Consider the following 130,807-nt stretch of genomic DNA (forward strand, 5'->3'; position numbering starts at 1 on the left):
CTTTGCGATTCTAGGTCTCTTCTGGTTCCAGATGAAATTTAGGAGTGATTTCTCTAGATCTATAAGGTATGTTGATGGTATTTCTATTGGGATTGCATTGAATCTGTATAACAGTTTTGGGAGAATGGCCATTTTCACAATGTTTGTTCTTCCTATCCATGAGCAAGGGATGTCTTTCCATTTTCTGAGATCATCTTCAATTTCCTTTTTCAGTGTATTATAATTTTCACTGTATAAGTCTTTCACTTCTTTCGTAAGAGTAGTTCCTAAATATTTCATTTTTTTGCTTGCTAATGTGAATAGTCCAGTTTCTCTTATTTCCCTCTCTGTAATTTTGTTGTTTGTGTATAGGAATGCTATTGATTTCTGAGTATTGATTTTGTATCCAGCCACATTACTGAATTTATTTATTGTATCTAAGAGTATTTCAATGGAGTTTAGGGGGTCTTCTATGTAGAGTATCATGTCATCTGCAAACAATGATAATTTAACTTCTTCTTTTCCTATCTTTACCTCTTTTATTTCTCTTTCTTGCCTAATTGCTCTGGCTAGTACTTCCAGTACTATATTAAATAGGAGTGGTGATAAAGGACATCCTTGTCTTGTACCTGATTTTAAAGTAAAGGCTTTCAATTTTTGGCCATTTAGTATGATGCTGGCTGTTGGTTTGTCATAAATGGCCTTTATTATATTGAGGTAAAGACCATTTATTCCAATTTTCTGTAAAGTTCTTATCATGAATAAGTGTTGGACCTTATCGAAGGCTTTTTCTGCATCTATAGAGATGATCATGTGATTCTTATTTTTGGCTTTATTGATATGGTGGATTACATTTATTGATTTGCGTATGTTGAACCATCCTTGCACTCCTGGGATGAATCCCACCTGGTCATGGTGTATAATCTTCTTGATGATTTGCTGGATCCTATTTGCCAATATTTTATTGAGGATTTTTGCATCTGTGTTCATTAGGGAGATCGGTCTATAGTTCTCTTTTATAGTTGGGTCTTTCTCAGGTTTTGGTACTAGAGTAATATTTGCTTCCAGGAATGACTTAGGAAGGATTGCTTCCCTTTCAATTTCATTGAATAGTTTGAGGAGTGTCGGCATTAGGTCTTCTTTATATTTCTTGTAGAATTCTGCAGTGAATCCATCTGGGCCTGGGCTCTTCTTGGTGGGCAAGGACCCAATTACATTCTCAATTTCATTAGCAGAGATTGGGTTATTCAACAGTTTTATATCCTCTTGATCTAGCTTTGGTACTTCATATGCTTCTAAGAATCTGTCTATTTCTTCTGTGTTATCAAACTTTTGAGAGTAGAGGTTTTCGAAATAGGTATTGATGATCCTCTGTATTTCTATTGGGTCTGTAGTGATTTCTCCTTTTTCATTTCTTATTGCATGAATTTGAGCTTTTTCTTTCCTTTTTTTAATAAGGTTGGCTAGGGGCTTATCGATTTTATTTATTCTTTCAAAGAACCAACTCTTTGATTCGTTGATTCTTTGGATTGTTTTCTTAGTCTCTATTGCATTGATTTCTGCTCTGATTTTTATAATTTCCTCTCTTCTTTTGGCTTTGGGCTTGACTTGCTCTTCTTTTTCTAGCTGTTTGAGGTGTAGCATCAAGTTATTTATTTGTATTCGTTCTGTTTTCCTGATGTGGGAACTCAGTGCAATAAATTTTCCTCTCAGAACGGCTTTCATTGCATCCCACAGATTCTGGTAAGTTGTATCTGCATTTTCATTTTCTTTTAGGTATTGTTTAATTTCTTCTTTAATTTCTTCTGTGACCCACTGATTACTCAAGAGTGTGTTATTTAGTTTCCATGTGTTTGCGGAATTTTTGCAGTATCCTTTGTCATTAATTTCTAATTTCAGAGCGCTATGATCCGATAATATGCAAGGGATGATTTCAACTCTTTTGCATTTGCTTAAATATGTTCTGTGAGCTAATATATGGTCTATTTTAGAAAATGATCCATGTACTGCTGAGAAGAATGTGTATTCTGATGTTGTTGGGTGGAACATTCTGTATATGTCTATCAAACCCATTTGTTCACAGGTGTGATTCAGTTCTGTTATTTCTTTGCTCATTTTCTGTCTGGTTGATCTGTCCCTTGGTGTCAGTGGTGTATTAAGTTCTCCTGTTACAATTGTGTTACTGATAATTTGAGTTTTCATTTCTGTTAATAATTGTTTTATATAACTGGGTGCTCTGGAGTTTGGTGCGTATATATTTAAGATAGTTATCTCTTCCTCTTGGAGTTTTCCCCTTACGAGTATGTAGTGACCTTCTTTGTCCTTTATGGTCATTGTTGGTTTAAAGTTCACGTTGTCTGCAAACAGAATGGCTACTCCTGCCTTTTTTTGGATTCCTGCTGCATGAAGAATTGTTTTCCATCCTTTGACTTTCAGTCTGTGAGTATCTTTCTGGGTTAGATGGGTTTCCTGTAAACAGCATATGTTTGGATTTTGTTTCTTGATCCATTCTGCTAGTCTGTTTCTTTTGATTGGTGCATTGAGACCATTTACATTAATGGTTATTACTGTTAAATGCTGGTTAATTGTAGGAATGTTATCTCTCTGCTGTTGCATCTTTATCTTTTGGTTCTGTTTAATTATTTGCTTTGCTTAGTGGTTTTTTCCTTTGTGTATCTAAACTGTCTTTCAATATTTTTTGCAGGGTTGGTTTGGTGTTCATGAAGTTCTTCAGCTGTTCTTTGTCATGGAAGTATCGTATTGCACCATCTATTTTGAATGATAGTTTTGCAGGATATATCAGTCTTGGTTGGAAATCATTTTGCTTTAGGATCTGGAATACTTCACTCCATGCTCTTCTTGACTTTATCGTTTGTGCTGAGAAGTCTGCTGTGATTCTGATAGGTTTTCCTTTATAAGTGATTTGTCTTTTCTCTCTGACAGCTTTTAATAATCTATTCTTGTGTTGGATTTCTGGGATGGTGACTATTATATGTCTGGGTGTAGTTTTATTTTGGTTATGACTGTTTGGAGTTCTATATGCTTCACTGATCCTGATGTCAGTTTCTGATCTCATGCTTGGGAAATTTTCAGCTATTACTTCTCTAAATATCCTCCTGACATCCTTCATGTTGTCTCCCTCTCTTTCATTAATCCCTATCATTCTTATGTTATTCTTCTTTGCATCGTCTTGCAGTTGTTGAATTGTTGTTTCCTGGTTCCTTGTTATTTTCAAAAGATCTTTCCTTTCCTGTTCACTAGCTGCAATCCTGTCTTCAAGGTCTGAAATTCTATCTTCACTTTCATTAAGGCGGTTTTTACAACTTTCAGTGGAGTTTTTTATTTCCTGTATATCTCTGTGCATCTGCATTATGTATTCTGTTTGTTTCTTATATTGCTCGTCTAGGGATTCTATCTTTTTGTTTAGTTCCTCTAATTTTTTATCTGTGTTTTCTTTAGATATATTTAGAATCTCTTTCATTTCTTTTATCATTTCTTCTTTTATCTGGGAGATTATTTCGAGTTTGAATTTCTTTAAAGCTTCCTGGAGTTGCTTGTCAATTTCAGTGGCTATTGTGTCCGATATATGAGGTGGATGGGATATATTTTCTTCTATATACATCGCTCCTAGGGTTTCTTGAGATGGGCTGGAGGTTTGAGGTTGTAATTTGGTCTTTCGTTTTGTCATTTTCCTATATTTCTGTGTTTCAAGTGTTATTTGAAAGCTTCCTCAGGATCTGTTGAAAATCCCCTTCTATGTTTGGAGCTACTGGGACTCTGGCGCCGCGCTACTCCACGCCATTAGGCCTACAGAACCAGTGGCCCTCCTCTGCCTGCTCAGAACTCCGCAGTTCCAGACAAGCTGGGCCTCAGGGACACTGTGCGCCCACCTGCACCTTGGAAGCTCCACAGTTCTTCAATCACAGCCGGGTTAGGGTACTCACCACAGGCCACAGTGCTTCAGGAACCTGTGGACCCTCCCTGGTTGCAGAGATATCCACAGTCCTCCAGACACGCAGAGAGGCCAGTGAGGGCACCCCAGATCTGCCCAGCTCCTCCTCTGCAGACCTATGGCCAGGCGCGGCAGCTAAACAGGCTGGGCTAGGCTGGTAGTGTGGGCCAGCCCACCTATCGGGAGCTCAGCAGGTCTCCAAATGAAGCCGGGAAAGGGGAGGCTGATGTGGAAGCCTCAAACCCACCTCTCTCCTTCACTGCACCTGGAAGCCTGAGGGAACTCCAGCAGTCTGGGCGCAGAAATCCAGAGTCCTCCAGACACACAGAGAGGCCAGTGAGGGCACCCCAGATCTGCCCAGCTCCTCCTCTGCAGACCTATGGCCAGGCGCGGCAGTTAAACAGGCTGGGCTAGGCTCGTAGTGTGGGCCAGCCCACCTATCGGGAGCTCAGCAGGTCTCCAAATGAAGCCGGGAATGGGGAGGCTGATGTGGAAGCTTCAAACCCACCTCTCTCCTTCACTGCACCTGGAAGCCTGAGGGAACTCCAGCAGTCTGGGCGCAGAAATCCAGAGTCCTCCAGACACACAGAGAGGCCAGTGAGGGCACCCCAGATCTGCCCAGCTCCTCCTCTGCAGACCTATGGCCAGGCGCGGCAGCTAAACAGGCTGGGCTAGGCTCGTAGTGTGGGCCAGCCCACCTATCGGGAGCTCAGCAGGTCTCCAAATGAAGCCGGGAATGGGGAGGCTGATGTGGAAGCCTCAAACCCACCTCTCTCCTTCACTGCACCTGGAAGCCTGAGGGAACTCCAGCAGTCTGGGCGCAGAAATCCAGAGTCCTCCAGACACTCAGAGAGGCCAGTGAGGGCACCCCAGATCTGCCCAGCTCCTCCTCTGCAGACCTATGGCCAGGCGCGGCAGCTAAACAGGCTGGGCTAGGCTGGTAGTGTGGGCCAGCCCACCTATCGGGAGCTCAGCAGGTCTCCAAATGAAGCCGGGAATGGGGAGGCTGATGTGGAAGCCTCAAACCCACCTCTCTCCTTAACTGCACCTGGAAGCCTGAGGGAACTCCAGCAGTCTGGGCGCAGAAATCCAGAGTCCTCCAGACACGCAGAGAGGCCAGTGAGGGCACCCCAGATCTGCCCAGCTCCTCCTCTGCAGACCTATGGCCAGGCGCGGCAGCTAAACAGGCTGGGCTAGGCTGGTAGTGTGGGCCAGCCCACCTATCGGGAGCTCAGCAGGTCTCCAAATGAAGCCGGGAATGGGGAGGCTGATGTGGAAGCTTCAAACCCACCTCTCTCCTTCACTGCACCTGGAAGCCTGAGGGAACTCCAGCAGTCTGGGCGCAGAAATCCAGAGTCCTCCAGACACGCAGAGAGGCCAGTGAGGGCACTTAATTGTCTGCCTTGCTTAGTGGTTTTTTCCTATGTGTATCTAGAATGTCTTTCAGTGTTCTTTGCAGGGTTGATTTGGTGATCATGCAGTTATTCAGCTGTTCTTTGTCATGGAAATATCTTATTTCCCCATCCATTTTAAAGGACAGTTTTGCAGAGTACATCAGTCTAGGTTAGAAGTCTTTAGGATCTGGAATGCTTCACTTCATGCTCTTCTTGACCTCATTGTTTGTGCTGAAAAGTCTGGTGTGATTCTGATGGGTTTTCCTTTACAAGTGATCTGTCGTTTCTCTTTAACAACTTTTAATATTCTGTTCTTATGTTGGATTTCTGGGATGGTGATTATTATATGTCTGGGTGTAGTTTCATTTTGGTTATGGCTATTTGGAGTTCTATATGCTTCACTAATCCATATGTCAGTTTCCATTCTCATGTTTGGGTAATTTTCAGCTATGACTTCGGTGAATAGCCTCTTGATATCACTTGTGTGGTTCTCTTCTTTCATTTATCCCAATCAATCTTATGTTGCTTTTCTTTGAATCGTCTTGCCCCTGTTGAATTGTTATTTCCCGATTCCTTGTTATTTTCAAAAGATCTTTCCTTTCCTGTTCACTAGCTGCAATCTTGTCTTTGAGGTCTGAAATTCTATCTTCACTTTTGTTGACGCGATTTTGAGAACTTTCAATGGAATTTTTGATTCCTGTATATCTCTTTGAATCTGCTTCATGTATTCTGTTTGTTCATCCAGGGATTCTATCTTTTTGCTTTGTTCCTCTAATTTTTTAACTATGTCTTCTTTAGATGTGTTCAGCATTTCTTTCATTAATTTTATCATTTCTTCTTTTACCTGGGAGATTATTTTTAATTTGAATTTGTTTAAAGTTTCCCAAATTTGCTTCTTTGTTTCAGTTGCTATTGTTTCAGGTATTTTGGGTGTATGGAATATATTTTCTTCTATGTACATGGCTCCTAGGTTTTCTTGGGGAGGGCTTAAGGTTTGAGATTGCATTTAAGTCTTTCATCTTGTCATTTTCCTATATTTCCATGTTTCAAGTGATGTTCCAAAGCCTACCCTGGGTGTGTTGGAAATTGCTTCCTATGCCCTCAGCTCCTCAGACTGAATGGAGGTTGCTGAGCATGGTCCAGTCCGGCCCACAGGACTTCCTATGCCACCTCTGATATTCCAAGTTGCTGGGCAGGCTCCTAACCACTGTGGGTGATAGTCCAAAGCACTCCCTGGGCTAGCATCATTGCACTGGAACTCACCTCACATACCCTCAACTCCCCTGATGAAAGAAGGTCGCTGGACATTGTCTAGTCTGCTCCAGGAAACCTCTCAAGCCTAATCTAGTGTGGCTGGAAGTTGGGTGGGTACTTAACTGCTGGAAGCAATGATCTTAAACTCTCCCCTGGCCCACACTGGTGTGCTGGAACTCATCTCGTGTAGTCCTAGTTTCCTGGATTGAAAGAAGGCCACTGGGCATGGCCCAACCAAGTCTGGAAATTGTAGAGCCCAGTCTAGCGTGTCTGGAAGCTGGGCAGGTCCTTAACCACTGGGAGCAATGATCTTAAACTCTCTGAGGGTCAGCACCAGGTGTGCTGGAACTCCTTTCATAATTTTCTTAAGATCGTCACTTTTTTTCCCTGTATGTGTTCTAGAGTCACTAAGCATGGTTTTCATTGTGGACACCCTCTGCAATTATCTGAGAAATTATTTCTGGCTAGATTTTTCCTATAACTTCATTAAATTGCTTTATTGTTATCACTTCAGTGAGGCCAAGTGGGTGGCTTTCTGATTGTCCCACTCCATTGCAAAGATTTGCCTTTGGTCAGCTGGATGTCTGGGGTTGCATCTTGATTAAGTGTCATCTCATTTTCTTTTCTTTTCTTTTCTTTTCTTTCAGTTTAATCCCTAGTGATGTTTGTATATTCTATATAGTGGGTTGCTTTATTGCCAGTATTTAAAATTCTTAAGAAATAATTACTTCTCCAAGGTGTCTTCCAGATGTAGCTCATTTTTAAATTTTGAGTCTGTTGCAAGATCCCACATCTTCAGTTTGTTGGGGATGGGAACTTTCTGCCTGCTTGGTCCAGCCCCTATTCTTTGGTGCTATGCCACATTATTTTCTATGACCCTTGGTTAACTTCAGTCTTGGAATACCAGGAAGAATAGCTGGTTAGAACTATTGGGTAAAATGGAAGCATCAGCAATAACAAATACCATCAAACTACAACCTAGAAAATGACAACCTGAGTTAACCATTAATGTGCTACCTTTGACAATATGAACTAATTTGTGGTTCTATAACACAGTGTAAATCAAACCAGAAAATATCTGTAGTATGTGAATCCTAAATATGTCAATAAAAGGGCTTAGGGAGAAAATAGAGAAACAGAAGAAGAGATTAGAAGTCAGGCTGTAGGACAAAAAGGGATTATGCTAACTTTGGAAAACTGGTGCAGAAGACTGGAAGGAAAGAAAGAAGGAAGAGATAAAAAGAACAGAATGTAACAAGAACCACAAAGAAGCAAGCAACCAGGTTCACACTCATATAAAAAACAAGATTAATCAGTGAAGGAGGAAAACAAACAAAAAACAAAACACAGAGAAAAAAATTAGAAAAAGAATAAACAAAGCCCACTTTCAAATATGTCTCTGTTGGCACTGGTAGACAATGTGTGGAAACAGAGTCCAGATCCGTATTGCTTTACCCTAGCAAACCAGCAGTAGCTTTCAGGTGGGGTAGTAGATAATCTCAGTGAGCTTGCACCTTTGGGCCAAGACTAGACTCATTCTGCCTGCAGCCATCAGTGCATTTTCTGTATTCTGAGCCCAGCTGGGAGCTATTACATGGAGCTGGATAGTGTTTTGAGTTCTGAGCTCAGCTGGATCCCTTCCAAGATGGCTCTCAGCCAATCACTTTCTCATATGACAGAATTAAGCCCTCAGCACCCACCACCAGCTAGTGCAGTCCTTCATGTCCACTGCTAACCTCCACTGCTATGTCTCTTTGTGGAGGCCTGTGGAGTCGCCAGCATTCACCATGTACCTGCTGGCTTGAATTGCTCCTCTTGCAGTGAGCCCTGTCTCAGAGAAAAAGCATCACTTGTCTACCTCCTTCTCCTTCACTGAACTTTCTTTCTTTACTGTCTCTGTAGGCTTTAATTAATCCTTTAGATTCTTCTTGGGTCCAGAGACCAATTTCCCTCCTTCCTGTCTTTCTCACATTGCTATATTGCAGCATGTGGATTGCAACTCTCAGAGAGGTTCTTTCTCTGCTGCTTAGCACTCTGAAACTTGATGTTCCCTCCCCTTGACCCTTTCCATTCATCCTTTAAAAATCAGATATTTTTTAATAATGAATCTGGTGCTTGAGAAGAAACAGAACAACAGATGATAACAAAGCTAATATATGGTGTAACATACACTCAAAGAGTACCTATTTGTTAATATTGTGTTTTAAGTTAATGTGAAATTGTCTGTATGAGTAAATTTATAATAACAAAGTCAAAGGAAACAGAAAGAAAAAGACTAACATGTGTTATGGTTGATACACTGTCAACTTGAGAAGTTTAGAAGTTTAACTGAGAAACTCAGCAAGGAGCCAGGATCCTTACTTTGTAAATGTCCTCATCTTGTGCAAGAGGAGGGCACAGACATTTTGTAAGTGCTGTACCTGCCCTTGAGGGGAGAGAGTAGCCTGCATACACTATAAGAGAGGAAGAGATTACTCTCCCTTCCTTTTTGCTCTGACTTCTTTTCATAGTTGCTGCATTGAAGTGTACATGCCACCCTGCCTTAGGACCAGATGATTATGGACTGAAATCTCCAAAAACTGTAAGCTAAATAAACCTTTGCTTCCTTCATTTTGGGTGTCAGGTATTTTGTCCCAGAAATGGGAGAAAAGGAAAAGTAACCAAGACAGCATGTAAAATATAATTAATTATCTTAATTTACAAATCACTCATATAAATCAATAAGAAATGGGAAAATCAAAGGAAAGAAATGAAAAGATATTCTTGAAAATTTTAATGTAAAAGAAATACAAATTCAAATAAAATGTTCAATCTGAAATTAATTTAATAAATGCAGTCTGAATTTTTCAAAATAAATTTACAAAATGGTAGAAGCCTAATGGTGTTCAGTGCTGATGAGAATGTGAAAAAAGGACATTTTTGCATCTGATTGCAGATGTACAAATTGATGCAAGTTTTGAGAAAGATATTTGGTGAATTTTAAAACCATCTACTTTTTTGTTCAGGAAATTCTCTGATAGAAATTTCCCCATTGGAATATTCATAAAAGTATGACTATATATGCTAGATACCTATATCCTTATCATTTATATCTATATCTATATCATTTATATCTATATGAGATCAGTTATCCTAGTAGTGGCTCTTTATAGAGAATTTTAAGTATAAAATTCTTGAAAGTATTTTCAGATGAGAAACTAAATGTGTGGATGGTTTGTGTGTGTGTGTGTGTGTGTGTGTGTGTGTGTGTGTACATGAAATATTTTGTGAAAGAGACAGAGTAAAATAAATCTGACTAATTTGGGGTTAATGTTTGTGGAAGGGAGCAAGAAAATAATGTAAAAATTAGCTAAATCAAAGAAATACCAGGAGTAGATTGAAGATATTTTGAAGAAGATTAAAAAGATAGGATTTTCCTCTTAGTTTGTACCTTACTATACAATATTTATTTTTCTAATTATTATTGAGGATTCATTTAATGTCAATGAATTACTTAAGTGATAAAATTTAGACAAATATTTGTTTTATTATTTTGTTTATATTAAAAATAAACTATTTTAGGACCAGGGATATAGCTCAGTGGCATGAGTACTTGCCTGGCAAGCACAAGATCCTGAGTTTCATTCCCAGTACCAAAATAAATAAATAAAGTAAAGTAAACTATTTTAACATTTTAAAGAAATTATTATGTATTACCTATATTAGAAATAAACTATTTTAGGGCCAGGGATATAGCTCAGTGGCACAAGAACCTGCCTGGAAAGTGCAAGATCCTGAGTTTGATTCCTAGTACCAAAATAAATAAATAAAATAAAATAAACTATTTTAACATTTTAATTTCTCTCTCAGTGAGTTTATTGGTTGTATATAGGAATACAACTGATTTTTGAGTGTTGATTTTATATTCACCTATGCTACTGAATTTGCTTACTAAATCTAGAAGCTTTTTGGGGTCTTCTATGGTACATATTGCCTGTGAATAATTACAGTTTAATTTTTTCCTTTCTTATCCATATTTTTTTTTCTTTTCTCTCTCTTGTCTAATCACTCTGGCTAACATTTCCAGAACTATATTGAATAAGAGTGGTAAAGTGGACATCATTGTCTTATTTCTGATATATATATATATATATATATATTTTTTTTTTTTTTTAACTTAGGCATTCACTGTCCAGTTATTTCTGATTTTAGAGGAAACAAAATTTCAGGTTTTTGTCCATTGGTATAATGTTGACTGTTGATTGTTATGGATGACTTTTATCAGATGGAGATGAAGATCATCTATTCTGATTTTCTGTAGGGTTTTTAATCATCAATTAGTGCTGAATTTTGTCAAAAGCTTTTTCTGCACCTATTGAGATGATCATGTGATTTTTGTGTTTGGCTCTGTTGATATGGTGCACTATGTTTATTGATTTGCATATATTGAACCATACCTGAATTCCTAAGATGATTTCCACTTGATCATGGTGTATCAATTTTCTGCATTTTGTTTGCTAGCATTTTATTGAAGATTTTTGTACGTATGTTCTTTAGGGAGACTGGCCTATAGTTCCACTTTTTGGTTGGGTCTTTCTCTGGTTTGGGTATCCAAGTAATTCTTGCCTTCAAGACTGAGTTAGGGAGAATTGCTCTCCTTTCAATTTCATTAGTCAACACATCATTAGCGTTTCAGGACTATTGGCATGAAATCTGCTCTAAATTTTTTGTAGAATTTAGTTGTGAATCCATCAGGACCTGAACTTTTCTTTGTTAGTAAATTTTTACTACATTTTCAATTTTATTAACTGATACTACATTATTCAGAATTTCTATGTCTTCTCAATTCAGCTTGGTAATTCATACATTTCTAAGAATCTGTCCATTTCTTCTGTTTTCCATCCTATACAAGTAAAGATTTTTGAAGAGGCATTGATGATCTTCTGAATTTCCACAGGCTCTGTAGTGATTTCACCCTTTTCATTCTTTGTTGAATGAATTTTAGTTTTTTCTTTCTCCTTTTTGATAAGATTGGCTAGAGTTTTTATCAATTTTATGTGTTCTTTCAAAGAACCAACTCTTTGATTCATTTATTCTTTGTATTAGTCTCAATTGTGTTGATTTCTTCTCTGATCTTTATAAATTCCTCCATTTTATGGACAAGCCTCAAAATCTTAATACAAATTACCTTCAAAGTATACGTGTCCATGGCAAATTCTAAGCACTGCAAGGAAAAGTAACCACTGAAGTTTTTAAAATCCAGGCAAGAAACCTAGCTAGTCAGTATTACAGAGAAAAGAGGGTCTTATATCTGGAGTTCAAAATTCAGTCTAGTTGACTTGTAAGCTTTCCATTGTAATTCAGATCATCATGGTTATTGACCATAAGGAGTCATTTCTAGGATTAAATTAGACATCACAAAATGAAAAGCAGGTGTTAATTCCAAGGCTAAGGGTAAAACCATCCATAACAAAGTATAAAAACTAAAATTCTGTAAGCTTGAAGTAATCATATGGTCACATTACTTCCTGATCACACAAAAGTCAACACATCTCAGAGAAACACTAAAAATCCAGAATCTTGGCTCTTATCATTTGAAATATCAAACAGGCAATGAAAAACTACTAGATAGTCCAACAAACAAAAAACATAAACTCTAGTCAAAAAAAAAAAAAAAAGGAGAGACCCATTTACATACGAGAAATGAACCCTCACCAGAAAATGAATTGACCGATATCTTGATCTTGAACTTCCTAGCTTCCTGAATTGAAATAAATGTCTCTTGTCAAAGCAGCCCCTTCGGGTATTAAAAAAAAGAAATCAATAGAAAAAGATCTAAATTTGACTAGATATTAAAAGTAGGAGACAAAGACTTTAAATAAAATTATTATAAAATATTTATAACATACAGAATGAAAGGTGATCAGAAAAAGTGAACAGATGGGCAAACCTCATCAGAGAAGTGGAAGTTACATGAAAGAAACCACTGGAAAATTTAGAACTGAAAAGTATAATAAGCATTATGAAGAAGTGATTGTACGTCATTAGTTATCAGGAAAATGAAAGTACAATGCAATATCATTTAACAACCTCATGATAGCTAAATTTTAAATTTAAAGGCTACAACATCAGATGTTGGAATGGACATGCAGTAATTGGAACTTTCTTTTTATATTATGAAAAATAAAACAAATTTTCATAACAAAATAAGAGAATAACAATAGTTGGGGTTTTTTTGTTTTGGTTTGTTTTGTCTTTTTCATTTTTATCGGTACCAGGGATCAAACTCACGACTGCCTGCTTACAAGGCAGGCACTTATGCTGCTGAGCTAAATCCCCAGCCCTGAGAATAACAATAGTTAAAACACTACCATTATCTGCAAAGTAGTTACTCTCACAAAGAAGAGACAAACAGTTATTAGTTCAAAACTTTGTTTTCAATGAAGAAAAATTAGCAGTATAAATGAAACATTTATCATTTATATTAAAATATTTTTGAAACAATAGTACAGAAAGATTTTGTCAATATTATGTTGAGTTTACTTTGCCACAGGCTTTTTTCCTGTAACTATTGAGATGAGCATGTGGTTTTTAGCTTCACTTCTGTCTACGTGACACATTACATTTACTGATTTGTGTGTGTTAAACCATTTCTGCATTCCTGGAATGAACTGTAGTTGGTTATGGTGTATGATCCTTTTGATGATGTGCTGCGTGTGTTTGCCAGCATCTTACTGAGGATTTTGCATCTATGTTTATTAGATTGGCCTGTAGTACTCTTTTATGGTTGGCTCCTTGTCTGGTTTAGTGAACAAGAGAAAGTGAACTTTCAAGAATGATTTTGGAAGTACTTCTTCCTTCTTGATTTCATTAAAGGCCATAATGACTATTGATATTAGATCTTCTCTGAAGTTCTTGTAGAATTTGGCTATGAATCTATTAGGTGCCTGGTTTTTCTTAGTTTGTAGTGTTTTTATTTTTGCTTCAGTTTCACTGCCTACTATTAGATTTTGCAAGATTTCTAAGTCTCTCTCTTTCAGTTGTGGTTCTACATAAATACCTAGAAATTCAGTTCTTCAGAGTTCTCCAATTTTGTTCCATGTATGTTTGTGAAATCGTTGCTAAAAATTCTCTGGATTTTGGCAGTGTCCATTGTGTTTTTACATATTTCATTTCTAATTGCATTGATTTGTCTTTTCTTTCCTTCCTTTGGTTAGATTGTTTCTCTATTTTGTTTATTCTCTCAAAGAACCAGCTCTTTGACTCATTAATTCTTTGTATGGACTTTTAGTCTCCATTTCATCAACCCCTGCTGTTTGTGACTTTTATAATTTCCTTCCTTGGCAAGCTATGGTTTGAATTATTGTTTTTCTAAGATGTTCAGATTCATCATTAGGTTATTTATGTGGGCTCATTCAATTTTTCTGATGTGGACATTCACAGTATCTTAGTTGCTTCTTCATTGCTGGGACAAAATATCCAACATTTCCTAGTTTAAGGAAAAAATGTTTACTTTAGATCACAGTTTTTAGAGGTTTCAGTCCATTGTTGACTGGTTTCAATGCAGGATAGAATGGCAGAGGGGCCTGGCAGAAGAGAAACAGTGCTGGTCGTGGAAGGGCAAGCAGGAAGCAAAAAGCAGCAAGCCTTTCTTTATATTCCATCCAGGATATAGACCTATTAATTATTGATTAGTGCCACTCACACCCAGGAGGGGTTTCCCATTAGCCACATCCACAACTATGATAAAGAAATCACTGAACTAATCCAGTTATGCACTCTTATCTAGCATAACATACTCACGATCCAGTTAGCTTTCAGAAGGCCCACCTATGAGTGCATGAGTCTTTGGAGAGACATCTAGATAGAAGCCAGGACCCACAGCTACAAACTGCCCTCACAGTCCTACTTGTATTGTACTTTCCCATAAATTCTGATATGGTGTACTGGCCTGATCATTTACTTTTATTTTAAAGAGGATAAAACCAAATAAAATAAACAGAATAAAGTCAATCAAAACAAAATGGTGAACACAATACAGTACTTCAAAACAAGATAATAGGAAATCAATAATGGCTATCATAATGCCTCTTGTTATCTTCACAGTAGCTGCCTATCCATCAGACATAATAAAATCAAACAAAACAAAATAAAATCAATTAAAAGAAAACAATGAAAGCAATATAGGACTTCAAAACAAGATAATAGGAAATTACCAGAACGTATCTTATTATCTTCAAAATAGCTGCCCATACCATCAGATATAATAAAATCAAACAAAACAGAACAAGGAAAATGATTCAGGGCTTCAAAACAAGACAGAAAAAACAGAGAGAAAAAATACAAGATAGGAAATTAACAATGGCTACCACTTTTCCTTTTTAGACATTTCCTCTCACTTTCACTTTCACTTTCACAATGACTATTGTACATTTTGGATCCCAATAACTTCTTCAGTTTTTTACAGGAGGGAGACAATACAATTTTCACTCATGTGAATCCAAACCATTTCACTCAAAAGCATGATCTCAAGTTGCATTCATTTACCTACAAGAGCCTCATGATTACCCTCCTTTATAGCTGAGTAGCTTTCCATTGCAGCATTATCATTTATTCTGGGAACTGCCTTATTTCTCCCTTTCTCCATGAACCATTGATTATTCAAGAACGTGTTGTTTAATTTCCACACAATTGCATCATTTCTGTGGAATTTGCTTTGCAGTTGATTTCTAGTTTCATTGCACTGTGATCCAATAATGTATACATTAAATTTTTGACTCTTGCATTTACTTAGTTATGCTTCATTAGCTAATATGTGATCCATTTTGGATAAAGTATCATGTGGGCTGATAAAAAGAATGTAGTCTATTGAAGGTAGAATGCTCTGTGTGGATCTATTAAGACCATTTATTCAAAGGTTTGGTTTAAACTGATTGATTTTTTTTTTTGTACAGTTGATTTACTGGTGACTATTAAGCATTGAGATCCCCCGTAAATTTATATATATATATATATATATATATATATGATCATTTATGTCCATTTGTGTTTGTTTATGAAGTTAGGCCCCTGTGGTTTGGGTCATACATGTTTATAATTATTATATCTTCCTGTTGAGTAATTACATTTACCAGTACATAAAGTCTTCCCTTGTCTTTTTTGATTAGCTTTTGCTTAAATCACACTGTCTGAGATAGGATAGCTACTCCCTGTTTTCAGGTTTGCTTTGCATGGAATACTATTTTCTATCCCTTGATTTTTACTTTGTGAGTATTTTGAAGTGTTGGATGAGCTTCGTGTATACAGCATAATACTGAATATTGTTTCTTGATAGATTCTGCTAATCTGTGTCCTTCAATTAATGAATTGAGTCACATTCATTGTTATAATTGACAGATATTAACTTATCCCCATGATTATATTATTTTTCTGTTTGTTGTTTCGGTTTTTTTCCCTTCTGATTATTTGCTAATCCTACCTGACTCATTTCTTGTATTAGACACTTTGGCATTGTTAGCTTCATTGTCTCCTTGTAGGCTATCTTTGAGATGTTTTTGGAGTGTTAGTTTCACTGTCATGAATTTTTTTAGGTTTTATTTATCCTGAAAATATCTTATTTTTTCACTAGTATTGAAACCATTTTGAAGGATATAACAGTTGCAGTAGGGAAGTATTTTTTTAGAACTTGAATAATTTCATTTTAAATTTCCCTTGACTTTCAGGTTTATGTCAAGTAGCCTGCCATAATTCTGAGGGATTTCCCTTTATAGGTTATTAACTGGTTTTCTTAGCAGCCTTTTACATTCTGTTCTTGTTCTATGCTTCTGGAATTTAATTATTTTGTGGCATAGAATTTCTTTGTTCTTGATCATGAGTATTCACAGTTCTATGTGTTTCACTTATCTGTATGTTAGATTTTTCCATGTTTCAGCTGGGGATTTAGCTCAGCGGCATAAGCGCCTGCCTTGCAAGCAGGCAGTCGTGAGTTCAATCCCTGGTACCGATAAAAACGAAAAAGACAAAAAAAAAAAAAAAAAAGATTTTTCCATGTTTCAAAAATTTTCTGTTGCTTCTATAGATAGGTTTTTTGCCCTTTGTTCTATCTTCTAATTTTTCATTAATTTCAATTACTTTTACATTATTCTTGAGTCATTCCACAGCTGCTGATTCCATTATTGATGTTCTTGTGTTGTGTTTAAGGTATCTCTCATTAATTGATTATTGTCCAAAGCCCTGACTTCTAGGTCTGACACTTGGTCTTCACATTGGTCACTTCTCTGTATATATTTTTGCTAGATTTTGTGGCTTCTTTGTCCCAGGATATTTCAGTATGAGTTGATATATTGTCTATAATATCTAAGTGTCTTATTTACATTTTACTCATCACTGAGACAAAATACCTGATGCCAAAAGTTAAGGAAGTAAAGGTTTATTCTTACATTTATTGGAGGTTTCAGTCCATACTCAGTTGGCGCCAAGGCAGAGTGGCATGGCAGAGCCGCAGTTTCATGGCCACTGCAAACAGCCAGGCACAAACTGGCAAGAGAGAGACACACCTTCTTCCTGCCATTATATCATATGCTGGTTCCACCTCTAGGTGGGTGTAGCATTCATACCACAAATCTGAGCACTAGACAATGAACCAATCACAAATTCTAGATTTGATCAAGTTCACAATTCATAAGGCTTGGGGGCCACTGACATAAACCATAACACTAGGCAATCCAAATACTGGCAAACAGAAAGAAAAAAAAAACAAAACAGATAGTAACAACAATTATGACACTTTGGCTATAGTGGTAAACTCAACAACAATGGCATCAACTATCAACTGGACATTGACAAACCCTCAGAACCATTCAAGAACTGCCCTTAACTAGAGCAAAGAGGTCTATGACTTTAGTGAAGACACTTAGGTCACCCAGATACTCACCTACCTTAATTCAGACAAATAATTTTTGTTAGATGCAAGAAGCAGTGCAACTCAGTTATAGTACCAGACTAACAATGTCATTTCCTTATGTTCCACCTCTTCTGAAGGCTATATCTACAAAACCTCCCATCACTCTATGCAGGAGATCCTTATTTAGCTCTTACACTCTCCAAGTCTGTCTTCTCAACATATCTCTCATTCTGTCTCTCCGGCAGAGTAATGCATTGTTTGATGTCATCTCACCTTTATGCAGGATAGGCATTTGATGGTCACTTCTGCTGCCCCATGCTGTGGAAGACCCAATAGCAGAGCCAAATAGAATTTGGTAGTTTGGCCACTTTCCTCTTTCTTCTTGCACAGATCAACTGAGCCCTGGTCCAGCAGCTCAGCAGGGGCATAGGGTATGCAAGGCCTTCCTGTGATTGCCTCTTACACAGATCATGCAGAACTAAAATCATCAGTGGCATGGAAGGGGGATGTCCCATGGTCATTCTTTGTTCCTCTTTTCCATGTGGGTCATAAGAGGCCAGGTTTGGCATCAACACTGATGGATTTGAGCACATAGTTCCTCTGTGTCTGAGCCTCCCATGAGGGTCACATAGGGCTGTGGAACTTCCATAAAAGGCCAAGAAGTAGATAAAGTGACACAGCAGAGTCACTTTAGAAAAAATTTACTAATTTTTTTAATAAAGCAAAACAACATACCCAGGACTTATATTCCTACACACACTTACTTGAAAGATGTAAAAATATAAGTCCACACAAATACTTGCATAGTAATGACCATGGCAGAAAAAACTGAAATATCCATCAATAGGTGAGTAAGGTAACTCATTGTGACTTGTTTATACAATAAACTCTAACTTAGCCACAAAATAAGAATATGTATTTTTGCACAGAAACATGAATGAATTTGAAAGATATTATGCTATTTGGAAAAGCTCAGACACAAGGGAGTATACATTTTATGGTTCCTCTAGGAAAAAGAACAGGCAAATTAGGATGATACAATCAGAATATCTGTTGTATGCAAAGAGTAAATGTTGACTAGAGTGGGAAAAAATGTAACTGTCTGGAGTAATTAAAATAATATATATCTTACTCAAGCTGATATTTACATGATTGTATTCTTTTATTAAAATTCACTAAATTGTATGTGTATATTACAACAAAAATTGTATCAGAGAATATCTGTAGGTTATATAGTCAATTATAAAATTTTAAGTCTTCAACGTCATTACATAATATCAATTAATTCCATATAATTATACTCCATGGAAAGTTATCACTGTGTACAGCATTCCATATAATCACATCCTATAAATAATAGGAAATACATAAGATAATGAAAATGGAAAAAAGTAAGAAATTTTCTAATCTTACAAACACTACCTACTTGGGAAAGGGAAACTACAAAGTTACTTTAGTTTCCTACTAAATTCTTTTTTCTAGCTTCAAATTTACATTCTAAATGGGAGAGAATTCACATGTAACCATTTTTTGAAAGAGTCTTTTAGAAAGTATTCCAGCTAATAAGAATAAGTCATAGTGTATGGCATAGTATTTTACATTACATATTCATCTTATCCTAATATGTTATAGGTGAAAAGCAAATAGTGACATATTGAAAGTTGAATCACATTTAGATATGAAAATATTATTATAAATTTAAATTCTTATAAAACAAATAAGCAACAATGCAATAGGATTGTGTTCCTTATATAAGCATTAGATCCTAGCTGTACAATCAGATCACTAAACAGATTTTGAAATACTGAAGCCAAAGATGTGAGCCTCAATAATAAAAGTAGAATTTTGAATTGATCTTTATATAACTATAAACCTTAAGAGGGAAGATTGAGTCCCACCTCCCATTTTGTTCATTATTGTATCTGTAAAGTTTGGAACAATGCCACTATGCTCTCAGTGAATACCTGATGAATGAAGGAATGAAGGAATGATAAAGTAGCAGTTAGCATTCAAGGAATCACTTTGGTTTCATACATAATGGCAAAATTTCTCTAGATGGTACAAAACAAACAAGGTTCAAAAGTTACTTTACAAAAATACATACCAAAATAACATATTCAGTTGATCAAAAATGTTTTACTATATGCTAATTTGTTTCATTCCTATTACTAGTTTATCTTAGTTCATTGCAAAAGAAGCATTGTTTTATTATCTGCTTGTTTCTTTTTTGAGAATCAGAAATGATACTTCATTTGAAAAGCTGTCAATCTTTTTGGTATCAGATTATTACCTAGGCATAGGCAATAATAAGTCCACAATATTTGTGTGGACTTTTCATATCTAAATGTGAGTCAACTTTCAGTATGTCACTATTTGCTTTTCACCTATAACATATTAGGGTAAGTGGTAAAGAAAAATCAAGCAAATAAACATCTACCCATATACCCATTAATTCAACATTTATTTATTAAGAATTTACCACCACGTATGTGCTAGGATGTACTATGGCAAACCAGACAAGTATGATATCTATTCTCTGGGGTTTACCATCTAGTGAAGGTGAATGATAATGAACAATCAGTCAAACATTTACAATTTGCAACAAGTGTTACTAAGAGAGTGATTGTAATATGATAGAGAATTTGGTTAGATTCACGACACTATTGTATATCGTATGACACTATATTTTATATTTTATACTCCTGAGAAGGAAACATGTGTATTCGGACATTAAGTATGAAAGAAGCCAGCCATACGAAGTAGTAAGGACAGCTACAAAAAGAACATGCTCAAAAGGTTTAAAGTGGAAAGTGTTTTGCATGTTCAAGGACCTGAGAGAACCCATGTCTGGAACATAAATGGATAAGTTGAAAGTAGAATAATAAGCGGAATTATAAAATTTAAATCTGGTAAAGAATGATAGAGAGTTTGAAATTTACTCTAAGTACAATATGAATATATTGAGTAGTTTTAGGCAAGAGCATGACATGATGCAATTTGAATATTTAAAAGATTTACACTTTTTCCAAATGTAGGATAGAAGGCAAACAGAAGCAAAAGCTGAAGATTACTTAGGAAGACTTTGCAGAAATGCAAGTGAGAGATTATAGGAATAGCACCTCAGGACAGGAACAGAATTGATGCAGAAAGTTGAGCAGACTCAAATATACCTGGAGATGTGCTTGCTTCGGCAGCACATGTACAAATACATTTGGAGAAAAAAAAATAAGACTGATGTGAGAAGAAAGGTAGATAAGGAAAAGAGAGGAATTATCAGTGATTCCCAAGTTTCTGGCTTTCAAGAACAGGAGTGAGGAGATAGCTACACAGATTGGGAAAATAAATCAACTCCAACATTTAAAGTTTGGATAGTACAGAAACCAAGAAACCATGAATGGAAACTGAAACTCTAGAACAAGATGAACCTCAGAAGTTAAAAATCCCCCTTAGAAATGAAAGTATTTCAAGGAAGAAGTGATCAAATATGTTGAACAATGCCTAGCGGCTACTAAAGAGGGAAAGAATATCCCTTGGGCATTGCAACATAAAGGTTGCTGGTGATCTGAACGGAGAAATTTCAGTATATATTTCACTGTAAAATTCAGACAAAAGCAAGCTGCAGAGTGAAGGGGAAGTGAGCCAGTCGAAGTGAAAGGATTGGGGAACTCGATCAAATTTAGTTTTTTGTGTGTTTGCTTGTTGTTTGAGACAAGATCTCACTATGTAGTTTAGACTGGCATTGAGTTTACTATGTAGCCCATATTGGCTTTTAACTCACTGCAGTCCCCCTGCTCCAGTCTCCTGGAGCCACCAGGAGCCACCTTGGCTGGCAAAATTTAGTTCTAAAGGATGAAAACAAAACAAGCAAACAAACAAAATCCAAAGAAGAGATGCCAAATGATATCTGTACTTTAATTGGGATGTTCTAGTGTAAACAAAGAGCTTGATTCTCCAAAGGAAAGAGTATATTAACAAGTCTAAGAAAAGAACATGGGAAGTGAGGATATTCTGAAAAGAATGGAATTTAGAGCAGAAAAAAATGGAAGTTGCAGGAGGGCAGAAGATAAGAATAGAAGGTTGCAGTCTAATGAAACTAAACAAAGCTGTGAATAAAGAAAGCTAGAAACATCAAAGAATAATTGAGCTCTTGAGAAAGAAGCATACTTGAGAAAAGAGGATGAGTCCTTAGTCACTGCGATGATTTAAACAAATTCCTACAAAAGCATGTCTCAGATACTTACTTGCTATTATAGCAGTATTAAGGCATTTTAACAATATTAACAAAAGCAATTATATCATCAAGTACTGGAATGCGCTCTTTATTGTGAGAGTGGTTTCTCTATACAAATGCAAGTTAGGCTCTTCTCTTTCTTTGCTTTGCTTCCATTCCCTTCCCCTCCCATCTCTTCCCCTCCCTTTCCTTCCCTTCTTTTTCTCCTCCCCTCCCCTCCCTTCCTTTCTTCTTTCTCTTCTTCCTCCCTCCCTCCAGCATCCCCCCATTTGTACTCTCCCTATTGTTTCATTCCTTCTATCAAAGAGTGACACAGTAAAAAGGCCTTGTCAGATGTCAGCCTCTCAGCCTTGCACTTTGAGCCATCAGATCTGTGACACAATTTTATTCATTTTAAATTCTTCCTTCTGTATTATTCTGTTAAATTTACACAGAATGGACTACAACAGAGACATAAGTTGGAGGATATCATATCTTTTGAGGCTATCACGGAGAGTAGATGCAGGGTAAAGAAATAAAACTCCAAGCCTTCAAGCTTATTTTTGAAAATGAGTATTTTGGCAAAGATTTTGAATTTAAATTGTTGACAATCATAATTTTAAAACTCTTTGAATTGCAAATAATAAAAGTCTACTTAGGTAAATTTAACAACAAAATAAAAATGAATAGAAGGGTTTTTTTAATAAAAGGGCATTAGTGTCTTATGGAGTTTAAGAGTGCTGGCCTGGAAATGGCCAAGAGAATTGTCAATACTTTTTTACTTGTTTCTTATTTTTCTTTTTCCATTCTATTTTCTTCTCCATTTTAAATATTAAAACATGCTTATCTGGTCATTCATACATGAATTTTTACAGGAAAAGGATGCAAATTGTTCATTCCTGATGTCTATTGTTCATTCCTGTTTGTTGACTATTACTGGACAGTGGACGTCATCTGGAATAATCATGCCTTCTGGAAGCCAATTCCTTAGTTTAGCAGGAACTAAGTGGATTCATAGATGATAATATTGTTAGAAGTTACGTAGGCAACCTTGAAACCATGAAGAGAGAGGAGGGTTTTTTAAAATCATGAATTAATGTGATCAAATCCAACATTTAAAATAAAAGGCAACTAAGGCCACAGTATGAAGAATAGACTGCAAAAAACTGGCTTCAGAGAAGCAGGTTCAATCAGAAAACCACTAAGAGAAATGCCAAGCAAAAAATAAGAACATGAATTAGGAGAGCTAATGTCAATTACAAGACCTAGACAGATGCCCAGACCCATTTCAGTGATGTAATGGACTATATATGGATATTATTGAGGATATTTGTAGAAAAGAATTACACCAAGATCCTTAGCATGGCCATTAGTATAAATTGAATAGTCACTGAGATATAAAAAAATGAATAAAGGAAGTACAAGGTTTGTGAAGGCAATCTCAAGTGTGAACAGTGCTTAGGACTTACTGTTGTATAAACTAGAAAATGTATCAGCATATGATGGTTTGTCCTATTACAACTATTTAACACTTCATTGGTTAGACTAAAACTAGATCACTAACAAATCTCCAATTAAACTGTAGATTTCTGACTCCCAAATTTCTAGAGGTCTCCTTACCATAGGTAAATTAATTGTGGGGCCTTTTGTAGAGTAAATCCATGGTATTACGTAGCTGATCTTCCTTTTCACTGGTTTTCATGGCATTGTCTTTAATGATTTCTCCCACCATCATTCCTCTTTACTCCATCTCAGCTCTCAGACACATGACCTTTTTGCCAATCTCATTAAAGCTTGTGCTCACTTTCTCAAGTTTCCTATCAATCGGAGTAATTGCTTCCTACACAAAATTCTCTCTTATTAACTGCCTCATTACCTTGAGTTAAAAGTTCAGAAACTTTTTCAAACTAAAATCACTGCAGTGTCCTGAAAAAGAAAGTATTTTTGAAGATGCTGACATATTTGTAAACTGAAGTATTTTTTGGATTGTATTTAATGACTTACAGGTCAAACTTTTTCCTTACCAAATTTCTATTCACAATGGGTTTCCTCCCTCTCTGTAACAGTATATTTATTACTCTCCAAGTCAATCATAAAAGTAAGACTAGAGCCAGAATAGAGGACAAAAATCAGCAAATGTGTTGTCACAGCTCTGTTTTGATAGAGCTATTGTGATTTTGAAAAGAAATACCATTAAATTTTTTTCTAGCTGAAACAATTATAAATAAACATTTCCATTGAATAAACATTTCTATTCATTATTTCTATGTTAACTGGTTTTATCTGTGCATTTCCGAGGTTTACTTCACTGATCCTAAACATTCTAAAAACCTTTTGCTTCTTTGGATCAGTGAAAAAGACTAAAAGATGTGAAGTTTTAAAAAAAATTTTAATGTAATAAAATGATCTGAATACATTATATTTAATGAGCAATTTAAATTTTTCTTTGATAATTCAGGTATAGATTTTTTAAAATATCTCTTTAGTTCAAGATGTACATCACTTTAAGTAGAAAAACTTTTATTTTTGTCTTTTTTTTTTTTTTCATTTTTATGGGTACCAAGGATCGAACTCACGACCACCTGCTTGCAAGGCAGGTGTTTATGCCGCTGAGCTAAATCCACAGCCCCTAGAAAAACTTTTAAAAAGAACTAAAATACCCCAGTGCACTACCAACGGCCCTTGTTATCAACCATTTCTTTTGTTTTTCTTGAAGACAATAAAACCAAATGTGACAAAACAAAATGGAGTCAGTCAAAACAAAAGGATGGAGATAGTATACAATGTAAAAACTAGGTACAACGTGATCAATGATGATTACCTAATGCCTCTTGCTATCTGTAAAAGAATTGCCCATATCGTCATATATAATAAAAATAGAACAAAACATTGGAGACATTACAGAACGTCAAAAGAAGATAACAGTCAAACCAGAATAGGTATCATAGTGAATCTTACTGTTTTCAAAGTAGTTGCCCATACTCTCAGACTTCATACTATCAAACAAAACAGAATAGAATAAAATCAGTCAAAATAAGACAGTGAAAGCAATACAGGGCTTCAAATCAAGTTAATAGGAAATCAAAAATGGTTACCATAATATATCCCTCTATCTTTGAAATAGCTGTCCATGCCACCAAATCTAATACAAGTAGACAAACTGGAACAGAATAAAACCAGACAAAACAGAATGATGAAAACAATATGGGTTTCAAATCATGATAAAAGATTAACAATGTCCTCTGTCTTCTCTTTTAGACAATTCCTCCCCTCTCACTTTCACAGGATGCAATGTATATTTTGTGAAAGACTTTTTAGCATGATAAAAGAGAGAATATAAAGTAAAAATAGCCTTTACTCCAAGGATGTGGAGAGAACTCCCTGACTGCTGGCAGCCTGGCTTTCTCTGCCAGAATGTGGGATATGGGATCTATATATAGCCTCTGACCAGGGGTGACATTTAGGGCGGGTATTGATGAGGCGCCAGGAGCTGATTGGAGTTTTCTTTATGTGCAAACAAGAAGGGGATTTGCAATTAAGGCTGAGGAAGAAGCAGAAGGTGGTAGGCTTAGATATAAAAGCCTGCTTTGGCCTTCCGCCACTGCCATAACTGTACAGTAATTTATTCTAGGGCAAGAATCTTACATTTTGTATCCCACTACCTCCTTTAGTTTTTAGATTAGGGACGCAGCCCACTATTCACCTAAGTGATTCTGAAACTTTTTACCCCTGAGCATGATCTCAAATTGTTTCCATTTACCTACAAAAGCCTCAAGGTTATCTTTATTTATAGCTGCGTATCTTTCCATTGTAAAAGTGTTATGGCTTTCTAGCCAATCTGTAGCTGATGGGCAAGCTACCCCCACTTTTATCTGGTTCACTCTCACACAGAGCATTGTTTTCTGGTCTTTAACTTTCAGCATATAAACCCTCTTTCAGGTTAATTGTATTTCTTATATAGAGCATATTGATAGACCCTATCTCCTGAGCCACTCTGCCTGTGTTTCTTTTCATTGGTGAATCCAGGCCATCCATATTAGTGATTATAGCCAACTTTCTCTGCCTCATCTCTGCCATGGTATTCTTCTGCCGGTTGTTGTCTACTTTTCCCCTTCATTCCATTGTCTGCCCCATTCAGTGAGCCCACTCTGCCACTGTTCCTGAAACTGTGGTCTTCTCTCTCTCTTTCTCTCTGTCTCTCTCTCTCTCATGTCCTTCAGTATTTTGTGTAGTGTTAGTTTGGTGGTCATGAACTCCCCCAGTTCCTCTTTGTCATGGAAGTATCTTGTTTCTCCATTAATTTTGAGAGATAGTTTTGCAGAACACATCAATCTGGGTTGGAGGTTATTTTCTTTCAGGACCTGGGATACTTCACTCTAAGCTTGACTTAATGGTTTATGTCGAGAAGTCTACTGTGATTCTGATGGGTTTTCCTCTGTAAGTGACCTGTTTCTTTTCTCTGACAGCTTTCAATATTCTGTTCTTGTGTTGAATATCTGGGATCTTATCAACCATTTCTTTAGCACATTTTACACTGTGGCACCGTGGCATAGACATAGACCTTGGTTTGTGTCCTCAAGGATTGGACAGAGGTTAGAGTCCATATATACTATGTATAGGAAAAACAAAACCATGACCTATTTTCGGTGAGAAATGAGTATATGCATAGTAAAATCTTCCAGATTTCAAAATGAAAGAGCTATCACATGAATATGGAAAATTCAAAAAAAAATTTTATGAAGGAAGGAATCCTTGTACTGGATTTTGGAGAAAGTATAATGTATAGATTAAACAAGAAATAAAAGCATGGAGAAGGCCCTATCGGCAAGCAAGACAATGCAAGTGATGATTCAGAGGACTTGTATTGTTGCTCAAAGTATATTACACTAATTTGCCCTGAAAATGGCCTGGAATGTCTTCCTTTGTGCGCTAGGAAAACTTAGCCTTTGTGTAATAAACCTAATTACTCTAAACCTACCAGGAGGAGAAAAGTACTCCATGTGGAGCACTGAAAACACTGGCCTTGAGCTCCCAGATAAAAGAGACATCAACCCAGCAGCAACAGGAGGTCACCTTGGAAGTGGGTCTTGTAGAGCAGCTGAGCCAACAAGCTGATGCTATTATTGATCTCTCCTTAAGTTTCAGGAATCTGAACAAATAAATGTACAGTATTACTTAAAGTTACTATATTTTTGAGTGAATTATTGACATTTTTCTTGATATGGGTTAGATTTGCAAGATAAGCAAGTAAATCTATGAATGCCTCTTGTTTAACTTCAATCCACTTTCTCAGCTTTACGTCTTCTGCTTAACCACAAATGTTTATCCTTATGATGGTGGATTCATTCACTTTTTTAAAGTTCAAAGCTTTCTTTTCCTCGATATGTCTCTTTGAACAAGGGCAAACAGGAATATCTTTATAAGGTGGGAGGTGCAGTGAAGCTATATAATGAAGTACAGAAAATTTTAATATATAAAACCACATGCAAGAGCTTAAAACTTCAAAATTCAGCTATATTGCTTCAGTTTACCTGGCTCATAATTTTTCTTTGCTTAATTTCTCAAATTAAAAATATGATATCACTTATGGTAGGATTTTTAATTGAGAAAAATTAATTACTGTTGTTTTATAAACTTCATATGCCAATTTTTATAGGCTATAATCCACTTGGCAGATAATTATTTTTTAATAACTAACAAAGTGTTTCTCCATCTGATGTTTTTCCTAAAACATGTAATGCAAACCAAAGAGTAAAATGAAATAAAAATTATTATATTTGTCTTCAACTAATCTACAACCTCTTCTCTATAACTGGTTTGACATTTTAATAGGAAATTTCACTTAAAAAGACATTTTTCTGAAGCTAAGTAGCAAGTATTTTAACTCACTATAAAATGTTTGCTGATATTTCACTAATATCAACTATTTGAAATTAATCAGACTAAGAATTTAAAACTTTTCCAGCCATTTTGTATTTTTTATGCATACTGGCAAAGGTTTACTTCAGGACTAACTTGATATCTCTCTCACAGTCACCTACCTTCTCTATTAATGGGTATGATGATATTTTGCCACTTTCATGCTAAATTGATTATGTATTGGACTTAGGAAACAAAACAGATAACCTATCTGTACCAAATTTTTACCCACATTATTTTGTAAATAATAAATAAGCAAGAACCGCACTACTGTGCATCTTCTTACTAGTAACTGCAGACTTTTTGAAAATAAAATGGTTGGTTTTGCCACCAAACCACAATGCCTATCAGATGTTTGAAATGTAATAAATATTTTTAATAGCTTCCCTGAGCTAATAGACTACACACATTTAAAATCTATAGTTTGATAATTTTTATATGTATCAAGTTGGCAAGCTGTCACCAGAATCACGATAATAAGCATTCATCACTTTCAAAAGTATCTTTATGTTACTTTGTTTTCTTGTTCTCGTACAACCACTGATTTATTGTCTATCCCTACAGATTAGTTTGAATTTCCTAGAATTTTATGTAAGTAAAATGACATAGTATATATTGTTTTCTATCTGGCTTGTTTCACTCAGGTGGACTGCTTTGAGATTTATTCATGATGTGTGAAACAATATTTTTTTCTATTGCTAACTACTATCAAATTGCGTGCCTACAGTAATTTATCTACTTACCTATTGATAAACATTTGAGTCACTCCCAGTTTGGAGCTATTTCAGATTAAAGTTATTCAAATGTTTATGTATAAATCTTAAATATTTTATAGACATGCTTTTTTATCTTGGCTTAATATTTAGGGGTGGGGAAGGTTGGATCATAAGGTAGGCATATGTTTGAAATTTTTTTTCACTTAAATTACTTATGTCACTGGACTTTTTCTTTTTTTATTTTAAAAAAGAAAAAAAAAAACAAAATTTCAAAAGTTGAGGTCACAAGTTTGATTTCTGGTACCCTCCAAAAACATTTCAAAACAACATAATAGGAGGGTAACAATGTTTAATACAATGCCAATTGTTATCTTGAAATTAGTTACTCAGAGCACAAGACTTTTTAAGAGACTGCCACACTGTTTTCTGAACTGATTGTACCATTTAACATTTTAAGTTTCATTTATGTAAGCTCCCCCTCTTCCTTTCCATCCTAGGCAACATTCAGAAAGGTCAGTCATTCGGATAGGTATGTAGTGGTATCTCATTTTGGTTGTATTTTCTTCACTAAGGAAGCTGAGCATTCTTCATGCCCTTTGTGCCAGTTGTTCATCACATCTTAGGAGGTGAAGACCATTGGTGTGAAAACTAATTTGATTATTTTCTGATTGCTGAGTCTTTTTTTAGTTCTTTATATAAAGCTAGGTATAAGCTCTTTCTGAGATACAGGACTTCAGATATTTTCTCTCACTCAGTGGCTTCACACCCTTCACAGTATCTTTCAAAGAGCAGAGCTCTTACACTTTAATGAAGTCCAATGTATAATTGATTCTTTTACAAATCATGCTTTATTTCATATCTAAAGACATATTTATCTGACCCAAGATTACACAGTTTTATATTTTCTTCTAAAAGGTTTATACTTTTAGGATTTTTATTTAAATCGCTGTCCATTTTGAGTATTTCCTTTGTATGGCATGAAGCATGAACCAAAGTTTGGGTTTTCTTTTTGGTATATAAAGGTTTTGGTATATCGATAGTCTTTATTAAAAATATAATTCTTTCTCCATTAAATTGTCTTTGAATCTTTGTGGGGAAATGTAGGCATATTTCTGAACTTTCTCTCTTGTTCCATTGATTCATTTATTTTTGTGTCAAGTACCACACTATCTTTATTAATGTGACTATATACTAAATTTTAAAACCTTCAGCTTTGTCTGCTTTTACAAAATTGTTTTGTTCTTATATTTTCTTCATATTTATATATGAACTTTTGAGTCAGCCTGCCAATTTCTAAAAACTCCTCATTGGGAATTTGACTAGTATCTCCTTGACTCTAATTTACTTAGGAGAGAAAAGACATTTTAACAATACTGAGGCTTCTGACTCATGGCTCAGCACCTTTCTAAGGAGTAAAATAAAAATGTTAGCAGTTTGGTTTGGGAATAAGTTTTCAGAACATCCAGGTAACTTGGAAATATGATTTTATTGCCACATTTTATAGTGAATTTTAATCTGCCTTTTCTTAAAAATTTTTCATTTAACTATCTTACAATAAATTTGTGAAGAGGTCTCAGTCAACTTTAGGAGCTGTATGATGGTTATACTTTGTCATGTAAAACCATATAATTTCAGAGCTTATATGAGAATTTTACAGCATTTTCTACTATTAGGAAAAGATAAAATGATGATGTAATAAACTATTACACTTGAAGTGACATACATATTTAATTTTAAAAGTATAAATTAGCTTAGCTTCCTGCATTTAAGAAAATTTTATTTTCTCAGGCTCTCTATTCATATCTGCAATTTTTTAACTTTGCAAAGTAATTTTTTCTTCTTTATACAACTTTGTAAAATGGAAATGGTAAGTCTTTAACATCTAATAGCTGAGGAAATAGGAAACCAAGTAACTTATAGTTACAGTGGAAGCTAGTGAATACTGCTTCCAAGTCACCTGGGTTTCTTCTGAGCTTTTAGGCACTGTTGCATAAAGACAAAACAAACAAACACTTCTAGCTAAAAAAAAAAAAAAATGTTTTCCATTCTTAAAAAATGATAGTATATTAGTGGTTCCAAATTCTCAGAAGCACCAGAGACATAGATTTGAACACCACCCAACTCAGATTTGATAACTGCCATAGGGAAACCCCTAAGTTTGCCTACATATTTGGCCAACAAAGCAAGTTTTAGACAATCAGAGCCTACACACCCTAAAAGACCCACTCTTCCATTGTCTCCCTCAGTGGACCAAAAGTTTCCTTGTAGTGTTTGTTTTATGGTTTCGCTTTCTTTCAAACTCATGTTCCACTCAAGAAAATATTGTTAACAGAGTCTAGGTCATTCACCTCAGCCTGTATCCACAATGCAAGATATCACCCAAGCATAAAAAATGGTATCCAAAAGCAACAGAGTAGTCTTAACACAGCAAAGAACATATCACAAAGCTTTCTCTCTAAGTGAATGTGAGTCACAGAATTACTGTGGTTCGTGAGCTGAAAGGGATCTTTGAAAAGCCAGTGTTTTTTAAACTTTAGGTCATGACTCATTAGAGAGCCATAAAATTTATACAGTGTGTTTCACCATTTTAAAAAACAAGAACAAAACTGAAAACACCATGACACACTTTACTGAGCAAATGCAAACATTATTTGATAAAATTTTTATCATAGACATACATGGGTTTATAAATACATATGTATATATAGTATGCTTCTCAGTGTCCTAATTCCTAATGAAAAATGTAATTCTTACTTGAATCATGGAAAAAGTGATAATAAATACAGTGAAAAACACAAGTCAAATAAAACCTCTGGATTTTATGTTCAATGGAGGAAAAAAATAAAACTCAAAAAATCAAATACTTTATTCTGGTAGTTAAAGTAAAACCAGAATCAAGACACAGAAATCAGCTTTATACTTCAATATAAGGGCATAATCTACTTTCATTGTCTTCTTAAAACTATTTCTACCCAGGTATGAGTATTGAATATATTTCAGTAGTATATCTCAAAAAGATTGTATATTTTATAATTGTATTTGAAGGCAGGCATTAATTTTTGTCACTTGTTGTAGTTATTGTGCATCTTAGAACTATTCTGTATGTTAACTTTGGAAAGATATTAATCTATGCTTTTTTAAAAAGATTTTCAGTGTCAATAGATACATTAAGAACTGCAGTAGAGACATTGGAATAATAGAAACAAGTGTAAATTTTTAAAGAAAATAAACCTATTTTTAATAGACAAAAGGAGTTTTAAAATTGTAATCTTACTTACTGAATGAAAATATATCAGTAACAATATTTTTCATGATAGTTCTCCAATCTATCTTTGTCAGAACACTGTTTTGAAATACCATTAATACATTTTTCAAAGAAAAGTTCTATAATTTGAAATAAAATATGAGCTGGGTGTGGTTAGAGCATATCTGTAATCCCAGCTATGAAAGAGGCTAAGGTAGAGTAATTGCAAGTTCAAGACGTGACTGGGGAAGTTAGTAAGACTGTCTCAAAATAAAAGTTAAAAACAAGATAAAATAAAACACAGGAATGTGGCTCAGTGGTAGAGTCTTTAACTAGCATGACTGAGACCGTGGGCTCAATTACCAGTATTGTAACAATAAGTAAATAAATAAATACATTATGGGAAATAAAAAGTTTTTTTTTAAGTTTTCTGTGTTTCCAAATAATGATGTTCTACATATTAAAATTTTGAATAGAACAAAGCATTTAAGCTTCAGAGTATTTTTATATTCATAGGCAAGTATTATACTAATAACAGTATAATATTTTAAAAATAACACAGATTTTATGTTTCCATACTTCATGAATGGTCAGATAACTATCCAGTGTTTTTTTTTCAATTAAGAATGTAACTCTGTCTTCACTAATAAGAATGATCAAGTCTTTCTGCATTATTAATGTATACATGAGTTTTATAAACATAAACTTGAGTATTAATACTTTTATTCTGCAACAGTAAAACCTAATTTTTAAGGCTTTTACTGATAAAGAGGGCCAAACTAACATAGGTAATTCCAAAAAAATAATTGATGACCAAGATAAAATAATAAATGCTTTTGAATATATAATTCTAAAAACTCCGGTTTCTATTATTTAGGCTTATCTCTCACTATGCACTTCAGGCTGGCTTTGAACTCAGTATGCAGCCAAGTCTAGCCTCAAACTTGGAGTGATCCTCTTGCCTCAAGCCTCCTGAGTACTGGGATTATAGGCATGCCCCACCACGCCAGGCTACACTTCTCTCTTCCAAAAGTGAAATGAAGTACACTTTTGCAGGGTGCACTAAGAACCTACTGGTGCACTTAGTGTCACAATGCAAATCATGATGTAGATTTTAAAATTTTGCTTTCATTTCTGATTAATATTTTCTGGACTCTTCCTGAGAATAGAACATACTTGTGATTATAATGTATTCATATTTCTCATCATCTATAGGACTTTTTTCCCATAAAGAACATGACAAAGAAAACATGGCAGTATTTTCTTAGCAGTAGACTCTGGTTCCTTGACATAGAAGCTCTTGGTGACACACCACATGTTCATGGTGGAGGGTACAGAAGTATGGAGTTACAGCAGGCAAAGAATGAAGATGAGAAACTGAGAATGAGGAGAAGAAATCAGTGCAGTCACTGGAAATACTTCGTTCTGCCAGACTGGATTGTCCAGCTTCAGTCATAATACTGTAGTTTATTCTACTATCTCTTTTCCCCAAGAGCTATTTTAAATTTCAATCAAAGAATTTTTAAAAAATGAGTTATTTACAGTAAATAAACCTCCTATTCGCAGGGGGATGTTGATATTTTCCTGAGCATAGGAGAAGCTTGTTGAATATGGCACCAAAGTTTGACTCTGCCATGCCTCCTTTTTTGCTGGCAAGTAAAACAGTTATTTCACTGTTATATGTCATTACCATTCCTCTGCTATCTTAACATTCAGAAAGTTTTTTTGTAACATTACTAATTAGATTTGAGGAAGGTAGTTATAAATTTCCATGTATACTGTGCTCTATGGCTAATTGCTTTGTTCAGATAAGAACTCAATATGAGTGTTTTTCATAATATATTGATCTATGTTCTACTTGAATTCATTCAAACTGGAAGTCTGTCCAGTTTCTGTATCTTGAGTTGCTTCTCAAGAAAATAAGAAGTCAAAAACAAAAACAAAAACAAACAAACAAAAAAACCAAAGATACAGAGCTTTTTCCCTCAGCTGAAAAATAACTACCTATTCTTAAATTCATTTTAGTTTTCCTTCTATTATTTGTTTAAGGTAGTTACTATACTAATCAGAATGGCTAGTCAAAAAATAGCAGGAAGCTACTGAGTATTTCATAAAAACAGAATCCCTTTAAAAGTCTCATTAATACCTTTGTAAATTGAGGTATCTATACTCGTAAGGATGCAGTGTAATAGTCATCCACATGTGCTACAAGTGACAAAAACTGCTACTGTCATTTTGAAAACAGCATTTGACAATATACATCCAAAACTTCAATATGTCTGATTTTTCAATCCAAGAATTCAACTTTTAAGAATTAGAATAATGCAAATTATAATTTTAAAAAATAGAGAAATGTGTAAATTGGAGTTCATCTCAGGCTTATTTGTTATATAGAAAAAAAGGAGACAGCATACATATACAGTGACTGGAGACTGATTAATGAAATGATAGGCTATCACGTAATAGATTATCACATAACGATGAAGAAATAGTCCATTGTAATTAGTGTATCCAAGTTTAAAAAAAAAGTTTAACAGTTGTTATCTCTCACTGGTGTGTCTCCAGACTTTCATCTTCATCTTCTTTCCATATTTTTCAAATTTCCTTCAATAAATCTTTCATTTTGCAAAGATCTTAAAAATTTATTTGCTAGTAGTTAGGAGGAAAATACCATTCAGTACAAAAGAAATTTAATGCTCTCTTTTGTATCATCGTAACTTCCAAATACCTTCACCTCTTTTTGCCTTTTTTTTTGTACCGGGGTTGGAACTCATCACCTTGCGCTTGCCAGGAAGGCGCTTACACCACTGGGCCAAATCCCTGGCTCTTCTCCCAGCTATATTAAACTATGGAAAGAACCAAAAGAGGTGTGTCATTCAAAATACCCTTTCTTCCCAAGTAATATTCCTCCAGTAAGATCACCAGTCTCTTTTTTTATTAGGCGCTTCCATAATAGGCTGTTTTCGCAATTATAATTTGTTCTTTTGCAGTTCATATGTCCCTGTGTCTTAGATTTGCCTCTTCACTGCGCAGAGAGACACATCTTCCAAAAATCTTCTTTCACCTCTCAGTCTTCCTATGATTAAGAGAGCACGCAGAATCCTTTGGTCTTGAGACAATTACACAAATCAAGCTTTATTCATATTTATAAGTGATCAGAAAATTTTCATTGCAAACAATTTCTATACAATGTCAATTAGCTAGCAACTCCACAATTCACTGCCTGTCGAATTTCTCAGGCTCTGTCAGGATTGGTATCACTTTAGGACCTAATGATGTCTGTCTCCTGCCGTGCATCACTTTTCTGAGAAGAAGCCAGCAATCACATTTCCAGAGAGGTGTAACTAACCCTCCATTATGGAGGTCTTCAGGTCACCTGTGTAGGCTTTAAACCCGTTTTGCGAGTAACTTCAGGGCAGGCTTTCTGCTGGTCATTGCTAGAGTTCTCAAGGACATCTGTTGTTAGCTTTCTATCTCTACAGCTGGGTTCTTCCATAGCTTCCATTGCTTTTCTTGGCTCTCTCCTATCCTCATTTTCTCTCTTTTGCCCAACAGTAACACTAAAGACATTAGCCATTTTGGCCCATGAAGTAAAACAGCACTAGCAGCCTGACTTCTTTTCTTCATGAGCCAATGAAAGTATATGAGTTTGGTCTTTCTTTTTGTAAAATTCCTGTGCTGCAAAACACTTTAAAGGAAATCCAGTTACAAGAAACCTACGCAGGCATGACGAAATACAGAAGGGGTATCACGTAGAGGTCGCTGGCCTCGTGACACTGTATTACCAAACCGTGGAAAGACGAAGACGTGAGAAAACTTGACGGTACAAAGAAGCCAAAACTCAACAAACTCATAGGCGCAAGCTCATTGCTCACAGCGCCGGCTCCATAGGCCGCACCAGGGCGCCTGCGCACAGAATCTAGGCAAGATGCGCAGCCGATGGAGCTCTCAGCCCCGGCTCCCCCCGCCCCCGCTGCCCTGCGGCTGCGGGCCCCGCCCCCTCCAGCTGCTAGCCTTCCCAAACAACCCGGTGCCCCGCCACCGCTCTCCGTTCATTGGCTCTTATCCTTTTCCGTTTCCGCCCAGCCCTCCACATTCCACCAATCGGACCCTATGTTCGGGTAAGGGTCCAACCCCGAGACTGTGGCTTCGGCTCCTCTGCCTCCTGCGGCTGCTGCCTCCGCTGCTGCCTCCTCCTTCCCCACCTCCTCCGTCAGGGGAGCGTCTGCGGGGGCCTGAGGGGCGGCGGCGGCGGCGGCAGCGGCGGCAGCGGCGGCAGCGGCTGCGAAATGGAGCCGGGGGCCGGCGGCCGGAATGCTGCTCGCGAACAGGGGGCTGGGCCCCCGAGCCCTCTGCAGCCCCGGGAACAGGAGCGGAAGCTGGAGCAGGAGAAGCTCTCCGGAGTGGTAAAGAGCGTCCACCGGCGGCTCCGCAAGAAGTACCGAGAAGGTAAACAGCGAGCTGGGCGGGGGGAGGGGCGTCGCGTCCCCCGTCCCTGTCACCCTCCCCCCGTCTCCATTGAAATCTGAGGGAGCTGCACGTCAGGCGCTGCGGGAGCCTGGGCCGCCGTCGCTCGCGCTCCTCCGCCCCCTTTGCCGCGAGGGCCTGCGGCGGAGTTCGGGCCTGAGGAGGAACGGAGTCTTCCCTCTCCGAGCCCCGGTCCCCTGTACGGGTGCTGAGAGTGTTGTCACCGCTCACACACCCTCTCTCCGAGAAGGTAGGGGTCGCTCACTGCTGGAAACGCGAAGGTGAAAGGCAAAGAGGTAAAATCCAGTGGTGAAGGAGCGAGAGGAGCTGAGTTTCCCCTCGCTCCCTGGCGCAGGACCAGCCTGTTGTTGCGTTCGCTTGCCGTCAGATCCTCTTTCTAATAACCTCATCGTAACAGCCGTTCCCGTCGGCTTCCAGGGCTGCGAAGTCAGCAGGCCCTTTAGCTGACTGCACTTCACTGTTAAAGGGAATTGGGCTGCAGTCAGGCCCCCACACCCATTCTTCCAATCCTTGATCTTTGCGTTTAGGTAGCGAGCTGAGGCAGGTCTTTAAAATGCTGCTTGGTTTTGTAGTCTGCTAAAGACAGATGCTGAGCAAGTCGACCTTCATGGAAGCCTCCTCCATGGAAGATTTTAAGAAAGAGAAGAGAGAGAAGGCTTAGCAGCATTGCCTTATCCTGAGTGTTTGTAGTTGGAATCTTCAGTTATCCTTCGTGCTTTTAAATACAGGTTTTTTGAGAGCTGTTTTATAAGATTTTGACAGTGAAAATTCTCAGTATATTCATGTTCAGGAGAAAGTTTCCTTAAGTATCCGAATGGGGTAATTTTCAGCTGGCGCTCGGTTTAACTTAATTGCAAACTAAAAAATCAATACCCCTCTGTTTTTAGTGAATTTAAGTTAGAAATAAAATTACAACAGCGAAAGAACAAAAACATCTGAGATCATGTTACTCTTCACTTACATACACTTTTCAGGTACTCCAGAAAGTTAAAACTAAGTGTCTTTGTTCCTTTGAGTGTAGTTGATAGGTTTTCTTTCCTTGGCAACTCAAGCCTAGCTTTTATACAGTCTACTTAATCAGCTCTAAGGATGCCTTATAGTTATCAGTTAATAGGTGCCAGCAGAGACCTATCAAGCATAGATAAGATGTTGAAATTTGGCTTCAAGAATGCTTTAAATCCCAGCCACAATTTATTCAATAAAATGAGTAGTTACCATAGCAGCAATTGCATCATTCTTGATATTCGGAGAATGCACTTACATAATGGCATTCACTGTAGAATTTTGTGTTATTTTATAGAAAAAAAGCAACTAAATAGACACTTTGGTGCAGTTAATCATGCTATTTTGTATAAGTGTAAGTGCATATTTTTAAAGAAAACTAGCATATAATTCAGTATCCATTTTTGATTTTTATAATTTATTATTCATAATTCATTTATTCATAAGTGAATAGGTTCCACTTAAATTAACACGGTACTAATGTGCCATCATCTCAAGTGCTGTTTGTGCGTGTTTAGTTCCTACATGTTGAAACATGTCTTTCAGTCCAAATATTAGCCACAGGAACAGTTGCTTATAATGAGAATTGGTAATTGGAAGTTACCAGAGCTAGAATAGATACATGCATTTTAGAAATAAGTAATCTATTGCGCTATTGGGCAGGTAAAGTCCTGGCAACAATAAACATTTGAATCAAATTGTTCTTTAGGCATTTTAGTGCCCTGAATTCCATCAGTGCTCTAGATTTCTCTAGGCTTTACTCCAGGGATACACAAAGCCCCATCAGTGGGCTAGTACAATAAATAATCATAATGAGCACACTATTTTTTGACATTGGGAAAATTTTAATTATAAAAAACCTGCATGAAAAAGCCTGATTGTGAGTGTAGTCCCAGAGAAATAATTTTTAGTGTTCTACTTTGTGCATTTGGTATTGAAATACTGATGATCCCCAATCTGTAACCATATTTTACAAGTTCACTTGCAAATCATAGGATAATACAAATGGTGCTTAAGTAATAAGTTAATCTGCAAAAGCCTGTTTAATCAGTAACATACCTGAACTGTTGTACCAATGGAAAATGTAATATTTTATAACAGTCTTCTTACCAGAAAATACAGTGAAAATTGCACCTTAGAATTTTGGGATATAAGACTAAAAAATATCTTTAGCATCTATTATCAGCTCTCGAAACGTGGCTGATCAATGTAGTCATTTGTGTGTCTCAGAAAATTCCTGCACATTGTCTATAGTTTCAGAATCTCTGTCATTAGGTCCTCTAAATTTATCGGCCAATTTTGGGCTAGTGATGTAAACTAACTCCTTTTTACAGATGAGTAAACTGAGTCTTGAATATATTAAAATAACTTGCTTGAAGGTCAGGTAGTTCATCATTAGCACTATACATATTTTATGGGGATGATAGATTTTCCTTCCCATTTTCAAGCTTAATGTTGATGATTTTGAATGTTAGAATGCAAGGGGAAATAGTTCTAGAATCTAGATTAGAGACAAGTATATAAATTGATGGGCATGGTTGATCCACAGGATGGACATGATTAGCTTAGTTGTGGCTATGTGAGGTACAAATTTTTCAGGCTGGGATAGTAGGGAGGAAATCGAGGCAGAAGGAAGATGGCAAAGCAGTCACTGAATAGTGAATTTGAGTGAGGACTGTGGGGTTGAAGAATAAGATTCTCCCTCCCCTTATCCCTGGTTTTAGAATTGAAAATGAAGCAGAAGGAAGAGTGAAAATGAGATTTTTTTTTTCTTGTGACAGGAAAGATTTCACTGTTTCAATCTGTGTTGATGGTGAGGAGCAGTGAATAGGGTTATAAACTAGTGTGTAGGTTTAATGTGGTTCTTTATCGTTCTGTCCTTACGATATTATGCTGCTTGTTCTGTGTCACAGAGTAAAGATCTTATACCAATTTATGCCAGTTTGTATAAAGCTAAAGCAAAAACTGGAGGTATAGGCCAGTGTTTAAGGCAATACTGCATTATCTCAAGTACTTACTAAAAGAAAATGCTAGAGAAATGCCCAACGATGGTGATGAGAAAAGGAATGTTCTGGAGTCAGCCATTTGAAGACCTTCTTTTAGGAATGATTTTGCACTTACATGTATTCTGTCTTTGCTAAGCATAATTTTAAAATTTTATGTCCTCATAAGCCAAACTTATTTTAAATATATCCTAAGAATTATAGACAGCTTATTAAGAAGAAACAACTGGTTTTATTTTCCAAACAGAGATTTCATTGTTTGTGCCTGATAAGTACATGTCTAATTGAGAACTGAACTAGAGGCATTTGTATTTTGAGTTGTCTTTATATGATTTTTTTATAATCTGATGCATAAAAACTTTTTTTGTCAGATATAAAAGAGGTTATGTAAAAATTCCAAAAAAAAAAAAAATAAGAGGGTGCAGTTCTCAGTAATAAAAGTATACTCTCCATTTAATTTTGATTTTTTACTTGTATCCTGCATATTTCTTTACTTCAGAACATTTCACCAATTTATTTAGTCTCTAAATTTCCTTATTATACATAACAAAACAGAATAGAAGTTTACCCTGTAAACCCAGGAAGGTTGTAAATCAGTCAAAGAAATAAAAATACACGTACTCAACCTGTTAACAGTAATGTTTTCAAAGTTAAAGAATTATAGGTAATTTTTTGACACCATTAGTAATAATGATAGTACTATAAAATAATGATTAAAGTTTATTGATAGGGAAACAGAAAACATAGGATAGGGTGTTTCTGAAGATTAGGTCCAGGAAAAAAAAAATTTCACAAAGTTTACCAGATGTGAGCGATATTTTAGTGTCAGAGACTAAATGGCCTAGTTTCAATAATTAATACTTACTGATTACTCAAATTTGTCTTCATAGTTTAAGACAAAAGGTGAACTAATTGTTTAGGATAAGCTGAAAGTATATATTTGTTTAAGATAAGCTAAAAGTATCTAATTCTGAATCATTATTCTGTAAGAAACATAAAGTAATTGAAGGGGAAAAAACCTGTGAACTAGAAATAATTTTGAACTGAAGCCTATATGTCTAAAATGAGTAAATGGATGTAATGTGGGTGTTTTTTCTGAAATGAAATTTTGAAACTTAAAAATTAGGATAACAGACTGGTTTTATTTGAACAGCCTGAGTTTTCTTCCCATTGTGTCCATTCAGTATAGCTGCTTTGTATATATACTGTGACTCTGTGAAACTTCATACAGGTTCTCTTTGTTTCACTATTTTTCAAGTGAGATTTTGCTATTTTATTTTTTTGCTTTTCCAAGTCACACGCATTCTGATACAGAATCAGACAACATTTATGATAGAATATTTGCCTGCTCGGTAAAATAAATAAGGTAAAGACACCACAGAAATTCTAGCTAACTTTGTCCTGGGGAAATTTTAACTGCCATTCCAGCAGTGGGGAAAAAAGCTGAGTAATCAGGAACACTAAAAGATAAAGGAATGTTGATGCAGTCAGTTCAATGAAGGGCACGTGGTAGATGTGCGACGTACTTTAGCTGTTTGCTTTTGTTATCATGAAGCGTCTTAAAGTATGTTTTAGAAGTCTTTTTATGTTTCAGAAGATAATACTAAAAACCAAAACAAATCCTTTGTTTTAGCCAAGATTGCATGTCATTATCATTTTTAGAACATTTAGAACACCAGCATCTGTATCTAAAAAGCTTCATAGAGTATGCGCTGGACAGTTAGGCAACACTGAGCTCAAGTACTATAAATTGTAGTAGAAGGGATCTTTATATGGTAAAGGAGCTGATTAGGAAGCTTTTATATGAAAGTGATCTAGAGTTGATAATTGTAAATAGCAGTAGTATTCATGAAAGTAGAGAAAGACAAGTAAACAGTTTTGATGAAAGTAAAAAGAAAGAGACAACGGTAGGGCCAAGATTTGTTGACTGGAAAATGTAAATAGTAGCCCTTAGAATCCAGTTTGGAAATACCTTGTTTGAATAGGGATGGGGTTGGACAGAACGAGGAGGCAGTAAGTTGGCTTGTTAGAGGGACAGAGGCAATGGTTTAGTTTGGAATGTTTCGTTTGGAAGCCCTCTGTGTGGAGATTGTTTTGAGATTAGATGAACTGTTCAGCATAATGATACATGTAATGACAGATCCTTGTAAGATACTAGTAATTAGCGGTTGAAAGGCGAAAGTGGAGTCTTCACAGAACACAAGGCATACTACCAAGGAACTGAATTGCTTCTGTATTTGGTGTTAACAGTAGAATTACTCCAAGTGCTATTTACACTTCATTTAGGATAAAGATGCTCAAAGTGACATCCTAAAGTCTTCAAGAAAAGGCAAAAGTATGTTTATTACAACATTGTAAGAAAATAGTGGTTTGCTTTTATTTTTAAAGATTCCCAGTCTGTTGGCTTAAATGTAGTATTATTTTGTATGTTGTATTTCTATAGTGCTCTAAATATATCTTACTTTGTATTTCAGAATCAAATATATCTTACTTTTAATTTCAGAATCTAGTGGAAAAATTTTTAAATGTTGCTTCCTAGGCTCCCAAAAAACAATCTAATGAATTCATGATAAGAGCCTAAGAATCTACATATTTAATAATCTTAATGTGATTCTAATGCAGGTGACTGTTGAACCACTTCGTGATAGACCTGTAACTAAGGTTTTCATTAGAAAAACAAGACATGTTGATGCTAAAGAATGTGTCCTGAGAGCTGTAATTGTATTTTGTATTCATTCCTTACTCATTGGGACTGGGGATTTGGCTCACTGATGCAAGTGCCTGCCTGGCAAGCACAAGGTGAGTTCCATCCCTGGTTCCCACCCCCCCACCCCCAAAAATTCATTGCTCATGTGCCCATGAAATACTTAATTTCTGTAATAAAAGTACTGTATATATGGAAATAAAGCATCAGTTGGGATAACTAATTAATTTTTCAAAACAGCATTCGTGCTGCACTATTGTTGTTTATTTATTCATTTATTTATTTATATTAGGCCATGTTTATAGCCTAACGATCACATTTCTCATGGGTTGTTGACACACGTACATAACACATCATGATTCTTTTTTTTCATCTCTTTCAGCTTCCATACCTCCCCTCTTCCTCCATCTCTTGATCCCCTTTCCCATTTGAGAAAGATATGTTTTCCTACTGCCTTTCTCTTTTAATTTGTTGTTTATTTCTATTTTGGGTGTCTCCTATGAGAAAAACCATGTGATATTTAAGTTTGTGTGTCTGGTTCACTTAACATTTTGGTCTTGAGATGCATCCGTTTTCCTATAAAATGACTTTTAAGTTTATTCTTTATGAGTAGTAGTACTGCATAATGCACCATATTCTTATAGTTAACTATCTTTAAGTGTTTCTATTGGTATTTATGATACATATTTTCATATTTCCATTTGGTACCATTTCTATAGTGGAAATGGTATATCTACATTTATCTAAATGATTAAGGCAAATTCATTATATTAATCCTGTCCTTCTCTCCCTGCATTGTGTTTGTCAACTTAGAAAAATTTGTGTGTGAATAAATCTTTTCTGTTATAGATCTAAAGATTGTTTACCATGTCTAGCTGAAATAAATTCAAATAGGCCCATTCAGCTTTGAATTAATCTCTTTTCCATCATTGAGACAAAGTACTTGATACCTGCAATTGAAAGAGTAAAGGTTTACTTGGGCTCATGGTGTCAACGGGTTCAGTCAGTAGTTGTCTGGCTATAAGGCTGACTCTAAGACAGAAACAGCGTAGTGGAGGACAGCTTCTCAGCTCATTGCAGCCAAGAAGCAGAGACAGAGCGGACAAACCTAGAAAATACACACTGCCGGGATTAATCCACCGATGCATTCATGATCCACTCACCTTACCAACCTTCTACCTGTGAACGCATGAGAGTGTTTAGGGAACATTTTAGATCTAAAGTATAACAAGCTGTATTTTTATAGTGTTTGCAAGAGCAATTTCATATATTGTTCAAATTTTAATGATCGACTGGATTAAAACTTGCCTTTTTTATTAACAGTTTGTACATTTAAAGCATTTATTTTTATTATCTCTTGGTAATTATCAAAAGCAATAGATCCTAACCTTTATCAAGTAGTATAATAATAGAGGTGTTACTTGTTGCTATCCTGTCTTTCAAGCTAGCATAAGGAATTGAATGGCTCCTGGGCAGCATTCCTTATCTCTATCCCAGATTCACATGAATTTTCTAAAAATGTTCATCTTATTGTAAAATGAGAAGAAGCATTAAAAAGAAAGAGAAACTAGGATGGGAAAATGGAGAAAAGAAGGAAGGGAAAAGCAAAATATATATATTATATAATTATAATTAAGATAGTTATACTACTAATTTCTCTTAGTTCATTGAAAAAGAAAGGTTTGTGCTAATATTGTTTGGATAATTAAATGCCAATATCTTGTATTCTGAGTAACTAAAAGATAACAGTACACAACATATTAACTATTGTTTCCTTTTTATTATCTTGTTTTAAAACTGATTTTCTTTGTCTTTAAAAATCCAAAAAAGTATTCATCTTTAAATTAGATGTAGTGATATCCTGGAAGTTAATCACATAATTTTTTTAATGATTTAAATTTCAAATTAATAAGAGAGGAACTGGAATTGTAATCTACGTCTGTCCAGCTCCCAAATTCCCATTTTTTTGCTCTCTATACTTATGTTGTAGAAATTGTCTGAAGTACTTTTCTTTCTGCAACACTCTACTTATGAGAATTTCCAGACATTCAGAGAAGTTCAAAGAATGCAACACACATTCATGTATCTAAGTTAATATTCATCTGTACTTGCTTCATCATTCATGTGTCTCTCTATCCTTCTGTATACCCACAGACTTAATCTAATTTTTAAAAATTTGGTAGTCCACAGAAACATGAGAACAGACAGGGTTATGGGTATAATGTGTATGTCTGTGTTTATTGACATTAAAATATGGTAATAATTTTGTGTTTTGTAGCTTTGTTTATATCCTAAATTCACAGATAAAACAAGGTTGTTTAGAGTAAATGGCCAGTATGGCCTATAATAACCTTTAAAGGAACATCTGAGTATCCATAATTAGAGTTTCCAAAGGCTGCTCTGTAAGCCCTTTTGTTTGAAAATTCAGTATTGCTCTAAGTTATATGTGTAGCATACACACATTCTATATAATTAATTTTAACAAACGACTAATCGATGTTGATGACATTGGTCCTTTTGACTCTATCTCCTCTGTAAGATGCTTTCAAGACTTTTATATTTAGAGTTTTTTAATCATAGAAATGTTTATAATAAAAGGTTGATCCAAACATAGAAGATAAACCATAAGCCAAATTGTGTTATAGGTATTAAGTGTAACCCATCCATTTTTTGTTTTTTTAATTATAATTGGCTTGAGTTTGTCCCAAGCCTCACCACTCTGTGTATTATTTCACTAGGCATTTGCATTTACATCCTTATCATATATTACTAGTTTTGAGTCATGGATATGTAGTGAATTAATTCATCAAGGGCTTGGGGGCCTGGCATTAGACTAAATGATCTATTCCTGTTCCAAATCAGTTAAATAAATGACTGTGGAGTTAGAAATGGCAGCCAGAGCTGAGACTCACTACCAGAAATCTTAACAGTGCAGTTACAGAAATTAAATAACTCCATTTGACTGACCAACTATTTATGGTTAGTAGAGTCATTGTTTTTGGTTCTAGTGCCAACCTTTGTTCATGTTTGAAACTTTATAAATTAAAAACTCATGAAGAGAGGCAAGGTGGTTTAGTGGTTAGCAGCATAACTTTGAACACTTCAAGTTTTAGTGTCTTGAAATGTAAGCTCAGTTTGTTTCCACCAGTTATGAATTTCTTTACTTAACCCATGTTATGATTTAGATCTAACATGGTTCCTGAAAAGTCTACCTTCTAAAGTAGGGCCTGTTAGACTTGAAAGTATGTCTTCTCTTTCCTCTCTTGCTTCTGGTAACTATTCCATAGCCATTCTGCCAGGCCATTTTTGCCTTAGACTAGAGATAACCGTGGGCTTAACCTATAGGAATTATGACCCAAAATGAAACCTCACTTCCTTTAAGTTGTAGATGTTGGGTAATTTGTCCCACGGATGGGAAAGTGGCTAATATACCTCATGTTTGAGAAAATTACCTTTAAAGTTTCTTTGAACTTGAGTTTGGTGATCTGATCATCTACAGATAAAGCGTCTGGGGCCCACTTATGACATATGCTCATGTCAAAAATCAATTATTGTGAGTTTCTAAAAGTTGAGGGCATATTTATGATACTCACATATTGGGGAGGGTTGTTCTTTAGAGAACTTGATGGTCCTGAAATTTATTGAAATAAAATTCTCATTTTGTAACATCTCATGGCATGTAATTTTTTGTATGCATGCAATTTTTGTTACATGTTCATGCATGTAATTTTTAAAATTTAAATTTATTGAGATATATTTCATATATAGTAGAGTATATCCATTTAAAGTGTAAAGTATGTAATTCTAAGAGTTTTGACAGATTTATGCACCTGTGAAATCGTTACCACAATCCAGATACAGACATTTCTTTCCATTTTCTCATGCTTCTTTGCAGTGTCTTTACTGTGTCCTGCCTCCCTCTGGTTGCTACAGATTCATCTCCATTTTCAGAATTTTGTACATAAAGGTATATAGTATATTTTCTTTGCATTGCATTATTTAAAAACTCAGTACTGCATTTTTAATCTTTCATGTCATGACTTATAAGGCTAACCTAATGCCAAGAATTAGGGCATATTTTTTGAGGGACTATTGGCAAACAATATTATCTGAGGTGTAAAACTTAGTATTTTGATAGGAATATGCCTTATGTAATGATTTCTATAGTGTAACTGATTAATATGTATCACCTAACATAGTTGCCTTATGTGAGTAGTCTTTAACAAATTGCAAGTGTACATATTGTATCTAGTAATATATGCTAGTTCTTTAGAGCATAATTAGTTTATAACTTAAAGTTCATAACCTTTGTCCATTATCTACCTATTTCTTCCTTGCTTGCTCAAACCCTGACAATCACTTCTTTGTATTTGTATAATATCTACTATTTTAAATTCCATATATAAGTGCTATGTCCTATTTGTATTTCCATGCCTGGTACGTATTTCTTAGCATAAGGACCTCCAAGTTCATTCCCATTATGGAATAATGTTGTATTGTCATCCATTCATCCACAATGGACACTTAGGTTGCTTCCATATTGTAAGGTGAGTAGTGCTGTAATGCTGTAGGTGTGCACAATTCTTTTTGGCATATTTACAGTACTTTATTTTCTTTGGATATTTACTCAGAAGAGTTGCTGGGTCATGTGATAGTTTAATTTTTAATTTTTTGAGGCATCTCTTATGTTGTTTTCCATAATGCCTGTGTCTGTACCACCCAGTACTATGTATACGCTTTCCTTTATTTTGTCTCCAGGACTTGTAATCTTTTTAATGGTAGCCCTCGTATTGTAGTTCTGATTTTTGTTTTCCTGAAAACTGGTGATGTTGGATACATTTTTATGTACTTTTATGTACATTTTATGTGTCTTTTTTTGGAAGATTGTCTATTCAAGTCATTTATTCAGTTTTAATTAGATTATTTGAATTTTTGCTGTTGTACGGTTTCAAGTGGGTATTAGCCCCTTATCAAATATATAATTGGTAAATACTATTCTTATGTTACATTGGTCACGGATGTAGATGTGCTAAATTTCTGAATTAGAACAGTTATTGAGAAAATACTGTTTTTAATGTACTTCTAAATATTAGACGGGCCCAGTGTGTAAAAATGTATGAACATCAGCATAATTTGTTTACTCTTTTCCCTTATAAGTAACTCCTTATGTAGTGTGATTGCCAACCGCTTTTCCTTATAGCTTTTCCAAAAAGATTTACATACATTATCAAAAAACTTAATAGTGTAGATGTGATCATACCTTTAGTTGCAAGTTTTTCTTTTGATGATAATACAAAGTGAAAGTTGTTTGTAAGTTTTAATCAACTTACCATGTAGTCTTCAGAAAAATGACTTTGATTTGTTTTTCTCTTTTGTCTTATTTTGAAAACAGTATTTGGAAATATGCAAATTTTATTGCTTTTGACTCACTATGATTTATTGACACCTATGTGTAGATGGGATTTTACTATAGAAATTATTTGGTTACCTTATTTTTTTGATGTTTATATATTTGGAATATGGTGCAAATGTAAATATTTTGTTGCCCATCGCAGGGCACTGTGATTAATTTCTATAATTCATACATTAAAAGTCAAAGGTAGCCTTTCAAAATTTATGCCTTTTTCTTCTCCTTTTCTTTCTTCCTTGTCCTCATCTTCTCACCCTTTTTTAGTCCTGGAGATAGAATCTAGGGCCTTTGCACTGGACTACATCTCCAATCCTTTTCTATTTTTTGTTCTGAGACAGGATCTCGATAAGTTGCTACATTTTCCAGCCTGTGCTTAAATTTACTGTCCTGCTTCAGCCTCTCAGAATGCCGAGATGCCAGGCCTGTGGTATTATATCCTGCATCAGTTTACACTTTCTAGTGAGAAAATCATGCCTGATTTTAGGAGACAATGTGCATGAATGAATGACATAGTACCATAAGGATGATAGGCATGCATGAGGGAATTATAAAATGATCAAAAGGGAGGCGGATAAACACTCTAGAAGTGAATTCAGTTTAAAAGGAAAGAGAATCTGCTGTTCCAGATGTCAGGAGAAGGCTTACTTTAAAATAAAGGTAGTATTAATTCTAAAGAGATAGTTTAGGGATCCTTTTGGTTTATTTGATTTTATAACTGTCATGGAATATATCTTGAGGAGACTGGGAAGGGCAAAAATTGGGTGGCTCCTTAATTTCTCTTACTGTGCTTGGTTTTATAAAGGTAGTTTTAGTCAAAGTATTTATAAATAATCACAATACTACTAAAATATAAATTTTTAAATGAATGTGATTTGTTCTTCCTTAGTTTTTACTCTCTTTTTATAGACAACTTCGTAGTCTTTATTGTAACTTATAATCTTTAAGGTCAATTTGGTCAATAATCACAGTATTATCTTGATGTAAAACCAAGATTCAGAATAATGTTGTTCATTGATTTCCGTCATGAATTTGGTTTAGCAAATTGGCATGACTGATATTTAAAATTGTGAACTAGCTTTTTGTTTTGTTTTAAAAATATGATTATGAAGGGAATACAATAAATAGGACTCATGTTAATGTGAATTTTGTTCTAGAATGTTATAGAACAAATTAGACTAAGCCAAATTTAATTTTTTTAATTTTTAAAAAAATTTTTTTTGGTACCGGGGATTGAACTCATAACCTTGTGCTTGCCAGGCAGCAGTTATACCACTGAGCTAAATCCCTGGCCCACTATAAGTGAATTTTAAAACTGTATTGAACAAGTGATTACTAATTCCTTCTTGTAATTTAATTTGATCATGTAATGTTTGTTAACTGTTAATGTCAAATTAGGCTGCAGGACATAAGGTATTTTAATTGAATTTGCTAAAAGTAATTTTTAGGGGCTGGGGATTTAGCTCAGCGGCATAAGCGCCTGCCTTGCAAGTGAGTAGTCGTGAGTTCGATTCCCGGTACTGATAAAAAGGAAAAAGATAAAAAAAAAAAAAAAAGTAATTTTTGAATTTTCTATAGTTGGGTAAATATGCTTAGTTGAGATAGTCATATTTTCTCTCTCTGACACATTCGTTTTTTGTAGGATGCATGTAAGAAATGGGTCATTAATCACAGTAATTTTTAGTTATTCATAAATGCTACAATATTAAAATAAATAATAAAGCTAATTGTTAATTCATTGCAAATTTGGACATTGAATTTGAATAAACACTTGTATTCACTAGATCTTTCAGACAGTTCTAGTTCCTGATTTGCCTTTTGATAATGAAAAGTATTGTCATTTTGACATTGGGTTGCAAGTTTCCTCTTCTGGCGTGGTCAAATTGTGTTAACAAAATGGTCTCAAATCTTTAAAATCAAGTTTTAACAATTTTTGGTGTATGCTGTTTGACCACCAAGTCAACAGAAGAAATTTGTGTATGTATTTTGGACATTGTTAAACTTAACTGTTTTTGGCTTTCACAAACCAAATTATATACTTTGAAAATACGCTAGTTAATGGTTAAACACATTATTTTTCAGTAGTATAAAAGCCTGTTTTTTCTCATTGTGTACTGTTTAGTGACTTCATTTATTGAATATAATACCTTGCTAAAGCTTTCAAAGTATTCCAGAAAGTGGCAGTATCTTGTAACTAAAAGGCAACTGTTTTTTGTTCAACTTTGTAACCACTAGATGTGTAATACTTGCAGTACTTAGTATTTGAGTTTTGATACATTTCTGCTGAATAAATACATTAATTAAAAATTCTAGTTTCAAGACCCAAGAGGGAATTTACTATAAACTCACAAATGCATGGGTTTCTACTCCTTCAAGAGAAATGTAAATGTTCTCAGATGCAGGACATAATGTGCCTCTCTCTTAGGAGAGGCCACACAGTTTCTTGAAGTGTGTATTTTTCAAATTCTGTTAATGCATCTCTTTATCCCAGTTCATTCTTGTTTTAGGGTGCCTTACACGTGGCATAGGAAACATATCAGGTTCTTGTTTGTTTTTATAGCAATATTACTACATTATATTTACATATATTTTTCTCCTTTTGATTTTTATACCTGCTTATTAACTTTATTCTCTGTAGTGTTTTACAGAGTTTTTTGGCATATCTGTTGATAGAGTGGAAAATATGTAGAAACACATAGCTTATTCTCTTTATATATACACATATACTATACTCTTAACAATAGTCACTTCTTTTTAGTGTCATCACTTTGAGAGTCTGCAGACTATACTGTTAGTGAAAACAGTAAAATTGAAGTTGTCAAAAGTTTAATTGAATAAACCTATGGACAAAATTTGAATTCTTCCTTAAAACATTAGTGGAACAGACAGTAGCCTTTTAAACTCCACAGAACAGTATTTAAACGGTTTTAAATACTGAGTGTGAAAAAACAAAGGTCATCTAAAAAGGTACAGGGCAGTAGGTTTATGTGTATTTACAATCGTCTTTACATGTCTTAGCCAGTAGACAATTACAGAGTAGATGGTGTTTCAAAGTATACAAATAACATGCTAAGGACTTCAAGAATTAGTAATAATCGCCAATAGTGCCCCATATAACATCCTTTTGTCCTCAGCTGGCATAGATAGACTGAGAACTCAGTTACCAACCCTGGCAAAATTTGGATTTAAATGTGTGTTGCTTTCGTTTCTGTTCTGCCTTTCTCCAGCAGTGCTGGAACCCAAGGAGCATGTCCCCTTATTCACTGCCTAGGTCTAAGGGCAGCGTAGAACAGAAAAGTTGGTTAACTTTCCTCAGTTAATTGAGGATAGACTGTTATATGCTCCACCTTCCCATCCTTTAGGTACACAATTTTAGAAGCATTGTGTGTGCTTCTCAGTTACAGCAGAACTTGCCTAATGCAGCCTCTACCATTAATTTTTCTTCTTTGCTTGTTTTTCTAGCCATTTCCTAACTCCTGTTGCAGTATAAACTGCCCATACTCTGATCTTTGTTTTAAATTATACCTTCTATAGAATTTAAACTATATTTTACAGAAAAGAAATTTGTGTTTACATACAGCTTTTCTAAAATATATTTGACCATAAAACTTTGGTTTGATTGACTAGTATTTGCAGTACGTGTAGTACATTTACATATTTGTTTATAATATGCATATTATGTAAGTCAGTAGAACTGAAGTTTAAAAAAGGACCTTCTAAAGTTGAAGACATTGATTTCAGCAATTGATAAAGAACCTTCAAAATCTGACTTATTGAACCATTTAGCATCAAGTCTGGTGAATAAAATCAGACTTAGTGTTGTGAATCCCCATTAATCAATACATCAGTTTAAAACCTACTTTCTATAGTTATGTTTAGAGACTTGGTATTTACATCTGAAAGGTGTTGTTAAAATGAAAGGACTTATATTTGAGTATTTGGAAAAAATTTTGTTTGCTTGATTTCAGTGACAGTCTGCTGTGTAACACGTTAAGAGCCCCGTAACTATACATATATTGTGATTAATGAAAATATTGACACATAAGGGTAATTGATAAGTACGTAGTGATCCAAGGAAATAACAGCTGAGAAGCAGACTCAGCTGTTTCAGCGTTGCTCCTCGAGGTCATACTGTGTAGTGGTATGAGGAAAATTAATGCTTGAATGCTCGGCTGTTGTCTTCTACCAGTGTTCTTTTGCTTTATGAACTTCTAACTCTTACTTACTTATTTAATTTACCTGGGTTTTTTTGTGATAGGGTCTTACTGCATACCCCAGGCTGCCTTGAACTCACTGTGTAGCCTGGGCTGGCCTCAAACTCACAGTGATGTTCTGGCCTCATCCTCAAGGGCTGGGATTACAGGTGTGCGCCACCACTCCTGGCTCTGATTCATATTTAGAATGGAAGTTACAAAATTACTGTTCTTGAGTCTAAGCTCATTTCATATATACACATAACTGTGTTTTATCAGTTATGTTCAGCTTTTCAAATCTATTGAAACTCGTGTAATTGATGATTAAGCCATAATTAAAATGCTGTCTGTTTTATTCAAAGGAACTTTTAAAATGGGTTTTTAAGACTTCATCATTTCACATCATAATTTCTTATCTTTAAACTATTTTAGAGTTTGCTGAAATTACAAATGTTATTTAGCTAGCTTAATCATTTTTACTCTGCTTGTAGTGGGAGATTTTGATAAGATCTGGAGAGAACACTGTGAAGATGAGGAAACACTTTGTGAATATGCCGTTGCAATGAAAAATTTGGCAGATAATCATTGGGCGAAAACTTGTGAGGGTGAAGGTCGCATTGAATGGTGCTGTAGGTGAGTATTTTTATGAAACTAACATTTCTGGTTTCTGATGTGTTCTCTAGATTTATACATCTAAGTAATACTGCATATAACTCATTGTACTTAAATGGTAAGCTAGAAATATTTTTCAACAGATGATGCTTTTTAAAAAGCCTCATTTTTTGCTGGGTGTGGTGGTACATGTCTATAATCCCAGCACTTGGGAGACTGAGGCAAGAGGATCATTGTGAGTTTGAGACCAGCTTGGGCTACAAAGTGAGCTCAAGGCAGAACTGCACAGTGAGCCCCTGTCTCAAAAGGACAAAATTTAAAAATAAATAAATAACCTCTTTTTCCTGCTTGCTTTACATTCCCTAGATTAATTCATTCTTTATCAAAATATTTTTATTTGACATAAATTTAATTTTGCTTATTTCTTGAAAATGTCTTTAATTCCATTATACATTTAAATAGTAACACGTGTGTACAATGTACATATATTCATAAGTGTGTGTGTGTATATATATATTTTTCATTTTTTCCTTTTTTAGTGCTAGAGACTGAACCTAGGGTCTCTCAAATTCTAGACAACCTCTCTACCATTAAACTATATATACTTCTACCCCTAAGCATTAATATAAGTAAAATATGAAAGATTTAATACTTGACTTCATCCATGAGTCTTTACACTTGGAATCAAGTTAAAATAAGTAGTTTAAAAAATTTTTAAAATGTTTTAAAATTTTGAATTTGTAATGTATTATTCAAGACATTTCAGCATTTATATTGATTTTGGATGTTTATTTTCTCCTAAATTCTATTGTTCATAACATCAAAATGAAATACTACTGATAGTAATTAATGTAGTAAAATTATAAGTTTTTTGTAGTGACTGAGTTTAAAAATGAGTACCTAAAAAACAAGCATTATGTTTCTACATGAACATTTATGCCAGCGTCAGGTTTATATTCCTATTATTTTTATTAAAATTTATTTTCTCATTTTAAAATTCATAATTCATATTTCATTTATTTAACAATTAATTCAGAGACAGTGTTTTTAACTTAGTTCTCCTGTTAGTTTTCTCTTACTATCCACACATATCTGAGATGATCAACTTATAAAGAAAAAATATTTATTTTGGCTAACAGTTTTGGAGGTTCCAGTTCATAATCAATTGGCTTTATTGCTTCTGGACCTGGTAGGAGTACACCAAAGAGCAAAATGGCTCACCTTGTAGCCAGTGAACAAAAAAAGAGAAAAGAGACTGGGGTTCGATGTTTCTTTTGATGGTATGCACCCCAAAATCTAAAAACTGACCTCTAGGATTCCCTCCTAAAGGTTCCATAATCTCTGGTAGCACCTTTCTAAGGACCAAGTTTTTCACATGTGAGCTTGCTTAACACAATTAAGATCCAAACCATAGTAGCTTTTTTATTTACTCATTATAAGCAGTATTTAACAAGTGTCTACTTTGTACCAATTGTGTTATAAATACTAGTAGTACAGAATCATCCAAATATTAAAAATCCTTGCTTTTTTTTAATCACACGCAATAGTGGGGTGAGAGGTAAGAAATAGAACATTAAGAATATACTAGTGAGAAAAATCAAGGAAAAATAATTGCAAGTAAGATGGAGAAAAAAAGGTTTCACTGAAGTGGTATAATATGGAGACATGAAAAGAAACAGCAAGCCAGCCATTCAGCCCTAAAAAGTCCAAAGGCCTTCTGGCAGAAGCATGCTGTGCAGATTCGGAAATGGCATGAGATGGGGCTAGAGCTGAATGAGAGAGGGAGATTGCTAGAAAATAGACAATAAACAACTGGATTTTGTAGGATCTGGTAAACTATTGTAAAGACATTGGCTTTTTTCTGAAACAGAAAGTCATTGAATGTTTTGACAACAGAAATGACAGAGTTTTTATAATGTATGAAAGTGAGGATTAGGTTTAGTTGTGATTTCACCTGTTCCATTTCTAATTGCATTGAGGTAGGTCTGTCCTTCTTTTCCTTTTTCTTTCTTTCTTTCTTTCTTTTTTTTTTTTTTTTTGGTTAAAGCTGCTAAGAGTTTGTCTATTTTGTTTACTCTTTTGAAGAATCAACTCCTCTATTCATTAGTTCTTTGTGGTTTTAATTTTATTGATTTCTGCTCTAATCATTATAATTTCTTTCCTTCACTAGCTCCAAAAAACTCTTCTAAGAGTTCATAACCAAATTTAGTAATATAGGGGGTTACAAAATCAACAAACAAAAATCAGTAGTTTTCCTATACATTAATAATGAACCCACTAAAAAAATTAAGGTGGGGAGGAGGAATTGACATTACAGTGAGAAAAACTACTTAGAAGTTAACTAACCAAAGGTAATGAAATACCTCTATGGTGAAAACTAGAACACTCGGAAAAGGGAAATCAAAGAGGGCATAAGTGAAAAGATATCCCGTTCATGGGTAGCCAGAACCAACTTAGCCAAAATGGCCACACTTCCAGAATTGATATACAGATCTAATGTAGTCAAAATACCAACAGCATTTCTCACAGCACTAAAGAAAACAACCTAAAATTTATATGGAATCAGAATAGACCCAGAAATAGCAAATGTAGTCTTACATAACAAGAGCAAAGCAATCACAATCCTGATTTGAAGTTATATTACAAAACTACAGTGATTAAATACAAATACAACATGGTAGTAGCACAAAATAGACGTATGAGTCGGTGGAAGAGAATGTAGGGGACGGAAATAATCCCAAGCACATTCACCTATTTGGTCCTTTACAAAGAGGCCAAAAACATAGGGAAAACTGGCTGTCCATATGCAGAAGATTGAGTGTAATCCCATTATTTCTCACCATATACTAAACTAAAATCAGAATAAATAAAAGAATTAAATGGTAGAAGAGAAACGATCTGCCGAGAGGCAAAATAGAACTCTTGACCTCGTAGGGATAGGCAAGGATTTTCTGATCAGAACCCTGTTTGCACAGGAAATAGGACTGAGAATCAACAAATGAGACCATATCAAATTAAAAAGCTTCTGCACAGCAAAAGAGACAACTTATAGAGTGAAAAGACAACATACAGAATGGGAAAAAGATTTTTCCTACTATTCCTCAAATAGAGGACTAATATCTACAATATATAAAGTACTCAAAAATTAGACATCTAGAAGTAAAAGAGCTATTCAGAAAATGGGAAAGTGAAATAAATAGATGCTTCACAGAAGAAGATGTACAAATGACCAACAAATAGATGAAGAAATGCTCAGCATCGCTGGCCATTATATTACTGAGTAGTTCCCTTAGAAGTAGCTCACTAATTAAATGTATTCTAGGTCTTTCTTGCCTAGAACAAAGAAGTGAATAAGACAAGCCAAAAATGGTGCTGAAAGTTTATTTGAAAAGTGAGGGATGGAGGGCTAAGGGAGAAACTGGCATTGCAGAATAAACTTGGGATGAACAAGAAAGAGACAAAAGCAAAAATGAAAGTGTCCACTCTGTCTAGAAGGCACCAAGTGGCTCCCATAAAGAGTCACGATAGAGGGCTGGGGATTTAGCTCAGTGGCATAAGTGTCTGCCTGGCAAACACAAGGTTGTGAGTTCGATCTCCTCCGGTACCAAAAAAAAAAAAAAAAAAAAAGAGTCATGGTAGTAGGCTCCCTGTGGTATCCACATCTTTACGTGTCATCTACATCTTGTAGAAACCTATGGAAAGTTTTATATGTAGGGGTCTGGGAATTATGTGACACTGTTTGGGGATCTTGTATTTAGCAGGTCCCACTTCTCCAGCCAGCTTTGCCATACCTTACCTCCTTTCTCAATTAGAGAAGTGGAGATTAAAGCAACAATGAAGTTGCCTTAATTAAGAAATCAAATACAGTACAAACGCTGGCAAGGCTCAGGGAGAGGGCAGCTTCTTCACTGTTGGTGGGAGTAAACTGGTGCACCACTGTGGAAATCAGTATGGAAATTCCTCAACAAATTGAAACCAGAAACTCCACTTGGTCCACCTATTCTTCTAGGTATCTTCTCAAAAGAATTAAAAGATAGGACATTGCAATGATATGTACGTACCCACGTTTTAGCAGCAAGGTTTATAACAGCTAAGTCTGGGAAGCAGCCTGTATGTCCATCATCAGATGAATGGATAAAGAAACCGTGTTATTTAAACACAATGGAGAACTGCACTGCCACAAAGAAGGGTAAAGTTGAGTCATTTATAGGAAAATGTATGTACCTTGAGACCATACTATTAAGTGAAACAAACACAAAGTGTAAATATCTCATAGTTTCTCTAATATGAGAAGCACACATTGTACATAAAGAGCAAATGATAGGTAATAGAAAGTAGGGCAGTAGATTTTTCTCATATGGGAAGGGATCAAGAGAAAGATGGAGGAAGGAGAAAAAGAGAATTTTAAAAAAGAAATTAAGACATGGTACATACATGGTACCAACTCCACAAAGTAGTATAAACATAATGTACTGCAAACACGTCTCACACACAAAAAAAGGAAGGGATTCAGACGATGGATGCAGTGGGGAGAGCAGATAAGAGAAAAGGAATGAAAAGAAGGATTAGATACGGTATGTACACATACCGATTCCTCACAAGGAATAGAAAAACTGTGTGCTACAAACTTGTACCAATAAAAAGCTGTCATGAGTTATCATCTCCCTTTTAGTTTTGTGTAGTAATTATTTGGCTCATCAAGTTTCAGTTTTTATTGAAGTTCTCTGTATCTCCACTATTTGTTTTATTTTCCTATATTTAAACAAATTTATAAAACATGTTTATTTTAACGTGGTTTATATGGAGGCCTGGTGTTTTTTGGCTGCTTTCTTTTTACTGTGGATTATTTTCCTTGCTTTCTTGAGTATGTGGTAATTTCTTAAAATACTGGCATTGTGTTAGAAGTGGTTGTCATGTTTTATTTTTCCTCAGAAGGGGCATGAGTTTTCTTAGCCATGTAGGATACAAGACAACACTTTGTTCTGATCAGTAGTAGAGCTGACTGAGAGCGTGATTATCTGTTTAGTTTCAGTTCACTTCTGGTTTCAAATACTGTGCGAGTGATTGAATTTTGTTCTGTATGTGTTACAGGACCACACCTGTAAAATCTTGGGATGTAAGCCCAAGAAAATAGATCTTTACTTCTGCTTTTTAGTTCCATTCTTAACCTTCACCTACTTGTAAATAGACCTATACGGTAATGGAAGGGGAGATAATCAGGATGTGAATAGGGAAAATTATCTCTGTAGTTGGGTTTCTTAAAGTCTCCAGTCTGTCATGCCATAAAGACAGCTTTTAAAGGCTCTGTAAATTATCATCTAGACCAGCAATGGCACTCACTTTTCTGGAAGCTGCTTGATCCTTTGCTGCTTGGATACCACTTCACAATTGGTACTGTGAGTGTGCTTCATTTAGGAAAGGCTTGTCCATCTCTGCAATTCTATTCTTGTAGACTTCTGTTTTCAGCTTTTATGACTTCTTTATAGATTTTTTTTAGATTACACACAGTTCTTTTTCAAGTTAGAGAAAAACTAAGAGAGTATATGTGATTGTACCCGAATCCGAAACTAGTTTTATGTCTTTCATTCAGAATTTATATGATTGCTTTCTTATGGTATCATTTAGCTACTTCTTCAATTTCTTATTCCTTGAAACAGAAAATTCCATTTAAAGGATTGATGTTGTTCAAATATTTTTGAAAAAAGAACAATTATTAGATGAAACTCTACATTTCATATTTCATCCTATTACGATTCTGTTAGGTTGTCCATCATTTGGCATGGGAATTATTAGCATTGGTTAAGATGTTACCTACTACATTCTTCCACTGTAAACTTGTATTTTCTTTTTGTAGTTAACTAGTAATTTATAGACTGACACTGACATTTTGGGCTAGGAATCAATTTTATCTCTCAATAGTCTTTACAGTAAGTTGATTTCTGCCTATTAAATATTTCATTTGGGCTTACAACAGGTTTTAAGTTGGATTATTCTTCGACATCTGTTAGCCAACATTCTTTTGTAACTAATTTCCTTTATAAACAGGGAATGATTACATGTTTTTTAAAAAGACTAAAGATACACATATCTGTGTAAGTCTTTTAGTTTACATAACTGCCAGTTTTCATAATAAGTAATTTGTGTGTAATAGTCAATTATAATTATGGCAAGTAAAATTTTTAAACATTTTTGGAATATCACCTGTAATATTTTTATGTATTCTATTTGTCTACCAGTCAGTTTGTTTTCTTTTGTATGTGTGTGTAATTTCATATCTAGCCAATAGGAATAAGTCAAAGTTGGCTTCTTTATTCTGACATTGTCTTTGAACTTTCTCTGTCTAGTTTGTGTCTTACTGAATTTTAACTTTCCCCACACAGGACCTATAGTCAAGCTGATAGTCAAGCTGTTTCTTCAGGAAGTCCTACTTTCTTGTGAGACAAATTAGTGCTTAGAAAATAAGAGCTGAACCATAGCAGTCCTGCTGAGTATCCTTTATCAACTTTTTTTGGGAATAGAATTAGAAAACACACTCACGCATGCATGCGCACACACACACCCCACAACTCCCCATATCCAAATCTGAATTTTTTTTTTGAGTGTTAATGTGATACCACCAGTGGAAAATTCCACACCATGAAACTGTTTAAAGCACAAAAGATTAAAATTCATGCCTACAGTTACATTCAAGCTACATATATAAGATATACATAAAACATAAGTCGATTTTGTGTTTAGACTTGGATCCTATCCCCAAGATACCACATTTATATTCAAACATTCCAACAAGTGTTATCCTTTAACTTCTTTGTTTTATATTTCTGTTTTGTGTTACACTGTAGGAATTCTCCATACACATTTTATTCTTTATTTATAAGTAAATGGCTTCAAAATTGTAATAACAGTCTTAACTCCTAAAAATTAAATTATGAAATGAAATTTAAGATATTGTTGCAGTTGTTTTAGCTTTGGAACATATCTTAACATGTTAAAATACATATTGTATTTAAAATTTATTTTAACAGGGTTCCAGATGGTCAAGAGGCTGAGGCAGAAAGATTGCACATTTGAGGCTAATATAGGAAATATGTAGCAAGATTTTTTTCTCAAAATAAAAAGTAAAGAATAAAGAGCCGAAGGTGTAGTTTAGTGGTAGAGCACTTGCTTAGCATGTGGGAGGCCCTGCGTTCAATCTCTGGTACTACAGAAAGTAAAAATATTCTCTTGAAACAGTTCTTCTGTATGTCAGATTATCAGTTTGCTGTACAGTTGGGTTCTTTTTCAGATTTAAAGATTTATCTTTTAATAATGTATCATGGGGATCACGCCATTTGGTATTCTATAAGTGGTTTCCAGGAACACAGAGGCAATAGCATGTGGTGTGTCTGTGTATATGTGTGTGCAATACATTTATATAGAGATTTATTATATAGAATTAGCTCACAAAATCATGGAGCCTGACAAGTCTGAAGGTCTGAAGGGTGAGATAAAGCAGTAAGGCTGGAAGAGTTCTTTAAATCATTCAAGGGAGTGTCAGCCTTTTTGTTCTTTTTAGGCCTTCAAGTGAATGAATAAGGCCTACTGTCATTTAGAAAAGGAAATCTCTACCAGTTTAAATATTAGGCTTATGGAAAAGCATCTCAAAAACACCCAGGATCATATTTGACCAGTTATCTAAGGGAACCCGTAGGCACATCCTGACAGCCAAAATCAATCTTCACAGGTAAATATCTTCATTTTCATGAGTTATTTACAAGCTTTGCTATTAGAAACAGTGCTGTAGCAAATAGCTGTGCATGTATTTTTCTTTGTAGATTCTTCAGTGTTGAATTGCAGGATTTAAAGATTTGTTGATGTGCCCTTCATCAAGACTATATCATTTTGCAATTCCATCAACAGAGGAATGAGAATACCTATGTCCCATAACTTTACCAAAAGAATATATTAGCCTGTTTTTGATTTTTTTTTGTTACCTGAAAATTGGTGTCTTTGTGGGTTTATGTGATATTTCTCTTATGAGACATACATACATACATAACACATATATACCACTTGCTTGCCTTCTATTCTGTGAAATAGATGATTACTTTTTGGTACTTTCAAATTAGTTTTTGGTCCTTTTGTTCTCGATATTTTTTTTTTACATCTTCATGTAAGTTAAAGATATATGCTCTTTTCTTTGACTTTATTTTTATCTTCTCTATGCAAATCTTCGTTTTGCCATGCAAAAGCTTTCTGTTTTTACCTAATCAAGCATATCCATCTCTTTCATTGCTTTTATATTTTGTCATTTTAGAAAACCTTTACATCATATACATTGTAAACACCACAAATTATATACATGTATTCAAATGTCACACCTAACCCCACAATTAAGTACAATTATTATGTCATAAAAAATAAAAAATTTAAAAGTCTTCCCTAATTTCCAACTGGAAATTTCTATTATTCACTTATAAGATATGATCAAATTATATGGTAAGTAAATTTTAGAAAATGATTACAATAAAAGGCACAGTGCCATTGATGCTCCTCAGGTTGCTCTGCTTCACTGTGAACACACTCACTGCGTCTTTCTTGCCATTTTCTGAAGCAGTTCTGGAACTCCTTTTGTGAATATCTTTACTGGGTATAGTCAAAAATACAGCAAATGCTACTGCCGAGTGCCATTTAATGGAAAGGCAGGTTCCCGAAAACATTTGTGTGTGTCCTCACTCATCTTATTCATGGGAACTGGTCCTGCGCAACTCCTGGCTCTTCCCGCAAGTCAAAATGACCATGAAAGATAAACATTTTGAATTGCTTCAGAACACTGAAACAACCATAACAGTGCATCTAAAACTCACAAAAAGAGTACTTGCAGAACTGCTTCAGAAAAAAATGCAAGAATGAAGGAGTGTGTATGCAGTGAGAGTATTTGTTAGAGGATTAACCAATAGTATGTCTTTTACAGTAGTAAGTCTTAAAATAATTTGTTCACTGTATTTTTTTGTCAAATTTTGTATTTCTCCTAGTGCTTGTATGATTTAACTTTTTTCCACTTAATATCTTGCCTATTTGAAATTCATCTGTTGGTTATGAAGAATCAATCTTCTTAGTCCCTCAAATTACCATTTCTCCAAAATCTTTTATAAAAAAGAACACCTTTTCCCCTATGATTTGATATGACATGTAAATAATTTACAGAGTTTCCCTATGTAGTTGGACCTGTTTTATGCTTTCTTTTATGTTTCACTGGGTCAATAATTTATCTTATCTCTAATTCTCTAATACCACTATTTTAATCATAGACTTATACTGTTATACTGTGTCACACCACACCCATTAAGCCGTTTTTCTTTTTCAGAGTTTTTTTTTTTTTTTTGTATTCTTGCTTTTATGTTTTTCCACATGCATTTTAGAATCAACTTGTCCAGCTGATTTTTTTTTTTTTTTGTCCTTTTCCTTTTTATTGATATCAGGGATCGAACTCACGACTGCCTGCTTGCAAGGCAGGCGCTTTATGCCACTGAGCTAAATCCCCAGCCCCTCAGCTGATTTTTTTTTAAAAAAATTATTAGAAGTTAATTATTTAAATAAACTGAGAATACTAATTGTTAGTGTCTTCATTGTGTTGAATCGTTTTATCCATGAAAAGGGGGTATGTTTCCAAAAAGGCTTTTTTTTAGGTGGTGTATTAGGGTTTACTAGAGAAATAGACACAAGATACACAAACATGTAAGAAATTACAAGGTTAGCTAAGGATGATACCCACAGAATTGGTTGAGGAAGAATGCAGAGGGTGTCTGCATGCTGCATACCAGAGGTTTCTCTCCAAGGTCTAGAGCTCACTGTAGTGTTCCCTGCAAGTCTGTATCAGGAAGCTGATGGATCTGACAGAGTGCTAAGCAATCTACCCCAGAAGGCTAAGGAGTCCCAGGAGAAGCCACACAGTCTGCACCAGAGACCAGGAGACTATTTCCAAGCTAAAGGTGAAGACAGCTCCTCCAAAGAACCAGCAATTAGTCCTTCCTCATTTGTCTCTTATGGTGTGCAGGCTACCCATCCGGGGGGAGGGTTCCTTTATACCCACACCATCTCCATGCCCTCTTCTTGCACAGGTTTAGGATGTTTACAAAGTAAGGACCTTGGCTCCCTGCTGAATCACTTAGTTAAACTTATAAACTTCCCAAAGCAGTGAACAGCATCCTAGTATTAAAAGCATGGCCCCTACATAGCAGGATGCAGCGCTGCTGGGTTACTTCGTTAAACTTCTAGACTTCTCAAAGTGACACAATATATCAGCTACTACATGTGGTTATGCACATTCTTTGTGTTTATTCTCAGGTATTTCATCATTATGCCAAAGTAAATATGGACTTCCCTTCCATTATATAAGAGACTATTGTATCTATATGTGTTTGTGTGTATGCTTTTGATTTTTCTCTTTTACATCCTGCCATTTAACCAAGTTCTATTATATTTTACTAGTTTATTTCTGAGTCTGTGGGCTGTCTAGATATCCATCATATTAACAGTTTTATTTCTCTAGTTGATTTGACTAAATCTATTTGTCTTTTCATAATTGTGTTTTATCCCTTTCACAATAATATATGTATATGATATGTCCACATTAAATAAATGGCTGACTTTTTGGCTAATATGCATGTATAATTTAAAGGAAGCATTCAGTCGTTTATTGGAAAATGGGTAGAACTAGAGAATATCATGTTATGTGAAATAAGCCAGACACAAAAAAATGTTTTATATCTTATATATGTGGAGAAAAAAAAGACCTGAAAGCAGAAGAGGAACTTAAGGAAGAGGAAAAAGGAGAAAAGGGAGGTTGAGAGGTAGGAGGGAGAGTGGGTATGATAGCCACACATGGTGGCACATGCCTGTAATCCTAGCCGTCTGGGGGTCTGAGGCAAAAGAATCACAAGTTTGGACCCAACCTGAACATTTTAGCAACCTATTGAGATTCTGTCTTAAAAAATAAGGAGCAGTAGATATAGCAAAAGCCCTGGGTTCAGTCCCCAATACCACAAAGCAGCTACAAAAAACAGTATATGCAAAGTGCACTAATAATTAATTTTAAAAGTTCAGAAAGCTGAACAACCAGTTTATATTTTACTGATTGTTTTAAAGTAAGAATGGATGTTGAATTTTGTTGAATGACCTTTGCTGGATGATGAAGATGAATACATGTGCTTTCCTTATATTTGTGAATATAATGGATTATATTAATGGATTTTCTTATATTGAACTAATTTGAATATTTGAAATGCTTATCAGTTGGTTATATTTGATTCTGTTCGTTGAAATATTTTATTTCATATTTTTACATTGACAATTATGAGTGATTTTGGTCTGTGTTTTTATTCTTCATCAGACTCTGTTATTTGCTCCCTGAACAGAGTTTGGAAATTTTCTTTCATTCCTCTGATTTGGAATAGTTTAGTTATTTTGAGATTATCTCATTTGTGTCCATGGAGTTTAATGTATACAGGTGACTGAGTGACTCCATGATGTCAGTGCAGTTGAAAGAATATGTTACTTTAATTTCTAATGTAGGGAGATATGTCACAAAGGAAGCACTAGATTTTATCAAGGAGCAGAAATAGGGGAAAGCCTAAACCAGAGCTTTTACAGATTTTTTTGTTGTTGTTCTTTGTGTGTGTGTGTATGTGTGTGTTTTTTTGTTTTGTTTTTTTTTTGAAGAAAAAGTAAAGCAAGGCAGAATAAACAGTTTTGGGTGTTTGACTAGTAAAAATAATTCCTTAAGAGTCTGAGAAATTGGGACTGTCCTTTGCTATCTGGAACATAGTCCTGGGTTGACTGAAGGAAGAGGAATTATTCAATTTTTGTGCAGAAAAAAGGAAGTCATTAACTGGTTTGCAGATGAGAAACTTGCTCACAGTTAAATTATTAACTGAGCAGTTAGCCACTCTAAGAGGGGCAGTCTTGAATCTGTAAGCACATTCTCCTGCCTAGATCTCAAAATGTCATGTAACATAGGCATGCTGACTCATGGCTGTAATACCACCACACTGGAAGACCGAGGTAAGACAGTCACAAGTTCAAGATCAGTCTGGGGAACATAGAATTTAGTGAGACCCTGTCTCAGAATGAAAAAATCAAAAGGAGCTGGGTGTGTACCTCACGTGGGAAAAGACCCTGGAGTCCAACTCCCAGTATGGAAAAAATTTAAAAATCAGCGTAAATATAGAAAATAAAAATGATTCATACAGGAGGTATCTGGTTATTGAAGTCTTGGTGAAGTCATGAGACTGGTGCTTTTTCTGATGGTATTGAGATTTGAAACCAGGGCCTCATATATGCCCAGTATTTATTACTGAGCTACATCTGTCACCCTAGACTGTTGCACTTCATTAACTTTCTCTGTTTTCATCTGTATGATTTAATTTTGTTTAATCTTTTCATTCCTACAGAGACAAGCTCAATAAATTTTCCTGTATCCCTAGACCTTATGTGTAGTATGTTTCCCTAGGAAAAAATTACATTGATTAAAGAACTTCCTTGTGTATTTTTTTGTTGGTCTTGTCTGGTCCTCACTCACTAATGTCTTCCTTGTTTTGCTTTACTTTTATTTTCTGTGCTTTGAGTTGATATTTATTTCACTTGTTTTTACTTGCTTGTATTAATATGTTCAAGAGTCTGAATTTTCCTTAGATCGTTATTTTAGTCCCATTGCCTAGGTTCTGGTTTGTAATACTCCTGATAAGAAATGCTGTGATTTTTAGTAGTAGTTCCCTTTTGAACTAAGTTAGATAATTTTACTACATTGTGATTCTGTCATTTGGTCTGTTATTTTTCTTTTATAGATCTTACTATAATTTTTATGACTTAATGTATATCAGATAATTTTGTGAAATAACAAGTTAAATTCTCTATTTGAATGCAAAATTCCTCCTCCAGTAATATGGTAAACTTTGTTTGCATATCAGAAAACTGGTTTCCTATAATTTTGTTGCAAGTTCACAGTTTGGTCTGATGTAAAATTTTTGATTCACACTTTATTCCATTCAATTTCTGAAAACAAAATATTATGCAGTATTATTTTGTATGATTTCCCTTCTTTCCTCCCTCTTCCATCTTTTCCCCTTTGCTTTCTGCTGCAGCATTTGAGAGTGAGTTGCAGACATAATGAGATTTGTACTCCTTAATAATTTACTTTTATCACTGAGAATTCTTCTATATAACCAAGATGCAGCTCCCACTATCAAGAAACTTAGCATCAGTAGAATGCTAATAACTAACATACATAATCTATAATCAAATCTCAGTTTTCATAATACTATCCTGTGTAGTTGGATTTTGTTTTTCATCCAGCAACATTAGGGATAACATTATCTTTACTTGCTTTATTAGTCTCTTTTAATCTAAAAAAATTATCTACCTTTCTCTCTCTCTCCTCTTTCCTTTTCTTCCTTTAACTCTCACCCCTATTGCGTCTTATTCTTTTTCTTTCCTTTCTTTTCCTTCTGTTGACATTTATGACATGATTTAATGCATTTTTTTTTTGTCTTTTTCCTTTTTATCGGTACCAGGAATCAAACTCACAACTGCCTGCTTGCAAGGCAGACACTTATGCCGCTAAGCTAAATCCCCAGCCCCATTTATGACATGATTTAAGTGAAAGTTGTGAAATTTGGATGTGTGTGTGTGTGTGTGTGTGTGTGTGTGTGTGTGAGAGAGAGAGAGAGGGAGAGAAAGACATGTCTTTCTCAGGCATCTTTATTGAAAGTTTTTAAATTATTTTTATGGTTTACTCTTATAAATAGGCTTTATATTTTAGAGTATAATGTTTACAAAAATTGATTAGAAAGTGCAAAAAAATTCCCGAATACACCATGCAGACCCCCTTCTTCCCACACACACAGCCTCTCTCACTATTAGCATCCCCTCCACACACCAGAGGAGTGCATTTGTTACAGTGGTTGAACTACGTATATACAGTATTACCATTGAAAGGCCATAATGTACTATGTACATTTTGGGTGTGGTACATTCTGAGTTTTAAGAAGCACTTAATAACATGTATCCACCATTATAATATCACAAAAAATATTTTCTCTGCCTTAAAAACCTGTAAGGTGGTGCCTGTTCACTTCTACTTGAGCAACCACTGGCCTTTCTACCAGTTTTGTATTTTGTTTTTTTCATGAATGTCATATAGTTGGAATCTTACAGTATATAGCTCTTTGAGATTGGCTTCTTTCACTCATTAATGCACATTGAAGGTTCTTCTTTGCCTTTTCCTGTCTTGATAGCTCATTTCTTTTTACCCCTAAATTAGATTGTGTGTGTCACTGTTTCTTCATGCACCCAGAGAAAGACATCTTAGTTGCGTCCACATTTAAGTAATTATGAATAAAGTTGTAATAAACATCTTCATGCAGATTTGTATATGGACATAAAATTTCCCATTTGTTTAATTAGATACCAAGGATCTTTACTGCTCTATTGCGTGACAGGATTATGTTTGGTTTCATATGAAACTGCCAAACTCTCTTTCAGAGCAGCTGTACTACATTGCATTTCCACTGGCAATGATGAGCATTTCTGTTGCTATACATTCTGGTATATTTGGTGCTGTGGGTTTTCCGTGTTTTAACCCTGCTAATACATATGTGGTGATATCCTGTCCTGTTACTTCAGTTTGCCTTTTCTAATGACGTGATATGGACTATCTTACAAATTGCTTTGGTGAGGTTTCTGTTCAGGTCTTTTGTCCAGTTTTTGAGCTTTATGAGTTCTTTATGTATTTTAGATGATATTCCTAATCCTATATTGTCTTTTGCACATACTACTTTGTTTACCTGTGGTTTATCGTCTCATTCTCTTTTTATATATTTCATCATCTTTTGACCGTGTCTTTCATACAGTGGAAAAAACTAATTTTTATGAATTGTAGTTCTTCAGTCTTTCTTTCATCAACTGTGCCTTTAGTGATTGTCACTATTCAAGGCCATCTATATTTCCTCTGTCCCTTTGTGGTATTTTGAGACAGACTTACATTATGTACTTTAGGCTGTCTTTGAACCCAGTATGTAGCCCAAAGTGTCCTTAAACTCAGAGGGATTCTTCTTTGTCTCCTGAGTGCTGGGATTGCAGGTGTGTAACACTACATCCAGCTAGGTTGTAGCTGAATGTAGGTGAATGCCGGATTGTTTCACCATAACTATTAAAAAGATTATTTTTTTTTCTCCATTGCCTTTTTTTGATAATAAATGCAAATAAGCTAATAAGCATTATTGCTAGGTGCATCTGTGAGCAAGTTTTGGATGAGGTTAACATTTGAATTAGTAGACTAAGTAAAGCAGATGGCTCTGCCCAAGGTGAACTTTCAGTGTCCTATCCGTTGAAACTCTGAATAAAAGAAAAATATGAAGCAAGGATCTTGTCTCCGTCACAGTTCTTTCCATCTCTCTATCTGCCTGTTTGAAATGAGATATCCTTAGTCTTCTTTCGCCCTCAGATTGGGCATTCCTAGTTCTTAGACCTTCAGACTTGGGCTAGAACATCTATAGTTGGCTACACTGCCAGCTATTCCTGCTTCTCCAACTTACAGACAGCAGATTATGGGCCATCTCAGGTTCCGTAATTGCAGGAGCTAATTCCTTACAATAACCCTTTTTCTACTACCTATATGTATTCAATATTTCTCCCCTGGATTCACAAATACATCAACTTATATATACTTACCTATCAAGAGAACTCTATCAGTATCTGCAATGTTTCTCTGAAGAATCCTGACAAATACACCATATAAATTACAGATTTTTTGTCCACAAAATAACTTGTTGGAATTTTCATTGGAATTGTGAACATGAAATGTCTTCCATTTATTTGGTTCTTCTTTGTATCTGATTTCAAATTTGAAATGTTCTTAATATCTATATTACTTATTCTTATGTAATTAATATTTAGCTGTTACAATCTAGTCTCATTCTTGTTTATGATTGTATTTGAGGTTGGGAGAGACTGAGATTTTCATTTTGAAGAGTGGTTGTGCTTGGCTTATCAGGTATTTCTTTTAGGTATTTTCTGTAACGTATTGTTAGTCTCACTAACTGGAGTTTTTCTAGGTTCGTTGGTGTGGCTTTGGATGCTTTACTTTGTTTTATAATTTCCAAAAACCTATTTGATTGCTCTCAGTGCATTTAACAAATAATTTTGTTTGGCCTTATTTTATACAAATATCTCTCAGTGGGATTCTTAATTGCTTGATTCTTTCCCCCCACATATACTTTGCTTTTCAAAGCAGTTTTCTCAAGACTCGCCTTTGGTAACTCCAGATTGTTTTACTTTGAACTTCCATGACAAATGCTTCAATTTAGTAAGTCCCAAATCTTTCCTTAGAATTTATCACTAAGAGTCAGACCATGTCTTGGGCATGAGCCTCCTTTGGTGTTATCTGATTTTGCCACCTGCATCATGTTTTTCTCTGTTTTACCCAGCCCTCGTCTAACTCTACTTTGAGTTTGTTCAAAAGCCTATCCAGTTGCCCTGAGATTTTATTTTCCTGATTTCATGTAAAATGCAATATTAGTCTCTGACTTCTACATATGACATAGGCATAACAGTAGTGCTTTTATTTGCTCTCATCAATGATCTGTATGTTTTCAAAGGGTATGTGATGAGATTTGAATTAAGATGACTGCTATTGGGGCTGGGAATTTAGCTCAGCAGCATAAGAACCTGCCTTGCAAGCAGGCGGTCATGAGTTTGATCCCCGGTACCGATTAAAAAAAAAAAAAAAAAGTTAAAAAAAAAAAAAGATGACTGCTATTCTCTGAAACTGGAAATTCTAAACCTTCATCTGTTTTACTGCTGAGTATATTGGTAGTTATCAGGTTGAACTACCTAAAATTACAACATACCTGGTTCCAGAACTGTTGAAGATCTGCAGCTTCATCAAGTTGTAACTAACGGAAAAATAAGCAAGCTTTTTACTCTTGTGTTTCATGCTTTAGTGAAATGCTATATGATAGAGGTATAATTCCAAGTTGATAAAAATATATTTTTGTTAACTTTATCAAGATATAATATACAATGAAAGGTAGCCATTTAGTGTATAATTCAGTGGATTATTTTTAGTTGTTTGTGTATATGTAGCAGTTACCACTATTAAGATCTATAACACTTCTGTTACCCCATAAAGCTTTCTTGCCAGTCAAGCCTACAACCTCATCTCTCACGTAACTGCTAAACTGCATTGTCAAATGAGAATAAATTTGTAAAGGCCACATTTATAGGTTGACCTGTGACTTTTGCATGATCTAAAGCTTGTTGCCCTTGCCATTGTTATTTGGCTACCATTCCTTGTTAATATATATGCTAGTCTCAAGGCTTTTTCATATGCAGGACTCAGCCATTTCTTTTCTACCTGGTGGTTTAAATGTCACATGCCTTAAACTGAGGTACATTTCTGCAGTATCCGTTCTGAAATTTCTGCTTCCATACCTTTGTTTATGGTATCCTCTCTGCCTAGAAAGCAATTTCATTCTTACTGAACATTCTTCCTTGTCTGAGTCAAGACAATCAATCAAATTGATTTTAGAATGGGTTAGATACTTCATTTATGAATAAATACAACACATGTTATCTTTGGGGTTTTTCTTTTAATTGGATTTTCTTCATTTATATAACCTCTGCCTTTCACAAGCTAGAGCTTTTTGAAGGTTGCTTTGCCATTGTCTATGTTCTTCCACACCTGAATAGTTGCTTCATAAATACTTGATTAATGGTGAATGCATTTCACTTATATATAATTAAAACTAAATCTACATGGGATGAGTTAAGGAAATTTTACATAATAGGAACTAAGAAACATGAAATTGAACTAATAGCACCTGTGTGTGTGTAAGAGAACATTGTTTCCCTCAAATCATATTTCCGCTTTCTATAACCAGTTCAGTGATTTCAGTTCTTATTTTCTGTGCCCTGTGTTTCTGTAACTTCACCAAGCAGTGTCTGTGGAGAAAAATAATCTAGCTTTGTTGTAAAATATAAACTATGTACATTACTAGAATGTGGTTTATTTGAAAAATCTAAGGAGAAATCTGTTTCGAGTTTTTTAAATAGCTTTGATAAGTATATCATTTAGTGGTTCTCAGGTGTATATTTTTTGAGATTATAAACACAAGAACCAGAGCTCAGTCTCAGTAGTCATTTTTGCATTAAGTTTCTTAGCTTCAATAGCTAATAAATATTTGAGCTTATTCTGTCATACTTCTGTTATTATATAAGTAGGTATATTTCCTACTATGTTTGCCCTATAATTGTCTTAAATATATCATAATTACTGAGAAAGTTGAACATAAGTCTGTGCCAGTCATCAAGTTCTGACTCTGGATACCAACTTAGTATGGACTTAATTATATGGACTTAAAATGATGTGTCTTCAAAACCTTATTTTAGTTGTATTAAGGAACAGTTTGGTTTTTTTTAGCACAGGGATATAACATTTTTACCTGAACTAGATTATTATCCCGTTTCTTCAGATAAGTAGATAGAAATAGGAATGGTCATCTAACAGCATCTAATAATTCCAAAGTGTTATTAAAAAACACTGTTATTTCAGATTTCTATTCTTTTTAAACTTACACCTTCATAGTACTATATGTATAGTGGCATAGAGATTTAAAAACGAGAGAAAGAGAGATACTTGCTTTTATCAAAACATTACTGGCTAGTAACTCCCTTCTCAAAGCAGACTGTACAAACTAGAATTTCTCTTCTCCAACCAGTACATAGAAACTAAAACGTAATCTTACCCTTTTTCTCTGTTTATTTTGGTTCCTGGAATCAAACTCAAAAAACTTGTGTTTGCCAGGCAGGCGCTTGAGCCGCTGAGCTATTATCACTGTCCCTCCTTTCTCTCTTAAAGTTGGCCAAAAAGAAATTCTCTAAACTACCCTTGTCTATTGGTAGATCATAATATTCACAGTCCAAAAGGATCGGGATCATTCCCCATGAAGTGGAGGGAAGGGTGCTGTATACAAAAGGCCAAGAACAGTGCAGGTCTTGCTGGTTTTCCACACCCAGATCATTTGCAGTAGACCGTGTCTTTTTTCTGTAGTCACATTTCCGCACAGTTGTCCATGCTTCAACCAGTGTATATGCAGGAAGTCTTGAAAAATCTCAAAAGGAGGGGTCAGGGTGTTTCTTGAGCAAACATAGACCTGGCAGGGGTGGCTTACTTGGCCTACACTTCCTCTATCTGTGTCCTTCGTAATTTCCTTTATAATAAAACAGTAAAATGTAAGTCTCTCTGAATTTCATGAGATATTTGAGCAAATTAAAACAGAGGAGGGGGTTGCAGGAAACCCTGTTCATAGCCAGTTAATCAAAAGCACAAATCTCCTGGGGATGTTTGATTGGCATCTTCAGTGTGTGGGAGAACTAAGTCTTTATCTTGTGAGGTTTGCTTCCATCTTTGTGGCTGAACCTTCAACCTATGGCATCTGATATTCTGCACAGTAAATAGTGTCAGAAAAGAATTGTGTTAGAGGACACCCAACTGATGTCCTCTCCAGAATTAATTGCTCTCCTGCTGGTATGAAGAAATCCCCACATTGCTTGAGGTCACTGAAGTCTCTTATGTTAGTTGTTGTGGTATGAGAGAAGAGGAAAAACAATTCATTTTTCTAACACAGTATAATACCATTTTTAACTGAACTAGTCTTTTTTATGCCTTCTCTTAAAGCAGATAAAGAAAAAATGACCTTTTAATGTATTGAGAACTGGACTTTGCTTTATAAACCAAGAGGGACCTCAAAACAACTATTAGCTTACCTCCTACCAGCACAACTGGGTCAAAAATTAACTCTTGACTACCAGTGTATTGTTTCAGGAATAGCAGTTATCTAACCTTTGCATTCATTTCAATTTATTTATTTTGTTTGTTTGTTTATTATGGGGGAGCCAACTCCCCCATCTCGCGCATAACAGGCAAGTGCTTGACCTGCAACACTAAATCCCTGGTCCTCTAATCTTTGCTAGAGAACTGATGTTTTCGTTACAATTAAGTTAAATATAATCAGGTACATCTGTATACCTAAAAAACATGTTTATTTGTTAAGCATATTCGGTTATCACTCTTACGTTTCATAGTAATGTTAACAATTTTAAGTACTTGTAAGTGGCTCATTCTTGCTTCTGACATTTTAAAAATTGGATTCTTTAACTTGAAAGTTTCCTATCTTGATTAATAAAGGCTTTTTCATTTTATTTTAGTCATGTGCAGTATTTTAAAAAATAACTTTATTTTGACTTTCAGTGTATGTAGAGAATATTTCCAAAATGGTGGAAAGAGAAAAGCACTTGAAAAAGATGAAAAAAGAGCTGTACTCACCAGTAAGACCACTCCAGCCTTAAACATGCATGAGTCTTCTAAACTTGAAGGCCATTTAACCAACCTCAATTTTACAAACCCTGAATTTATAACTGAGTAAGTATACTTTTTCTGCTTCATTAATATTATCTTGGGGGAGCCTGGGGATTTAGCTCAGCAGCATAAGCGCCTGCCTTGCAAGCAGGCAGTTGTGAGTTCGATCCCTGGTACCGATAAAAATGAAAATGAAAAAAATGAGTATTATCCTGGGTAGCTATGTTAATGTAAAATGATATAATGGCTTATACCAAATAGTGGGCAGTTTATTTTATCCTCTGGTAATGTTAGGCTGAGAAACAAAAATTTGTACTATTAGGTAGAAAACTAGGAAAAAATTTTAAGGAATGTTTGGAAAATTGGTAGTTCTGTATAGCTTGTTTTGTCCTCACTAAAAATGAGAAATATTATATTTTATAATGCTTATAATACAAAGCATCAAAATAATAAAATGCAGGTAAGCTGTTTAAAATACCTACTAAGAAATTACAAGTAAAAAAGAAAATGAAAGATAATAGTAATGATCATTATTGTTGATCTGAAAATCTGCCTGCTAGTAGTTTATTTAAATAGGCACAAATTTTATTAGTACATGAATATTATGATGCAATTTATTATAGGTAGTATTAAAATTATTTTTACATTTTAATGCCTGAATGAAGTTTTGTTCAAGTACCAAATATCAAGTAATATTTAATCAATTGTCTGAAAAATGAGAATTCTATAAAGTTCTTCAGAGATATTGACTGTTAACCGGGAAATAAGATTGAATTCTTAGTTTTACTTTAGTTATCAATATTTTATTTCCTTGTTACTTTGATTTTGTGCTATGTTGATATTATCTAGTTATAAGCTATTCCTTTAAAAATGACTTAACAGGTATCTGCAAACCCAGCGCCTAAGGGGCTTAGGTAAGATTGCTGTGAGTTGGATGACAGCCTTACTACATAAGCAAGTTCAAGGCTAGCCTGCATTACAGGGAGAGACCCAGTCTCCAAAAATACAAAATTAATACATCTTTGATTAATTCAGTAGGAAATGATAAGACATCTGCATCTTTATTCAGAGGTTACTACAAAGTTCATAAAACATAACAACTGAATAAATATTCATAGCACAAATTTATTTGACGTGTTGACCAAATAAGTAATTGGTTATATTTCTATGAAAAATGAGTTGGCTGCAGAAATTCATATGGTTCTTTTTTATAGTCTCTTCATTATTAAAATTATTTTTACAGTTAGTTTTATCATATTTTCCTTTGATTCTTTAAACATCTTTTTAATTTATTTGTTAAAGTGGCATCTTACTGTGTTACTCAGGCTAGCCTTGAACTTCCTGGGCTCAAGTAGTCATCCAGTTTAGCTTTGTAACTGGGACTGTTTGCAATGACTGTGGTCCCCAGCTTAACATTAGAATCACTGCTTTGAAATTTTTGTCTGTTGAATCCAACATTTAGGCTTACTAAGAGGAAGAATCTATTTACTGCTCTTTTTTCTTCAGCGTGGGTCAGGCTTTTCTGTTTTTATTTGCATGTCTATAATCTACTGTTAAACCGGACAATGTTGATAATGCAGCATAGAAACACTCATTTTGCATTTTCTTCTAAGAACTTGGAGCAGGAGAATTTTAGAAATTTACCTGGACTTAAGGTGTGGGATATGTCTCCTTTGTATTTGCTGATATATGTTGACTTTCTGTTTTTTTATTTTTTTTTATTGATTTTTCCGACTGGTTTTGTAGGATTTGCACGCAGCATAACTCAGTGTCAAAAAGAGCAGGTCAAAGATTGCACTCACTCAGCATGGATCCCAGGTATTTAGGAGACTGAGGCATGAGGATCACAAATTTAAGGCCAGCCTGAGAAACTTAAGTGAGATGCTGTTGTTTTTTGTTTTAAAAAGGCTTGAGGATCTTTTTAGTTTTTGCCTGGAAGTTCAGTCTGCATCTCAGCCACCCACGAGTGCCATAGCCATTTTAAACTCTCATGGGTGCTGACACTCCCTGCTTTTTCTACTAAGTTTCTTACTTTCACTGAAATGCTTTGTAGGTTTTCTGTCCTTGCTCCACACTGTTAGTCCCCCACCCCAACCCAGCCCAGCCTAGCTGTGAAGTTGTTTCCCCCATCCAGCCCCAACTAGGAAAAATTTGCATACAACTAAGCAGAATTCGAGAGGAGAGCTGGAGGAAGGCTCTCCAGTCAGCGGGAAACCACAGGTCCCCTCTGTCCTTAACCTGTGTTTAGCTGATTGTCATAAAGAAACATTTCTCACCTTATTTGCCTTTAAGGGCTGGAATGGTTGTTTTTGATGGTTTTGTCTGATTGTTTTTTGAGGATGAGATTTACCAGTTTTTTATTCTGCCATAGTCAGAGATGCTTTTCTCTGATTGAGCCTTTAAGTAGAAAACTTAATTTGGTTTTATATCCAAATAGAATTACTATGTCAGAATTTACTTAGTATTAAAATTCAGTAAATGACTTAGCCTAACATGACTAGATTTAGATTTTGTTTTTAGATTTAGATTTTTTTGCATTCTAAAAACTTGTGGTGTAGCATCTGGCATCAACATGTAATGTATGAATTCATTCCTCTTGTTCCACTCACTATTTTGCAGCGTGTATTTTCGTCATATGGAATCATTTTATATTCTCCTCATGCAATGCACGTTTGATTTCACTTTCTGGCAGTTGCAAATATAGTATATCCTCTTCCTGGTAAACTGTTGCTGTACTAGATGATATTTGAAGCATTGGCTCTTTCTAAACTTCCCAAAAGAATTGATAATTTTTACTTCTAATGTTGAACTTTTTTTGCACCTCTACTATAGTACTTGTATTAAAATTCACTAGAGTATGTTTTTCCAACTACAAATTACAAAAGTTTGAAAGCTTTGCATATGGAAGTGATATTATAATTGTAGAACAGCTATCAATCCTGGTCACATTAGGTACATTTCTTTGTAGCCTTTTCACTGGACTTTTTTTTTTTTAATATGATAGAAACTATATCATATAAAGAATTTTGTAAATTTCTCTTCCTATGCCAATAAAACATTCATTCTGCATAGTATTTCTTCATGAAGATCCACCACTGTGTATATTTAAACATAAAGTGATTCCAAATAGAAAAATACTCAATTTTCAGATAAAGAATCCTTTCCATTTAGTACTTTCCATTTAGTGCTTTTTCACGAGGTTTTTTTGTGTAGGAAGATACATATGTTAGTATCCAAATCTATTTGACTTCTGGCTTTAGATATCATAGATTTTCTTTTTCCAGGACTTAGCTTAGAATAACTATTCAAATTATTTTAATTTCTGATTTCAGATAGAATATGTCCACATAGTAAATATGTCTTTCTTTATTTTTATTAAAAGTCCAGTGTTTGTTATTATTAGAGCTACATTGAAGTTACTTGTATCTCAAAATAAGATGTACTTTTAAAGTCTGTTCATGATGTAATTACTGAAATTTTATCTCATAACCTAAATAAACATTACTGTTAACATTACATAGCTGTGCTCACCTTCTCTACTTCGTGTAGTACGTATGTACTTGTAATTGATCCAAAGGTAGTGCTTCTGGTTTGTTTTCTTTTTTTATGTTTTATTTTTTATTTTTATTGGTACTGGGGATTGAACTCACGACTGTGCACGACAGGCACTCATGCCGCTGAGCTAAATCCCCAGCTCTGTGCTGCTGGTTTGAAAGTATTAATGTTTTTTTAAAAACATTGTTTGAGTAGTCTACAATATGGGCTATAAATCACACTTAAATTTTAAAAAGATTGTTATACAGGCTCTCAATGACAACAGAAGTAAACTAAAACTGAGATGATAAAGAGCTGGAAAATCTCTAAATACTAGCAGGTTAACTAATCTTTCACACACAAGTCAGACAAGTTTTAAGAAAATATTTTGAACTAAATGAAAATCCATCTTACCAACTACCAAGTTTGTGGTATGTAGTAAAAGCAGCACTGGCAGGGGAATGTATAGCATTGAGTATAGATAAAACAAAAAGAAAAAGATGTAAAAATCAGTAATGCAGGCTCTACCATAGGGGAAGGGGTCCAGAGACAGACAGAAATACCAGTGTGAGGGGGGAAAAAAGGAATGTTAAGGGCTCGTCTCAGCATTAACCTCCATCTGCTTGAATTTTCATTTTTATGAGACATAAAACTGAATTTCTGGGCTGAAGAGTATAAGTGATTCAAGACTCATATGTATTACTGAGTTGCTTTATAGAAAAACTACCAATAATGTATGTCAGAAGAAATGTCCATTTTGCCAAAACTCACTAGCTTGAGTATTTTCATTATTTTTCACTCCTTATTAACACCAAAATAATATGGTGCATCCCATTGTGTTAATAATTTGTAAAATAGAAAACAATATGAAATCACAAAAATAAAATACATATTATAGATTTCTAGTAGTTGCTGTGGCAGAAACATGGTACACATGTTTTCACTGTGCTTTCTAAGATCCAGGACAGAAATAGCTAACTGGTCATTGGATTGTTTCCATAGCTCTCAGGTGTGGCATCAGAATCTTCATCTGTTAGTCACTGTACGAGAAGGAAGTGATACGTGGTTTATGTCCATTACACTTGCTATTAATAGAAATAGAATTTTGATGTAAGCTTAGCAGCTAAGGCGGAGATAGTAATAAGGTTTCTTTATTTACTTTTTGAGAGTTGTCCAAGTCATTTGCCCTTTAGGAACTAGGATCTTAAGTGTTTGTCAGTTTGTATGAACACTTTTCTTGCTTGCTTGTTTTTTTTTGTTTTTTGTTTTTATTTATTTATTTTTGTTTGGTTACTATAGATTGATCCCAGGGCTTTTGTCCTGAGCTACACCCCCTCCCATTATTTTTATTTTGAGGAAGTTCTCATTAAGCTGCTAAATTGTCTAGACTGGTCTCAAACTTAAGAATCCTGCTGCCTCAGCCACCCAGAGTGCTGGAATTACAGGTACCTGCCACCACTCTGTGAACTTTGATGAGTAGATATATGCTTTACCAATGGGAGGAAGGCAGAAGAAAGAAAAGCAAAGAAGGAATTAATAGCAGAATCATGTTTTTATAATCGTCTACTCAAGAGCAAGTTTGGAAAAGAGAAATGACAATGAACCGTGTGCGCTTATAAATGCAGAGTACAAATAATTCTCAGTTCTCATTAATTATTTTGATTTATTCATTTATTTTGTGATACTAGGGATTGAACCTATGTTCTTCGCACTGAGTTCCTTCCTCACCCCTTCCCAAACTTAATAGTAGCACAGGAAGTAACATTGGGGAAGTATCTAACATACTGAGTCTGCCTTTCTTCCATAAACAACACAAATAATACAGTATAGTCTTCTGGATATTTTTAAAAAATTGAAAGAACTATATATATATATATATAAAGACCCCAGAATTCTGAGCTTTCTAGTAAAGATCTAAAGCACGATACTAAGAATGAGATTGGGATTAATTATATAGGTTCAGAACATCATTTGGTTAACAGCTCAGTCAGTGAACAAATCTTCATGAGACAAGTCTCATGATCTAGATTTCTTTACTATAACTTAGTGATGGCCAGTCTTTTACTTGTGTGCCTTGTTACTAGTGCTCAGCTGCTGGGGTGATGCGGAAGCGACTTGGCTTGTGTGCTGACAGAGGGCTCTTGAGGGCCTGGTGTGGCACGTGTGCCAGAAGTTTGCTACCATTGGTTGTATGTAAAGGAGAGTGATGAGCACGTATTTCTTATTGAAAAAAAAACTATGTCTGGAGGAATTTGTAAATTTGAGGGGATGTACTGGGGATCAAACTCATGACCTCATGCTTCCCAGGCAGGCACTTACGCCACTGAGCTAAATGCCCAGCCCTGTAAATGTTTTTGTAGTAAAAAGTTAAACATTGCAAAACAGTTATGTTAGAATCAATTTATGAGATACTTAATCTAATGTGTGAACTATTTCCTTAACTATTAATAATTTACTATCTAAAGCAAGTTGCATTATTTCTTTCATAACTGGAATCAAATGTAATTTAATCCATTGGAAAAAAATAAAACCAAATAGACATATAAAATTATAAAGATAATTTAAAAAGTGGAGTTGTTGTGTTTTCTTTTAAACTAACAAGTCACTGTTATCATCAGTAAGTTACTTAAGAGGATGTTCTTGTATTTAATGATAAAAAATCATTGATCGCTGGGCATGGTGGTGCATGCTTATAGTCCCAGCCTTGGGGAAGAAAATCACCTTGCATGCAAGGCGAGTCTGGGCTACATAGCGAGCCTATATAAAATTAATAAATGCTTTTGCATTCAGTATGAAACTATTCTAATTAACTAGGCACAAAAATGTTTACCAGTCAAAATTTCGAACTCCGGATATAAGGATTTCAAAACACTTTTTCTTTTGGAGTAGTTATGAATATCAGATTTTTAGTAAGAACGTGCTTTTCGTAGAGATACAAGAAAGTGATGGTTAAAGATACAGCACTAACAGAATTTACTCTTCAGTTGGAGAGTAAAACACAGCTCTTCAGACACATTAGTCAACTGCTTCAGCCAGTTGTTTTAGCCAATTACCACTGTTGCTCTATCTTAATTTTGTTAATGCTAATGTGTTAACATCAAAAATATATTTTATTTAGTTGGTTCAAGATAATAAAAATGTTTACTATAGACATACTGGTACAAAATAAATGTGTGCTGCAATCAGTTGGGTAGAATTTATGATTTGAATTCTCAAAACATTATCTTTTAAGCGTCCCATTCATTACCACACATCTCTGAAGAGTATCATTACTTTTTTTAGAACACTAAAATTTACCTGCCACCCGTAGCTCTGCATGAATCTCTTAAGGTTGCTGACTTTTTTTTTTATAAGACAAGGTCTTGGTTTGTAGTGCAGGCTGACTTTGAACTCACAGTGATCCTCCTGCATCAACCTCCTGAGTGCTGGCATTATAGCCTAGATTATTACTATTTATGCCATACATATAATACTAATTTTCAGAGAAAGCAGATAAAATGCAGTAATTTCCTCCTAAAGTAAATTAAACATAGCTAGGTGTTTCTAATTTAAAAAGCAATGAAGCATCAAACAAAGAAAAAGGAAAAGCTAGTTAAGAAATGTTTTGATGTTAGAATGCTTGCCCATCAACTTGCACTATCTTTTTCATTTTGTTACATTGCCTGAAAAGAGGGTAACTGTATGCTCTGGCTTGTGTTTACTAGCACATTCTTATTTTCAACAGCACCCCAGTTTGAACTATAAATTTTATGATGAGCCTGGCTACAAACAGAATCCATGATATAACTCAGTTATACATGTGCAGAGAAAAGTATAGTAGATTTAGAGAGGAAACAGAAGAATACAGGTAAATAAGACATCATGACCCAGCAGATGACTTTACCTTTTGCAAGCCAGTATGGATAATTTTTTTTCATGTCTTAACTAGAAGATGCAACAGAAGGCATAAAGACTGTGAGAATTAAAAACAGATATTTAGTTTGAAATGCTGTAATTGAAGAAGAGAAAGCCCATGACTAGTAGATAAAGTATCAAGGAGCCTCAGTAACTAAAACATACAAGATTGAAAAAAACTCATTAAGCAAATAAAAATTGAAGAAAAATGTGAAATTACCATTTTTCACATTTTGTTTTTAAATAGTCACAATTATGTGGTAGACCAACTGATTAGTTTGCATTTAAGTTTTCTTTATATCCAGTTCTATTCTGCCGAGTATAGAAAAAGATCTTGAACTGTTTAGAACAATTATTCCATGATTTGTGAATTATACAACCAAGACTATTATTTCTGAAGTTTTTATATAAAAATCATACTGCAAGTTGAATATCTCTTATTTAAAATGCTGGAGATTAGAAAAGTTTCTGATTTCAGATATTTTTTCTAACAATTTGGAATATTAATTTATACACAAGGAAATGTCTTAGGGATAGAATCCAAATCAAATTACAGAATTCGTTTATTACGCATATACTTCATGTACATAGCAAAGAAGTAGTTTTATATTATTTCAAATAACTGTGTATTTGCCTTGACCTGAGGAAAAGTGATACATCACCTTTGTGAAATTTTATGCTGTGAAACTTTCTAAAGTGTCAAAAGAGGTTCCTTTGCAAGAACTGAATTCTAGAGAAATGTTTTTATAGGAGACAGAATAATATAAAAATTGCACAGCTGTAAGAGGGTTTTAAATACCATTTTTCTACTAGAAAATAATTACACTTGTTTTAAACAGAATTAGTAACAATGTGTTTCTCGTATATTGAATTTGTTTAATGTTCATAAAATTACACAGTTGAGCCTTTATCTTCTAATTACATGTCCATATTGAGGCATGTGTGATACAGAAAGGGATCAATAATATATTGCTTTGAGTAGCTCTCATGAATTTTATCTTTGTCTCAATTGTATTAAGATTTTCCTTTGCACGTCTTGGTTGTTTGTTTGTTTGTTTGTGAGCTGGGGTCTTGTTATGTTGCTTAAGCTGGCCTCAATCTCATGGCCATTCTCTGCCTCAGCCTTCCAAGCGCTGGGGTTTACAAGCATGCACTACAATGCCCAGCCTCAATTTTGTTTCATTAGTTTTTAAAGAGAAGAAGAAAAATAGAAATAAAGTGAAACAGAGTTTCAAATCACACTGATAAAAGCCTAACTATAATTAATATACTACACATTGATATATTCATAGTGGTTATGCAAAATACAAGTTACAGGCATAAAATTGTATTAAGACAATTAAGCCCTTATTTCTGATGCGAGGAGCGGAAGAGAAAACAAAAAAAGTGTGGGTTGGGGCTGGGGATTTAGCTCAGCGGCATAAGCACCTGCCTTGCAAGCAGGCGGTCGTGAGTTCGATCCTTGGTACCAATAAAAATGAAAAAGACAAAAAAAAAAACAAAAAAAAACAGTGTGGGTAAATATGAAGACTGCTGCTAGTTGTTAAAAAAAAAAAAAAGAAAAATAGAAAAAATTCTGTTGAGGTCTCCAGAACTCAGGCTTCTATTGGAACAATAGACCTGTCATGGAGAAGGGTGCTCACACTAAGTTTTGAGTCTAAGTCTTCCCATCAAGTCTATGGGCCAGCTGAGACTGTATAATCTATCAGTAGCCCTCTTGGCTTTTAGCTGTTTCACATCCTGACCTTTTCTGTTTCATCAGATCACTTGGAGGTCAATCCCTTCTTCCCCTGTTCTCTCCTCTGTATTCACTAGCTAAGGTGACAGCCTCAATGCAGATCTAGCAAAGTCAAAGCAGATTTCTTGGATTAGTCAAAGTGCTGCTCAGAATTCTGAGATGTTTCCCTAAACCAAACCTTAGAATACATTCTATACTCAGTTTATTCTTTATTATAAGGGAAATAGGCAAGTTCTTACCATCAAAATAACAATATAGAAAAATGTATAGGTATTTAATCTCATTACATTCCTTGTCATTTTTGAGACGATAATACTCATGTAATAATACACATTATTGTATTGTATATGCTTCCTAACCTCCTCTGGTTCAACTCTTTGTGTATAAAGTCATGTGAAAATGATTCATGAAGAATTTTATTTATATAAAATTACTAAATTATATTCCTGCTGTGTATATTTAGGGGCAGTCATTGTCATATGACTGCATCATTGAAACTTAAGGAGTGCCTGTGCATGAGGATTCAGTATTATTTAAAAATAGAGACACAGTTGAATAATAACAGAAAGTTTTTAAATTATAAATATTTTCAGAAGAATGCCATGTTTTAAAAGTAAGTATGGTCCTAATAACCAAAAAGAAAATGTAAGCCTCAGTTGTTCTTGAAATAAAAGAGTTGTTGAAAAAACTTAATCATTTGTATTGCCACTACTTTAATACTCCAAAGAAGTTTTCAGACCTCAAAAAAATACTGTCAGTTTTTATCTACACCAGGTCACAGCACAGACCTTTTAAGCTGTAAATAGGAGTATGAAGTAGTAAATATTATTTCTAATAAATTGTGTATGCATTCCATCTCAAAGCCTTCAGCAATATTATTTGCTTTAAAAATTATTTTAGAGAAAAGCCTATCCTTCCAATGGTCCTGTTACCAATTTACTCTAGGTCCAACATATCTTATAAAGTTAGAAGTGTTTTAAAATCCTGAGGAACAGTGTGTTTAACAGAATTCACAGTGTTCTAAGTATGTGAGTGAATCTATTTTCATCAAATCACAAGAGAACCTGTGTCTAAAAGCCACGTTTTCCTTAGGTCTTACTAGTGGTTGAGAACTTACAGAAGGGTAGACAATTTCTAAAACCTTTAGTTCTTCACTTGATAACTGGCCTAAGGGACATTATAGTCTTTTTTAAACCATTGTATAGAATTGTCCAAGCCAATTTGTTAGATATAAAGCTTCATGAGGACAGATATTAGAACTGTGCTTTTCTGATAAATCCCCGGAGCCTCTGAGTAGCTTCATGTATACAGGAGCCCAGTAATTTGGCACAAAAAAAAAAAAAAATTTCTTTTATAAAATATCCTTAGAATTAATTTTAACTCATGTTCCCAATAGTCTCCACCTCCTGAGTAATTCTGACTTTATAACATGAAGATGAATTTGTTGAGGTTAGAAACAGGAAATTAATATTACTCTTTCCTTTGTTTTCTTTTTACTTCTAGAAGTATCTTTTCAGTTCTGTGTATCATTGAGTAAGATGATATGGTATAAAATACGTAAGAGGTAGCGTAGAGCTGTAAACAGAGCAAATGAGCACATTATGCATGATCCCAAGGAGATTAAAGATTAGTATGCTGAAAAATGAGTTCAAGGAAAAAAGTGGTTTGGTTTTTAAAGAGAACCTGATATCTTCAGACTGGTAATTGTTTGGCTTAAATCCAATTTTAGCTGACTTGTATTGAATTACCCTGTGTAAAAAGGAGATCAATTCAAGTAATTGGTATTAAAAGTGGGATCTTCAAACACTAAAGTGAAGTGGGAAAAAAGACAGTTTTTTAGTATAGCACATTAGAATCCTTAACTTTGAAGTCAGAAGTGTCACATTCAGGAATAACAATGAAATATAACAAAGAGACCAAGTATCTTAGAGAAAACCAATGAGTAGTTCCAAAAATCTGGGCGTATTTATCATAGGTACAGAGTCCTTTACATCTATAAAAATTCTTAGTAATCATAACGGATGGCCCTCTGTCAAAGAATTGTGTTCCTTAAGTCATTTTTAAGAAAACAGAAAAATGAATTTTGTATTGAGAGACTTCTTTAAATATAAAATATACTCTCAAATAGTAGATTCTTGCAATTTATTAAAAAATGATAGATTAGCTCAGAAATTCAAGTTATTTAAAACTATTGCAATATAGGTTGCCAGGATATTGTTTGTGTTATAAATAATACTACCAGAGATAACTGAGTAAGCAATACTTCAAAATACTATGGATGATAGGTTCCCTGTGTTGTTTACCAATATCACAAGACATAGTCATTTAGAGCAAGCTCATAGGATGATGTAAATGCACACTTAACTTTTAAAATTATTTTTCTCACTTCTCATCAAGTTTAAGTTCTTTTATTACCTCAGTGTAGCAAAACATGTTTTTTCAGTGTAATTTCCTTGCAAACATTTGCATTTGTTTCTTTCTGGAATCTTATTAAACTCTTTTGCAAAGCTTGCTTTAATCAAAATCAGTAACTCTAGTCTATTCACTTGCCTGGGAGACAGGAAACTCAGTGTCTCAGTATCCTCCAGCAAAAGTATAGATAGCTGGTATGCCACTGTCACTCATTCATGTTTTGCAACTCCCTCTTGTCATTCAGGGAACATTACTCAATAATTCTACAAACAAATTTGAAGCTTAATTATCAGATGCAGGAACTTTGGGGGTATATATTAGGTTTCTCCAGAGGAACAGATACATTAGAATATGTATGCGTAAAGATAGTGGAAAAGGTAAGGAATTAGCTTCTGTGATTGTAGATGTCAACAGTTTTGGAATCTGCAAGGCAGGGTAGCAGGCTTCTCAATGTATATACTAAATTAAAATGAGAATGAGTGGTGGCTTGTCTCCTGACCTAACCTTGGAGCTGGATGAGAACAGTTATTCATAACTCGTTGCCCACATATTCATGGCATCATTTCCTCTTCCCCAGTTATACCGGACATCTCAGAGTGACATGCTTGTACCTTCCATACTCTTATAAGCCCTGTATTTGTTCACTTCCCCCTGTTACCTTGACAAGCTCATCTTACTGCAGGTCTTGTAGAGATTATCACAGGTTGCTGGTAATGTGTGTATACTTAAGTGTTTGGAATATGTGTGACCCTGACATTTGCACAAGGAACATCCTTCTGAGAGAGCCAGTGTATTTAGTTGGTGCAGTAACCTACTGACCTTTTTTAAAAATTTGAATAACAAAGACACCATTTAGACTTGTATGGTCCTAAGATTGTATTCTTTTATCTTTAGTGAGAAGATTGAATCTGTAGTTTTTACTTTTACCTCAGTATGAAACAATATTTTATACTTTTTGCAGTTTTGCAACTGAGAATAGGTATTTTTATACCCTTTTGTGATTCCTAATGTGAGCTAATATTGATGGGTTATTTGCTTTGTTTGTGGAGGGCAGTTTCTTTAGCATTTCCTTCATCAGTTCAGATCATTTTCCATCTTTGCTTTTAAGTGTCTTCAATATGGTTTTAGTATTCTGATGTTATAAAATGTTACAACATTTTCTGATAGAGTTATTTCCAAAAGATGAAAAATATTAACAAAAGATGAGAAATATAAAATAAAAAGCGGCCTTTATTCTGAGAACACGGAGAGAGATGACCGGCACCCCACCGCTGGCGTCGGGCGATCTCTCCGGTGGACACGTGGCGTGGGGGCCTGTAAATAGCCTCGGTTTGGGGTGGAACCTAAGGCGGGCCTTAGGGATACACAGGTAGCCCATTGGTCCTAGGTTTGGCGCCATATGTAAATTCCCAGGGGTGGGAAGATGGCGTCACAGGTAACTTCCTAGGGGCAGGGCAAGATGGGGCTTCCTGCTTCCGGTTGTGGCTTTCCTGGCTACAGTGTCCTGTCTGGGCCAAAATCTTTCATATCCCGTCTTATGATTATTATTATTATGAAAAGGGGCGAAGATTTCTCTCTTTAACTACTTCCTGCTGGCAAAGGGCGCTGTACTGGAGCCTAGGGGAGTCGACGGGATGAAGGTTGATGCCCAGGTAGACGCTGCTGCCAGGTGTTTTAGCCAGGACAACTTCACTGGTGAATGCACGTATGTCAGACTGGAAAAACAAAGAGACAAAATGTTATGAGGAGACATGGCACTGTCATATTAAGGACCCAGGTGAGGTAGAAGGAAAGGTGCCTTTGATTTATTTGATTCATTATTATTTGATTCATTCTATCAGGACCATGTTGAGGTAGAAACATTTCCACGATAAGGCAGAATTCTGAAAATTAAACGTGGGGTTAGGAGGAGTGGAGTTATGAGAGGTGCTTACTCCCCCTTCTGAAAGCATAAAAGTTAAGACGGTAGGTTGGTAAGGCTTGTCTCTGGTATGCATGACATTGGAGTCTGTAGGCAATACTGTTAAAGAGTCCTGCTGTAAAAATGATCATTAATAGAATGTAAGAAATTAGGAACCAAAGTGGATAACAAAACATGACTTAGCCTGTTAACTGTGGCTGCGAGGCCTTTGTGAGATGGAGACGGGTAGGTGACAGAATATGAGGTGACCACTCAGAATGATCAGATTTAGGGCTGGAAGGGCACCTCTTAGCCTGAGTGATGTGAAACCAGGATGGCAGTCTAGCAACTTTGATTTAGGCATGGGTCACTGTAACCTGGTTGTAGTCCTTGGAATGATTTGCTGTAACAGAACTTTAGCAAGTATGAGAAAGGCTTTTATGTATCCTGAAAAAGTATAAACCAAGTGAGAAGACTGGGACCTGCACAAAATAGAACCTGTTTGTAAATGGCATAGGTTGACCATCAATACCCTGTCATAGAGATTGAGGACTTAATATAGCAGCCTGAATACTCAGGAAGAACTCTGTATATATGGCCTCTATGTCCACAAATATAGAGAATGTCTTACCTGAGACTTTAGTGCGACTTGGAATTTGAGATGGACACCCACAAAGGGGGCTGCTGGCCCTGAGTCTTCTCAGTTTTCAGCAGCGATTTTCTGTTGGTGACGAATCTGGCAGTGTCGACATTTCCTGTGAGGGCTATTACTTAGGATGACTTACCCACTCTCTGGTGGCTAGGACAGTCCAGTAGCCCTGGAGTAAGGTCTCAAAGAATGACAGGGTGGGGCATTTTTTTGCCCAGTATCTTCTGCTGCATTTGAGCGTGGTCCATGGAGGGGCCAGGCAGCTCCACCTTGTGTAGGTTTACCTGTCTCAGAACTCCAAGTGTCACAAGTGTTAAAATTATGAAAAACCATATTAAGATCTCTCTAAGGTTTGAAGGTCAAGTTTTGCCTTTTTGTTTGGGATTTGGACTATAGTAGAATTAAGTAAGTATGCAGGAATTTAATATTGGCATTTTGGATTAGAGAGCAGGCTTTATCTGGATGGCATATCGCTTTTTTATAGGGTGACATGTAGAATTAACAAAGCTTTAGTCTGCCAAACAAGGCTTTAATGGAAACGTTTTGCAGTAAAGGTTTAGCAATCTTATGAATAAATCTATCAAAACTGATCTAATACTGTCAAATTCTGAACACATTTACTTTTAAAGTTGTTATTTGCAGTAGTATGAACCAAGACAAATAAAATAAAACTTTGAAGAAAACCCTTGTCTTGAAATAGAGCTAGTGGTTCCCAGCAAAAAGGAATTTATAACCTTAGTTGTTAAACAGGAGATTAGTGAAGGCTTTGATTGATAAACAAGGCTGGTAAAATTATCAGGTGGCCAATAACCTTGATTAAATGGTTTGAGAATTGTAATAAAAAAGCATCTTTTGAGCGGAGCCAAATTGTAAAAAACAGCATGCCTGAGCAGAGCCGCTGAGCTGCTGTTTCGCGGCGCTCCGGCAGAGCACGCCCAGTGGGTGGGGCAAGCGCTGAGATGTAGCGCGCAGGGGCGGGCTCAGACTGCCCCCGGAAACGTGTAAGGTGGCGGCGGCAACGAGGATGGCGCACAGGGGAGGGAGGGGCTGGGATGGCGCATGGGGGAGGGGCTGGGAGGCGGCCCAACACAGTGCGCAAAGCTGGAACTGCTTGCAGGGCTCGAGGATTAGAAAGCCAATTTAGGAACACAGCTGGGTTTTGATTAGCTTCCTGGACCTGTTTTAAAAGTTTGTTATAGTTATTATGCTTGACCTGCTCTGGCACAGCTATAGGCCCGGAATCATTATCAGTGGTGTTTACCTCATATCTGTGATCAGCTTTTTCTCGAACTGCTTGCCACAGCTGATTCCATTCTTGTGAGATGAGAGAGGTATTTAGAATCCCATAAACATCCTTAAAATGTAAATCATAACAATTAGCAATACATTTAAATTGACTGATATAATTCTGTGGGTCAACAGAAAAGCTACCTAATTGATGGGTAATCTGGGATAGATCAGAAAGGGAAAAAGGCACATGGATGTTAACAAGTTCCTTGGGGCCAGCTTGCTCCCGAAGCGGTAGCAGAGCCTGAGGAGATTCCGGAGCAGAGGGCCATTGAGCAGCCATCCTTCCGGTAGGCGCATGTGAGCAATCATCTGTAGAGCGGCTACAGAGCTGCTGCCGGTCACCCTGGGAAACAGGAGCAGATGGCGTCTCACTGTGTGCCTTGCAGCTAGAGGACTGCTGTTTGCAGCACAATGAAGCGTCATGTGCACTGCAACAGGGCGGCTGTTGCAGTTCACAAGAGGAGCCAAAAGGGGACGCCCGTTGACAGTGACGGTCCTGGGAACATGGCGGTGCCCTGTCACGTGACCCAAAACATGGCGGCGCCCTGTCACCATGTGGCCCTCCTGAACATGGCGGCGCCAGGCCACGTGGCAGAGGGTTGCAACATGGCGACTGTTCCCGGAGCAAGCTGGAACAATCACTCGGCCTGCTGGAAGAACATAGCGACCGAGACCTAGTATGGTGGGCGGGCTGTGAGAATGCTGTAGGGGATACAGAATTCTCAGGAGAGGAAGTCGGAGACTGCGAGGAAGTGCTAACAGAGGGATTAAAGCTGCTGGGAGAGATATGGGTCCCTGGAGACTGAGGGGGAGAGGATTGAACATCGGGAGATAACTGCGACACAGAGGGATTAGAGCTGCTGGGAGAGTTATGGGTCCCGGAAGGCAGAGAGGGAGATGATCGCACAGCGGGAGGTTTCTGCGATGGAGAGGGATTAGAGTTGCTGAGAGAATCAGGCATAGGGGGAGGGGAGAGCGGTCCGGCGGGAGGTAATGGCAGGGAATGAGTTTGGTGGTAGGCAGGTGGTGGCCGGGAAAACGGAGGGCAGAACAGAAAAGTTTGCGGCGCAGTAGACTTAGCTAAAAGTATCTCAGCGGGAGCACAAGACTCAATGAGAGATGGGCGTGTTCTCAGAATAAGAAAGGCTTGGACATAAGGGAGTTCTAATAACTTGTTGCCAGCTTGACAAAAATCGTACAAGTTCCTGAGAATGCAGGGTTCAAATGTTCCTTTTTTGGGCCAAGGCTTGCCGATAAGCGGGTAGGTTGGCCAGACCTCCTGGCAGTAAAAAGTTAGTTGTTTAGTTTTTATGGTACCTTTAATTTTTAGAGTACGTAAATTGGAAATTAGGCATTGTAAAGGCGTCTTTTGGGAGTTAGAAAATACGTTCCCCATAACTGATTCAGGCAAGAAAAAAACCGGAGGTCCAGAACAAGTTGTCACTTATTTGTGGTACCACACGGCAGCTACGGTTCCAAAAACTCGTAAACTCCAGTCGTCACTGAGAGATTTACGAATGGAGTCTATGTGGGGTCAGTAACAGTTTTGCCTGTGAAAGCGCAAGGCTTTAAGGGAAGTGAGGCATTCTTTCAGTGTGGGCGGTTCCAAAAATCTCTGCTTTGGGCTATCCGAACCCAAAGAACGTGAGAGATTTTGTGGATGCAGGTTTGCCCAGAAAGAACCCTGCCCTGGGCGGTCCTAAGGACGTGAAAATGCACAGACCCACGCAGACGGGGAGAACATTCCACTGGGGCTGCCCAGTGCGAAAAGTTCCCCGGGGAGTGCTCACCTGAAATCAGTCTGGCCTATGCAGTGTGCAGGCGTCTGGCGACAGGAATGTCTTGGGAGAGGAAAAAGCTTGGAATTAATCCAGGATGTTATCTGGTTATCGGCTAGGAGACTCAACTGAGCGTGTGTGGCCCAAGAGTCAGTTGCCTGCCGATCTAGTCACGGCACCAAATGATAGAGTTATTTCCAAAAGATGAAAACTATTAACAAAAGATGAGAAATATAAAATAAAAAGCGGCCTTTATTCTGAGAACACAGAGAGAGATGACCGGTACCTCCACCGCTGGCGTCCGGCAATCTCTCCGGCGGACACGTGGCGTGAGGGCCTGTAAATAGCCTCGGTTTGGGGTGGAACCTAAGGCGGGCATTAGGGATACACAGGTAGCACATTGGTCCTAGGTTTGGCGCCATATGTAAATTCCCAGGGGTGGGAAGATGGCGTCACAGGTAACTTCCTAGGGGCAAGGCAAGATGGGGCTTCCTGCTTCCGGTTGTGGCTTTCCTGGCTACAGTGTCCTGTCTGGGCCAAAACCTTTCATTTTCCTCAGACTTGATTTTAATATTTTCCTTATTGTGTTTGTTTACATGTTTTCAAATTGTTTTGTTTGTGGTTTGTGCACTCAGAACCTTACAGAATTATTACAGACTTACTTAATTTTGTGAACATAACTTATAATTTTATAACTTACTTTTCTGAAAAATTTTTATGAAGTTTTGTGATTGTTTTCTATGTTATATGCAAAAGGTGTTTAGCTTCATGCAACTTTTTGAAATATGTTAACTATAGTTAACAAAAAACTTCAACAAAGTATACAATCTAAATATAAAGTTCTGCCATTGTGATTTTTATTTTTAAACAACCTAATCATAATGTTATTTATCTTAACTGAATTTTCAAATACTCATTTGTATTTATGATTTCAAAGAAGCAAGAGAGGCTTCATTCAGAGTAATCTTAGTAACAAGTATGAACGCATACAAAGTACAAAGCAAGTGTATGAGTGTCAGTCCTCCTCATATCTGTCTTTAGCCATACCAGTACATATTTTGAAACAGGCTTCTAAAATTTTTAGTGGTTAGGAGAAAGTAAAAGGTTTTCTTAAGTATGGTGAGGTATACAGAACTGTGGATAGGCTTCTCTTTTTGCTCCATACATTTTCTTTCTTTCTTTCTTTCTTTCTTTCTTTTTTTTTTTTTTTTTGGTCTTTTTTCGTTTTTATCGGTACCAGGGATCGAACTCACAACTGCCTGCTTGCAAGGCAGGCGCTTATGCCACTGAGCTAAATCCTCAGCCCACTCCATACATTTTCATCTTTCATTTATTCAGTTAAAACTTATGGGGTGCTCTACTTTAGGTATTGCTGTTCAGGGAGTTTCTTTTTCTTTTTCTTTTTCTTTTTCTTTTTCTTTTTTTTTTTTTTAAGAGTAGGAAAAATTTATTGAGAAAAACAAAGCTTTTGTATAAGACAGTCAACAGGGGACCTGGAAGGTAAGTTGTTCACCAGCCCTGCTTCTCAGTGATATTTATTGAGAAAAGCCATGAGAGGAGGCAGGTTCAAGGTGGAACAGAACTATAATCAGTTGATAAGATTATAAGTGTAGTTTCTTAGGTATTATTGATTAAATGGAGATCAAACAGGAAAGCAAGTTCAGTAACAAGCACACAGGAGATGGACAAGGCCTTTGCTGGAAGGGGTTGATTAAGGAATGCAGGGATTTTTAGCAAGTCATTAAGTTTACTAACCACCTGATCTTCAAGATCTTGAAGATCAGTTGATTATCTTAAGATCAGTTGATTGTCCAGGTAAGCCCATGTTGATTGTCCAGGTTGTCTAGGTTGATTGTCTGGTAACTAATCACTGAAGCCCTTAAGAGAATTTGTTTAGATACTGCAGAAGAGAAGGGGAACAAGGATGTTAGGGGAGACTTGAAGCATAAAATGCATTTGACCATTGTGAACTTTGAAAATGGAGAGGGCCGAGAACTAAGGAATTGCAGATGCCATCAAGAAACAGAACTACTCCGAGTAACTACGGAGCAGGAAATGAATTTTGCTACTAATTTGAATGAGGCTACAAGTGGCTTCTTTCCCATGGTTCCCATGTAAGAACCCAGCCTAGATGATACTTCGATTTCAGCCTTATTATATTCTAAATAGAATATAGCAAGATTGTCTGGACTTCGATGTATACAACTAGGTTTTAAAGCTAAATTTGTGGTAGGTTGCTGCATAGCAGTAGAAAATAAATACTATATACTATTAACTTGTTTTCAAAGTGAAGCACTACATTGATAGTATGTATTTATTGTTCCATAATAAATTTAATAGCATTTTATGTTTGGCCACTTAAATGTGTCCAAACTTCTACTTGTATGTTAGACACAGTAACTGGTGATTGTTAAATGTTTATACTGCTTTGTTAGGCAAACCATTTACTGGCTTTGCAGAATTATTTAACTCTTTAAGTCTCACTCTTTTCCTCTGTGAAATATAGTATGTCCTTACACATAAGAATTTTATATGGCTGCTGCAATTTCCATTGTCATTTTTAAGTGATGATGGTAATCATGATAGCAGCACAAAGAATGTTGTCAGTAAGATCAGGAGTATGGACAGTCATGTGAAACCGTAGCAGACGTTTTCACGTAATTTTTTTTTTTTTTTTTGTATTTTTCTCTTACATTTATATATGGAGTTGCTGGATTATCTGTTTGATTTTTTTTTTCAGATGTTTTGTTTAGAACCTCTATGTCCTTTTCTTTCTCTTGAAGCCTCTGTTTCCCTAACTCTGATCTCAATGTTAACCAGAGAAGTTCTGTATTATAGTTATAAATGCTTGAAAAAGGGAGTTTTGCCAGCAGAATAAATTTGGGAAAACATTGAATTTAAGAAAAGAAAAAGAGTTTCTTATACAGCTATTGTATATACTTTCTGGATAGTCCTTCAAAAAGACAAGGCAAGATGTTTGTCACAATTGGTGACCTATTGACTGTAAAGCATCTTATGAGGTGCCTCTTACAGTGCGCTTTGGAACAAACTAATTTTTAGGTATATATAATTCATTAGCTCCACAAGCTACCACCTGCCTTTTCATTGGTAAAGGTTTTCAAGTCTGATGTGGTAGGCAAAATTTTCTTTTCTACCTCTACTTTGTATTGTTTAGGCCATAAGTAACCTTTGATCGACACACTTAGGCATCAGCCAATAAATTTTTTTACTAGCAAAATACCATCAAACCCAGAAATTTTTAGACAGAAATTTTCTAATTTAACTAACCTTCATGCTGTTCCAGGAAAAAATGATTAAGACAAGAGGATAGGTAGAACTATTGATTTCTCTATGAGTCAGTCTACCAGCCCTAAAAGTTGACATGATAAAATTTCTATATTTGACTATAAATGACTATTGTGACTCCAAGGAGGAATAGTGCTGTTCACATAGTCTCAAAAGTGCATTTTTTGTTTGTTTTGTTTTTCACCCCTCAAAAAGATCAGGAATAGAAATCTATTTTAAAGCATCAGTAATAAGAAAAAAGGGTAAGATCATTGACTTCTAAGAATTTTAACCACAGGATATTTTGTTCAGGGGAACTTGCTGTGGAAACGCACTATGTGAAGCAAAAGCATTGCTTTCTGGTTGAAGGGTGTTTGTAGCCTCCCACTATTTTTCACATCTACTTTTATTGGCCCTTGCACAGACTAGAGAATACTTCCCCAGCTCTGTAGAGCACACTGAAAATACCACTCTTTCAAACTGCATGCTTGAATAAATATTGCCAGGATTTTTATGGAAGAAGTGAAAAATTTTATGTAGAGTTTACAGTTTTTCTTAACATGTCTTGATTAGTTTGAAATGCTGTTGTCAACACGGGCATCATGCCAGACCAAGACTTACGTAGGAAATAAAATCCTGCATTTCCTTATTAAGTTGTTTAACCAGCAGGGTGGGAATCGAAATGAAGAAAATAAAGAAATACTATCTTGTACTATAAATGTTTTGAAAAAGACAATAGTGAATTAAAAACAGGGTAGGAAATTTAAGTGAAAAGTTTTAATTTGAAAAGCTTATCCATCTTTGCATATACCAAGGTTTTGCACTTAAGATTTTTCCATAGTCTAAAGTAAAAATTATCAAATTTAAATTACAGAAATTATGAATTCTGATGTTATAAAAGTGTAAATAATATGCTTAGTTAATCTTCGTTGTTGTGATACGTAAATGAAGAAAAGTAGAGCAGCTAGTCTGAAAACTGAAACCAATCTAACAGGTTTTCAGTTACATTAGCTTTCAATTTCTTTTTTGCATTTTTTGTTTTATTATTAGCAGTTTTGTTTTTAAAACAACCCCAAGTATGATGTTGAAAACTAGAGTTCCTTCCAGGTATAAGATACAGTTGTGCTGGGGCTGGGGATTTAGCTCAGCGGCATAAGCGCCTGCCTTGCAAGCAGGCAGTCATGAGTTCGATCCCCAGTACCGGTAAAAAGGAAAAAGACAAAAAAAAAAAAAAAAAAGATACAGTTGTGCTGACCTTGAGTTGAATGTTAATGTGTCAACAGCATGTATTAAATAAAATGGCATTAAGCAGAAAAATACACATAAATCCAGGGTGTGTGTTGATATGTTGATGAAATGTTGTGATCAGAAGCCTAGCCATGTATTTGTTTAGGAACCACGATTTTCAGTGTTTAAAATAACTTTATAGCACATAACTACCACAAATAGCAAGAATTGACTTATATACACATGTATAAAACAAATCCTTCAAATTGTGAAAAAAATAATATATTAAAACAAAATATGCTCTTTCCCAAGAATACAAGTTTGATTTAATGCTATAAAATTTATGAACATACTCTAATATAAACATATTAAGGAAAAGTACTGTTTAAATAGAAGCATAGAATGAGTTTGATGAAATTCATCATTGGTATATGTTAAGCAGACAAAAATCCAGTTTAAGCATAAAAGAAAGTACTTCACCTTTATTATGTATAGTATTGTGTACAAAACCTATGACAGTCATTGTATCTAACACTGCAATGCTAAAACATGCCCTCTGAAAATGCTATAGCAGTACTCACTTACTCACTTCTGTTTAGCATTGTATGAAAAGCCCTTCAGTAGAGAGTGAAGCAATAATTAAATGGGTGGATAGATAGAAAGGACAGGAAGAAATACAGATGTCAATTTTCACAGATCATACTATGTGTGTATCTCTTTTTAGAATACCAAAAATGATAAGCAATTGAGACAAAAGAACTTAAAGTTCTAGACATAAAAATCAATTGCATTTCTGCAACCAATAATAAAAACTGAAATTGAAAAGATTTAACGTTAGTATGAAAAACTATGAAATTACATGTATAACAATAAATATATGAGACCTAAAACTATTTGCAGCCAGTTAAACTAAGTAAGTAAAGAACTATCCTACATCCTTGAATTTAAGTAGAGGTAAGAATTCTCCTCAGATCATCTTTAGTTTTAGCAGTATACTAGCCACAGTTTCAGGGGGGATGAGTAAAGAGGATAGTACTACATAGAAGATTAGTTAATTATAGAGGCACAGACATGTCACAAACATAATGGTAAATAAAAGAAGTCACAAAAACAAATGTGTACTCTCAAATCAAACTATTGCTTAGCTGTTCTGTCCTGTGTAGTTAGTTAAAACTATAAAAAGGTCAAGGGAAAGGTCAAGCATTAAAATCAAGTTAATGGATACCATTATGAAAAGTTGAGGAGTGTCATCAGAGAGAGTCTAGGATGCAGGCAATATTTTATTTCTTGACTTGGGTGGTAATTACATAAATGTCTGCTGAGTGACTTTAAAACTTTGTGTCTGTGTTCTGTGCAAATAAATGAGCTCAATCAAAGTTCATGATAGATGAAGTAAATAAGAACTGATAAATTACTAAGCTAACCTGGTGATATTGTTACATTTATTGGTGTTGACACCATACTGTCGAATTAACTTGGATAATTTTGAGTACTTCATTAGATAGAAAGTTTGAAAGCCTTTTAAAAAGACTGTCAGAAATTTGCTACTGAAGTTCACTAAAATCTATTATAGAATTTAATGTGAGCCAATTTCTTCTTCTCCTATGATCAGGAAGATCATTAGTGGGTGAACCACAAACAATTTCATCTATAACATGATAATTGTAGCTGTGAACAATTACATATACCAGGCATTAAATTTGTTATCTCTTTTAATCCTGGAAAAAATATGTGTACCATCATTATTCTGTATTACATGATAGGTGATAGAATCAGGTTTGATCTCAGTTTCTCTGATTCAGATCCCTAAGTATGATTCCCTTTGAATGATGATATAGTAATATATATAATATTACATACATTATAGATTCTCATCTATTTTACCTGGGTATGATTTGTGATTCTGTATTGCATAAGTTAAACAATAGCACTAGCTATATGCCAACCATTCTCTGGCCCTTATCTGCTGCATCTTTTCTCTCAGATTTAGCAACTTGTAATAAATGCCACAGTGGTTCACTAGCCTCTTTCTTCTATTGAACAACTATATTGTGATATTTTAAGAACCACCAAATTTAGTTCAACTTTACAGTAATAATTTCTCTTTAGATTGGCCACAGTATAAAAAATATCTTGAGTTTTTCATTACAAGAGTTTCTAGCCATTACAAAATCTCACACTCATCTGGGTATCCTAGCCAGAATTAATTATTTTTACATAGAAAATCAAGGCATACTTTTGTGAAATTATAATTTTGGAGAAATACTATTTTACCTTCATAACCTCTTCAGATAAATTCTTAAATAAAATTATGTTGTACTGGCAAAAATCTTTTTAATTGGTTCATTTTATTTTTGTGGTACTATACAGTGTTTGTGCTACATGAGGGAATTTATATTTGGTCAAAATGAAATGGTCACTGTGGTCATTTCTATTAAATGTTGGGACATTGCCAATTCTTGGTTAAAAACCCTATTTATTACATTTGTTCTCTAGGAAGAAAATCTTAGATTGTATCATCTTTTCAAGAAGCCACTGTACTGTCTATAGTTTAACACGTCTCTAGAGCAGTAAACCTCCTAAGGTACAGAGAGAGAAGCTGAGCAGGCTCTGCTCAGTAGTTTTCTTTTTTTTTTTTTTTTTTTTTTGTCTTTTTCCTTTTTATCGGTACCTGGGATCGAACTCATGACTGCCTGCTTGCAAGGCAGGTGCTTATGCCGCTGAGCTAAATCCCCAGCCCCTGGTCAGTAGTTTTCAAAGAAACATGATGCTTTTTGTACTCAATTATTAACATTCCAAAGATGAGATCTAAAACTATTTGCAGCCAGTTAAACTAAGTAAAGTGAAGAACTAGCCTGTATCCTTGAATTTAAACCTTAATATTGTAGAGGTAAGAATTCTCCTCAGAGGATCTTTAGTTTTAGCATTATACTAGCCACAGTTTCAGGGGGATAGGTAAAGAGGCTAGTACTACATAACAAGTTTTTTAATGAGGCTTCATAAAATTATAAAATTTATTTCAACATGGATTAAAAGGTTATGAGTGAAGTTAATGCAATTTTTTTGTTGTTGTTGCTTTACTGTCTGAACATTTGGGTTATAGGTTTGTGACCAACAGAATCCTTCATCCTTATCATAGATTCATATAGTTTCATTTTGATGAATTCACTACTTTTCCTAGAGCTTTTGAAAATGAGAAAAACTTGCATACAATGAGAAATTTCCTAACTTAAAAAATACTATTTTTCCTGGGCAGATGGGCAAGACAGCTCCTGAGAGGCTAAGGCTGGAGGATTGTGAGTTCAAGCCCAGCTTGGGCAAAGGTACCAGTCTCAGTATAAAGACTGAGAGTCCACTCTCAAAAAATACTGTTCTGTGCATGCTGTTTTCTCTGGTAATTTTAAATCATTGAGACAAAGTAGACTACAAAGACATTGCAATACTGACTGCTGAAAGCTACATGTGAATGCATTTTTTTTCCTCTATAAAGGTAACTCTGGAACTGATGATGTGGATATGAAACCCTCTCAGAGTCTGCTGGTAGAAAAACTGTTTTCAAAACAATGACATGTCATTTGCCCTTTTACTTACATTCTTTCTTGAGTGTATAGTAGAATCTTCCAGAGACTACACGGCATGTAATGTTGCAACAAGTTAAATATAAAGGAGACATTAGGAGCCACTGTTTTTTGTTTTTTGTGCAGTGCTGGAGATCATACTCAGTCCTCACACACACTAGGCAAGTGTTCTGCTAGTGAATTAAATCCCCAGTCCTAGAACCCACTGATCTGTTTTGATAGCTGTTAAAGAGATCAAAAATATAAAATAAGGCTTCACTTTTTATGACACTTTTTAAAATTGCAATATTTTTCATTTAAAAATATAATTTATAGGGACTGGGGATTTAGCTCAGTGGCATAAGCGCCTGCCTTGCAAGCAGGCAGTCGTGAGTTCGATCCCTGATACCGATAAAAATGAAAAAAGACCAAAAAAAAAAATATATATATATATATAATTTATAGTAACAAAATTGATTTATTGTTTTATAAGTGTTTTTAACTTAAAATATGGTAATTATTAGATATAATTAATACAAGGGAAAAAATGTTTGGAGCTCTCATCCAGAAACCAAAATGTTAAAGAATCAGTAGTCTTTTTTTTTTTTTGGCTTTTTCGTTTTTATCGGTACCAGGAATCGAATTCACGACTGCCTGCTTTCAAGGCAGGCGCTTATGCCACTGAGCTAAATCCCCAGTCCCCAAGAATCAGTAGTCTTTATGCTCTTTTATTTTCAGATACTTGATTTTTTTAAATACTTTTAATACTTTACCTCTTCTAATACAAAGTATCTGCTTTTAGGTTGCTACAAGCCTCAGGAAAGATCAGATTACTTGATGTTGGCAGCTGCTTTAACCCATTTTTGAAGTTTGAAGAATTTCTGACTGTTGGCATAGACATTGTACCTGCTGTGGAGGTGTGTATAATTTTATTTTCAGATATGAAAATTTTACACATATATTTACAAAGGAAAAGCACTGTCTTCACATTACTAAAATAGTGCACATATTTTTCTTGTCTAGTGATAAGACATTATTTGTGTTCAAAATTTAATGTGTCTTCTGAGAAATATTTGAGCATTTAGTTAACCAGTATTTGTGTTACCAGTAGTATGTTTGTTTTTATTTTTTATCTACATATCCATATTCTGGAACAATGTTATGGTAGTATCATTTCAGTCAAAAACCAGAGTCAATCAGCAATTTCTAGATATCTGTAATATTTATGCTTTGCATTTTTTTTGGTTGGGTGTATTTTTTAAGTACTTATCTCCTGAAATTTACTGTATTATACAGCTATTATATAATGTTGAAAAAAAGCAAGGACATTGGAGTCAACCAAAGTTGACTACATTTGTGCTTGAATCGATAGAACTACTTATCTTTATGTAGACTGCTTCATCAACTTTCATTAGAGAGTTATGAGACTAACACTTGGCTAACACAGTACCAGTCCTCAATGAATGGTACACTGTCCTTCCCTTTCAGAACATTCCAGTGCATCATTTATGACATGGTTGCCGCAATTCAGTGAAGTAGGGTAGTCCATTTATCAGCTTAAACTTTGTTTTCTTATTTAAATGATGCCAGTTTTTGTTAAAGGTAATTTTTTGAGGTTAGATGACTTCAGGGTGGTAACTTATTTATTTTGGAAAATAATTACATTTTTTTCTGAGTGATATTAATTTATAATGTTTGACTGTACTTTTTTATACAGCCCAGACATTAAAATATATATATATAATACTTTTATTTTTCTAGTGCTAAGGCCTTACACATGGTTGAAAAGCACTTTACCACTGAGTCACACAACTCCAGCATGCCTTGTATTTGTAATGTTACAAAGAGAATAGAGATTAAACTCCTTGGGTTAGAAATTTTTCCTCTACTGTTATGTTCTTAGCACCTAAAACAGTGATTGGCTTGTTAAATACTTGCTATGTAAAGGAATAGTACCTTACTTTCAAAGTAGGTTTGAATCTCTCCACCCCTACTTTCTAGTCTCTCTCTTCTTTTTTGTAAATAGGAATAAACATGGATCATGTTTCATAGGATGTATGCCTGTTATATAGTTAGTGCTGAATGTTTACTGTATTGAAAAGTTTCTGCATGAAGGTTCATCTTTGAACTGAATCTTTATCTGTTTCATTTTGTGAATCTGTCAGAGTAACATTAAGGGATAAGAACTAAAACTATTACTGTTATCTTTATTTCCTAAAGATGTATATTTGCTCTACAGTAAAACAACTATTTTTAGTTTATCGTAGCAGAGAATTCCTAGGACATCAGGAGCTGTAGTTATAAAGTGCAAAGAGCTTTGTGCATGGATTCTCTCACCCCTCATAACAGGCGTTGGAGATTTCTTTAGGAATTGCAGAGACATGATAACCATTTGATCTGACGCTCAGGTTTAAGATACTGTTTTTAAAATACTAAATTTGTTTATAGATAAGGCGGTAAACTTTGAACTATATAGTCATTATGGAAGACAAAAGAGCTGCTGTATGTAAATTCAGTATTAAAATCAGACTTTAATAGTTACAGAATCCTGTGAGTAATACGAAAACAAAATGAGAAAGCTTACTATTCTGTCCAAAAAGGAATAACAGAGGCAACATGTATTCACTTTATATATACCTAAAGCAACCAAAAGTACACAAAAATACATGAAACAATTTACATCACATTGGACACTAGGTAGTAAGGGACAGTGATCCTTAGCAATGGAAGATGGATAATAAGAGTCCCAAAGTTTACCAGCATATTGCCTCTTGGGAGTTTCCAAGTGTGGCACAGACAAAAGGAACCCTAGTAGAGCCCGTCTGACTCCCTGAACTGGAGTGGATCTCTGAGAGTCCTAGGAGTTAAGATGGCTTGTGTTTATAGGACCAACTAACAAAAATGAAAAAGCTGCACAGCGGAAAACTCAACTGCATGCAAAATGTCCCCTTTTGAATAGTGATCAGAAAATATGTATCTAATAACTGCATGAGAGTGCAGAAAAATACCTAAATCTATCTTCTACAATATATGATATGAGATGCATATTAATGAGAGTAACCCTTGCTAGATTTTGAATAAGACATGGCAATAGAAAATATGCAAATGAAACACAGCAGGCAAATGAAGCATAATTAGAGTCTCCCAAAAAGGGAGGAGATTGAAGAAACACCAGGCAAAATTTTTCAAATTTGATGAAAGCTATAAGCCTACAAATCCAAAAAGTTCAACAAACTCAATCACAGGAAATTACAAGGGCATCACAATAACATTTCTAAAATTACTCATTGTCTTAAAAGTAGCCTTTGTTTTTGTTTGTTGTTTTTGATTTTTTTTAGTGCCAGAAATCGAACTTACAACCACACACCTGCAAGGCAGGGGCTTATGCCGCTGAGCTAAATCCCTGGCCCTGACATATGTTTTTTGAAAGCCATTTTAAAGCACTGAGAGAGAAAACTTTTGCCACCCCAAATTCCACACCCAACAAAGTATCTTTCAAAAAGTCAGTTGAAATTGTTTCTTTCAGACATACAAAAACTATAGGAATTCAACATCAGTAGATATGTATTATAAGAAATGTTGAGGAAGAAGTGCTTTAGCCAAACAAAACTATAGATCTACATGAAAGAAATAAAGAGTACAGAAAATGGTAATTACTTGGGTAAAAAAATTAGATTTTTTTTGCTACTTATAATACTTTAGAAAATAATTAACCCTTGTTACAGGTTGACTTGTGTCCCCATAAAGAAGATGCGTTGGATTCCTAACCCCTAGTATGTGACTGCTTAAAGATAGGTGCTCTACAGTGGTAGTCAGGCTATAATCCCAGCATTCAGGAGGATCACTGTGAGTTCAAAGTCAGCCTGCATTACAAACCAAGACCCTGTCTTTAAAAAAAAAGTTAAAAAGCATCATTAGGGTAGACTCTAGTCCACATGACTGTAGTTTCCTAATAAAAAGGAGAAGTTTTAAATCAGAAAGAAGGACACAGGAAAAACATGTGAAGGTGAAGGCAAAGGTCAGAGAGAGGCATTTACAAGCTGAGGAACAATGAGGACTGTCAGTAACTTACTAGAAGTGAGGCAAAAGGCATAGAGCGATTCTCCTTCATACCTATCAGAACAAAGCAACTCTCCAGATCTTAAATGTTGGACTTCTAGCCTCCAGATCTGAGAGAATACTTACATAAATTTCTATTTTTAAGCCAGCCAGCTCATTGTACGTTTGGTGCAGTAACTCTGTCAAACTAATACAACCATTTAAAAATGATAATATAGAGAGCATTTGATAATATAGGTAAAATTAAACTATATGCCAGTAGTACCACAAACAATGGAATAAGAGAAATGGGATGCACTATTTTAGAGTTCTTATTCTTGGGGTTTTTTTTTTTTTTTGTCTTTTTCGTTTTTATCGGTACCGAGGATCGAACTCACAACTGCCTGTTTGCAAGGCAGGCGCTTATGCTGCTGAGCTAAATCCCCAGCCCCCAGCCCTAGAGTGAAACAGATTACAGATTATACAGTCTGTATGTCAGTACTCACAGATGCCCCAATTAAAAAGCAGAGATCGAGGAAAAAAACATAAAAGCCCTTCACCTTGATAAAGAGGATAAGAAAAGCATTTCATATACAAATACACAAATAGGTTGAAGGCAAGAAGATGGCGAAAACTGATGTAGCTATATTAAAATGAAAGTAGATTTGAGAGTAAAGACTATTAGCTTGAGATAAAGGTGGTCATTCTGTAATAATAAGAGGGCCCAGAGTATTAGTCAAACAAATCTCACAGTAGACACTAAAACTTTTTTTAACATATCTTTTGCTGCTGTAAGAAAACACCACAGACTCAGTAAATTACAAACAATAAAACTGTTTGGTTCATTCTAAAGGCTGAGAAGTCCAAAATCAGAGAGTCACATCTGCTCAGTCCTCCATGCTGCCATCATACAACAGTAGAAGCACAGGCAAGCACGTGCAAGACAGAGGGAAAGTGGGGTCACTCCCTCAACAATTCACCTTCCACAGTGATAGCATTTATCACCCCATGAAGATTCCAATGCTCAGTATTATTACAGTGAAAAATTTCAACATGAATTTTTATAAGGACATTCAGATAAGAACAGAAATCACAAGAAATCATTATGTGAAGGATAACACTGAAGTCCTAAAAGTAATACTAACGTAAAATTTTACAGCATTAAACATCATTACTGGAATATAAGAAAAGTCTTAAAATAATGAGATCAACTTTTGGGGAAAGACACATTAAACTTTTAGGGGGAAAACACATTAAATCTAAAATAAGATCAAATCTAAAATCAGGGAAAGTAGAAAACATTCAGAAAAACAGGAAGAAAATTGATGAAAGAAAATCTAGTTCTTGGAGAAGTTTCATTGAAAACCTCAAACCAAAGTAACCAGGAAATAAGAAGAGGAATTAACATCATTATAGGTTTTATTAGTATTAAAAAGATAATATTGTGACTAGCATTATGCCAGAAAATTCCACAATTTAAATAAAACAGGTAGATTCCTTGAATAACACTTGCTGAATTCCTTGAATAATCACCCCTGCTGCCACTCAAGATACCATTCTTCTATTTGCAGAAACACATATTCAAATGGTCCTAAATGTATTAAAGAAATTTGAAATTACAATTAAAAATGTTTCCACAAAGAATATTCCAGGAACAAAATTCCAGGAACAATATTAAAATCTACTAACTAAGAAGGAAATAGTACCACTGATACACTCTTTCATAAAATTGAAATAGATGGAATACTTCTCAAATCCTTCTGTCAGGCTATAGTGTAGCCTTAAAGCCAGATAAAGGCAGCATGGGAAAACTACAGGACCAGTATTTTTCATGAATGTAGGTGGAAGTATTCTAAAAGAATTTTAGCAAGTTGAAAATTTTAAAAACGATACTTACTGTATTATGGTCAACTCTGGTTTATCCCAGTAATGCAAGATTGGGTTAATGTTCAAAAATAATTCCTTCACTCTGCTAGAGCACAAAAAGGAAAGATCATGTAATCATATCAATAGGCACAGGAAAAAATTGACAAAATTTAATGTCATTTCTTAACAGAAATTTTCAGTAGAAGGTGAAGGAAATGTCCTCAGTGTGATAAAGGGGATCTGAAAAATCTACAGCTGCTATCATTCTTTTAAGAATGATTTTTCCATAAGAACACTAAAACAAAATAAGTTGCCTTTCACTTCCGTTCAGCATTTACAAGGGGTTCTAAGCAACACAATTAAAAAAAAAAAAGCAAAGAAATTCAGATTGAAAAGGAGGAAGTGAAACTATTATTCATAAATGACATTTATTACCTATGAATTACTTTATGAAATCTACAAAAGTAGCTACTAGAATTAATAAGCATGTTTTAGCAAGATCGATATGCAGGAATTAGTTGAAGTACACACACTAGGAGAAACTGGAATTAACAGCACCATTTATAGTATCATCAAAAATTGAACTATTTCTTATGGGAACATATAGTTAAATGAAATATACATTTCATATAAATGACATGTGGAAAAGTGTACAGGCTGAAAACTACTAATTGAGAAAAATAAAAAATGTCTAAGTGATAAAGTATATTGTGTATTGGTGGAGAAACTCAATATTAACCACATGTCAGTTTTCCTCAATTAATTTATAGATTTGATACAATCCTGATAAAAATCTTAGTAATTTTTTTTTAGAAATTTGAAAACTTTCTCTAAAATTTGCATGGAAACTTCAGAGGACCTAACAAAATTCAGCTTTGAAAAAAGACAGTATTAAAGAGTAATACTATTTGATTTCAAAATTTATTATAAAACTATAATAAGTCAGTGATTGATGTGATTTATCTTAGGATAGTTAATGAAATGTAATGGAGGCCCATGTATAATATGGCTCATAGTTACAGACTAGATTTTGAACAAAGAGATAGTTTTTTTCAACAAATAATATTTAAAAAGTTGGGTACCCATGTACAAAGGAAAAGAATGTCAGACCCTACTTTATACCATATATAGAAATAAACTCAAGTGAAGCACAGACTAAATGGAAACCCTAAAATAATAACTTACAGGAGAAACTACTAAGGAAGTCTTTTTGACCTTGAGATAGGAGAAGATGTCTTTCACATGGCTCCAAAAGTAAGATCAAGAAACGAACAAATTGATAAATTGGCACTGGCCAAAATTTAAAACATGGACTTTTCAATAGATACTTTTTTTTTTTTTTTGTCTTTTTCATTTTTATTGGTACCGGGGATCGAACTCAGGACCTTGTGCTTGCAAGGCAGGTGCTTTTGCCGCTGAGCTAAATCCCCAGCCCCTCAATAGATAGTTTTAAGAGAATGAAAAGACAAGAAACATCATAGAGAATTTATATGTTGTTATGGTTTGTGTCTAGATGTCACCCAAAGACTTATGCAGTCACAGGTGGTTGGATGTAGAGTATGTGATGCTGATACTGATTCATGGTCCAGTGCTATACTCAAGGGTACAAGGATTAAGGGTATGAGTGCTACCCACCCTATGTAACCTTGATAAGTTAAGAAGGGCAGAAACATGCTGTTAAAGTCCCTTTTTACTTTGCTACCTTCTGCCCACTGAGAACTATTTTTCTTCTGTGATTCCTGTCTGCCATGCCAACCTGCCTTGGAGCCAGCCATTTATGGACTGAAACCTCAACAAACTGTGAGCTAAATATACCTTTCCTACTTCAGTTTTGGATGTTGTCAGGTATTTTGACTCAGCAATGAGAAATAACTAATAGTCTTTTTCATACATGTGAAAAAGACTTGTATCTAGAATATATAGATAACACTTAGAATTGTACTGTAGAAAATAATTTTTAGAAATTTAAAGGCATCCAACTGTTTTTAAGTAGGCAAAAGGTTTGAACAGACTTAAATTTCTTCTTTCCAAAGAAAATGGCAGATAACTTCATGAATGGAAAATAATTATCATTACTCATTAATGAAATAGAAATTAAAACCTCAGTATACCACTATGTACCTATTATAATTATTAGAACTAAAAAGACTGGCTCTCTCAAGAGTTGGTGAAGATTTGAAAGAACTGCAACTTTACAAACCTGACGTAGGAATTTGGGAACTATCTAGTTACTTTTAAAGTAGAAGCATTTCTTTAAAAGTTAAATATACACTTACTGTTGATCCAGCTATCCCTTCTGAGGATATTTATTTGAGCTAAGTGAATTGTCCGTTCAAAACTTGAAAAAGAATATTCACAATATAATGAGTTCTAATAGTCAAAAATGAGAACCAATCCAAATATACATAAATATAAGTATATGGAAAACCATCTTGATAAAATGAAACACCATTCATCAATAAGGAATAAAATATTAATACCTGCAAAAAAATCTATGAATTTCAAAACATTTGGGCTAAATGAAAGAAGACTGGCAAAATAAATAAGAATCTGAATTATTCCATTTATATAATATTTTAGGAAATACAAACTGTATTAATAGAAATTACATAAATGTTGTCTGGCGGCAAGAGAAAAGTAGAGTGTGTGCAAGGTAAATGTGAGGGCTAATGGTTTTCATTATTTGATATGGGGTCATTTCACGTGTATGACAATTGAAAGTTATCAAAGTATACACTTTAAATATGCTTTTGTGTCAGTGGTTTTTCAGCAGAGCTATCTTTAAGAAAGATAAGCAAAGGAAAAAAGAAAAAACCTTTTCCTGGCAATAGAAAATTATGTATCACTTTCCCTAGTAGACAGTCCAGATGACCAGCTTGTCTGCCCACTAACATACGCAAGAGACTAAAGTCTTAGTACATATTACTGTTCATGAATTTGGCTTTGTATACCTAGCCAATTTTTAACTAACTTTAAAAATGGTGTCTATTAGCTTCCTCTTACTGTAACAAAGTATTTGAGAATAATCAGTTTAGAAAAGGTTTATTTTGGTTCAATTTTAGTGGTTCCAATTCCCAGCTGATGGGCATCTTTGCTTTGTGGCCTATGCAAGGCAATACACCATGGGAGGAGTGCATGACAGAGCAGACCTAGTCACATGATAGAAAGAAAAGAGATAAAAGGGACAGGTCCCACAGTTTCCTTCCAGGACACACCCCAGAGACAAAAGCCTCTCATCAGGGCCCCACATCCCAAGAGGACCACTGTGGTAAAGAAGTCTTTACCACTCTCAGGAAGAGGGGACGTTTAGGATCCAAACTATCTTACTCATTTGCTCATTATTCTTTGAGTAGTTTTGATATTTAGCAAATTATGGAATGTTTATTCCTTTACTTGTAGTAATAAACTTCCCAGAGTCATTTGACTCTTGATTAAATTTGATATATAGTTGTTCAAGTCAAGGATTAGCTTTTTAATAGAATAAAAATAGCATTAGTATTTCCTTTTAAGTGGTTAAGGTAACTAGCTAAGGAACATTTTCACAACACTAAGAATTTTTGACACCTGGGCCACGGATTTAGCTCAGCAGTATGGGCACCTGCCTGGCAAGCGTAAGGTCGTGAATTCGATCTCTGGTGCCACCAAAAAAAAAACACCAATTTTTTTTTTTTTTTTTTTGCAGCATTCTACTGGTACATATTTTATAAGGCCTCTTTCATTACTTTCTTTAAATTCTTTGATTCATTGTATTTTCTATTTTTATTTAAAAGTGTTTATATTAGGCTAGTACTTTCAAAGTGAATGTCTATATGACTGAGCTTAGAAATAAATCCTGTAAACTTACTCAAAGTTCAAATACAGATTTTCACAATATATGCTTAAAATTATTTTTAAGAGAAAGATTCATAATCACTGCTGGGATTATATGGAAATGCTGTGAAATGTGAAGTAGTAGTTTGGGTAAAGTCTAATATTAAGGTGGAGGTAATCTTGAAATGCTTGACATACCTTTTTTGTTTCCGCAGAGTGTGTATAAATGTGACTTCCTGAACTTACAACTTCAGCAGCCACTCCAGCTTGCACAGGATGCTATAGATGCTTTTTTGAAGCAGCTGAAAAACCCTATTGATTCTCTTCCTGGAGAACTATTTCATGTGGTAGTTTTCTCTCTTCTCCTTTCCTATTTTCCATCACCCTACCAGCGATGGATTTGCTGCAAGAAAGCTCATGAATTACTAGTGTTAAATGGTTTATTACTTATCATCACACCTGATTCCTCTCATCAGAACCGTCATGCTATGATGATGAAAAGCTGGAAGATTGCTATAGAATCCCTGGGCTTTAAACGCTTCAAGTATTCAAAATTTTCACATATGCATCTGATGGCATTTAGGAAAATCTCTCTAAAAACCACAAGTGACTTGGTTAGTAGGAACTACCCAGGGATGTTATATATTCCTCAAGATTTCAACAGTGTAGAAGATGAGGAATATTCTAACCCTTCCTGCTATGTTCGATCAGATATAGAAGATGAACAACTGGCATATGGTTTCACAGAGCTCCCTGATGCTCCGTACGACTCAGATTCTGGAGAAAGTCAAGCCAGTTCTATTCCTTTCTATGAGCTAGAGGACCCCATATTACTTTTAAGTTAATATGAAAGCAAAAGGCCCTTTCAGTCCAGACTCCTAATTGCTTACACTAATTGGAAATACTAACATGAACTCAGTGCTTAAAACCTGGTTTGCATAGAAGAAATGCAAAGGTTTACAGAGTTTGCTATTTTTTTCTACTTCTGGATTTTAAAATTTATTCTTATATAGAAAGCTTAAAGTTTCATGCAGAGTGACTCCTGTCATAGCAGAAACCACTGTTACATTAGCATTTCACACTAAAATATAGAAAGGTACCTTTGTTTCTCTTTAGTGCTATTGTGAAAAATGAATCATAATTTTCTATATATTTTTGTTTCCTTCAGTTGTTCATTGTTGACTTTAAACTATTACAATGGGAAACTAAGAAATGTAGAGAGCTGTAGATTGCACTTTGTTGACTCATAAGTTGAATATGATACATAGATCGGTTTAGTTGTTTGTGATGCACTTATCTTTTTTTCTAACTAAATTGTTATCTAATACAGAAAGCTGTCTTATATTCAGTTTTGTCTGATGATTCAGTATTTCCTGAACTTTTTGGAACTGGTGATAAGTCTTCTTTTCTTCTATTGAACTCATTTGGCAGCCTCAGACATTGGGGAAAATATTTCCCCCAGAGTACGTATTCTCATTTCCTTAGCACAGTACAAGAAACACCAATTGCCAAAGTGATATTTTCATAACTTTCTTATTGTTTTGGGCCTTGGTGTTAAACATATTTATCTGTGAGAGTTCACTTTTACTTCTTTAAAATTTAGGTTTCATTTACAAAATTTTCTATTTAAGCAAAGAACAATGTATAATAGTACTGACGGAAAACACCTTTGTGAAAGGGTTTGCACTTGTGCGAGAGTTTATGTTGTATTGAAACCAGCTTTGATAGGGTCCCCACCTTTCCACTAAGGAGGTGCTGCACTACAAGTTTGGAATTGTATAGAAAAATTTAAAATTAGTCCTCTGCTCAAAGTTTCATAAAATGGTTTTGACCTTGTGGTAACATAATTTTTTTCTAAACCCTAGCACAAAATTTTTCTTTGAATATAAAACCATTAGTTGGCTGTGGGAATCTTCCCTTTCCACATTGATAAATGCCTTTCTATGTTTCTGAATCAGAAGCAAATAAGGAAAATAAATGTCCAAACAAGACAAGTTTAAACTGCTAGAAACATTTAGTCCACATTGTCTTGTCAGCCAGCAATTGTCATGTAAACTATCATTTTTAAGAGTGCCACTGTGTGGATTTTTTTCAAGTGGTTATTACATTAAAATTACCTCATACTGAGGTTTTTGCACTGAAATATCACAGTTTCAGATTTCATGGTTAAATGTGTGTGTGCGTGCGCACGTGTGTGTATGTATGTATTTTTAAAGGAAATTTGCATTTTCAACAGTTGATCCTAAATTTCATAAACTGCACTTCCTTACTCTGGTAAAACTGATGTTTTTGTGCTTATTGTGAATTGCTGTAGTTAACTTTGAATGTCAGATTTTATTTAGGAATACAAAATTGATCCTTTAAGATACAAATGGTTGAGTGTGTATACCCAGTATTTCAAATGAAATTTCACATGCTAAATTAATGAAGGTAAAAGGTTGTAATTAATATGAACAGTCAGTGACCAAATGCAGTAATTATTGGTTGCTCAAATATGCCATGAGTAACTTAAAATTTTTCATTTATTTTCAATAGCATGCAAGTCCTCAATAAGTGGAGTAGACTTTTTCTTGTAGTTAAGCACTATAGGATCATGTCCTATTCCTCCATCAAAACGAAAACAAAACTTAAAAACGGTATATTCACAATAATTCAGATTTGTGTTTTGGTAGTACTCCTTTTGCCAAACTGTTTTCTTCATTTGACTAATCCTAAAAGCAAAGAAAACAGTACACAAATGAAAGTGCATTGAAACTAAGTGAAAACAATAGTTTTGAAAGTTTGGTCTAACTATGACCATTGAGACAGCCTTTGTGTTAGAGCTAAAATGTTGGTGCTATAAATTCTTCTGATTGTTTACAGATACTGATTCTGCTTATGCTCTAAACTGTGCATGATGTATTTTAAGTAGTACTTTAAAGAAAATATCGTTATAAAACCTACTACCACTTCAGTTTATTTGAATTTGTATCATTTACTATAAATTCAGTTTTCTCAAATTTGGTTCATGCAGGATTTAATCTAACACATAGTCCACCAAAGCCAGTTCATTGTATGTATTGAAATATAGGCAGTCATTGTGGCTTTTGCCAGATCACATGTGTAATGACAAATGAACTTAATAGGGCCTTCTAATACTGTATGGGTACTCTTAAGAATGATTTCATTTGAATATAAAAAAAGTTAAGGGGCCTCCTGTCATATTCATGTTAATTTCCCCAAAATAATTTGGCATTTCAGGATTGTGAATAGATGTTGTGGTTTTACCATTGTTGCCAAGTGGTGGGAGGTAGTGAACCTGAAAATGTATGTTTGTGTTTGTTGTATTTTTTCACATTTTGTGAACAAAGCACATTTATTAAAAATTTTAAATTTTCTAGTATTCTTTGTTCCTGAGAGTGTTGTGGTCTTTGACATACCAGTGTCTCACTAAACGATTTGAAAATTGAAAAGCAGCAAAAAATTTGAATGCCTTTTAAAATTTCCCAGCTAAGTGTCATCTAGTCAAATCTTCTAATAAATTCATTCCCTGAGATCCAGAGAACCCAAGTGATTTACTCTGTTATCATGTTTTGTAATGCTGTTCATGGCAAAACCAGAAAAATAGTAAATTCTAGTTCATTGTATAACTGTAATTAATTTCAAGGACACTGAAGTGTGATAACAGTAACATGGTTAAATGTATCTGTTCTGTTAGGGCAGCAGACAGTTTTCTGATGATACAAATTTTAATTCATTGAACAAATATTTTTATTAGTACATGTGTGCAGTAACATATCTTAATTCCTTCTTAGTATCAAGAAATGGTTCCATTGCAGTAATTTTATTATTCACTTTGTATAACCTGAATTGCAGTGACTTCCATAATAATAATGAAAAATTTCATACTCGTGATCCACAGTATACACAAATCTCCTCAAGAATATTAGTGTTGGCGTATACTACAACATTACTGAGAGAACAAGCATGCTACCATACCTCGTGATTGCATTAATTTTAAGATCTGCTAAACATTATAAAGGAGAAATGCTGAGTTTTTTAAACCTGAATTGTGTCTTACTAGAAACATACAAAAGGCAAAACAGGGGACATTACAATCCCTGACTTGAAATTTTACTACAAAGCTACTTTGATAATTTCAGCATGGTACTGGCAAAAACAAAAGAAAGAAAAAAAAAAAAAACCTATGTTCAGTGGAACAAAATAGAAGATGCAGACACAACTCCAAGCACACTCAGTCAACATATCTTTGACAAACAGACCAAACACACTTGACTGGAAGAAAGCCTCTTTAATGGTATTAGAAAAACTGGCTCTGCATACACCAAAGATTAAAATTAGAGCCATATCTTTCACTGTGTACTAAACTGCATTTGAAATGGATCAAAGATCTAAATCCTAAAACAGAAATATTGAATCTGCTGGAATATACAAAACTCTTGACATTGATGTAGGCAAAGATTATAAATAAAAATTACACAGGAACTATCACAAAGATTGAACAACTGGGATCCCATCTTACTACAAAGCTTTTGCACAGCAAGAGAAACCACCAACAGACCACAACCCACAATGTGAGGGGGGAAAAAGTTTGCCAGCTATTTCTCAGATAAAGATTACTATGGATTACTATATAAAGAACAAAATTACACCTCCCTAATTTAAAAAACCCAATCCAAAAATGGGCATTTGAGATGAATATAGCAAATGAAATATGAAATATAGCAAATAAATACATGAAAAAATGTTCAACATCACTGATCACTCCAGAGATGCAAATTTAAACAACAGTGCGATTCCATTTTACCCTGGAAAGAATGGCTATTATCAAGAAATCAACCAATAATATGATGGAGGGGTTTGGAAGAATAGCAACACTTCTCCAGTGTTGAGAGTGTAGACTGGTGCAACCACTGTGGAAATCAGTGTGGAGATGCCTCAAAAAACTAGGATTTGGTCCCGTTTGACCCAGCCATTACCCCTTTTGGTGGTGTCAAAACAGCATACCACAGTAATATATGTGCACCCATATTTATAGCAGCACAGTTTGTAATAGCTAGATCTTGGAAGCAACCCAAATGCCCATCAACTGACGAATAGATAAAACAAATTGATATTTTATATAATGGAGTGTTAGCCATAAAGAAGGATAAACTGGGGACTTGGTATGTAGTGGTTACAACTGGAGACCATACTCATAAATAAATCACATGCACATATGTAAACATTGTCTTGTCTCCCTAGTGTAAGCTGAAAGAGATCCAAAATGCACAATTGATATTGTGAAATGAGAAGACACTTCAAAGGGAAAGAGACTTGAATGAGGAAATGGACAAATGGAAGTGAAAAGCAAAATTGTGTGTGTGTATAACAAATACATAGAATAGTTAAGGTATACTACTGATTTCTCTTAGTTCATTGAAAAGGTTTGTGCTAATATTGTTTGGACAATTAAATGTCAGTATCTTGTACTCTAAAGATAACTAACTATACAATGTATTAACCATTGTTTTAAATTTTTTTTCTCTAAAAAATGATACACCAATAATTAGAAAGTTTTTGTTAACCTTAAATATTGGCTCCAGTATATAATTCATGTTAAATTTTAACTATACCCTTGTTCTTTTTTCAACAAAGAATATAAACATGATCATGGCCAATATTAATTTGGTTCTACATCAAAATCTTAACACATCTGTGGATGAGAGTTTTGAGAGACAGGCTAAATTTTAAGAGATCGTAAAGTCAGCGAAAAACCAAGCATTGTTTCCAAATTGTCACAGGTCTTCTAGTAGGAAACTAATAATTCCTGGAAATAAAGTAGGTAAGGGAATGCAGAAAAGAAGCCAGGGAGGTTTAAAACAATGATGCTTAGGAAACAGACCTTAGGCAGAGAGAGGATCTAAAGCTTGTTATGTAAAGGAGCTTTATTGATTCTTTTGATCATTATATGTTTGCATTACATAATGCATTCATCATGGGGAATTGATACATGTACACATCACATCTTAATCCTCTTCCCCTCCTATCTCCCTCCATTCTTACATCTACTTCACATTCTCATAGTCTCATTATTACCTTTTATTGTACTCATTATTTATACTGTAGGTTTCTTATATAAGAGAAATCAGACCATATTTAACTTCCCTTGTGTGATTTGTTTCCTTTAGCATTTATAGTCTCAAGATGCATCCAGTTTCCCACAAATGACTCTAATTTATCCTATTTTATGGCTGAGGAGTATTCCATTGTGTGTATATACTACATTTTCTTTACCCACTGGGCCAAGCATGATGTTGCATGCTTATAATCCCAGCACTCTGGGAAGCTGAGGCAGGAGGATTTTTCAAATTTGAGCCCAATCTGGGAAACTGAGCAATTTAGTGAGGCCATTTCCAAACAACAAAAATATTTAAAAGGCTGAGGATATAGCTCGGTGTGAAGGTCCTGGGTAAAATCCCTAATACTAACCACAACAACCAATAAAAATGGCTTTATGATTCTCTGATCCCTTTGCTCCATTAGTGTAGACAAGACTGCTTAAGAAATTAGGAGGCCTAAAAACCTGAAGATTTTGAAGGAAGACAATGCATTATCAGAGGAAAGGGGAGCTTATGAAATCACAAATGGGAAAGGCAGCCACAGTGGGTCAAGAGATACAAAAAAGGAGTTAAGAGATCACAAAAGATTTCTTCAGGCTTGCATAAAGCTGGCTACACTGAACTGATAACTTTACATCTCACAGAGTTCAAACAAATTCTTTATAATAAAATGAAAAATGTTTCCTTCCCTGAAATTCCTCACACGTAAAAAAAGTGACATTTCAACATCACTGGAGAGGAGATAATATAGATAAACATGAGTGAAGAGTAGTACTTCTGTGGATTGACTTCACTTATACAATGTGAAGCATAAAACTTAGAAAAAGTGGTCACAGGTACTATGACATTTATTTTAGATGGTTGTATGAAGTATTTCCTTAACATAAACTTGGAGCTGTTTTTCAGTAATGATGAATTTTCACTGATATTTTAGGTCTTATGGCCCTTTTCTACAAGTGTGAGGCTTATGAGTAGAATAGCTAGTCATGTTAGGGGTATGGTTTGTGACACCAAAATAAAGCAAAGTTGCCCATATTATTTAATCAGTACTGATTCACAATGCAGTTGATAACTTAACTGCACCATTACACTAGTGTAAGTACTAGGAGGAATAGCCTGCTTTTTAGAAACTGAAATATAAATAAACAATACTTTAGCATTAACAAAAACCTATAAATAAAAATTACAACATCATGTAAAACATTTTACATTGCAGTATCCGGTGGTATATATCAATGAAATCTATTCACATGACCTTCCTGACACACTATAAATCATCTATGATTTACTTAAATGTGGGAATCCCTTATGCAAGATATAAATGGTGTGGCCATTCTCTACTGCTAATATTATTATTTAATAATAATATTAAATAATATTAAAGTACATACACACATGTAGTCATGTGCTCACCTTTGCCACTAGCTAAAAGAAATTTCTTCTTCCTTAAGTGACATATATTTCCAGGTCATTTTTGTTATTCAACACTTACAGTAAATGGCACTTCAGAGAGACCTTCCTACTTCACATAATCTTTATTTCTTCAAAATTGCCAAAAATTCTAAACACAGATCATTACTTTTTCAATGTTTGTGTACACATGGTGTCTTAGTTACTTTTTACTTGTTGCTGGAAAAAAAAATACCCAACACTCAAAATGAAGGAAGGAAAGGTTTAATTCTTACAGTTGTTGGAGGTTTCACTCTATTTTCAGATGGCTCCAAGGTGGCATGGCATGGTAGGGAAGCTATTCATTGCTTGCTGCAAACAGCAAGGTGGAAACCAGCAAGAGAAAGAGAGAGATACACCTTTCTGCCATTATATCATTTGCTGGCTGCATCTCTAGGTGGGTGTAGCATTCATGCCACCAATCCAAGCACTAGGCAATGAACCAATCATAAATGCTAAATTTGGTCAAATCCATAATTCATGAGGCTTGGGGTCAATGACATAAACCATGACAAATGGGTAAGATTCTCTCTATCTTGTTCTGTATCTTCAACCTACCTACAAAAGTGCCTTGAACAAAGGAGGTGATTGGTAAATATTTACAAATGAATTAATTTCATGTTTCCTAATGCAACTGCAATAATGTAGGACCATTGCTGATTACTTTATGATTCTTTTGTCATGGTCTAGTTCTGTTTTGTATTAGTTTATTAATACATTCTCAGAATTACAATGTACCTCAATTTATACTTCAGAAAAGTCTGCATTGGTTTGATAAAATGAAGCTTAGACCCTTCCTGGAGAACATGGCAGATAGGTAACAGCAGCTACAGAGGGTCTCTGAGACAGCCAGCTTATATTACAGGAATGGTGCAGTGTGGGGAGTCCTAAGCAGGGAGAAATATACCCTGCCGACCCAGGAATGAAGTAAGCTGAGAGAAACCAACTGGAAATTCAATCCCAGTGCTATGACTGGAACAGCTAAAGTCTCAGTGCCGAAGCTAGAACCCATGTCTCTGGAAACCATGGCTTGAATTTTCTGCTGCCACTGCTGCATCTGAATTGGCACAGCAGGGATAGAGATGCGAAAGCTCTAAGAGCGGGAATCAACTAATCAAATTGAGGGAAAAGCTGGTGGGGAACCTGCATCAACCTGCCGTGAGTGAGAGGAACGGGGACCCTTCCATAGATTAGGAGGCTCCAACAGAAGACATTCTGGGACCGGGCAGACTAGCCAGAACAGGACACTGTGGTGACTTCAGTCCCATATTTCCATCTCAAGTGTTATTCGTGGGGAGTGCTTGACATGGGTGATGCTGCAGACTAAGGCCCAAACCAGGTCCTTGCACCTGGCAGTAAAACCTAATGCAGTGAAGCCTGTAGGGGGCGGCATGCCCTGCTGCTGTCCCCCCCCCCCTTGTATGGGCACATAGTGTGTCTATACCAATCATGATCCTCTTCTGCTCACATCACATACATGGACGTGATGATGACCCATCAGAGATCACCCCGTAGCCTCTTCCTGTCCCACCAGCCTGCCCTTGCCCTATAAAAGCTGTGACCACTTCCTCAATAAACAAGACTTGATTGGAATTCCTCCTGTCTCCGTCTCTCTTTGTCTCTTGCCCTGCCTTTGTCAATCCCCATTCCTCCTCCAGGTGGTTGCCCCGCGGATTGACCCATGGGTCAGGTCAAGTGGCACCCAACGTGGGGCTCCTGGCATGGAGGATTCAACGAGCAAGCTGTTTGGAGACGCCAGCCAAAAGTGAAACTAAAGATCCAAGGCCTACGCTACGTGGGAGCCTGCTGCACCCTTTGAGCCATGGTAAGTGAACGGCGATCCCTTCCCCCTTTCCCAGCCTGGGTCAAGCATTGAGTGACCATGAACTTTTTGTGGGAGGCCTAAGTAAGGTGTTAAAGACAAAAGGGATTAAGGCTAAAGAAAAAGATTTATTACAATATTTTCAACTTATTCATAAGGTTTGCCCCTGCTTCCCTCTAGAGGGCTCTATTGATACAAAAAGTGGGAGAGAGTAGGAGACACATTAAAAGACTACTATCGGGTCTTTGGCCCTGAAAAGGTCCTGGTTACGGCCTTTGCCTACTGGAACCTAATCTCAGAGCTACTTACACAGCACTACCGAGCCCCCCCCAAATGGATGAAACAATCATCCAAGGTGAAACCGCCCTGCGCGCTTCTGCTGTGCCAACACTGCTCCCTTCAGGAGACAAATCTGATGTTTCTTGCATCTCCGACGAGGAGGCAAATGATATGTTAGAAAAGCCCCAGGATAGCAGCCCACCACCACCCAAGCCCCTACCACCTGAGGCCCACCACAACTCTTTATATCCCGACCTCGCTCCTTTACAAGAGGTTAATTGGGAACAACTGGCAGAAGAGGCCACCAGATACCACTCTGGTCCTATCGTGGCTCCAGCCACTGTAAAACTGTCCCCCAGCTACAATGAGACACCCAAAGATTCCCCTGGCCCCTCCGACACACTCGTTAGAGTTAGAAGCCCAAGTCTTAGAGTTACAAAAACAGGTACAACTAGAACAAGAATGTCAAAGGCTCATATTACAATTACAGACCCTACAGACAGGCCAATTAGACACTGTTCCTAAAATTGTGCCTGTCCCTAAGATGGTGCCTGCCCCACATGCACCACATGAGGGCTGGCCTCCACCTAAGATGGCATTTCTGGTGATGGAGACAAACGTGCCAGCCCAAGATGGTGCTGAACACAGGCAGTCAGAACACACACACCATTTATGGTGGCTGCCCTAAAGGAACTAAAAACTGCGGTTACCCAATATAGTCCCACTGCCACGTTCAACCATTGCAGTCTTAGACTCTATGACCCAGGGTTGGATTATTCCCAATGAATGGAAGATTTAGCTAAGGCCACGCTCTCGGGAGGTAATTATCTATTATGGAAATCTGAGTTTTTTGACCAATGTGAAAATATTGCCCGAGATAATGCTGTTAGACAAAACCCTTGGACCCTCCCTATGCTTTTGGGGACTGGAGAGGCCCAAATGAGATATGATCCCAGCTTCTTTGCACAAGTCAATGTGGCAGCTACTAGGGCTTGGAAGTGGCTCCCTTCCAGAGGTGAACCAACTTCCTCCCTTACCCAAATTAAACAAAAGCCTGAGGAACCATTTTCAGACTTTGTTGACCACCTCCTACAAGTGGCTGAATGCCTTTTTGGCACTGTAGAAACAAATGCCACTTTGCTAAAACAATTAGCTTACAAAAATGCAACATCAGCTTGCCAAACCACAATCCGGCCTCATAAAAAGAAAGAGGATTTATCTGGCTATATATGCCTGTGTGCAGACTTAGGGCCTGCTTATCACCAAGGTCTAGCTATGGCTGCCACACAACAGGGGTGTACAGTAAAACAACTCCTTTCCCACCCAAAAAGGGACAGTAATTGTTTTAAATGTAGCCAACCAGGGCACTGGCCACCGGTATGGCTGGATTGGGTGTCGCCCTAGACAAATACACTGAGATCTCCAACCAGCAGTTAGAAGATGTCCAGGCCTTGTCCACCACCATATGGACCCTCTAAAATCAACTAGATTCATTGGCAGAGGTGGTCTTGCAAAACAGATGAGGGCTAGACCTCCTAACTGCAGAACAGGGGGGAATTTGTCTTGCCTTATAGGAAAAATGTTGCTTCTATGTTAACCAATCTGGCATCATACGTGGAAAACTTCAAGAAATTGAAGAGTGGTTCAAATTGAGAAAACAGCAGATGGCTCTAACCCTTTCTCTTCACTCTGGGGAGGGCTCTTCCCCTACTTAGTGTCCCTCCTGGGGCCCCTAGCTGCCCTGTTGCTTCTCCTCTCTGTGGGTCCTTGTATTTTTCAGAGGATTATGACATCGTTAATAACCGGATAGATGTGTTTATGGCAAAGCCCATTCAGGTACACTATCACCAGGTGGAGATGGCATATCAACAAACCTACCGGGAAAGAACTCCCATGAGTGGCCCATATGACGATGTGGCCTAACTGCCCTGGGGCAATGGACAGGCAGGCAGAGATGGGCAACTAGGACATACATACCACACCACTGGCCTCCTAAGACAGGCCCAGGACCAATTGCTGTCTGCAAGCCCATGACGGGTAAGGCTCAGTTGAGTTCATGTAAAGAGGTCCTTGACCCAAGACAGACGCTGTCCTCACAGGGCCTGCCATACTGCTGATTAAAAATATAAAAAGGGAGGCAATGTAGGGGGCGGTGTGATCGCCCTGCTGCTGTTTCCTGCCTCTCCCTTGTATGGGCACATAGTGCGTCTATGCCAATCATGATCCTCTTCTGCTCACATCACATACATGGATGTGATGATGACCCATCAGAGATCACCCTGTAGCTCTTCCTGCCCCACCATCCTGCCCTTGCCCTATAAAAGCTGTGACCACTTCCTCAATAAACGAGACTTGATTGGAATTCCTCAACCTGTCTCCATCTCTCTTTGTCTCTTGCCCTGCCTTTGTCAATCCCCATTCCTCCTCCAGGTAGTTGCCCTGCAGATTGACCCGTGGGCCAGGTCAGAAGCCTTCAGCAGGTTGACTGACCCAGAGGGGCAGGCCCAGCATAGGCCGCCCAGGTCTGTGTCTCCCTTGTACACTGCAGGGGGTGGGAACACCTAGCTGGTGTGATTGAAGCAAACTGTAACCGACAAAGAAAGAAAATGGGCCTCCTACATACATTTGTATAGAAGGAACAAAATGTATGGGAAGAGGGAGCAACAAGAAAGGGTCCTCAGTCCCCAATCCTGAGAACACTGACCCAGGAAAGGTAAATGCAAAGAAGAATGAGGACAAAAAAACATGCCTTATCAGGCATGGCACCAATAGACCTAAAGCGGTATCTCCAGGACCTTGTAGATGAGTTCAAAAGTGAAGTATTTAACCAAGTAAAGCAAGATATAAGTAGAATAGTTAAAGAAGTGCTAAGCACCTCCCAAGAAAAAAACAGATGGTGGAATGCAAGAACAGAGAAAAAGGAGAGAATTGTTTGATGGAGAAAATAGAGAAAACATAGAATACGTGAAGCAGGTTCAAAGAGATTACCAGGAAACTAAAAACTCTATTGAAAGCTAGCATAACAGCTTGAAAGAAACTAAGGATAGATTATCTGAACTGGAGGACAGATTCGCAGTTGGAGCATGAAAGAAATACTTCTTTAAAATAACAAGGAAACAAGCAGTGACAGTACAAAGGCTAGAAGATGACAAAAGAATCTATAACTTAAGAATAAAGAATGTGAGAGAAGAAGCAGGGGTACAAAGGAACTGCAAAGGCTATTCACAGAAATAATCAATATGGGAAAAGGTAAAGATACTCAGATGTATGAGGCATCTGAGCCCCATCCACCTACAACTCAAACAGAATTACACCCAGGCATCCAATATAAGAACAGAATATTAAAAGCCGTCAGAGACAAGAAACAGATCATTTACAAGGGAACACCCATCAGAATTACAGCAGACTTCTCAGCACAAACTGTCAAATCACGAAGAGCATGGGTGTGAAATAATTCAAGCTTTGAAAGACAATAACCTCCACCCAAGACTGATATATCCTGCACAACTGCCCCTAGAAATTAATGGAGAAACAAGGTGGTTCCACGATAAAAAGGAACTAGGGGAATTTGCAACCACCAATTCAACTCTACAGAGAATATTGCAAGACATTCTAAAAGAGAAAAATACCAAGATTCCAGAAACAGTGGCAAAGAGGCCATAATGAATGGAGCAGAAAGTGAAATGAAGAAGACAAACTGACAACTAATGACAGAAAAAGGGCTCAACAGTAATGAGGCAGAGAAGGTTGGATATAATTTCTAATATAGATGGCCTAGATACACTAACTTAAGGGAAAAAAGGGAGAATTGCAGGCAGAGTGGATCAAGTAGCAGGGTCCACCAAGAGGCTCTTTATAGGAAACATAATTACCCTGAAGAAGGTTATATGGAACAAAATCAAACATGAGAAAACAAAACTCGATGTGATAGGGAACTAGAGAATAATAGGGGTAACTAGACCAGTATATATGGATAGATTGAATAGACAGGCTTTAATAAATGAAGAAATATAACTGGAAATCCAGCCCAGGAGTGAGAAAGTTCAGAAACACTTAGGCAAATAGCAGGTTGCCCCCCAATACAAAACCATGAGTGTTCGGGAGACCCAAAAATATACAGTTCATTCTGGGGGAGTAAAGGGGAGTAATAGTCCTCAAAAAAGAAAACAGCAGAAGATATAGCTAGTAGTGTATCAGGAATCAGAATCAAAACCCCTATTACTCGCACCACTCTGCTTGGTTGGAACTTATTTCATCTTAGTTTGTGTACAAGCACTGGATCTGAGGGGCACAGACAGCTGTCCCTGCATAGGGGACATCTTTAATTCCCTATGAATTCAATCAGGATCCATGTATGACTTATACTGTTATATCATGCATGTGTTAAATCTGACTTGTTTAATTGATGCTTATTATTGACAGATTTTTATTCAAAACTGTAAGGTTGATGGTAACAAGTTGAAGAGTTTAGACAACTATACTGAAAATGACAATGATTCACTATGATATCCATTCTGATTTGATTACTACCTGTTTTTGTATCTCTACACTATCTAAAAAGTTGTATTTCTGTTAATTCTGTAATGTACTGATATGCTCAATTATACTTTATCTGATAATATAGCCAATTCTGTTGATGATAACAAGAAACAGCACAGTGACGAGGGTAGAACTCCTTATACAGCAGATTTATATGTCCTTTTAGTTTTATATGTCTATAGGAAAAAGTTTAGTTCTGTCCTGCTTTGTTATGCTTCTCCCTCTAATATAGAAAAGATAGAAATACATGTTAAGACTCATGCTTACGTAAAACCTATAAACAGTTTATGAGAACTGATCTGATGACACATGATGAAATGAACAAAAACTTTGAAGGCAAGAAAGTGGCACTGCAGTACACAATCCTGATTCCAGAGTGTTATGATGTGAAATCCAGCAATATTATTAATCTTTGGTCAGAAAAATTTTAATCTAATAAGCTATGTTAGGTTTCAACATAAATGAAGATATGGATAAATGCGTACATGTCTAAGTGTATAGGATTGATAGCCATATTACTTAGTTTTTGTTGGATAGTTGAGCAGAACTGTTTGCAGTCTCCCTGGTTGAAATCTCATTTATATGTTCCACTTGTGTACCTTGAACAACTATTTATAGGGGGACAATATGTATACATCAGCTAGTGATTTATTACTGTCTATTTCTTTTCTTTGAAAGTATGTACTATTTCTGCCCATTTTATATTTTGTTTTGTCTTTCTTTAAATAAAATTTAAAATAAGTGAAGCTTAGGCCAATACTAAGTGGGCTGGAGTTTATGCTCACTCATTAAAAATTCACTGTATCTTAGTTAAAACCCATGTTCTTAACATCTCTGTTGATACTGTCAAATCCCTACCTCTCACTCCTCAATAAAAGAATTATGGCTTTGTAAACCATCATTGGTTTTTATATATTTAAATGGAATACAGAATTTAGGTAATTGTTCTTTCAACTCCATGAGAAGTGACACTCCAGCAGTACAAGATTATTATAGTTACTTTTGTTGTCTTTGTATCTAGACAAGTTTCTACTAATATGTTCCATGAGACACTGGCCCAAGAGTTTTTCTTAGGACCTATTTCTTAAGAAAATGCATTCGGTGAGGCAGAAGGCTTTTTAAACAATTTTTATAAAGCAAAGTACATAATCTTGCCATGTAGTAGGGATACAGTACATAGTAACTATTATTTTGGCAAATTTCTTTTTATCCCCATTTTATTGTTTATTTTATTTATTTGGTACAATACTGGGGATTGAACCTACAGCCTTGCACTGAGCTATGCCACCAACCCTTTTTATTTTTTGGGACAGCGTTTCAGCAGATTGCCCAGGCTGGCCTCAAACTTGCAGTCCTTCTACCTCCGCCTCCCAAAAAGTTTGCAGTAAAGGTCTGTGCCACCCATACCTGACTATAGGCACAGTTCTTCATAACTAAAAATTATAAAATCTAAATGTACATTAACAGAAAAATAGTTATATAAATCATGACTTCATCTATACAGTGTAAGAATTTTTTAAATTAAATTTTTTAAAATTAGATCTACTCTTAAAAAAAGTATATCTCTTTGAATATCTCCATAAATTGCTAAAGTAAGACAAATATCATTACTGAAAGAATAATAGTAGCCAAAAAGAACATTATGCATTTGCTTAAGAATTCCTATTTAGTTCATAAAAAAACAATCCAGGGGCTGGGGATTTAGCTCAGTGGCATAAGCACCTGCCTTGCAAGCAGGCAGTCGTGAGTTCGATCCCTGGTACAGATAAAAATGAAAAAGACCAAAAAAAAAAAAAAAACCAATATTCTTAAATTTAAGTCTGATTAAGAAGGACCATAGTATTGGGTCCTGATCTAGATCCCCAATCTCCCAAACAGGCATATGGTTTAAATAAAATGAGACAAGTGGTATGATTTTATGGCTCCAGGAGGGTCAAAACCCTTTAGCTGAGCTCAAGACTCTGAGGTCTAAGACAAAGATTTCTCTGGACCACCCATATTTATTAAGTTCAACAGCAAAGGATGGGGGAACTGAGGAAAGCATGGGAAATGAGTAGGATCTTGGGAGTCACTTCAACAACTTCTTCAGGTAGTAAATTATGCCAATTTAAGAGAACCATCTTATCTCCAGGATGACATTTACGATAGGATTGAGCCTGCAGGAGCTGAAATTCCTTTGGCTGCAGTCTCTATTTACTTAATTAATGTTGAAGCCAAGGTGTCTTCAGCTATGGCCTTATCTTGTGCTTTGAGGTATCTATGGCCTCACAGGCCACTACAGGCCTCAGCCAGGACCAATGATTCATAGAGCTTCACTTTTACTATGAATCAGCTCCTCTCGCCAGGCAAGGGACCAAGGCCTAGGACAGACTCACAGATAAACATAGAAAGCCAATTAGTTAATTTTAAATCCTGCTCAGATCCCCTTCATAGTGGTATCCAACAACATAGTGTAGCTTTTAAGATCATACAAGAGATTCTGACTGTAGGTATGAGTTAATGCTCCGGCTTTAACAAGCTCTCCAGGTAATCTGAGGCAGTGAGTCTATGGCCAACATTTTGAGGATTCCTGACTTGGAAAGATATAGCATATCAAGCATTAATATTGTCAGCTGTAGATATGAGCATGACTTTGACAAAATGCTGCAGGGGAATTTCCACTTTACTCTGTATAGTTTATTTGAATTATGTGAATTAGCGTCATCTACATTTTTAATAAACACATAAAGAAAGAAAAATACCAAAAGAGATTAGGAGAGTGAGACAACGTGAAGTGTTTTCAATTACCTAACAGATAAAATCTATGTGAATTCAGAAGAATAAAATATTGTCATGTAGGGTAATAAGTAACAACTTCTTGGAGGAAGTTGCTTGTGAAATGCACTTTGAAAGAAAAGCAAAGTGCAGAAAAAAATAAAAGTATTTTACATAGAGGAATGAAATGATAACACAGATGGGAAAAATTAAGTCTCTATTTGGAAGCATTTGCATTTGATAGAATTCAGGGCACAGAATGCTCTTAAGAATTATAAGTACAATAACAGTTAAGAAAATATTTTTGGATGATTATCAGTGAGAGGTAAAGTTCAGATTTAGTAACAGTGCATAAAAAGGAAAAGAGGACAAAAATGGACTTTAGGGAAATACATATTTAGGAAAAACTGGGTTCAGTTTTTTAAATAATGAGAGCAAATAAAGAAAAATTACAGATTTATGATGGGAACTAAAATGTACGTAAACCAAGCTAATGAAGAAACAATGGTCAACCACCTCACCACATTGCCACTACTCTGACTGATGTTGACTTTGCAGGTGGTTTTATTTCTGTGTTGTCTACAACGATGGTTCCCAAACATGGTATTTCATCAGAATCATCCATGAATAAAGACTTAGCAGTATTCACTTCTGGAGGCAACAATGCTAGAACTTATCATTCAACAAACTTTGTATGGAGTATCAAAAGCTGTATTTTAGTATTTGTCTTACAGTTTGGAAACCAGTAGGATATTAAATTCATTACAGAATGAAAGGAAAGGTAGTAAATGCTGAAAACAAATAAACACCTAAAAGTTATCGTGCCATTCAATAAAAACTAACTTGGGCTATATGTGAAGGTAATTTAGATAAGCAGCAAAGAGAAAGGGGAAGAGGATTGGGTTAGAGGTGCCACCAGCACATACCTGTAATTCCAGCACTGGGCAGTGTGAAGCAGAAGGATCAAAATTGGAGACCAGCCTGAGCTAGAAAGTGAGTTCAAGGCCAGCTTGGACTACATAGGGCAGCAGTGGTGAATCTTTCAGAGCTTTCACAGATAACAACAGCCCACTACAGCATGTGGCATAGGTTGACCACCATTGACACAGGAGACATTGTCTTGAAGCAGGAAGAAGTGGGGTGTGAGGAGAGGAAGGAGGAAGTGTGGTATATGCCTGTAATTCCTGCACTCTGGGATGCCAAAGCAGAAAGGTCACAAATTTTTGAGCCTAAGGAATTTAAAAACTTAAGACTCTGATCTCCCAAAAAGAAAAAAAGGTAGCAGGTGGCTCACAGTGTAGCTCAGTGTGGTTCAACCTCCAGTACTGCCAAAATAATAATGATGATAATAATAATAATGTTTTGATTAAATTTCTTTACATGTAAATGTCTAGTAATTGTTTTTTTTTTATAATGTAATAAAGACAAAAGATACAATGAGTATTTGTAGCTTCTGAGTTCTGGGTATTAAGGGGCTTATTTGCGAAGGGATAGGGAATACTAAAAGAAGATTGTGTGGCTCAATTAGTTTAAATAAAAATGGCTAATGATTAAGAACTTTCAGGCAGTGTTCTAAATACTTCTTGTATATGAACTCTAATTCTTACAACCCTGTGAATGAGTTCTATTATTATCTCCATTTTACAGAGACAGGAATACAGATCTAGTGTAGATACAGTAAACTCAGTCCAGTTCTAAGACCTGATTTGATTACTACCCTGTTCAGCAAAATAACAAATATCTAAATCAAGGTGAAGGCAGAGAGGAAGATTAAACCAATAAAACTGTTACAAGACTTTTGTTTTTTTTTACAGTGTTTCACTATGCAGTTCAGGCTGGCTGTGGACTCATTTTGTAGTCCACGCTGGCCTCCAACTCACAATAATCCTCCTGCTTCAACCTCCCAAGTGCTGAGATTCTGTAATCTTGGATTACAGAGTACCACCAGGCCTGGCAGATATTTTGGATAGTACATGAATTACAGGTAGATAGAAGATGTAAAACAGGTCCTCAAAAATTCAATCTAAAACTTAAAAATATGAAGTAATAGGAGGTACACACATCCAAACTTAACTCTAAAATCGGTATTTTTGTGTTATAGAGCTCCTGATTTAGTAAAGCTCAGGATATAGGGAGAAAATCTACATTTTAACCAGTTCCCAGGTCATATTGGTAACTTTTCTGGGGACAAATTTTCTGGAAAACTCTGCACTAAGGAAGGTAAGAACTGAGTAGTCCGTGACCTTTGTTTATTTTAGAACCACTGGACTGGGGAAGTGGGAGCACTTGAACACACACACACACACACACACACACACACACACACACACACACACACGTGTGCATGCATGCAGGCACCAAGCACGCATACATAAATACCCAGGACTTAATCAGAGACTGGTCCTGGCTGGGCCTGGTGTGGGCGTAGGTTAAAAATCTTCCACATGCACCAAGCATAGTGTTGCACACCTGCCATCCTAGAATTCTGGGAGCTTGAGGAAGGAGGATTACAAGTTGGAAGCCCAGCATGGGCAACTTAACAAGACCCTATCTCGTCAAAAATAAAGAAGGGCTGGAGACATAGCTCAGAGCAAAGGCCCTAGGTTCAATCCTCAATACTATTTAAACACACACACACACACACACACACACACACACACACACACAGAAAGTTCTTTATGATTCTGAGCTGTAGCCAAAAGTCAACACTGTCACCCCTTCCCTAGTTAGCGGGAAGAGCATTTGCATTGAGAGGGAAGTATCTGTGATTCCCACAGAGCGCCCTTGGCAGTTGACATTTAGAAAGTTGCATTGAATGGCCCCTAGAGGATAAAGGCAAAAGACTGTGGTTTAAGTTTCTGCTCTTCTTTATGAGAACCCTGAACAACACAATTTCTCTGGATCATTGTTACTTTATTGGTAGATGGGGATGAAAATATATTATTGGATTTCTGTGAAGATTATATAGGTGAAAGCACTTTGTAAATTCAAATTGTTACATAATGTTACAAGGGAGGTTGTCTATGCAAAACAGGCCTTAGTTTAACCTCAGGCCTGCACTGAAGAAAAACTGAAAGAGGAATTGACATAAGAATTAAAACAAGAGTGAACACAGGAAGCAGATGATGTAGATTCATCTATCACTTCTTGCTACACTGGACTGGAATATAAGACAAGATCATTCATTATTCCTATGATGAATGCTACTCTATTTCCATTTATTTATTTATTATCAGGGTTGTACTTTACACACGTGTTTCTAGTCTGAACTAACACCTATGGGTGCAACACTTGGCCTGAAGCACAGGCTTTGCTTGCAAACAAGCAGGTGTTGAAAATGATTCTAATCCTTATCATTAGGATCGTTACACTACCAACAATAACCACAGCCTGAAATCTCGTCATTGAAATGGTTCCCAGGTGGCTGTTTTATATCCAAGTGTTTGGCTATGGCATTATAAATGTCAGGAACTGACCTTGACACTTCTAAAAATTTCAAGACAAATAGCACCAATAAAAGGGAAATAAGAGCAAGCCCTGGTGTGTGTTTCAGTGGGTAGGGAGCTCAGGTGCCAGGCTAACAAATTTAGACTTTATTCTATAACCTGTAGAAGTCACTGACTGTAATTCCAGAAATGACACAGAGTAGCGCTCTGAGAATGTCAACCAGGGACCAGTGTACTGGATTAGACTATGATGAGACTGAAGTTGATGCCAGCACCTAGAAGATTACTAAAGTAATTTGGATGTTAGAACTTCAACTAGGGTAGGGGCAGTGGAAATTGAAAGAAAATGATAAAATAAGGTGAATGAAAATGAGCAACACGTGGTCTTTCATAATGGTCAGGTTCTTTTGGTAAATAAGGATGGCTTCCAGTAACTTGAGAATGATGAACATCGTCACCTTCTTTACTGCTCTGTGGTGCCCTACAATAAAAGCAAGTTTCAGACTTAATGATACTATGTAAAGTATTTAATAACAAGCAGACATAACAATAGTTCACAAAAAAGACTTTGTGGTAAACTCCTAAAGAGCAGTGTAGTTGCATGGAGCCACTTTGAAAGATTTCACCGTGCTGGACTAAGCAGATTCTTCTACCACATTGATGAAAAGGCTAAAGTGCCTATATAATATTCTAGCCAGCTACATATTCTAATGAACTCTGATTTCCACACTGAAAAATCCCTTCAAATTCTTTATACTAATTAACATAGCTCTAGTGCAGATTTGCACAGTGATACTGAAAGCATTTGCACATCCAATGGAGTAGTGAAGATTTCTAATTAGTGTCTCTCAAATGCTAATTATCCACCCTGGAGTGTGCAGATTAATGTCAAGTTTCAAACATATATACATCTCATGGAAGTATCATAAGTATACAGACAAGATAAGTGTCAAAAATGATTTCAAAGTCACAAGGCAGAAGATCCTATTTGAGGAAGATGGAAGAGCACAGTTTTAAATGAGAGGTCTTGTGTTAAGCAGCTGAAAAGAGCTGTGCAAAAGAAATTTATAGAGGATATAAAGTAGCTCAAAGGATTTCTGAAGTTGGTTGAGATTTGTATCCATATGGCCTGAGACTCTTTACACTTAAACAATACAGTCTATAGGAGCTAAACAAAAATTCACATAGTCTATAAAACTGATTAGAAGAGGGCTCCAGGGTTGCTCTAGTTAAAGACAGGCATCCTGTATCTCTGCACCACCAATACTGAATGCCAGATGCCTCTAGGACAATCATGCTCACTTCTGCCTCAGATGCTTTCCTTGCTGTGCTCCAGCAGAGGCCCAGGAGACACAGCTTCCTATGCCTGCTCTTTTTGAGCCTTTAGCTTTCAGCTAGTACACCTGATTGACTGATCAAGCATTTTGCATTTCATCTTCAGCCAGTAGTATCCTAAGGTGGGGGATCACCCAATCACATGGGAGCTTTGAATATTAGGCATCTAAAAACAAAACAAACAATCTTCCCCCAAAACTTATGTGTCCATTAAAGGTGGAAATAAAAGTAATAGCAAAATATTCTAGCAGAAATAATCAGCGGGTAGTTGGAAATGGGAAACTAATACATATCACTTAGAGAACCAGAGTTACAGATTTGGGGGTTGGCTACTGACTATATTTAGAATTGCACTTAAAATTGTCATCTACATACTTGGAACTTTAATCTAAACATGTTTTAACCCATGTATGTGCCATCCATAACAATCCCTGACATTTATTAGATAAAGTAAAATTCACATAAGGGAGAGAGGAAAAATAGGACACTAAAAGTTGTAGAACCAGTGATTTTTTAGGGTCTATATATAATATCATTTTGTTTTACAGTTACTGAAATGTGAAATCTATGTCAGGCACTATGGTAAGCTGATTTAATGGTGAGCAAAACTTGACATATCCCTACATTTGAGAAAATGCAAGACTTGGGGAGTGGGTGGGAATTCAAGCTGAGGATGAAAAGGGGCAAGACCACACAATTTATGTGTACTCATTTAAGAAAGGGCAGGGGATTGAACCCAACAATTCACATATGCTAGGCAAGTACTCCTGAGATACACTTCCATTCCATTCTGTCTCTGAGGTTTCTCAGAGGTTTAAGGGGAGAAACAATTTAAAAGTTTTAAGTTTTTTTTTTTTTTTTTTTTAAACATACATTATCTGTACGCTGAAAGACCGATGTTGTTACCATCCACTTCTACACCCGGTAAGAAAACTACCAGTAGTAGAAAATGGTGGTTGTAGCAGTAAGTAGGCAGGCAGGTAGTCCTCTGGAAATCAGGAAAGGGAAGCCACTGTCTTATAAAATACAGTTTCAGCAAAAGGTCCCTCTTACTCTGCTGCCTTGCAAGTGATTTTTTTTTGTCACTCTGGTCTTGCTTCAAAAATAATCCAGTTATGTCCTGTTAGCCACAATTTCTTTTATTCCCATGTTTTTTTTTTTTTTTTTGTTGTTGTTGTTTTTTTTTTTTTTTGGCAATTTTACATCCATTGACTCATGCCACACAGCTCCTTTCTTGTAAATTCTTACTATACTCAGTATGAGTCTAATCCCATGTCCCCCGCCCCACTGCAAAATAGTTTTGCACTTGCCTCTATTCTAATAGAGATGGTCTTAAGTAGACTTCTTCAGTAAATACCACTTAACTTTTTTTTTCTTTTTTTGTCTTTTTTTCATTTTTATCGGTACCGGGGATCAAACTCACGACTGCCTGCTTCCAAGGCAGGTACTTATGCCGCTAAGCTAAATCCCCAGCCCCAATACCACTTAACTTTTTAACACTACTTTATACCACTGTAAAGAAAAGTTTTATTGAATATTCCCAACAATCTTGCAAACATTTCATTGCTATTACATAGATAAATCAAGATTGCAACCAGGATTCAAACTCCAAGACCATCTGGCTTCCCACTGCCTTCAAATATTGTACCAAACTATTTCCATACTTAGGGCGTTCACAGTACAGATGAGAATCAGCCTTGAAATCTGAAGAAACCTCAGAGCCTGGGATAGGCAGTGAATTAATGGTATA

At 35.7% G+C, this 130,807-nt stretch overlaps 1 protein-coding gene across 2 annotated transcripts; it reads left to right on the forward strand.

The window, feature by feature from the left end:
• Positions 1-35,701: 35,701 nt before the first annotated feature.
• On the forward strand, positions 35,702-110,714 carry Bmt2 (base methyltransferase of 25S rRNA 2 homolog). 2 transcript variants are annotated; one of them, XM_063242062.1, is made up of 6 exons: positions 35,702-35,999; positions 45,643-45,714; positions 51,839-51,980; positions 72,247-72,417; positions 98,421-98,535; positions 107,548-110,714. In XM_063242062.1, exons 1-6 carry the CDS (start codon positions 35,840-35,842, stop codon positions 108,175-108,177), a joined length of 1,290 nt encoding a protein of 429 aa, XP_063098132.1. In that variant the 5' UTR covers positions 35,702-35,839; the 3' UTR covers positions 108,178-110,714. The 2 variants fall into 2 exon arrangements, with proteins under 2 accessions (XP_063098132.1, XP_023423080.2); XM_023567312.2 differs by lacking the exon at positions 45,643-45,714.
• Positions 110,715-130,807: the final 20,093 nt, after the last annotated feature.

Source organism: Cavia porcellus, unplaced genomic scaffold (genome assembly GCF_034190915.1).
Source record: "Cavia porcellus strain 051 isolate PalLab524CR breed Dunkin Hartley unplaced genomic scaffold, mCavPor4.1 scaffold_2, whole genome shotgun sequence".
Lineage (NCBI taxonomy): Eukaryota > Metazoa > Chordata > Mammalia > Rodentia > Caviidae > Cavia > Cavia porcellus.

Coding starts and splice junctions, on each gene's coding strand:
- Bmt2 (XM_063242062.1), top strand. CDS start 35,840: ATGGAGCCGGGGGCCGGCGGCCGGAATGCTGCTCGCGAACAGGGGGCT. Junction 51,981..72,246: donor CGCATTGAATGGTGCTGTAG/GTGAGTATTTTT, acceptor TTTGACTTTCAG/TGTATGTAGAGAATATTTCC. Junction 72,418..98,420: donor AACCCTGAATTTATAACTGA/GTAAGTATACTT, acceptor ATCTGCTTTTAG/GTTGCTACAAGCCTCAGGAA.